Source organism: Ursus americanus, chromosome 25 (genome assembly GCF_024610735.1).
Source record: "Ursus americanus isolate L20-20 chromosome 25, mUrsAme1.1.p, whole genome shotgun sequence".
NCBI lineage: Eukaryota > Metazoa > Chordata > Mammalia > Carnivora > Ursidae > Ursus > Ursus americanus.
Genome location: NC_142151.1, coordinates 11024804 through 11168982, shown reverse-complemented (window position 1 = coordinate 11168982; position 144179 = coordinate 11024804). Strand labels below are relative to the sequence as shown.

Here is a 144179-nt window from a genome sequence, read left to right as displayed (position 1 = left end):
AATACAAGTAATCCAGGAAGGAGGAGGGAAATGGAATCCTAAGTAGGCTGTCAACATCAGTGATTTTTCTAAATAGTTTCCTAGATATTTTATTTATTTATTTTTCTCCAATGTTCTTTTATGTATCTCCTCTTTTTATTTTTTTCCTTACGTAGTTTAAAGCAAATTCCAGGTTTATTATATCATTTAGCCCATAAACACTTCAGAAAATATCCCTAATACATAATTTAAAAAAAAAAGCATGTATAACTGCAGTGAGGCATTTCTTCTCAGGTTAGGAGATTGTGGAGGGAAAATAGTGAGAATTCTATCAATGAATTCATATAGGCATCCTTATGGGGAGCTCACTGAAGAGTCTTTGAGACTCCAGTCATTTATGTGTCCTTTGATGGGCAATTCAATTGTGCTGAATAATACTACTACTGATATTAATAACTATCATTTATCGAGTTCTTATGTTTGAAGTAGAATACTTAGCATTTTCATGCAATATTTTATATGAATCCCAACAGCAACTTTATCAACATTATCCAGTGGACATTCCAACGTCCCAATTTATAGACAAAGACATAAACTCACAGTATTATGTAATTCCCCAAGATTATAGACTAAGGTACTAGCAAAGGAAAGATTTGAAACTAGCTCCATCTGGCTCCAAATTTCTGTTGCTATGTTATACTGCTGCTATGTTACTGCCACTGTATGAAATAGCACTCCTAATTAAGTTCTAAAACTACCCAGGTCACCATGGCTGGAGATGATCACACATGATTCACTACAAAATTTCTAATCTATTGCTGATTTAAACAGTCAAAAATAAAAAGGAAAATGTGAGACTTATGAAAGTCACAGTATAGAGATAGCCTTCTACAGTGAAGTAAACAAATATGGACCCCGGAATTGAGTAATCTGGTTTAAATGCACAGTCTTCTACAAGTTTAATGTGACTTATTCTTTTGAGTTTCAGTTTCCTTATCTGATGAGTGAATACAAATGCCTTTCTTCTAATGCTCAGAGAAAATATACTTTTCCCTTTCATTAATTACCTATTGAAACATCCTGAAATACTAGCAGAATCACCACTTTCCCCACCTGCAATAGACATAACAAGAATTTGCGTCAGCCAACTTTCCAGTATGAAGCAAAGCCTCTTCCTCCTACCAACGATTGAGTCATTCTTCTATTAGATAGCAGTAGCTATTTAAACACTCCAGCAGGAGCTCACAAATTTTTACTTTGCAGAAGTCCTTGACTGTTTCACTCTCTCATTCTTGGAATGAATTTGGAAATGACTTCTGATGACTTCAAGAGCAAGACTATGAAGGATCAACCTGATCAGAAGCCAAATGGAAAGAAAGCTAAAGGTACTAGGGGTGGATGAATGTGCCCAGCAACAGAATTCAAGGATTAGCTCAAAAATGTAAATTAACTGGAATAACATAGGATTAGAAAGCTGAAACACCAGAGGATGGAAAAATATTGTAGAATTAATAACATTTACTTAAAAGAAAAACAATTCAGATATAATGGTGATGATGATGATGATGATGATACTTTGAATGAACTAACTTGGTATGAATGACAATGTATAGATTCTGATAACTTTTATTAGACATTATCATAGGTTGTGTTCTATGCTATTCACTGTACATGCACTATTTCTCTGAATCAGCATTTATAGGTAGACATCCAAGTTAACAGTAGTCATTCATTCATTCATTCATTCATTATTCATGTTGTAAATATTGAATGCCTGAATTTTACTAAAATTATGACGCTAAATCTCTCAGAACCTGATTAGATCAGTCACCTACTGAAAGGAATCCAGTTGCTTTCTGATCAGAAAATCACTAATGGAAACAGAAGTTGGATTAATGGTCTCTACCTACCAAAGAAATGGGACAAAGGGTGACCTATAGAAAACAGGAGCTTGTGTCTTCCCTGCACAGGTGTAGATCTTGTGATTTTCTTCTAAAAATTCAGGAGTTTCTTCTCTCAAGAGTGGTTGACATACATTCATAGTATAGAATGAGTACTGACCAGAGGGAAATATTCTTTGACAGATTTACACAGATATCTATCCCCAAGCTAGAATCTTAAGTGATTATTTGCAAGAGACACAACTTCTACTTCTCTGCCAACTTGCCACACACACTCCAGGAGCTTAATGACTTTTGAATTAGTGAATGAACTGTATTTCTTCCTGTTAAAATTGCTATTTTGTCTGTCTCATCTCTAGAGTCTAACAGAAGTGCTTTTGACTCTGTGAATATATTTGACCATTGATTGATTTGGATCATTACACATTTGCACCGGAAACTTTGTGATGTAATGCTCCAACCACGTAGTGACTGACAGTTGAATTAAAGACCTATGTTTGGATTTTAACATCTGTGTGATCTTTTACAATTCACTGAGACTTTGGGTTTCCTTATATGCATATGGAGGATAACACTACCAGTACCCTATTTGTTTATTGTACAGGGTGAGGAGTCCACATAGATTATATATTTTCCCATTGGACCAAAATATCTGTGCTTTTTTAGTGGTGGACCTGTGAGCTACATGACTTATTTGTTTCTATAATAATAATGGTGAACTTTTATAACAACAAGGGCCATAGCTGGTGTAAGTATAGGACATGACATTAATATGAGTCAAATGAATGTTGAAGTTTAATCCCTATTTTTCTTTAGTCAATAACCTCAGTTCCAAGATAATTTTAGTGGAATAAAAATTGAAAGCACAAAATTATAATTCTCTGAGGCAATCTGTTGATTAACTAACTAAAGCTTATTTGCTTGGTATTTGACATTCTTTTATGGTATACTACTTATAAAACACGCTGGGTATGAGGTGCATGTGAGGTGCATACACATGGTCTGTATTAAAAGTATCAGGCTCTCTGTTCTGTGGGTGAAGTTGATCCAACCAAGCTGAACTGAGAGTTTCTTAGACAGTCATTATGGGGAGAGTAGATAAAGTATAAGCTTTAGAATCATGTACTTAACATCACATATCTGGTATCGAATCCTGGCTCTCAAATTGTGTCAGTTGCATGACCAAGAGTAAATTACTTAAATTCTCTGTCTGTATTTTTCATCTGTAAATATGAACAATGAATTATTTTCAGAGCCCTTGGGAGGATTAGAGGTAAGAAATGCAAAGTACAAGATACAGACAGTTTCCAAATAATTGTTTGATGACTTGGTTCCATCTTTTATGTCTTTCTGATTCTATCCTCTGTCAATCTAGGTCTTCGTCTTCTTTCTTCTCGGTGGTGGTGCCCTACTGCTGTGACCCTAGGGATCCTTTGCTTGGGATTACTGGTAATTCTTATAATGCTGACAATGCAATGTAAGTACTGGAACAGGGAAATGATGGAGGAAAAAGTGAGAACTTACAAACATGGCTTATTAATTGGTTTTATAACAACTATAAACAGTCTTGATTTAGATACATTTTAGGCAAACTTTTTGGAATGAGTGGGAACATGAATAAGTACATTGTGCTTGTCCCTAAAATTGACTGGGATATGGAATTAAGATTATAAATGGTAGGTTTTTGTTTTGCTTTGTTGTTATAACGTCATGGATAAAGTCCGTTTAAATCCTGGAATGATGGAAAAGAAAATAATTTGAAGCTACTAAGCCACAAGATCCCCTGAGAGACCCTAAAGGAAAAGAAAAGTCATATAGTTCACATTGAGGTTGTTTAGTTTTGTTTTTTGTCTTAGAGAGAGATTGCAAGTGAGTGGAGGAGCAGAGGGAGAGGGAGAGAGAAAATCTCAAGCAGGCTCCATACTGAGCACAGAGCCTGACATAGGGTTTGATCTGATGACCCTGAGATCATGACCTGAGCTGAAATCAAGAGTCAGATACTTAACCTACTGAGCCACCTAGGTGCCCCTACATTGAGTTTTAATAGAGATGATTAAATACCAATTTACAGTTAAGAATCAAAAACACCATCTTAATAAATGAAACATTTAAAACAACTGTAATTCAAATTTATAACATGGCCACTTAGAAGAGAGGATGTTGAGAGCAAAAGAAGTGATAAGAAGGATGAGAGTGGCCAAGAAGGAATGAAAATGGTATCGATCACCCATCTAATTGTCTGTGTATTGAGGTTGTAGATCTGAGTTATTTTGTCTATTTAGAATCTAGATGATTAAAGCCTTTGAAGTGCTATTTGTTTCTCAGTTGTTGGTTAAAGTCACCAATCATTCATTTTTTCAATCTGTTAGCACTTGGGGCCTTCCCTAATGACTAGTGGTGGTGATTGGATGAGTCTTCCTGTAAGAGGAAACACTTTACACCAGTCTCAGATCCAGCCTTAGGCCAAAGGGTCTGTTTTGTACTGAACCATCAAGCTTCTAGAACTGAGACATTTGACCCTTAACATTAGCTGCCTGCCAGATTTTACAAACTTTATTTCATCCCACCCTTCCTAAAATGTACTGTGACTAAAAAAAAAAAGAAAAAAAAAGAGAAAAGAACCCAAAAAACAAAAAATGCTTGAAATTGTTATGACATAGCAACTTAAAATAATTCTGTGGGAGGGTGTCTCAAAAAAGGGGTGTCACCGTTTTTAAATAAAATTAGGAAGTCTGGAAAGGTAAAGAGTTAGCAAAGGAATAAAGACACAGAGTAACTCATTAATGACAACAATTAATAATCAATGAGTTTGGCTGGCATCTATTTCAGATTGTCTGTATTTTAGTTATGCCATTGATATACCCTTTATCTTATGATTGCTTTTAAACTTGTTTGTAACCATCAGTAACAAGTAAAATCCTGTTGTTGTTGTTGTTTTTAATCAAAAGTGTCTGTGACAATTCCTAACATGTAAAAGAAAATACTACAGGAATATCAAATAACTTTTAAATTCATAATTTCTGAGTAACTTTCCAGCAGTTTGTTGTCAAAATATGTTATTTGATTCAATTCTTTAATTTCCTCAAAATTCAGTGGAGGGATTTTTATTCAGCTTTGGTAATCGAGTTCTTATTTCAGCTATGATTTAGTATCACAGGTGTCTGATCTCCTAAAGCGACAGCAAGCAAACCTTACTAACCAGGAAATTATACTGGAGGGACAGATCTCAGCACAGCAGCAGGCAGAACAAGCTTCCCAGGAGTCAGAAAGGGAACTCAAAGAAACAATAGAAACCCTTACCCAGAAGCTAGATGAAAATTCCAAAAAACAGATGGAACTTCATCAGCAGACCCTGAATCTCCAAGAAGCTCTAAGGAAAGCAGCAAACTTCTCAGGTATGGGGGATGAAGAGGTGAAAAGAAGTAGTGGACACTTCTCTGTTTAATCTTAACTCTGTTTTGAAAATGTCTCTAGGCTCAAAAGTGTTTGACACCAGAATTTCTCTATTTTTGTCATCCCCACCCTTCCCTCTGCTAAATTCTTGAGACACCTGATTTAATTAAGCACAGTTTTTGGTGGATTTAAATTTTCTTTCCTCATGAAACCTCTTCTTTATTTTTAAAATTTAGTTTTGAGATTTTTCTGGAAGAATTCTCCCACTCTTATCCGTTGCCACGGATTCTTACTTCTTTCTGTTCCAATGTATCTTAATCATTGATTTCTTTCCCTGTGGGGTCTCCTTTGTCCCTGGGAAGCTCTACATTAACTTTATTCTATAACTAACCCTATTTCTTAAAGTATACAACATCAATTTAAATTAAATGAATGGAGGTAGGCTGACTTGGACGTGTGGGGGAGATGCTCTAAGTAAGAAAAAAAATATAAAGGGCCCAGGAAGCCAGTTTATAGAAGGAGAATTGAGTTGCTCTCAGAATCTAGGAGACAGGTAGAAACAGTAGCATCTGTAAGAAGGGGATCATGATGTGAACTCTGATGTTATTACAGAGTTATCTGTGTCATTTAGTCTTTGTACGACATGTAATTAAAGCAGGCGTACGCTTTTCATCATATGGAGATTTCAGGGCTATGAGATGGAATTACTCTCAGAAATGCATTGCTTTCTTGGCAGTAGATGAATGAGTGCCCTATTCTCAGCATTAGTAACTAACTGCCACTAATAAATAGAGATTTCTCCAGTTTCTTGGTTGTACATCTCACTTGATCTCAACCATGCAATTTATTTAAATACAGATTATATAATAACAGTTCACAAATACCCACAGATTCTTATTTTATAGATGAAAAAATTAATAGCCAGAGAAGTTAAGTGATGATAATAAAGATAAGTAGTTTTTTTAAAATAAAGTTTTAGAGTTAATAAATCCCTTCAATATTTACAGGGTTATTTAAATTTCCAAAAGAAGCAGAGATTTTTAGACAAATTGATCTTTGGCAAGGATCAAATCTGTATTGTTTTTGTTAAGGAGGGAGCTACCGAGGAAATGAAAGAATACACTGTCTCTAAGAAGGTGTAAAGGAAGGAGACTAATCTATCAAAGATAGAAATGTTTATATAAGCAGACATAGCTACATACCAACCAATGATTTATTTCCCAGATGGGGCTGTAAAACAGTTTTGTTTTGTTTTTTTTAAAATCAGTTGTATGAGATTAAATCTACGTCAGGACCATCCAGTACCGTCTCCCAGAGATTCCAGGCATGGGCAACCAATCAAAAATATTAAGTAATATGTTTTTCACTGGTAGATATCCCACGTAACAGGTTCCATTCCTTGACAGTGTCAGATAAAGGCCAATTAGTAGAGATCGCAAATAAAGTACCGCTTTTCATCAAGAAACTTTGAGAAGCTTCTCAAAAACATTAATAATAAAATACCACATGAAAAAAAAAACCAGTTTCCTTAAGTTTGAGGCATGTTTTATCCTTCTTACTAACAAGTCTGTGGTCCACAGTGTAGATCTGAAGAGAGAGAGACACTCTGAGAAGTCATGGAACGTGGTTTGCAGGAGGTCGTCCGCTAGAAAGGTGCAGGCTCTTCGCAGTAACGGACTTAATATTTAGTACTGAAATTAGTGGCGGTTGTCAACCTTTGGTGTACAACATTGTCACTCCAGTAGCTTTTTAAAAATGGCAGTCTCCAGGTTTACCCCGATATTCTGTATCAAAATATCTCGAAGGGCACCAAGAAATATTTCCTCGACTGATTCAAACTCGGAAGTTGGAGAGGTAGTGCCTGTCGTGGTTAAACACACGGATGCGAGAGCAAGCCTGCCGAGGTTCACATTCCCATTTCCTCTATCCGCCAGCTGAAGAAAATGAAGGGCACTTATTTCATCGTGCTGTTATGAAGATTAAATGAGTTAATGTGTGTAAAGTACTGCCAACATAGTGATATTGTGTTCATTTAAAAAAAAACACAACAACCTTTAAAGAGGACCTCGGGCTGGCTGAGTCAACGGAGCACGAGATTCTTGTTCTCCGCGTCATGAGTTCAAGCTCCGCCCTGGGGGCTTGGGTGTAAAGTTTATTTAATTTTTTAAAATTATTATTAAAAGAAACACAGGTAGTTGTAATACCACATATGGCTATGTATTGGATAACATATGTCTAGAAACAGGAAGCCCAATATTTAAGCCTAAATTCATTATTTGAAAACCTGAAGTTTTAAAATACATAAATGTATCTTTTTAAAAAGATTTTATTTTATTTTTTTAGATTGATTGATTGATTGATTTTAGAGAGAGAAAGTGCATACACTAGTGAGGGGGAGAGGGAAAGAGGGAGAGAGAATCCCGGAGCAGACTCCCTGCTGAGCACAGAGCCCAAAGGGCTCCATCCCACCACCCTGAGATCATGACCTGAGCCAAAATCAAGAGTTGGTCACTTAACAGAGTCATCCAGGCACCCCAGATTTTGTTTCTAAGTAATTTCTACACCCAGTGTGGGCCTCAAACCCACCCCCAGATTAAGAGTTGCATGCTCCATTGAGTGAGCCGGTCAGGTACCCTAAGCATATCGTTTTAACAACAGTGTGGCTATTAACATACCATTCCCCCAGCTCTTACTTCCATTATTCCAAACATAATTATAAAAAATAGGTCAGATTCTAAAGTTACATCTCAGCTCAAGTTTTGCTTTTGAACAGCCTTGTTTTGGATTTCTAAAATCAGAACGCTTTAAGAGAAATAAAGACTATGGGTCTATTGAGTCTTTGAAGACTCTGGATATAATTCCAATTAAACAGAGATGATATGCATGTGACAGTCCTGAGGGGAGAATTGATTTAAGAATTGCAGAAATATTTTTTTTAAGATTTATTTATTTATTCGACAGAGAAAGAGAGAGCCAGCGAGAGAGGGAACACAAGCAGGGGGAGTGGGAGAGGAAGAAGCAGGCTCATAGTGGAAGAGCCTGATGTGGGGCTCGATCCCAGAATGCCGGGGTCTCGCCCTGAGCCGAAGTCAGACGCCCAACCGCTGTGCCACCCAGGCGCCCCCAGAATTGCAGAAATATTTTTGCTCAGGCATCATTCACTGATTAGATATGCTACACTTCCTAGGTCCTTGTCCCCAAGACTGGCTCTGGCATGAAGAAACCTGTTACCTATTTTCCTCTGGCCCATTTAATTGGGAAAGAAGCCAGGAGAACTGCTTGTCTTTGGATGCCCAGATGCTGAAAATTAATAGCACAGATGATCTGGTGAGTTTTTATGGTTGTACATTGGGCTGGAGTAGCGCCTTGTAGGGAAATCAATCAGGTTTACACCCTTGACAGAGGAGCACGTTTTTGAGAATCGGAATGCGTATTTTCTAGCCGCATCTGGCCGCTAATGATGTGCATGACCTTGGGTCGAGATGTTACATGGTATCTCTAGGCTTCAGTAAACATTTCTGTAAAAGCATGGAAAGGATGTCAAAGACCTCTCTTGGTTCTTTAGTTTTGTGAATTTAATCTAAAACGACCACACTGACTTTATCCTCACTTTAGATAAACATTACTCCCCACAGGAATTCATCCAGCAAGCAAGTGCCCATTCCAATTTCCCGTTCTGGATGGGGTTGTCTCTGAGGAAACCCAGCAGCTCATGGCTCTGGGAGGACGGCTCTCCTTTGATGCCCCACTTGTAAGTTTCCTATTCTTTGCGGGACGTGCTAGTGAAGTTGCTTCCACATTCCACATAATGTCCTCTTCTTGTCAGGGAGAAACTTGGGGAATTTCTGAACATCTGCTTCTCCACCTCTGTCAGACAGGGACTTGCCCATTTAGCCATTCAGACCTTCTCTGGAGTTTTCCTTCCCACATTTATTACTGATTTGAAGCTTTAAGACAAGTTTAAGTTTCTTTTTTCTTTTTTTTTTTTTTTTAAGATTTTATTTATTTATTCGACAGAGATAGAGACAGCCAGCGAGTGAAGGGAACACAAGCAGGGGGAGTGGGAGCGGAAGAAGCAGGCTCATAGTGGAGGAGCCTGATGTGGGGCTCGATCCCATAACGCCGGGATCACGCCCTGAGCTGAAGGCAGACGCTTAACCGCTGTGCCACCCAGGCGCCCCTAAGTTTCTGACACAAGGTGGCAATACATCTACCTTTTCCCCCCCTTCGCCATCTGCAGGTTTAGACTCCAGGGTCCAGTTTCCCACGTCTATCCTTCGGGCAGTTGTGCGTATATACAAAGGGGAGCTGTTTTTGCTGACAACTGCATTTTAACTGCATTCAGCATATGTCAGAAGAAGGCGAATCTATTGAGAGCACAGTGAATTTGAAAGCTCTGGAAGAAGAGGAGAAGGAGAATTCTCTTCTGGAATTTAAGCTGTTCCTCACCACCGATGCAAACCATGAGAGCCCGGAGAACTGCTTGTCATTAGCTGATCACAGAACTCCTTGGCAGAGACTGGGCTTCCCGCCTGCCTGACACCTTGATATCAGAAATTTTGATTCTGTCTGTCTCTCTGTTTTTCACCTAGCTTGTCCCAAGTCTCCCTGCCAGCCCTTCAATCCCCCTTGCCTTTTTATATTTTAAAGTTGTACTCCTCTTCAAGTTTTGGGAGCCCTCTGAACTTAGTCCTCTACCTCAGTACCATCTTCCCTTCCCCCTCCTAAACCACAGAGAAGAGGAACGTGGAGAACTTGCCCAACTGGTGTATGCATGGAAAAATGCAAGCGAACACAGCCCATGAAGAAACAGAAGAGGGGAAAGGCCATGCTGGAATCCAGAAACTTGGGTTCTCGACGTGGAAAGCTATCACTTGTTGGTCTTTTAAATTGTGATCTTTCTCCAGATTCCACCACGTACACACGCGCGCACACACATAACACACACACACACCCCACATCATCACATTTTGGGGCAACTGGGACGTTCCCAGGAAGTAATTACGAATTGAATGATCTTTTCAGTCAACTAATCACAATTCATTATTGGTTTTGAAATCTGTAATTATTTCTACATCCTTTATCAAAGGACAGCCTAATCTCTTTAATCCTTCATTTAGTATCTGCTAAAATCATGGGGCCTGAGGCAAAAATAGTAGATTTTTTTCCCTCTAAAGTACACACCCTTTCTAAATGAGTTCTTCTCAACTCTGTTGTCCTGTGCTAATGTGGAAACACACAGGATGAAAGTAGGAAGATATTCAATTAAAGAACCAACTGAGCCAGGTATGGAAATATAGCTGAATAGAAACTGATGGAATGAGAAGTATTCCTTCAATTTTCAGTGTTTCTTCTCCCTTGCTACCTCCCTTCACAGGTTATTCCACTTTTTAGAGAAAGTCTTTCCATTTAGTTGCTCATAATCTAGCACCAACTTTAGAAAAAAAGAAAAAGCTGTATCATTCCTTGGAAGACAAGAGATATTTTCTTTTGTTAGCACATTTATTGATGTTTAATTGGCATATAACAAACTGAATATATTTGAAGTGCACAATAATTTTCATGTATGTGAACATGTTCCCTTGAGATCATCGCCACAATTAAGATAGTGAGCATTTCCATCATCCCTCCAACTTTTGTCGTCCCCTCCCCCAGGCCTTCTCCTCAGACAACCATCAACCTGCTTTCAGTTTGCATTTGGTAGTATTTCATGTGAATGGAGTCAAACAGTATGCCTTTTTGTTTGTTTTGGGTCCAGCTTCTTTCACTGAGCATAATCATTTTGAGATTCAATCACCTTGTTGCCTGCATCAATTTTTTCATTCTTTTCAAATGTTGAGTATTATTCCCATGTGAATATACCCCAGTTTGTTGATAAATGACCTGTTGATGACCATTTGGGGTATTTTCAGTATTTGTCTATTGCAAATAAAGGTGCTATAAACATTTGTGTACAAGTCTTTGTGTGTACACAGTGTTTCTCTTCTCTTGGGTAAATGCTTAGGAGTTTAAGGTCAGGATCACTCAGTAGGTCTACGTGCAATTATTTGAGAAATTGCCACACTATTTACCAAAGTTGTACCGTTTGATATTCCTACCAGCAATGTATGGATGTTCCAATTCCACCTATCCTTGCGAACACTTGGTATGGTTCAGTGTTGTCATTGTAACCATTCTAATAGGTGTATGCTGGTATATTACTGTGGTTTAATTCGCAGTGGTTAAATCATCTTGAGGTCTTTTTGTTTACTTAGACCACTTATTTCCTATCTACATATTTTGTTTGATAATGTACAAATCTTCTGAGAAGTTTTGAGGTTTTTTTTTATTGTTACATTTTGAGAGCCCTTTGTATATGCTGTGTAAAAGTCCTTTATCAGATGTCATTTTGATCATTTTGTTTTGTTTTGCTTTTTTAGCTTATGGCTTGACTTAATTCTCTGTAAAAACAGTTTTAAATTTTGATGAAGTCCATTTTCATGTTTTTACTGGTGTTCCTAAGAACATGTTGCCAAACTCAAGGTCACAAAATTTTCTCCCGTATTTTCTTCTAGGCATTTTATAGTTTCAGGTTTTACATGGAAGTCTATAACTTGTTTTGGGTTAGTTTGTGAGTCATGTATTAAAGTGCTCTCTCTCTTGGGGCGCCTGGGTGGCGCAGTCCTTAAGCGTCTGCCCTCGGCTCAGGGCGTGATCCCAGTGTTCTGGGATCGAGCCCCACATCAGGCTTCTCCACTGGGAGCCTGCTTCTTCCTCTCCCACTCCCCCTGCTTGTGTTCCCTCTCTCGCTGGCTGTCTCTCTCTGTCAAATAAATAAATAAAATCTTAAAAAATAAATAAATAAAGTGCTCTCTCTCTCTCATTATTATTATTATTTTTGCATATGAATATTCAATTGATTTAGCAACATTTGTTGAAAAGGCTATTCTTTCTTCACTACATTGCCTTTGCACTTTTGTCAACAGTTACCCATATGTTCATGGGTCTATTCCTGTCTCTCTATTCTGTTCCATCTATCTACTTATATATTTTACAACACCACCATGAATATCGCAGTTTCTCAAAATCACGTAGTGGCAATCCCTCATCGTTGTTCTTTTACAAGTTGTTTTGATTAATCTATGTCTTTGTATTTCCATGTTAACTTTTGAATTGGCTTGTCAATTTCTAAAACCTAACAAACAAACAAACCCTGTTGAAATTTTGAATGTGATTGCATTGAATCTATTAGAAAAATGTGGGGAGGGGCGCCTGGGTGGCACAGCGGTTAAGCATCTGCCTTCGGCTCAGGGCGTGATCCCGGCGTTATGGGATCGAGCCCCACGTCAGGCTCCTCTGCTATGAGCCTGCTTCTTCCTCTCCCACTCCCCCTGCTTGTGTTCCCTCCTCGCTGGCTGTCTCTATCTCTGTCGTATAAATAAATAAAATCTTAAAAAAAAAAAAAATAGAAAAATGTGGGGAAAATTGAAATTTTAAAAGTACTGATTTGTTCATCTCATAAACAAGGTGTATCTCTTCATTTACTTGTGTCTTTAATTTCTTTAAGCAATGTTTTGTTATTTTCTCTGTATAGATGTTTCACATATTTTCTTAGATTATCATCATATATTTCGTATTTTTGATACTACTAGAGATGCTATTGTTCTCATTTGTAATTTTATTTTTTTAAAGATTTTATTTATTTGTTTGACAGAGAGAGAGGCAGTGAGAAAGGGAACACAAGCAGGGGGAGTGGGAGAGGGAGAAGCAGGCTTCCCGCTGAGCAGGGAGCCCGATGCAATGTGGAGCTGGATCCCAGAACGCTGGGATCATGACCTGAGCCAAAGGCAGCCGCTTAACGGCTAAGCCACCCAGGCTCCCCTCTCATTTGTAATTTTAATCTCCAGATGTTTCTTGATAGTACATAGAATCATAATAAACTTTTTTTATACTAATCTGCTATCCTGAAGCACTTATTTTTTCTAGTAACTTGTGTGTGAGTGTATTCCATTGGATTTTTACATAGATAATCATTTCATCTGCACATAAAGACACTTTTATTTCTTCCTTTCTGGATGATTTTTATTTCTTTTTTTAAAAAATATTTTATTTATTTATTTATTTATTTTTATTTTTAATTTTTTTTAAAGATTTTATTTATTTATTTGACAGAGAAAGACAGCCAGCGAGAGAGGGAACACAAGCAGGGGTAGTGGGAGAGGAAGAAGCAGGCTCATAGCGGAGGAGCCTGATGTGGGGCTCGATCCCATAACGTCAGGATCACGCCCTGAGCCGAAGGCAGACGCTTAACGACTGCGCCACCCAGGCATCCCAAGGATCATTTTTATTTCTTTTCCTTGATAGATTTCATAGACTAGACAGACCCTCTAGAAAACATTGAAAGAAAGTGGTGAGAGTGAAAGTCCTTATTTTGTTCTTGATCTTGGAAGAAATTAGTGTTAATACCATTAAGTATGGTGTTAATCGTATATTTTTCATAGATGTTCTTTATTCATTTGAAGAAGTTCCCTTTTATGCCTGGAATGCTGAGAGATTTTATCAGGAATGGGTATTGATTTGTCTACATCTATTTTTTCTACATCTATTGAGATGATCACATATTTTAATTTTTTTCTTTTTAATTTTTTAACATGATGAATTACATTGAATAATTATAAAAGGTTAAACCAACCTTGGGTTCTTGGGATTTATTATCATTTTAATATTTTGGTGGATTAGTTCTGCTAAATTTTGGTTTAGGATTTTTGCAAGTATGTTTATGAAGGCTATTGATATGCACTTTGCTTTTTGTGTAATGGCTTTGTCTGGTTTATGTTTTAGAGAAGTACTCCTCTATGTCAATTTTCTGGAAGGTTTTGTGTGGAATTGGTACTATTTGTTCATTAAGTGTTTGATATAGTTTTCCACTGAAGTCATCTGGACAGGGGTTTCTTTTTTTTTTGTAAGATTTTTAAACAACAGATTCAGTTTAATGGATGTAATAACATTCAAATAATTTTTTCTTGAATTGGTTTGTTGGGCATTAGTGTCTTTCAAAGAATTTGTCCACTTTACCTAAATATTTAACTTCTCGACCTAACATTTTTCTTTGTATTTTCTTATTATCATTTTAATATCTCTAGAATTTGTGTTAATGCAACTTCTCTCATTCCTGACTTGTTAATTTTTGTCTTCTTTTTTTACTTAGTTTGGTTTAGAAGAAAAAGTTTTCTTCTTGATGAATCTTTTTTCATTAAATTTACTTTTTTTAAAAAAAGTAGTCTATTTGTTTTCTATTTTATTAATTTCTGCTTCAATTTATATTTTTTCTTTCTTTTTTTAAAAAAAGTAAAGTCTATTTGTTTTCTATTTTATTAATTTCTGCTTCAATTTATATTTTTTCTTTCTTCTACTTAATTATGTTTTAATTTGCTCTTCTTTTTCTAGTTTCTTAAGATGAAAGCTCAGTTCATTGATTTCAGATCTTTTCTTTCTTTTTAAATATAGCCATGTTGTGCTATATGTTTCCCCTTAAGCACTAATTGTAGTGGTATGCAACAAATACCTTTTTTTTTTTTTCATATTCATTCAGTTCAAAATACTTCCTAATTTCCCTTTAATTTCTGTTGTCTCAACAGGAAGCCCTCGGGAGCTTCCTGTTCCTGGGTAAAATCTGAAACTGCCTCATCTTCCTTATTGGGAGGGCAAGGGAAGACCAAAGAGAGGCAGGCTACTCCAGGTTGGGAGGTGGCAGGTTTAATAAGCAAAGGGAACTTACATACGAGGCTTGTCTCAGGTGGCAGCAAGACTAGTTAATCCCCCACCTATTCTCCAAATATTAAAAATTTATACAGAGGGCTTAACTAGGCTCAGCCATGCCCCTCAGGCATGTGTTCTCATCACCACATCATGGTCTCAAGGCTATAACCTTGGAGCAGCTCCTGGGAGCAGGAAAGGCAAGCAGAAACCACATTTGAAACACAGGGGAGGGAATGAGGGAACTCTGACTGCTGGTCCAGCTCACAGGTCAATTGGAGGTCAAGTCTTTTGGATGACCTTCCCCAAAACTTCACCCTTCATGACTGGCTTTTATAATCTCATGTATCCCCCTCTTCCACAAGGTGCCCTGAGCAGTCAGCAAGGGGTTTCACCAGCATGGAGGTGGCTCCTTTGGTGGCTATCTGGCTGCACTGGAGGGATAAGCCACAGCAATAATATAGGTACATGTAAGAGAAAACAATGGTTCTAAAATCAGTGACACATTTTTTCTACCAAGAGACCGATGATCCCAGCCATTGATTTATTAAGTCCCCTGGGCTGGGGGTTGGAACATTTAGGGCATTTACTTTGTCATTCTGTGACTTAATAAAGATAATACATTAGCAGATGTATTAGGTATGATCATGTAACATTCTGTTTGGATAATGGCACTGGTGCCTCCTTGAGAGGTAGTGATAATGTCTAAGGCCATTCTATTTCTGAAGACTCTCATTAGAGTCATTTCAGCATTCAGTAAGGACAGGTTGTGTTGACTGTCATTTAAGGCTTGTTGGATGAACTTAGTTAGGGCTTCTATGTGTGCCATAACATCCTCTAAACCAACAGGAAGCAAACATAGCAGTCAAACAATGAACTAGTAGAAAACAGAATGTGCCTACTTGGCCTTGAGGAGAGGGAGGTTGGCAGTTTTAGGAACCTGACCTGGTTGTGCATACCTCTGAGGGAGGCAGCACTGTCAGGCATGAGGAAATGGACTGGGGACAAGATATGTCAGACCAGGACCCCTATCTTCTCCTCTCTTTCAATGATGCATGTTGCATTCCATGTATATATTTCAACAGGTCCATCTTGCATCTGGACAACAGAATTTCAGTGGAGATTGAATAGTTTCCCCTCACCCAGAGGGTGCAAAGTAACTCACCCATTTTGGGGGGAGGTCCTATTGCAAATTCGAGTAGATAATTTCCCCCCCCAGTCATAATGGGGCTTTGTGCTCTCGACACCACAGAACATTGATCCTCAGTGAGAATCAGGTCGATGGCTGTTTCCCAAGACTTCTTATGGTATTTGTGCCTCAGCCAGAGTCCCCAGTCTGGCATATGGGGCAACAGGCCCTACTGGTTGATCATTCAAATGTATTAAAGCCTGGGATAGTACTTTAGCCCACCCAGTCAAGGTGGTTTTACCTGTTAATAATTTAATCTGCTGTTCTAATATTTCATTTTTCGTTTCTACCAACCCTGATGCTTGCCATTTCTGGAGATGATGGAACATCCAATGTCAAATCTTTTTCCCAGTCTTGTACATCATGACCTTTGAAATGTGACCCCTCACTACAGTCTATCCATAATACTTAGTTCTCTCATCCCCTAATGGTGGCAGCCTGGTTTCCCAGTGAGGGGGAAAAGCTTGGATTAAGTCAGATTCATTGTCCACACAAACCAAGGCATGCTTAGAACCCTCACTCAGAGAAAGAGGGCCAATATAATTAATTTGTCAATCCCTTACTGGCTGGGAACTTCAGTGGGTGGTCCCAGATTCTTTCGGCAGTTGTCGTGGGCATTGTTTAGAATACACAGGAAATGCTGTTATTTCATTAACCAAGTCACTGTACTTCAAGGGCAGTCCAGCATCCTTGGCAATATACCATCCAGCCAGGCACTGTGGGGGTCAGTCCTTCTATGCACCCAATCTGATGAATCCATTGAAGGGTTAATAGACAGGGTTCGTAACTGAGCTGGAACATAGCTTTCTGACTGCCCGGGGCTGTCAGTGCCTTATAAGCTGGGACGTAGAGGACAGTGAAAAGTGCCTCAGCCTCTTGCAGATGGACCCAAAAGTCTTTTCACGTATCCTGTCCCCAAAAGGGCTTATATATGATCATCCATCCCTTGCCTTCCCATTGTCCAAGCCATGGGATTAATCCCTCTGAAAACAGCCCAACTGTCAGTGCAAAGGGTTAATGACCAGGACTCATGAGTGATCACCAGACAGATGGCTTTGAGCTCAGCCCACCAGCTGCTGCACCAGCAGCTGCGTGAGAGGCTCTACCTGGAGGAACACTGTGTATACCACTAAGAGCTGTTGCTCTGTAGGGGTCTAATGCGTTTCTGTCCCCTTACAGAGCCAGGACCAAAATCCTAGGGGCACTCCCCGTTCGGCTGTTTCTGCCACAGTGCTCAACTCCTCCCTTCTGGAGTCATACACACATGTAACCCAAATGGTAGCGCTGATTGAGAGATGCCCAGAGCTTTAATCTACTTAACTCTAACTTTTGCTTTTCATTGCTGCTCTGATCCCCTGCCCCATATGCACCCTTTCTTTAGCAGCCAGTAAAAGGAGTGGAGGCACTGGGCCAGGTGGAGAATGAAAGTTTTCCAGAACCCCATGATCCCTACAAAGGCTTAAAGATTCTTAATTATAGTTTTGGGGGCAAAATGGGTTTTATCAGACCAGACAACATCCAAAACATTATAACAGTGATTGGGCTTTGGATTTTCGGTAGGTCCATTACCTTCTCCCTTACGGATGCTCTAGCAAAGTCTGCAGAGTGTCCTGCAGCAGAGGCCAGTCTTCCCATGTTAACATTGGATCATCAGTGTAAGAAGCCCATTTTACTGACGTGGGAAAGGACAACAGGGACAGGTCCCAGCTACCATCCCATACATGGTAGGGCTGTGCAGGTAGCCTTGCGGGAGCACGGAAAGGTTCATCATTGTCCCTCCCACATGAAGGCAAATAGATTTTAGTTATCAGAAACCTGTGCTTGTCCAAGTCTTTTCCATGAATCTCCTTTAAGATGAAGCACTTTTACAAGATTTTTTAAAAACCAAAGCATCAGAGTAAAACAATAACTGCAAATGACAAAAAACTTAAAAATGGCCATGCTTAAAGACTTGATGAGAATTCATCATGATGAAATTGACAAGGGAATTTGGTTATTTCTATGACATACTTTTTAGAATTGTGATTGGTGGGCATCTGGGTGGCTCAGTTGGTTGCGTCTGCCTTTGGATCAGGTCATGATCTCAGGATCCTGGGATCCAGTGCCACATCAGGCTCTGCTCAGCAGGGAGTGTGCTTCTCCCTCTCACTCTCCCTCAGTGCTCTCTCCCCCCCTCCTCTCTTTCTCTCAAATAAATAAATAAAATCTTTAAAAAATTGCGATTGGTAATGATGAGGGAGCGGAAGGCAAGCTGAAGACAAAGCAGAAGCTGACACCCTGCAACCCCCTCCCCCCCATGGGATGTATGCAACATTCCTCAGGCACTCCTGGCTGCCCTAAAGGACAAAGAAACAGTCCTTACTACCTACAGCCCATTGACAAGTCCTTGAAATAGGCATGGTGACATTCCTCTAGGAACTCAGCTGCCTCGATGTTAATACTTGACTAAGGGCAAAAGGCAGTCCTAGCCTGACCCCCTCCCCTCCACCAAGATCCTGTAAGTCTACTTTAACGTATAAAAATTCCTTTGGAAACTTCCTTTATCTCTAACCCCCCAAGATACGTGTTGGCAATCATCCCCCAAGCATATGGCCCATCGATATATATCTGAAGGGTCTCATGACTAAGGTTTTATTAGACGGTAATAAAAGACCTTTTCCCAACAGCAGCTAGCCCCCTCAAGGTCCTGGAAACCTTGCTTCCAAAATTCCTTAGAGACTTACGCTATCCCTAACCCCTTCCCAACTTGAGGGTATATAATGGGCCATTCCTCACAACCCCGGTGCAGCAGACCTTTCTGCCCACGGGTCCTGTCCCCATGCTCTAATAAACCACCATTTTGCACCAAAGATGCCTCAAGAATTCTTTCTTGGTCGTCGGCTCCGGACTCCACCCCACTGAACCTCACTGATGTTCCCCAACTTCATCAGTAACATTATACCAGGACATATCAGATATTAGAAATTTTATACAAATACACCCTAAAGAAAGTTCAGCATCACTTCTGATTTGACAATGCTTCTCATGAAATTTAACATAGACAAAAAAATTGCATAGTTGTGAAAAACAGCAAAAACAACAAAACCTTAGATCTTTTAATAGACAAGAATTGGTTTCCTAAGTAATAAAAAACCTGGTAAAGACAAAACATGAATATTTTCTAGGCAGATTACATTAAAAGTAAAGGAAAACCTTTGTTTATAATTTCTTATTAAGAGTAGAGCCATAATCTACAAAACTTTGTCGTCCTAACAGAGAGAAAACCAAATTTTCATTTTGCTATGGTATACATTGAAATCAAAACTCTTCTCTAAGACAAACAACCAAAAACCCTACATAAATCAATTCCAATCTTAGCTTGACTACAGGTAAAATTATTTTCTCAGTATTCCTTTTCGACAAACCTCCCGCAACTTCTGAACCCATTCATCTGACATTCCAAAATTCCGGCCGTGAATCGGGTACCCACTCCCATGGCTTAAGCTTTTCACTGATATTTGTGATCTTTTGGCAGCTGTAGACTAGTTTTGGGGCAAGGGGACTTCTACGGCACTGTGTATTTTAAAAAGACTTTCTCCCCCTTTTTTTCCTTCAGTCCCTGCAAAGGTTATCTATAGGGTGTTTACATTTCGAAGACATGGTGAAATTTACAACTCAAAAGGACACAGAAAGAATATAAGTTTTCTCTTGGGAGTTTTGGGGTAATTGCTGTTTAAAATTTTCTTTGTATAAAAGATCCCAAGTCATGGGGTTTTTTGTCTGTTCCCTCATCAATCACCATAATAGCCTCCTCTTCATTTTCATCTTTCCCAGAAATTCCACTTCTTAATTGGGCTTTGTCACCAACGCCTGGGTCTTAATCAGTGGCAACTTGCATCCTCCTAGCTTTGCAAAACAGCACGCTAAGCACTCCAGCTGATTATCCTGCTCTCCCACCAGGGCAGTCAGTCCCAAAGCTACAGGACTACAGGACCCACACATCCTGCTCTAAGGTAAGCTCTTCTAACTTTCTTACTTTTTTTTAAAATAATTTTTATTTTGTTGTATTAGTCACCATACAGTACATCCCCAGTTTTTGATGCAGTGTTCCATGATTCATTATTTTCGTATAACACCCAGTGTATTAAGGAGGGCTCTTCTAGCTTTCTAACCCAACCTTCAGCCTCTAGTTGGGCATCGGTGCCCAGCTGATGCAGCAACCATACGCTTCCCTTCTCTGCCACATTGTGCTGTCCTCAGTTTCTCCAATAAGCACATTACAGCAGCCAGCACTTTCGGGGTGTCCCTGGAGTCATGCAGTGGCCCACAAGCATTTGACATATGGACCACCCCTCCCTACATAAAAGTCAATGGATCCCCTGAAGATCCCTCTTTCCAGTGTCCTGGCTGGCTCACCACTTGTTGGTTCGTAACCCTGTTGGGAGTTTCCTCCACGTAGTCTGAAACTAGCCCCGTATTCACCAAGGGCAGAGAGAGATGAAGGAAAGAGGCAGGCCTTTCCAGATTGGTAGGTGGCAGGTTTAATAAGCAAAGGAAACTTATATACAAAGCTTGTCTTGGGCAGTCATGAGACAGTGAATCCCCACACCCATCAATTTAAAAGTTTACGTAGAGACCTTAATTAGGTCCAATCACTTACACAATGCCAGTGTTCTCAGCACCACATCACTCTCTCAAGCCTATGTCCTAGAAGCAGCCCCTGGGAGTGGGAAAAGCAAGAGGAATCATATCCAAAAGCAGAGGAGGAGGTGAGGAACCTCCCGGGGGTTAGCTCACAGGCCAATTAGCAGTTACATTTTTTTTTTTTCAATAACCTTCCCCAACAACTTCTTTGATCAATTGGTTATTTAGAAATGTGTTATTCCGTTTCCAAATATTTGGGGATTTTCCAGATATCATTGTGCTATAGGTTTTCAATTTACTTCTGTTCTAGGCAGAGAACAAACTTTCTATGACTTTATCTTTTAAATTTAGTGAGACCTGTTGTTAAATTTTTCTTGTATCCATAAGGAGAATGTGTATTCTGCTGCTGTTAAGTGGAGTGTTCTAAAAATGTACATCAGATGAAAGTGGTTGATGACAGTTCAAGTCTACTATATCCTTGATGATTTTTTGGAGTCTATTATCCTATCAATTATTGAAAGAGAAATATCTAAACCTCTGACTATAGTTATAGTTTTATCTGTTTCTCTTGTAGTTCTATCAGTTTTTGCTTCATATATTTTAAAGGTCTGTTAATAGAGGCATAAATATTGTGGATTGTTATTCTCTCTTGAGGAATACAGGGGTATCATCATGAAATGAACTTCTTCATCTCTGTTAATAATGTTTGCTATGTATCTATCTGTCTAAAACTAATGTACCCATATAGCCACTCCTGGTTTTCTCTAAGTAATGTTAACATGGTATATTCTTTTCAGTCCTTTTACTTTTTTTTTTTTAAGATTTTATTTATTTACTTGAGAGTGAGCAAGAGTGAGAGAGAGAGCACAGAGGGAGAGGGAGAAGCAGACTCTCTGCTGAACAGAGCCTGATGCAGGACTTGGTGCCAGGACCCAGAGATCATGACCTGAGCCTAAGGCAGAGACGCTTAACCGACTAAGCAACTAAGGCGCCCTAGTCCTTTCACCTTTAACATATTTTTTTCTCTTTACACTTCAAATGTGTTTCTTTTAGGTGACATATAGTTGAGTCTTGCTATTTTATATAATTCGACAATTTCTGTCCTTTGGGTGTTTACACCATTTACATTTAATGTGATTTTTATATAATTAGATTTAGAATCTTTCTGATATTTATTTTCCATCTGTCTCAACTTACCTTTGTTCCTTTTTCCTTTTCCTGCCTCCTTTTTTCAAAAAAGATTTTATTCATTTATTTGAGAGAGAGAGAGTGTGCATTGACATGAGTAGGGGAAGGGGCAGAAGGGGGGGCAAGAAGCAGATTCCCTGTTGAACTCAGAGTGAGGAGCGCAATGTGGGGCTCGATCCCAGGATCCTGAGATCATGACCTGAATCGAGGTCAAATGCTTAACTGATGAGCCATCCAGGTGTCCCTTCCTGCCCACTTTTGTATTAATTAACTATCCCATTTTATCTCCCTGTTGACTTATCAGCTATTTCTCTTCATTATGGTTTTTTTTATACTTATTTCAGGATTTATAATATACATCATAACTTATTGAAGTGATATGCAACTTCAAGTATAGGAAGAGAACCTTACAGCAGGATACTTCCATTTCTCTTCTCCCAGCTGTCATACTAATGGTACCATACATTTCATTTTTATATATATTATAAACACCAAAACACATAGTTATTATTTTTGCTTAAAGAGTAAATCCTCTTTTTTTTTTTAAGATTTTATTTATTTATGAGAGAGAGAGCACATGCTCTGGGGAAGGGAGGGGAGAAGGAGAGAGAATCCCCAGCAGAGGCAGGGCTTGATCCCACAACTCTGAGATCATGATCTGAGCCAAAATCAAGAGTTGGCTGCTCAACTGACTGAGCCACCCAGGTGCCCCAAGAATAAATCATCTTTTAAAGACATTTAAATAATAATTTAAGAAACCTATGTATTTACCCATGTAGTTACGATTTCTGATGCTCTTCATTTTTTCCCCCTAGATCTGCATTATCATCATGTGATATTTTCACTTGTCTTGAAGGACTTCCTTTATCATTTCCTGTTGAGAAGGTCTGTTTGTGAAGAATTCTGCTTTTTGACCAAGTTTGGCAAAATTTAAGCTACTAAGCTATTATCTATTCAAATATTTATTCTGAACCCCTCTCCCCTGCCACACACACTCTTCAGGGATGCCAATCACATGCATATTAGGTAGCCAGAAGTTATTCCACAGTACCCTAAGCTTTTTTCTTTCCTTTTCCCTCCCCTCTCTCCCCTCCCTTCCTTATTTCCCTTTTAAAGTTATTTCTCTCATGTTTCACGATTGATAGTTTCTATTGTTATATCTTCAAGTTCATTGATCTCTTTTGCTGAGTGTCTGTCATTAATATCTTCCTGTGGTTTTCAACTTACTCTTCATAGTTTTCATTTCTAGACGTGTGATTTATTGCTGTTTGTTGTTGTTGTTGTTTTTAAAGATTTTATTTTTAAGTCATCTCCACACCCAATATGAGGCTCAAACTCACAACCCAGAGATCAAGAGCCGCATGCTCTATCCACTGAGCCCACCAGGCCCCCTACTGTTTTTAAAAATATCTTCCATGTCTTTATGCAGTTTATGCATATGTTCATATTAAGAACTTATGAAGTATTTTAATGTCTGCACCTTTTAATTCTAACTATTTTAATTTCTGTACCTTTTATTTATTTTTTATTTTTTTATTTATTATTATTTTTTTTAAGATTTTATTTATTTATTCGACAGGGAGAGAGACAGCCAGCGAGAGAGGGAACACAAGCAGGGGGAGTGGGAGAGGAAGAAGCAGGCTCATAGCAGAGGAGCCTGATGTGGGGCTCGATCCCATAACGCCGGAATCACGCCCTGAGCCGAAGGCAGACGCTTAACTGCTGTGCCACCCAGGCGCCCCCGTACCTTTTAATTCTAACCTCTGAGCTGTTTTTTTTTCTCCTCATGACCTCATCTCCCATAAGGGTCATGTTTTTCTGATTCTTGGCATGACTGTTAATCTTCAATTGAAAGCCAGGCATAGTTAATTTTACCTAAGTCAATGCTAGATATTTTTATGTTCCTTTAAATATTCCTACATTTTATTGTGAGATGCATTTGAATTATATAGAAACAGTGCAGTGTTCCTGGTTATTCCTTTTGTGATTGTTGGGCAGTACCAAGGAAGTTCTCACCCCAGGGTTAACCGTTCTCTGTAACCAAGGGAAGATTTTCTGAGGATTCTTCTCAGTGGTCTATGAATTGTGCTCTTTTCCATCCTTGCTGTTGAGAAAAGGGCAGTATTGCCTGCCCTGAGTGAACACTGCATGGTATTTCCCCTGTTCTTCTTGGAGGGTTCTTTTTCCCGGTTTTCTGGCAGTTTCCTCACACTCATGCTCTGATCTGTCCCCTGCTGATTGCTCATGGTGGACCCTCTGCAAATGCCTTCTCTCTCTGAGTAGCTGTTTCTCTTGCATTTTTCTCCAAATTCCTGCTGCCTTTGTCTTTCTCAATTCAGGTGTTTTCTAGTAACTTCCGCAGTTCCCCTTCCCTGTGTGTGGCCTGCAAACTGTAAACATGACAGGCTGGGGCAATCCTAGAGCTCACCTTGTTTGTTTTCCATCTCCCATGAATCATGGCCCCTTGTTGTCTGATAAGCAATGTTTTGAAAACTGCTGCTTTATGATTTGCTTGCTTTTGTTTGTTTCAAGTTAAAAGGTAAATCCATCTTGGCTTTAAGCAAAAGTCCAAGAGAAGGATTTCATAATTCAGTACTTAAACTTTTCTTTCTGTTGGAGCTACTGATGTCTCTGAACAAAGATAGGTTGGGCTGAAAGAATCCCGGAAAAAAAAAAATTCTTGTCCAAGACTAGAACATGAATTTCTTGCCTCTGTGTCTAGAATAGTTTCTATTTCAAAGCTGATGACAAAGCTGTCTTTGTAAGCCAAGCTGACAGTGTCTGTGAGTCACTGTCCAGTCGTCACACTTGCTATTTCTGTCTCTAGTTCTTACAGACATTGGTGGCTCGTCTTCCTAAACCTTAGATTCAGAGGCAATGGACCTCATTTGATCAATTTTGGGATCTCTCTCCCTGTCTTTCTTAGCTTAGGTGACTGTTTATTGATTGGTTTAAATCGCTTTAAACAATAAGGTTATTGTTAAGCCACTACTGCTTTTGGTCTGTACCCTATTTACGTATACCCTGAAAGCAAAGGCTGAGTTTTACATTTTTAAAGCATTATTTTAAAAAAATATGCAGCAGAGACTGTAAGTGGTCCACAAAGTCTAAAATATTTACTCTCATTCTTTGTACATAAAAGTTTGCTAACTCCTGATATAAATAACTTAATGTTTATGCCGTGTTTATTTCTCATTAAAGATGTGCACAGGGACCCTGAATTTGGACTACATGAGTTCAAATCCTAGTCTATTACTATCTCTGTTGTCTAAGGTAAGTTACTTGGTATCTTAATACCTTGATTTCCTTAAGTGAAGTCTTTAATGGATGTCTTACTACCTTGATTTCCTTAATTGAAAGATACAGGTCATGTTAGTAGCTCATAGATCCTCATATCACATCTAGTAGCTCATAGATAGAGAATTTAATGGGATCATATTTATATAATAGCTCACGTAGTGCCTAAGATTTGTCGAGAGTTCAAGAAATGTTAGCTATTTATGCTATTAGTTCGTTTTCTTCCTGTCTTTATAAAGTCGTACAAGTGTTTCTGTTTTTAGTAGTAGATTCTCAACTTCTTACAACAAATTTTGGCCAAATAACTTGAAGACTTTCTTAACCTAGGTTTAATTGTGTTTGTAAACATTGCTTAGAATTTGTTGTTGTTGGGGCGCCTGGGTGGCACAGCGGTTAAGCGTCTGCCTTCGGCTCAGGGCGTGATCCCGGCGTTATGGGATCGAGCCCCACATCAGGCTCCTCTGCTATGAGCCTGCTTCTTCCTCTCCCACTCCCCCTGCTTGTGTTCCCTCTCTCGCTGGCTGTCTCTATCTCTGTCAAATAAATAAATAAAATCTTTAAAAAAAAAAAAAAGAATTTGTTGTTGTTGTTGTTGTTGAAATAGTGTGCTGTGGAATGTACCCTGACTTGGCACTTGTTTCCTTAACCATAAAAAAAAAATACTGTTCAACATTTCTTCCTTTCCACTTTGTAAAGATTTTCTAAGTTAATCAAGGCTCTGCAAGGCACTTGGGTCAGTATGAGAATATATGGTATATAAGTGAATATTATTTCAAATATTGGGTTACCTTAGAGTGTTTCGCAGAGTTAGGCTGTGCTGGTTTGGAGACATGAACAGAATATGTATGCTTTCCTGATTCTATCATTCAAGTTTTTACATCTTAGTAAGTAAAATGAGCAAATTTTAAATATCCGATCTTCATCTCTTAATATCTCCAAACGTACCTTCTTTACACCTACATTTACTTTCAACTTCTGCCTCGCCATGATCCTTTTTGCCTCTCCTCACCCCTTCAGTGTACATGGTATTAATCTGTCAAGGATTCTGTGGACCAGAGAATTGATGGACTACTAGTTTCCTGGGAGCAAATTTTTAAAATGAAAGAGAAGTAAATGGTTCTGAGCATTTGCGCAGTTAGGAAACTCAGAATTCTAAGTAGGAGTACTAGTCCTTTGGCTTGTACCGGGACCATAAGGAAATCTAAGTGGCTTTGAACATTATTGAGTTGGCCCTTAGTTAGGACACATTTAAACCTAATGATCCATATTATACGTCAGTTAAAAGTTACGTGCCTCAGCTCTTCCCTGGTTTTTTTACTCCATTAAGAGCACAGCTGACAGATCATTTATAATTCTACCATTAGAGACGAGACAATCCAGTAGTAGTATAAATTATTTAAGTTCAGTAAAGTGGCCTGTAAGACTGACAGCAGAAATCTACCTCAATATATTCGTAAATGTCAAATGATCTGACTTCGCTAAGCTCTTTTCTGAGATATGCTTGTATAGGACCAAGCCTTTTGTTTGTTTGCAACAAATCTCAAACATTAACAAAAACATTTAAAGGAGCAATTTTTCCAAACATTATAACCATCAAATTAAGCACATGTGTTACATTTTGGAAAGAATGTAAGATACCTACTATATAACTTTAAAATAGCTGATTATATAGTTCAGTAACTTAAATACCAAAATAATAGTATCAGAATGTTTTGTTTTCTCCAAGTTATTCTAATTCACTTTCACAGAGAGATGTGGATTAAATGTTTTTGTCATTTACTTTTTTTTTTTTTTTGGTTATTCATTCATTTAACAGCTGTCTTGAGGGCCTTCTTTCTTTGATACCAGCAGGGCAGACAGTAATGAATATACATAGAGCCTATTCTCATGCTGCTTACAATCTAGTGTGGGGGGAAGAAAGACAACAATTGAATTAAAAATAGCTACATGTATACAATTTTATTCATTTATTTAAAAATTAGGGGTGCCTGGGTAGCTCAGTCGGTTAAGCATCCCACTATTGGTTTCAGCTCAGGTCATGAGCTCATGGGTCATGAGAGTTGGGCTCCTTGCTCAGCTGGGAGGCTGCTTGAAGATTCTCTACCTCTGCTCGCCCCCACCTTCCATGCTTTTGTGTGCTCTCTCTCTCTCTAAACAATAAATAAATAAAATCTTTAAAAAAATAAAAATTAAATAAACATACATGGCAATAATATAGATGCCTTTAAGCAGAGTGGAAGTCACATTTTTTATCATGAATCAGGTCCAGCCTGCAGAAATTCTTCAGTTTTACTCACAAATGAATAAAATAGATTTCATTTCCTCTAATTTGTCTTGAAATTCCTAATACAAAGCAGCAGATGGCACCATCACCTCGTTCACACCAGCCAAATTTTGCTAACTGTTTTTGGTTAATTTTTCCTGACTTCACTCAGATCACACACTCTATGGAATCTGTTTTCATTCTTTTAGTTATCCTGTACCTCTCATATTCTCCATCCAAGTTTCCCAATAGAGATTTGAGACCCATCATCCCCATTTTACTGGTGAAGAAACAAGCAGATAAAAAAAAAAAAATTAAACAACATATATAAAGTCAATCAGTGACAGAATCAGGAGCAGCCAGGCAACATGATGCATTTAATAGAACATGGACCTTGAATATAGAAGTTCTGCCAATAAGAAGTTCTGAGAGGTATTTTTCCCCCTGTGCAATTTAAGTCCCTCATCTTGGGTTGCTTTCTCTATCAAAAAAAAAAAAAAAAAAAAAAAAAAAAAAAAAAAGAATGGGATATACCAGGTGAATAACTTCCAACTATTTTGTGGGTTCAATTGCTTTTCTTCTAAGTGAAATTATATGTGAAATTCCTACATATAAAACAAGCAAAATCCAGGGTGCCTGGCTGGCTCAGGCAGTAGACCATGTGACTCTTGAGCTTAGGGTCCTGAGTTCAAGCCCCATGGCCCCTACTTCAACAACAACAACAAAAACCACAAGCAAAATCAGAAATGCTCTAGTTGTATCACTGCCAGGGCAGTCTAGAGATTTCCCTGTTTGTTCTGTCCTGTATCACATTTTGTTGTATCTTTCTTCCCATTAAAGATGATTCTGAGTTCAAAGGTACAGGAGAAAATGAAAATACAGTCGATGCAGTCATGTTCAACTAAAATGTGAATGCCCAATGTAGCCACAAAAGTAAACACGATGGAGAAAGAAGAGCCACTGTCGGTGGAAGAGAGAGGGACAATGCCACAGGTAACTTTACACGAATAAATGCACAAAAAACACTTCCCACTTGAAAATGATACCCACTGCCCTTTGTTTTCCTTTGCTCCCCAAAGGAAATTTAAGGACAACTTGGCTGTGATTAATCAATTGGATCACTTGATTAATTAGATTGTGATCTAATTGTGATCAATTCAAATTGCCAATAGTTCGGTTCTTTCGTAAGGTGTATAATTGCTTGTTTTCTTCCCCCTGCACCCCCAATTAAACACAGTTCTGGAGACACTGTACTAGACATTGGACATAGAATACCCATAGAGACAGAATTCTTGTCTTTTTGGAGTTTTTAAACTGGATCAGAGAGTAGAATTGGATAATTTTAGGCTTTAATATAGGAAGGCAAATGTATATATTTTGCACATATATTATTACTTTTAAAGGTTTTTTAACTCATTTATACATTGATCCAATGTGTATTTATTGCAAATGTGACATGAATCAGAAGCTAGTGTAGGTTCTTGGGATATTTCACTGAATAAGACAAACGAAATTCTTTTCTTTTTTTTTTAAAGCCCCTTTGAGGCAGTAGGATTTCTTTTTTTTTTTTTTTTTAAGATTTTATTTATTTATTCGACAGAGATAGAGACAGCCAGCGAGAGAGGGAACACAAGCAGGGGGAGTGGGAGAGGAAGAAGCAGGCTCCTAGCGGAGGAGCCTGATGTGGGGCTCGATCCCGTAACGCCGGGATCACGCCCTGAGCCGAAGGCAGACGCTCAACAACTGTGCCACCCAGGCACCCCAAGACAAACAAAATTCTTAACTCATGGAGCTTACAAACCTGTGAACAGGGGGAGTCTAATTATAAACAGATGAGTGATTTTCAAATAATACGAAGTGCTTTGAAGAAAAAAATAAAGAATGGTGTGATTCAGAATGATGGGAAAGCACGCTTGATGTGTTCTGCTTTAGACTGAGGAATCAGGGGAGACTGCCCAGAAAGAGTGATGTTTGCACTAAGAACTGATTGTCCGGAAAAATCCTGCATGCAAAGTTCTGAAGGCAAAGCGTGTAGCCAAAGTATAAGTGCGAAGTCTCTCAGACAGGAGCAAATCGGTGTGTTTGTGTGATAAAAAAGGCGGCCAGTGGGGCTGAGAGGTATAGTCAAGCAGGCGATGTGAGGGTAGTGAACTATCTGCAGAGAATTTAAAACATAACAAAATTTATTAAAAATCAGTCCGCTTTTCATCACCAACAATACTTAAAATGCCAATGATAAAATACTCGCTGAAAATGTATTTTGCTGCCCAAAGTTTTGAACAATTTTTGTAATTATTGTTTAGTTTTAAAACTCTGTTTATTCATCTCCACACTCAGTTCTCGTTATTCACAGTAGTTATCATCTATGACGTGACAGCGAACACTGAATAACTATTGCTTCTGGGGGAAATAACAGGGTTACGTTTCTGTAACATCTGGTCACAACAGTTTCTGTCAACAGATTAATACATACGCTTGTTTTAGATACGTTTCTTTTTAAAGACACCTTAGCAAATATACAATGTTGTTTCATTAACATTGAACTCGTAGCCAACAGCACTGTAACTCAGGACTGCATAAAGCTTACCTCACACACATATTTTCTCTGTAAGGCGCATCACAGCCTTCTTGAGCTTAGAACGCCACACTGCATTTCAGCATGATGTTTGAGAGCATTTTAAGCAGTGCAGTTACCTACAAAGAATGAAAAAAAAAAAGGCACTAAATAGACCGTGAAAAGGACACTCTTTCATAGTATGATAGTTGGAACTAGAAGGCGGTGTTGTTTTGTTCAAACTCATCTGGAATCAGGCATGTTGCATTGTAGGGGCCCAGGGCAGGCTGCCCCAAGATGGGCCACTTTGGCATAGCGAGTATTTTCAGTTAAAAGTAAATCTAAGGGACGCCTGGGTGGCTCAGTTAGTTGGTGGTCTGCCTTCAGCTCAGGTCATGATCCCGGGGTGCTGGGATCAGTCCCACATGGGGCTCCCTGCTGAGCTGAGCAGGGAGCCCACTTCTCCCGCTGCCTGCTGCTCCTCCTGCTTGCACTCTCTCTCTCATGAATAAATAAAAACTTTAAAGAAAAAGATAAAAAAAAAAAAAGTAAATCGAAACCCAGCAGATGCAGGAAACCTCTCTGCTTCCCCTACAGCTGCCTAAATTTACGTTGGAAAGGCAAGCCTGAAACTGGCAAAGGGCTGTGAACAGAGACTCCTCTTTACTGAAGGAACTTACCTGCATAATAGGACAACCTTGTTGGGGCTCCTGGGTAGCGCAGTCATTAAGCATCTGCCTTTGGCTTAGGGCGTGATCCCGGCGTTTCGGGATCGAGACCCACACTCTCGCTGGCTGGCTGTCAAATAAATAAATAAATAAAGTCTTAAAAAAAAAAAATTAGGACAACCTTGTTTTTCCAAACATCTCTTTTCACCTTCCTGCTAATGGCCTTCCTCCCTTTTGTGTCCTCAGATCCTCCCCATCTCCTTAGCTCGTATAAGCTTCCTCTTGTCTTCCTCTCGTCTTTGGAATCTCTGTCCGCTCCCTACGCCTATTATGTTTGATTTTTTCCTGTTACTTTGTCTCCTGTAGTTTGATTGTAAGTCCAACTAGAAGGACCACAGGGCAGAGGAAGGTCTTCCTCCCCGACAGCGAGGATCAAACTTTCCACTATTCTGTGCGTGCCTGTGAATGATCATGAAAGAGCCCTGATTACTGATTTGGGATTACAATGAAATTTTAGCAAGTAGGCAAATTTGTAATTCTGGAATCCATGAACAACGAGGATCAACTTATCTGTGTATATAGATCTATATTTATATCTACATAGGCTTCAAATTAGCAGTTTTATGTCTTTTCCTTTAGTATATATTGTGTTCTACATGAAAGTTAATTCACAGAACTAGTTGTGGTTGCGGAACAATTTGGGATGGTTTGGAATTGCTCAAGTTCACTCAGAGTACTACTTGGTTCACATTGCTTGCAATTACTCATTAAGGAATATTTCTGTGTTGAAAGTGTAGATTTGAAAAATCAACAGCTAGCATTGCCCAGTGATTATAAAGTCCAAAAGACCGAGTTTGAGCTACTTCTATTCATTCTATGTGACAATTTGCAATTATCGTTTGTCTTTATACAGTTTTTCAACCTGCAGAGAAATTTGAAAGTTTCTAAAACGTATCCTAAGAAAACAAAGACGTGAACAATATTGCAATTTCTGGAATCACTGTGAAATAGGATTTTTATAAATTTTTCCACACATATTCTATGTATAAGTCTTCTTCCTATTTATATATCTGTTGCTTCAGTGAAAGAAATTTTTTCAAAATGAATATGAACAAAAAAATGGTTGTAAGTCAATTTTGAGCAAAGATGAATTGATGTGTCTAGATACACAGTCTAAACGCGAACATGTAAAAATGATTAATTTTGACAATATCATTGACAAATTTGGAGAAGGTAAGGGACACAAACAGAAATTGTAATATTATTGATTACGGTGACATACCTATATATAAGTATAAATTCCTCTCCCTTTCCAAAAAAATAAGGGCATTAATGTAAATGAAAAGATTTTATCCATTTAATTAGGAGTATTTTGTACAATGTTTATTTTTATTTTAATATACATGTTTATTCACACATTTTAATTTTTATCGGCATTATTTTATATACGACCTTGAAAAATATTTTATTTATTTATTTGAGGGAGAGAGTGCATGCGCGAGCTGGGGGAGGGGCGAAGGGAGAGGGAGAGGCAGAGAATCCCAAGAAGACTCCTGCAAGTGCAGAACCCCACATGGCGCTTGATCCCATGATCTAGAGATCATGACCTGAGCCGAAACCAAGAGTTGGTCACCTAACTGAAAAAGCCACCAGACACCCCTATCTAATATACAACTTTCAACAAAAAAAATTCACTACCTACATGTGTTTTTTGACCATTATTATTCATTCATTCCATTTCATGAGCATTACTGAAAACTATTTCGTTGTGTAAAGGAAAGTAAAAATCAAAAATAAAACAAAACAAAAATAATAGTCAGGGTGTTAAATATGCTAGGTACATCGCTGCTTAAGAACTCAAGGATTAACTAATATAACAAAATAAAAATTATTAAAAAAAGAACTCAAGGATTAGTGAGGAAAACAGTTATAAGCATCTATCAATAAGAAAATGACACATAGGGGCGCCTGGGTGGCACAGTGGATAAGCGTCTGCCTTCGGCTCAGGGTGTCATCCCGGCGTTATGGGATCGAGCCCCACGTCAGGCTCCTCCGCTATGAGCCTGCTTCTTCCTCTCCTGCTCCCCCTGCTTGTGTTCCCTCTCTAGCTGGCTGTCTCTCTCTGTCAAATAAATAAATTTTAAAAATCTCAAAAAAAAAAAAAAAAGAAAATGACACATAAATTCATCTCTTCTTAGGGGAGATTGGGAAATGTCAAATACAAGTGCCGTAAGAGAGTGATGTATACCCTATATATACTTCTCCCCCATTAAAATGGAAGAAAAGAGGCACAAGGTGGAAGGGGTAGTAGAAGTTATATGTGAAATGTGAACAATGTGGCAAACTGAAACCATGAAGCTACTGGACCAAAAGGGTAGCAGGAGCATAAACAGATTCAGAAAAGAGAAAGTGGATTGGGAAAAGATGGTTGAAGGCACATTTTATTTTATTTTAGTTTTTTAAAGATTTTATTTATTTATTTGACAGAGAGAGACAGTCCGCGAGAGAGGGAACACAAGCAGGGGGAGTGGAAGAGGAAGCAGGCTCCTAGCAGAGGAGCCTGATGTGGGGCTCGATCCCAGAACGCCGGGATCACGCCCTGAGCCCAAGGCAGACGCTTAACGACTGCACCACCCAGGCGCCCCATGAAGGCACATTTTAACTATGAAGGATTTATTGATTATAAAGACAGCCTTTGGTTTATTTAAAAAATTGTAAACCTTAAGAAAGAATTCCATGTCAATTACCTCATTTGTTATAAGCATTAAATTAAAACTGGAAAGAGTGTTGTGAACAAAGCTAAGTAATTTTTGTGGTCTGTCCAAACTGGAGGTACTTAAACAGTTTAAGGTTTTTTTGTTTTTGTTTTTGTTTTGTTTTTCTCCTCCAGATGTAATGTGAAACCAATTAGGATGGGGATTGGGTCTCATTCTTCTTTGTATCCAGTCTTCTGAGAATACGGTAAGTGTTTAATAGATGTTTAATTGCTTAATGGATAGAAGGGGGGAGAGAAAGGGAGGGAGGGAGAGAAGAAGGGATGAAGGAGATCCAAGTTAGCCTTCAAATTAGAGATGAAATTTGAGGACTTTTTTGGAGATTTGTGAACATTAATGGGGAAGATACTTTGGAAGGTTGCTATCTCCTGAAGACGCAATATTTTTTTCCTACAGTTTTAAGTGAATGCTAATTTGTTTTTTAATAATCTTACTTTCTATTTAATTCATTTATTCATTTATTTGTATCTATTTATTTATTTTTATTCACTTATTTACGTAAGTTTTCCAAAAAATCACCCTGAACATGCCTCAGGCTCTCTTGTGTTTTCTTTTGCTGGTTTAACCCTTATTCTAGTAAACCTAATGAAACAGATATTTGTGTAGGAAAGATATTATTTTTTGAGCTTTAATTCCGGGAGCAAATGCTACTGTTGACAGCAGCTAAATATATATAGAAATGAAAACATGACTGGACTGATTCAGCTATTCTGAGTGTGCTGCCTTATTGATGTAACATTTAATCCGACTCTTGATACAATTAATTGTATTTTTAGTTTATAAAATGTGTTTTTCATTTTTAAGAACTCTTCTCAGATTCTTCAGTTTTCTTTTTTTTTTTTTTTAAAGATTTTATTTATTTATTTGACAGAGATAGAGACAGCCAGTGAGAGAGGGAACACAAGCAGGGGGAGTGGGAGAGGAAGAAGCAGGCTCACAGCAGAAGAGCCTGATGTGGGGCTCGATCCCAGATCGCCGGGATCACGCCCTGAGCCGAAGGCAGACGCTTAACTGCTGTGCCACCCAGGCGCCCCTTCAGTTTTCTTTTAAGACAAACTTGTATGAATGCAATTTTTCATCAAATTTAATTTCCCTGAGAATATGAATTAGATAATTGTTGTTTGCTGTGTTTGTTGTTGTTTGCTTTGAATCGATTGGTTTGTTTTTCGCCTGTTTCTTACATTAATGTTTAACCAGGGGTATTTTTCTCTGAATACATGGATTGTTCCCCCGATCCCCTCCTGCCCCTTGAAATACTGAGAGATTTTTTTTCCACTTTGTCAGTGATTTGTATAATTACTGTTCAATTGTTTTAATTCTAGACAAAAAGAAAAGACTAAAGTTTACATTTATTGAAAATCTCTTTGACAGCTTAGAGAGCCAATTGTTTTTCTAGGATTGTGATTAGAGGAAGAGATTCCTAGAAAATAAAAGTTATTACACAAAATTCTCCCATAGGGGGGCCTGGATTGACAGGAAAAAACCAGCGTTTTATTATTGCCTGGGAGGTGCTCGCCTCATTACTGTTCTGTTAGCAGGCTGAACTTTCTTCCTTGAACCAGATACACAATCTGTGAAAAAATCCCGTTTTCCAAAGACCGAGTTATAGAACTGGGATGCTGATGGACTTTGAGATTAAGATCCACGTGACTACTTTGCAACGTGTCTACAGAAAGTTAGCAGAACTTCCATGGCAGGCTAAGTGAGAGGGAGAAACTCTCTTATTTACTCTCTGTTGACTCTTCCATTTTGATATGTGTTAGTAAGAACCGCAGAGCTCTTGGCTACACTATCTCCATCCAAACTTCTGCACTAAGAGACTTGACATCATCTGGCACTTTAATGTCCCTGGGATGATATTGAACTCACCCACCCCCTCTGGAAATGCCTGCCTGAGAAAGCTTAGTGCTTCCAGGAAAATTTATTGTTGTTCCGGTCAAAACTTGGTGATAGCAGTTACCTTAGAAAGCTTGCAATTATAATTCCTTTCTCTGACCTTTGAAAAGTAAACCTACCACTTGAAAGTATTTCTTCAAGTACCTGAGAGCCATCTCTCCAAAGTGCAAACATTCAGGGAATTAAGAGAGATAACGCTCACTCTCCCAGTCCCTGAGGGAGGGTAAGAGTCTAACTTCAGCGGAGGCACAATCTTGCTTTAACATGTATGGCTGCCACCATCATAAAGACAGGAGAATTTTATTTCTCTCCTCGATAAGCACCAACAAACAAATCTTCACGTGGATTAACACCCCTTAATACCACTCAGTGTCTTTCCCTTAGCATACCTTTAAAAAGTCTTTAGTATTTTGTTTTGGGGACACTGAGTTCCTTCATGCTGGTCCCTCTTTTCCACTATAATAGTATTACTGAAAGAAATCTGTCCTCACTGCTTTAATGAGTGTCTGGCTTTCTTTCAGATGTCTCCTTCATTCTGCTTGCTTCATAGTCTTGTAAGTGGGTTGGGTACCTTTCTGGTTTCCAGTAATGATAAGTGTTTTCCATATCTCATTAATTTGGGCATTTTGCATAATATTTCAGTCCCAGAATTCTCCATAAGCTGTCACACTAGTTTCTTCTCATCTCGGGGATATGTTCCAAGATGCCCAGTGGATGCTTGCCCCAAGGATAGTGCTGAACCATACACACACACACCCACCCACACACACCCACACCCACACACACACACACACACACACACACTGTTTTTTTCTTCTTCCTATGCATGCATACCTATGAGATAGGCCTTGTGAAGTAGGGTTAGGCTACTATTGACTTTCTGATGATACATCAGGAGAATCATCTGCTTCCTGACCACAGTTACCTGGGGGTAACTGAAACCATGGAAAGCAAAACCACAAATATAGGGGGGACTACGTACTTATAGTATAAGTATATGAAAAGATCATGCATTTTGCAGCAAAAGTACACTTTGGTTTGATTCTTTGCTTCAATATTTTTATTAGCTTCTTAAAACTGGCTAAGGGACTAAAATTTCTATATCTCATTTTTTTGAAAATTGAATAAATAAACTGACTGGGTGGCTCAGTCAGTTAAGCTTCTGCCTTTGGCTCAGGTCATGATCTTGAGGTCCTGGGATTGAGCCCCGCATCAGGCTCAGTGGTGAATCTACTTCTCCCTCTCCCTCTGTGATCTCTCTCACTCTCTCTCAAAATAGAAATAAATAAAATCTTTAAAAAAATAAAATAAATATATACCATATGGACTTGTTGGAACATTGAGATTGAATGAGAAAACATGTGCAATAGCTGGTACCTAGCTCAGAGTAATTGTTCAATAAATAATTACTACTTTGAATTATCAATCCCTGACAAATCCTAAAGAGATTTGTTTCTCCTCTCTGTTGTTACAACACCTCCTTATGGCATCCTTCACATACCTGTCTGTAGGTTTCCTCTATTAGGTAATGAGCTTCTTCACAGGTATCTTTTATCCCTATATCCTCAGCTCCTGCCATTTGAAAAGATGAGCATTTGATACATGTTCAGTGAATGAGCAAGTACATGAATAAATGAATGCATGTATGAATTCACGTTTCATGAATTCTTTCTTATATTTTCTTATATTTGGTCTGAAACAAAGATCTCTCTATTGTGCTGCCTTATGCTTTTCTTAAAACTCATCTGTCTTTAGAAACAGGATCTAAAGGTACAAATGGGAACTTACCACAGCATGGTTTTCATTTCCTGCCTTTGGCTATATCTGGTTGGACTAGTTACTTAAGCTCGACTTGTTAAAACTCAGTAAATGACTACCCCACATGATTTGACTCATACATCCTCTTTTGTCCACAGGCAGTTGTCTTAAGAAAAGAGAGGGAAGAGCTCTCAAATGCTGTGTCAGTCAGGAACTCAGTAGAACAATGGAATCCCGTTCTGAGGTAGAAAATTTGGATGAAGATGGTTATACTCAATTAGACTTCCACTCTCAAGGCATCACTGGGAGACCTGTGATCGTAAAGAAAGGTATCTTTTCTTTCTGCTTCAATGTTCTTGTTCTCATCAACTAAAACACTTCTTTGGAGAAAATTTGAGAGATTTATGATTTGTAAGCTGAAAACCTTTTAAAAGATTTTCAGAAGTCACTGAAGATATTTTGAAATATCTTTCCTCATTGCAAGCATTTGGTGACTAATTATTAGTATTTAATTTAATTATTATAATGGCAGAAAATACAATTTCTTGGGCACCTGGGTGGCTCAGTCAGTTAAGTTTCTGCCTTTGGCTCAGGTCATGATCCTAGGGTCCTGGGATCGAGTCCTGCATTGGGCTCCCTGCTCAGCGGGGAGCCTGCTTCTCCCTCTGCCTCTGCCTCTTTCTCTCTCTGTCTCTCATGAATAAATAAAATCTTAAAAAAAAAAAGAAAATACAATTTCTCTGTTCTGTAGAAATAGACACTCCAGCAGTAAGAAACTGTAAATAAGTGTGATGAAATGCAAAGATGTAAGAATTTCAGTAGGAGTGACTTGCTTGTTTAGTAGAAAAGAGTAAATCATAGAATGGAAGTCATGGAAACTTAAATATATACGAACAACATCAGGATGTTGGAGATAAGAAAGAGAAGAATGAAAAGAGAGAAGATAGGTGAGGGAAAAAACAAATTTGTGATTTTTGTGGTAGAGGCCAAAGGGACTTCCAAAGTCATGGGGTTTGGAATCATGAATCTAATGTGTTTTTTGGGGTAAGACATTGATTTGGATTTTTTTTTAATCAAATGGGACTCTTTTGTATACTAGTGAAAGAAAAAGATATGTGCTAGATGAAAAGATTCCATTTGCGGAACAGGAGTCTTAAATATAATAGAAAAGGAGTAAAATCTAGAGAAAGGCATTGCAAGCTCTCTCCCTTAATAGAATGAGTCATGTAGTTTCCTCTATGCTTCTCCTATTTGGCAATTCTCTGTAATGCTTTTCCTCAAAGACAGAACTATATCCTTCGTGCAGTGGTATTAACATAAAATGAGTTTCTTGTTATCAAGAGAAAGATTATTCATAAGTTTTGACATGAGAATTTGGTCTCTTCTGCTTTATGGAAACTCATATTGCACAACTATTTTCCCTTTATCACTTATGCAATTCTTTTCTTGCTCAACCAGTTGAGGAGGTCTAGAAAAATTGGATGATGCAAGATGTAGGGAGGCAGGTGTATGTTTCTACGTATTTGTTGACAAACAGTGAGTTACGTATATCGTGCTAGTAGCCCCTAGAGTAGATGCTTTTATGTGTTAGCTCATTTAGTTCCCACAATGATCCTCTGAGGTATTATTACCCCAATTTTCCACAAAGAGAAATGAATAAACAGAGGGAGTAATTCACCCAAGGCTATGCAACAAATAAGTGAAAAGAGAAGGTTGTCCTCAGTAACCGGGGCTATTTCCCCTAAAGTGAGCTGTCTTCTATAAAAATGAGTGGGATTTCAGAAACTCTGGTAATGTCAGGACCATCAGTGTGAAACTGAAATTAGGAGTGTACAGATATCAGGGCACTGTGCTGAAATTATAGTTCCAGAACCTTAAAGAGGTATGCTAAATGTGAGGGAAAATTCAGATAATCCTAGATGACTAGATTATCTGCATATCAGTGATTAATGGTTCACTTTAGAATTTTCCAGATTTTGATGAACTGTATAACTGAAGTGCTCTGTGATTTATCATATTTCTTCATTTTAATTTCTGTTCCCTCTGGCTTCCTAGTAACTTGGGCTACATCTCCTCGTTGGCGTCCCATTGCTGTGACTTTGGGAATCCTATGCTTGTTAATACTGGTGATAGCTGTGGTCCTGGGTACCATGGGTGAGTATTGGTGGAGGAGATCAACAACAACAACAACAACAACAACAGGCATTTGATAAGCATTTATTATGTGCCAAGCACTCTTTAAAGAGCTTGACATGCATAATCTAATTGAATCGGTATATTAACCCCATTGAATCAGTGCTATTAATACTCATTTTACTTGTAAGAGAAGTGAGAGGTGGGGAGGTGTATTTGATTTTCTAGGGCCATAAACTAGTTAGTGGTAAGGCCATGATTAGAAATTTAGGCAACCTTACTGAAAAAATGCATACTCTCTCTCTCTCTTTTTTTTTAGAGAGGGAGAGAGAGCCCGTGAAAGTGGGGGAGGGGCAGAGGGAGAGATTCTCAAGCAGGCTCTACACTTAGCACACAGCCGGACATGGGGCTCCATCTCATGACCCGTAGATCATGACCTGAGCTGAAATCAGGAGTCAGAGGCTTAACTGACTAAGTCACTCAGGCGCTTCTAAAAAATGCATACTCTTAACTATATTGCTCTATCTTCCTTGAATAGCTGATTTTAAAGCTGTGAAATTCCCAAGATACATTAAAGGAAGGAAACCAGTGGAGGTGAAGAAGAAAGTATAATATGGTGTTTATCTTCCTAATGAAATAAATTCTCTAAAAAGACTATGAACTATTGTTATGAATCTCATGATTTAAGGAAATTGATCTTTAATCTAAACTCTTCTGAATAATATCAGGGATTAACTGAGGTACTTACTAAGTAGACATTCTGTGTTGGGTGAATGAATTCCTTTAGATTTTGTATCTCACACGTTCTATTGTCAATAAGGTATTATTTGCCTTCAGAGTCTTCTCAAGGAGCTCTCATTTTTAAATAACAGAAGAAAGATAGAATATTTATTACTATTTCAAATCTATCATGGCTCCAATTGATGGTATTACATGTGCCTCTTGCTTTCTCTTCCATACTCTTTGTTCTCTATCTGCTTTGTTTTTCTCCTTTTTACTACACCTTCATGGAAGTAATAATTTCTTTCCATCTATTTATCTATCATCTATTCTATCATATATCATCTATCTATCTCTCATCTATTTCTACCTCTCAATTAGCAATGTGTTATCTATTTATCATTAATGAAAAATATATCCCTTTGTATTCCAACAAAAATATGGATTTTGGAATTATAATTTTAAATATAGTAGAATGACTTTTTTTTCTGTCACTATAATTGTTGTTGGTATATGAAGCCATTTGGAGATCCAATTCAGGGAGCAACCCATTGAAGAATGACAACTTTCCATCAAGAAATAAAGAGAACCACAGTCAACCCACACAATCATCTTTAGAAGACCATGTGGCTCCTACCAAGGCTCCCACAACCACAGGCAAGGGCAGGATTAAAAGATGAATGGAACCCTTTACGCAGGAAAGTTAATTACTGGGGCTAAGGCCTGGAGTAGGGTGGGTAAAGACAGTACTTTTACATACAAGGATTATGCATTCAAGGAATGAACACATCAGTATTATCTCAGTAAAATATGCCCCTGTCATATATACAATAAAGTGATATAAACATCCCATGCATTTGGGCAACCATTTCTAAGTTAGATTTTTTTTCTTCAAATCACTAATGAATTGGTCACTTTCTCTATTTTTTTAAAGATTTTATTTATTTACTTGACAGAGAGAGAGAGCGAGAGAGGGAACACAAGCAAGGGGAGTGGGAGAGGGAGAAGCATGCTTTCCGCAGATCAGAGAGCCTGATGCGGGGCTCGATTCCAGGACCCTGGGATCATGACCTGAGCCAAAGGCAGAAGCTTAATGGCTGAGCCACCCAGGTGCCCCCGAATAGATCACTTTCTACGGGATTGATCACTACTCTCCTACCTCTGTAGGAGATTGTATAATTTGATGCAGAGCAAAGAAATGTGTTCTCCCACCTTTGAGAATTGACATTTTAAAGTACCATAGATAGAATAGGAAACTGGGTGTCAGAAAGGAAGAAAGGGAGAGAAAAGGAAAGAAGGGAAAATGTGCTAAGAATTAAGAATTGCATGTGAACTAAATATATACAAAAGACATAGACCTAATAGATACATTCCTGAAAACTCTGGTTTTATTTGTTTTTCTTTAATCATACAATATCATTACTTTTATTACAATTTTATATACACTTGACCTTTATTTTTCATTGTATCATAATTGACTATGATAATATTTTGACTTCAATTTTCCATCTCTGGACCCATATCGTCTCACTATTTGTATCAAGTAGCTAAAGACACAAAGCAGCAATACTCTATAATGTGAATAATTGCTCTTATATGTTTCTCATTAGGAAAGTTGCATTCTTAAATGGATCTCAAATTTTAAAATAAGTTAACATGAAATTACTGTATATCTTGAAGATTGATTTTGAGTTCATTTATTTTAAGAATTATCATGAAGAAAGGGAGTTCTGGACTAAAGGTGAAAGCATAGAAGACAGATTAAGAAGTAAAAGAGGGTTGACTATCTGAAACATTGTTTATAGCTAATTCATTCTTAAATTTTAAATGAATGAAGGGATTTCAAAGTGGTCTCTTCTATAAAAATCATTCCCTATTATTTGAACAGAAAATGGAATATATTACTTGCAGTTCATTGATTATTAAGTATTATTGGGATGAATTGTGTTTGCACTGAAAGAGCAAATCGGTATGTTATGAACCTCATTGTATTTACCTTTCATTTCCAGGAGCTTTTTCCAGCTCTTGTCCTCCTAATTGGATCATACATAAGAACAACTGTTATCTATTTAGCACATCATTAGCTTCCTGGAATAGAAGTAAAAGACAATGCTCTCAACTGCACTCTAACCTCCTGAAGATAGACAGTGCAGAAGAACTGGTAAGTGTAGACTCCAGTTATAATTACCTGTGGTCTATATTGAGCAGAAACATAGAGGTAGATTCCAGGTAATGACAATTTTCTCTAAGAGAGGGCACCTGGGTGGCTCAGTCGGTTAAGTGTCTGCCTTAGGCTCATGATCCCACGGTCCTGGGATGGGCCCCCCCATCGGGCTCCCTACTCAGAGAGGAGTTATCCCCTTCCCACTGCCCATCCCCCTGTTCGTGCTCTCTCTCTCTCTCTCTAACACACTCTCCCTCTGTCTCTCTCAAATAGATAAATAAAATCTTATAAAAAATTTTCCCTAAGAGAAAGTCATATTTAGTAGTCTCCATAATTATAATAACAGCTTGTATTGAGTAAAATATGCTTTTAATTAGTTCAAAAAATAAATATTTTCAGTTTATTTTTTTAAAGATTTTATTTATTTTATTTTATATATAGAGAGAGTGTGTACATGAGGCGGGGAGGGGGACAGAGGGAGAGATCGAATCTCAGGAAGACTCTGCACTGAGTGCAGAGCCTGATGCAGGTCTCAATCTCATGACCTTGAGATCTGGACCTGAGCCAAAACCAAGAGTCAGATGCTTAACCATCTGCACCACCCGGTGTGTTTTACTTTAAAGCAAATCTATTCAAATACACTCTTGACTATAACAATCAGGCCACTACTCATTTTTGTGGGTTTGGATTTCAATTCTTAAATTTGATAGAGTAAAATAGAAAATTCTCCACCTTGTCATCATTATCATCAAGGAAAATAGCAGTAATAATATACATTTATAAATCATCTACTCCTTGCAAGATACTGGGAAAGGCAAAGAGGTTTAAAAAGTAACCTTGCTATTTCAATGCTTATATAGTTTGTAAGAAGAAAGAAACGGCTGCTAAAAGTTAAATATCTGGTATTGGCAATCAATGACATACGAATTTAAAGAGAGATCCCTGGATATATAAAGTTTTACAGAAAAAGTGGGAGTTATAATGCATCATGAATGAAGGGTAGAACTCAGTTGGTCTATAAGAAGGGATTAATAGTCAGGAAACACTTTACACTATAAATCTAAACAATCTGTAACTCCTACATTTACTTTCACTTCCTTTCAACTTTTGTGTTTCTGTCCTGCCTTACCCTACAGTTGTAGTTTGCATGAAAATGAACGGGAAGTAGATTGTGGCAAAGAAAGGGAATGACAATGGAAGTCTGTCTGGCTTTCTGATGTTCCTGTCATTTGTCAAATGTCGTCATTAAACCTCAAATTACTTATTCATTAAACATGAAGTGGAACTAAGTTATTTTTATATTTTTATCTAACTCTGCAAAGCATTTCTTGACAAAAGTGTTATAAATTCATATATTCAATTTGAGAAGATAGTGGCCTGTTGTCCATGAAAATTGCCCTGGGGCTCTGTCATTCTTGGATCTTGTCAGGCCAGTTGCATGGAGGCATTATAATTTTGACATTATGGATCTATTCTTTATTGGAAAATTAAACCATAAAGACTGAAGAAATGAAATATCCTTTTTGAGACGCTCAATGGCATCTTCAGTAATTGGCACTCGTCTCTAGGTTGATGCCAGTATACGCATGCGTTCTTCACCAAGGTGATTCAATATGTTGTCCCTTTCTCAATGTCTGTAAGACTCTCTCCAACTTTTTATCTCTATCATCTCTGCCTCACTCTCTGTGACTCTTTGACATGCATTTGTATTTATGCTTTTCTACAGGACTTTATAGTAAGGCAAATGTCTTCTCGACCTGATAATTCATTCTGGATAGGACTTTCTCGCCAGCAGACTGAAGGACCATGGCTCTGGGAGGATGGCTCAGTGTTCTCCTCTAACTTGTAAGTATCTGGAAAGACAAAAAACTTCACACCCTTTCTCAGAAAGATAAGAGCGTGCCAAGCCGTTAAGAATCTGATTTGTGGGCCATTTATAAAAATGAGAGAAAGAGAAATGGTGAAGGAAAGAGAAAAAGAGTGAATCAGGAAAAAAAGAAAAGAGGCTCGAGAAGAACTTTACGGTCAAAAGGAGCTGAGTGGTCATCTAGTGCTGTCAACACAAATGTTCCTCAGCTTTCTTACCAGGAGAACACCTGGCACCTGTTGGAAGCAGTCCAGTTAGGAGTCATCCCTGTTACTGTAAAACTGTGGTGAAGAGCATGGGCTTTGGAGTCAGTTCTCAGCTTGAGACAATGATTGGCCCACTCCCTGTGTGAAATTGGATAAGTTGTTCAACCTACCTGAGCACCTCTTTCCTCATCTGTAAATGAAAATAAAAATAATATCTATCTGTTGGGATTTTAAGAGAAAGGAGATAAAAGTCAAATCACTTAGCATAGTCTCCTGCACTTAGTAAATGTGTGACACGTGCTATTGTTAATTTTGAAAGCAACCACATTTCACACTTTATAAAGTACTTTTAAACATATTTCTCATTTGCATAATTATAAATTTTCCCTTATTGTGTGTGGATCAGCGGCTAGGGTTCTTTAGGGAAGAAGATCTGTATAGATCTCCTATTGGTTCTGAAGAACCCTGACTGATCACACACAATGAGGAATAATTGATACATGGAGACTTATTGTGAGGAATTGGCTCACATGATTATGGAGGCCTGCGGTCCCCACCTGGGGTTCTAAATTCCCTTCAGGTACGAAGGGCTGGGAAACAGGGGAGCTAATGGTATAAAAGCCAGGGTTCAGGTAGAAAAAGATGAACTACACTGAGACGTCTCAGCTCACAAAGTGAGGCAGGAAAAGGCAAAGTCCTCCTTCTGAGGTCTTTTTGTTCTATTTAAGCCTTCAGTGGATTGGATGACGCCCACCCCCATTGGGGTGGGCAATCTACTTTCCTGTGTCTACTGATACAAATGCTAATTTTACCCAGAAACACCCTCAAGATATAATTAAAAATAATGTTGAATCTGGGTGTGGCTGGTCAAGTCAACACATAAAATGAACCATCACAAAGTGTTGAAGTCTTCCTCATTGTAATTGTCATTTATTTTCTTTTTCATATCTGAAAAATATGAAATTATATTCTCCTAAGTTTCTATTATTACTGTGTGTACATATGTGCAAGTGTCTGTTTTTTTGTTTGTTTGTTTCCCATTATTCTCAGTAGGTGTGTTTTCCGATTCAATTTCTCTCTTCAAAGAAAGAACTTTTAGGCATTGTGGATTCTCTCTCTCTTTCCTCTGTGTCCTTTTTTTTTTAAAATTTTTTATTTATTTCAGTTCTCATCTTTATTACTTTTTTCCATTTAATTTCTTTGCGTTGACTTTGCTATTCTCTCTCTGATTTCTTGTATGAACGTTTGACTCCTGAAATTCCCCTTTCTTTTCATCAAATATGTTCATTTAAGACTATAATTTTAGGGGCCGCCTGGGTGGCTCAGTCGTTAAGCGTCTGCCTTCAGCTCAGGGCGTGATCCCGGCGTTCTGGGATCGAGTCCCACATCGGGCTCCTCTGCTTGGAGCCTGCTTCTTCCTCTCCCACTCCCCCTGCTTGTGTCCCCTCTCTCGCCGGCTGTCTCTCTCTCTGTCAAATAAATAAATAAAATCTTAAAAAAGAAAAAGACTATAATTTTAAACTATTTTTATTGTCATTCAGTTCAAAATATATTCTAATTTCCATTTTGAGTTGTTCTTTGACCTATGAGTTACTTAGAAATGCATTTCATTTCTTAATTTATAAATATCTCTGTATTTATAATTATCCCTTTGCTTTAGGTTTCAGCTTAATTTCATTGTGGTCAGAGAACATATTCCATGTGATTGCAGTTCTTTGACTTTTATGTTTCTTCTTCCCCTACTGAGAAAAGTATACTAAAATCTCCCACTGTGATTCTACTTACAATTCTGTAACTATTTGGATGTGCTGATGCCGTATTACTAGGCACATATACATTTAGAATTTTTATACTGTACAGGTGCACAGCCCATTCAAATTACTTTTTCTTTTTTGTCTTTCCTCTTTTTGAACTGTTTAATAATTCTATGATTCCATTTTTTCTTATTTTAATTTAGAATTTACTCTTACTAATTTTTTGTAGTTGCTCTAAAGATTACAACACGTATTCTTCACTCATCAAAGTCTAGTATTAATTGTTTTATAATGTTCTTCCTGGGCAATATAAAAATATATTAGAATATTTCTTTTTTTTTTTTAAGATTTTTTAAATTTATTTATTCGACAGAGATAGAGATAGCCAGTGAGAGAGGGAACACAAGCAGGGGGAGTGGGAGAGGAAGAAGCAGGCTCATAGCAGAGGAGCCCGATGTGGGACTCGATCCCGTAACGCCGGGATCACGCCCTGAGCCGAAGGCAGACGCTCAACCGCTGTGCCACCCAGGCGCCCCTGGAATATTTCTTTACTCTGTGTACTCCCTCTCCAATATGCATGCTATTATTTTTGTGCACTTTAATGCTCTCACATCTTTCCCACATTTTAAATCTCTACAATTGGCACCTGTCTTACAACTGCTGGCCTTTTATAATCACTGTAGGTCTGAACTGAAGTTGAGCCCTGTCACGAAGGATTAGTGTTTGCTTCTGCCAGTCAAAGAAAGGCACCACAAACCTGAGATTACTAAAACACTCCGCTTGTTTTTTTGTTTTGTTTTGTTTTTTTAAATACCCTGATATTATAGATTCAGATGGAAGAACTGTGTAACTCCCAGCCCGTGGTTCAACTTCTCAGGGGATGTAATTTTTTCCTGTCATCTTCCACTTGGTGGCAAGATTGAGACATGCACTTCTCACCGTTACTCTTTCTGGGTGTAGTTTTAGTTTTCATTTATTCCTACACCAGAAGAGTCCTTTGTTCCCCAGCTTCTGCAGGGTTTTCTACTAAATTCCCATCTTAGATGAATTTATTTCACAGTATTAGTTAAATAAATAGTCTCTCAACAATTGTTGGCATCTCAGATTCAGTAAAAAATCTAGCCCTAGAAAACAGAAGATGTGTAGATTGATATATAGTTCATTTAGACTTTTCCAAGTGTTTATGGTTTGCGTTGCTTCTCATTTATTTCTGCCTCTCCTACCTTCCACTTCAACCGTTTTCCTTAAACCTGAACAATACTCTCTACTATTTGCTTTAAAGTGGAAATTTTAGAGTTTAATTCTCTCTGTCTAAAACTGTTTTTATTTCAACTTTTCTAAAAGAATATTTTCTTTGAGTATAAAATTAGAAATGTGTAGTTTGTTTCTCTCAGCCACTCAAAGATATTGTTACAATGTTTTCATATTTTTTATTACTGTTTTTGAAAGGTCAGCTGTTTGAAGGTAATATATGTTTTAAACCTGGTGCCTTTTTTCAGCTTCGGAAAATTCTCAGCTAACTTGCTTCAAATGTTGTTTCCACCCTATCTTTCTTCCCTTCTTCTGGGATTCCAGTTATATACATTATAGACCCATTCACAGCACTCTATATGTTTTGTTTGTTTAATCCTATATCCTTTTTTCTTTATATGTTTACTTCTCATCTATCTTCCATTTCACTGTTGTTGTTTTTTTTTCTCATCTGTGGCTAATGTGGTGTTAACAGCCTCCATTAAGTTTTTAATTTTGTTTAGTGAATTTTTCAGTTCTATAATTTCAGTTTGGTTCTTTGTCAAATCTACTCTGTCACTATTTATAATTGTTAGCTTTCTTCCAACATTTTCAAATTTATCTTTTAATTTCTAGATTATGCTGAATATAGTTGTTATAACATTTGTGTTTGATAATTCCAATGTCTTATACTCATGTATGTCTGTTTCTATTATGTTTTTCTCCTATTACTCATTCATGTTGATTTTCTTATATGTCTGATTATTTTGTTATTATTTTTTAACATTTTACTTCCAGTATAATTAACATACAGCATTTTATTCGTTTCAGGTGTGCAATATTGTGATTCATTAATTCTATCTTACTCAATGTTCCTCATGATAAATATACTCTTTAATCCCCATCACCTATTTCACCCATTTCCCCACCCACCTTCTCTTTGGTAACCATTTGTTTGTGCTCTATACTTAAGAGTCTGTTTTTTGGTTTGTCTCTTTTTTCCTTTGTTCATTTGTTTTTTTTCCCCTTAAATTTCACATGAGTGAAATCATATCGTATTTGTCTTTCTCTGATTCACTCATTTCGCTTGACATTATACTCTCTAGCTCCATGTTATTGCAAATGGTAAGATTTCATTCTTTTTTTTAAAGCTGAATAATATTCCATTGTATATATATATACCCCCTCTTCGTTATCCATTCATCTATCGTTGGTCACTTAGGCTGCTTCCATAATTTGGCTACTGTAAATAAAACTGCAATAAACATAGGGGTGCATATATCTCTTTAAGTTAGTGCTTTCATATTCTTTAGTTAAATACCCAGTAGTGTGATTACTAGATCCTAGGGTAGTTCTATTTCTTATTTTTTGAGGAACTCCATACCGTTTTCCATGTGGCTGCACCAGTTACATTCCCACCAATAGTGTAAGAAGGTTCCTTTTTTCCCCCACATCTTCAACACTTGTTTCTTGAATTTTTGATTTTAGCCACTCTGATAGGTGTGAGGTGATATCTCACTGTGGTTTTGATTTGCATTTCCCTGATGATGAGTGTTATTGAACATCTTTTCATGTGTCTGTTGGCCATCTGGATGTCTTCGTTGGAGAAATGTCCGTTCATGTCTCCATGCCCAATTTTTAATCGGATAATTTGTTTTTTATGCCTGATTATTTTTGATAGTGTGCTTAACATTATTATGTTAAATGTTTGTAGAATTAATTTGAAATTTACAGAGTGGATTTTTATTTGCTTCTGATAGGCATTATTTGGGTGTGAATAATATAAACTTCTGAGCAAGATCACATTTTGATTTAAAACACCACTTAACTATTTCACTTCCACCAGCCCAAGCATAGTGAATTTGTTAACAATTTTGACAAAATATATGTCCTACTTTTTTATAATACTTGTTTATCTTGAGTTTTCTTTCGCTAGTTAAACAAATATATGACTAGTGGACTCTTTCTAAAATCACAAAAGTGGGCCCAAATTGACATTTTGATGTTAGTAGGCCTTGGTTTCCTGGGTGGCAGTAATTTAACGTGGCTCTGTCCATACCCAAAAAAACTCTTGAACATCAAGGAAAACTTTTAGAGAACATCTGTCAGAATTCTCCCTGAGGCCTGAATCAAAGTTGTTTTATGCTTTTAGCCTAGTCACACAAGATGAAGAGTACCAGTCCATAGCCTTTACAGTGAAGAGCAGTGTTGCCTTTTAAGCTTGACTAATTAACACTGCTCCTTCAGGATGCTGAAGAGCAAATAGAACAGAGCCCTACTCCCACTTACCCATTATAATTATCATAATTGTCTATCACTGTATTGTAATAAATTCTGTCTTCAGAATGCATCAAAATATATAATGCTATTTTCCCTGCCTTTAAATGGCCTTGATATCTATGATTCTTCATTTATTTTTTTAAAAGATTTTATTTATTTATTTATTTATTTATTTATTTATTTATTTGAGAGAGAGAGAAAGAGAGGGAGAGCACTGAGGGAGAGTGAGAGGGAGAAGCAAACTCCCTGCTGAGGAGGGGAACTGATGCAGGACTCAATGCCAGGACCCTGGGATCATGACCTGAGCCGAAGGCAGATGCTTAACTGACTGAGACACCCAGGTGCCCCTATGATTCTTTAGTTAGTTCTAGATACTTTTCAATAATAACTCATCTGCTTGGTCTACTCACTAAATATACACAAAGATAATTTCACTAGCCTGTTGTTTTATTGATAAATATACTTCTAGGTAAGAGGTTGAAAGATAAGTAAAGAACTGTCTATAGAATACTATATGATTTTTCTTATTTGTTAGGAACTTTATTTAATTTTATGTGACTAGTAGTATTTTTCTTTAAAAATTTTGGAGTCATTTTTATGCCTTAATTATGAAGGCCCTTTTGTTACCATTTGAGAACTAACGCAATCTAAATTCAAATTTCCTTTTCCAATAACCTAACCACTTAGAAACTCTTCTCACCAAACCCTTACCAATATCCTTGCCAATTTATTTTAGCATTATGTAGACAGTGGACAGTATTTCTTACATTTGTTTTAATTGCCTCATTATATTTTAACAGGTTTCAAATCAGAAGCACAGAAGCCCAAGAAAACTCATCTCACAATTGTGTGTGGATTCACCTGTCAATAATTTATGACCAACTTTGTAGTGTGCCCTCATACAGTATTTGTGAGAAGAAGTTGTCAATAAAATGATGGAGATGTTGGTGTGGAAGAGCAGAGGAAAGTACGTAAAGTAAGAAGGGCAGAAAACAAAACAGAAAAGAGAGATCTTTGAGGTCAAAATAACTGTTGAAAATATCAAGAGAGCTCAGCCAACTTTAATCTTATTTGAAAATGGAGAAGCTATGATTCTGCACTTACCAACTGAATGGGCAGGCCAGTATTAGGTTCTAGTTAATAGAGCCCTAAAAATGGACTCAGGTCAGCTGAACTTAAATTTTCATTCTACCACTGACTTAATATTAACATGGAATTAGCCATAAAACCTTGGTGTTTCAAGAAGATCTTTATTTTTGGGTCTACTAGAATTGCTTTTTGTCCTTAAAAAATGCTCCCGGAGTACACATGATGTGTTTCCATGATGTGTTCCTCCATATCTAATAGTGTATCAGACACAGGTGGAAGGCAAAATGAGGAAATGAAAAAAATATCTTCACTACGATCAGAGCTATTTTAGTATTTTGTTCACAAATATGGTTATGATAAAAAAAAAATAATGAAAAAGCAGCAACTCCATCTCTTTCTTTCCCCCCCTCAGTTAAATAGCCCAGAGAATATGTCTGCCACATCTGTGACAAATAAGATCTTGTATAATGTGGAATAGTATCGTAACTGCTCTTATAAGAAAGTGTTCTCCTTTTTAAATACTATTAATCAAAAAAGATCTGGTAATGAATATAGAAAAAAAAAAAAAACCAACAACAAAGCAAAACAATCCAGGGGGCCTGGGTGGCGAAGTTGGTTGAGTATCCAATTCTTTTTTTTTTTTTTAAAGATTTTATGTATTTGAGACAGAGAGAGAGACGGCTAGCGAGAGAGGGAACACGAGCAGGGGGAGTGGGAGAGGAAGAGGCAGGCTCCCAGTGGAGGAGCCCAATGTGGGACTCAATCCTGGAACGTCAGGATCATGCCCTGAGCCGAAGGCAGACGCTTAATGACTGCGCTACCCAGGCGCCCTGAGTATCCAATTCTTAATTTTGGTTGGGGTGATGATCTCAGGATCCTGAGATTGAGCCCCATGTCAGGCTCCATGCTCAGCGTGGAGTCTGCTGGGGTTCTTCCTCTCCCCCACCCACTGCCCCTCCCCCTGTGCATGCATGTTCTCTAAATAAATAAATAAATAAAATCTTAAACAAAAACCAAAAAACAATCCTGTCACTGAGGTATTAACATTCTGGAAGGCAAAACATGTCTTACTATTTTTTATGCTTACTGTTTTGCAGTTTTTAGCAATTTTTCAATAATTACCGTTAAAAGGTATTATTGGAACATTTCCTCATAGGATGATTTGTCTCTTATTTTCTCTTACATTTTCCCCCAGTGCTGTTTTTATTTCCAAAGGGGACTTCCATATTATTGGAGAGGGTGTTATAGCCTTCCCATGGTTATTAACATGTGAAGAGAAATTGCGTCAAGTTCATTGGATTTTTCGCTTTAAAATGATTAATTTTATGTTATGTGAATTTCATTGTAATAAAAAAATTATAATCAAAGAACTTTGGCCTCCAAATGCCATGTGTAGTAAACATTATCACAATATGCCCTCTCCCTATCAGAAAATGATCATGAATTTGGCACTTCGGCAGAGGTAGTATATAGTAGTAGTTCTATGGTAAAGAATAAATTTGGGATCTTCAGTGTTTAAAAATTGAAAAGAAGAAGATATAGAAATTTTTGGTGAAGTTTCCTAATGCCTTTTAGTATACAAACTTGTATTGTCACGGAATGAAAAGAAATTTGGAAAGGGCAAAGATAATTTGAGAGTTAAATTAAGGCACAAGATGAGATTTTGAAGAGATACAATGTCTTAACTTTGGTTTTGGTTTGATCAGTTCCTCCTGGGTCCTGAGGATGGAGTGGATGATTTGAGGAGTCATAATCATCAAAAATAATTCCGGATGTGGAATGTCCAGCTGTACTTAGAGCAAACAACAATATTTATTATGTAAATGGGTAGTTTATGATAAAGATAAAGTGTGACGATAACAAAATGATGGTATAAAGTAAGATGCTCTAGGTTGTCCAAGCATACCATACCTAACTTGTTAATACACGTTTATACCAGTTTACACGGACATGTACGTGGTAATGAACAGGAAACACATTTTTTCCAAGAGACGGAAAAGGGTAAATAACTACTAGCTGAACTTCTGTCTAAAGAGTAAATTCAAGAAGAGTAATGATCATGCTAGAGGAAACACTTACCTGCTAGAGGACCACCATCTTCTCTGGACTGAATTATTGCAGTAATTTTCAAAGTAATCTCCCAGTGTCTGCATTTGTCCATCTAAGCTCCTTTTTCAAACATAGTGATTCTTTTAATTTTAAAACAAATCATGTCAGACCTCTACTCACAATCCCCTTGACTTCCTATGTACCTCAGAGTAAAAATAAATATAGATAAGTTGAAATGAAAAAGAAAAGACCTTTTCAATTGTCTGAGCCACTTTCCTCCTTTGACCTAATCTGCTTTTCTCTTCACTCATTCCATTTAGGACACTGGTTTCTCTCTTGTTTCATAATAACTGGCATGCTTCCACCTCAGGGCCTTTGAGCTTTCTGTTCTCTTTACCTGAATGTTTCTTACCCTAGATACTGCAGGACCTACTCTCGTACTTCTTTAAAGTCTCTGCACAAGTATCACTTTCTTTTTTTTTTTTTTTAAGATTTTATATATTTATTCGACAGAGATAGAGACAGCCAGCGAGAGAGGGAACACAAGCAGGGGGAGTGGGAGAGGAAGAAGCAGGCTCATAGCGGAGGAGCCTGATGTGGGCCTCGATCCCATAATGCTGGGATCACGCCCTGAGCCGAAGGCAGACGCTTAACCGCTGTGCCACCCAGGCGCCCCACAAATATCACTTTCTTAATGAGGCTGACTCTGACTGCCATACTTAAAATTATCAACCCTCCTTTTTGCATATTCTCTTTTTTTTTTAAGATTTACATTTATTTATTTATTTATTTATTTATTTATTTATTTATTTATTTATTTATTTATTTTAGAGACAGAGAGGATGGGAGCAGAGGGGGAAAGAGAGAATCTCAAGCAGACTTCCTGCTAAGCATGGAGCCTGATGCAGGGCTCAATCTCACAACCATGAGATCGTGACCCGAGCCGAAATCAAGAGTCAGTCACCCAACCAACTGAGCCACCCAGACACCTGTCCTCTTTGTATATTCTTATCTCCCTTACCTTCCACATATTTTCATAGATCTTATTATAGTCTAACATACTCTATTATTTACTTACTATCTTTCCTTATGTTATCTGCCTTCTTCCATAAAACACGGGCTCCAAAGGACAGAGAGTTTTGTTTTACACTGATGAGTCCTAGCACTAAATCTGAGAATAGCACCTGAAATAAAGTAGGTGTTCAAAAAATATTTTTGTCATTGTTGAGAAAATAAGTGAGGACAAGTAGGAAAAATATTAATACAGGTTGTTTGGTGAAAAGTATCAAGGATCTACTTGAATCAATGAAGTTTGGAGAATAGTTTTAATTGCTTTTCATGAGAATCGTAATTATTAGCACCTTCTAAATGTATTCTTTCAGGCCCCAGCTATTCCAATTTCTAATATTTGATCTTCCTGCTCCTTTCTCCTATGTGTTTCACTTACTTCTTCCTTCAAGTTTTTTTACTGCCTTATCTCCTGTAACATTTTCTAATACATCAATCCAATCTAAATAACCAAATAATTTTTACATACTACTTTTTACAAGGCATGATGCAAAAGAGAGGTTTCTTCATGTTTGTTTTATTTAGAATAACCTGATGAACAATACATAGTTTGAGACACATAATAAATCTACAATATGTGCTTCCCAATCTACCCCTCATAGGGCCTGCCTGTCCCCACCCAAGCATCCTCTCCATTTCTTTATATTTGGTATGCTTGGTTTAGCTAATAACCAAAACATAGAAAAGTATTGGTAAAATAATAGTTATATTTTATTGATTCAAGAAGGATTTTTGGACAGGGAGCGCCTGGGTGGTGCAGTTTTTAAGCGTCTGCCTTCAGCTCAGGGCGTGATCCCCGCATTCCAGGATCGAGTCCCACATCGGGCTCCTCCGCTATGAGCCTGCTTCTTCCTCTCCCACTCCCCCTGCTTGTGTTCCCTCTCTCGCTGGCTGTCTCTCTGTCAAAATAAATAAATCAATTTAAAAAAAAAAAGAATTTTTGGACATTATCTAAAATAGTCTTTTCATTTTCTTCTCAGCTTAGGAAATTTAAGTAATAATTATTACCTGGCTTCCTGGAGTCACATGTAAAGTCACATGTAGTTAGCAATAATTCTAAAAGTCCTGACTTGCAGTTAAATGTGTAATTGTTCATGATCATGGTCTACCAAATGTGCTATAAATTGTTATTGAGTTCATATGCCGTAAGAAGAAAGATCATTGAATTGACAAGAGGACACTTCTAAAAATAATTTAGTGTATAGTCAACATACACTGTTACATCAGTTTCAGATGTACAATACAATGATTGTACACTTCCATGTATTACTCAGTGCTCATCAGATAAGTGAACTCTTAATCCCATTCACTTATCACCCATCCCCCCACCTACCTCCCGTCTGATAACTGTTTGTTCTCTGTAGTTAAGAGTCTATTTCTGGTTTGTCTCTTTTTTCCTTTGTTCATCGTTTTCTACCTTAAATTCCACATATGAATGAAATCATATAGTATTTGTCTTTCTCTGACTGGTTTATTTCACTTAGCATTACACTCTCTAGCTCTATCCCTGTCATTGCAACTAGTGAGATTTCGTTCTTTTTTAATGGCTGAATAATATTCCTATATTTTATACACACACACACACACACACACACACACACACACACACACATCACATCACATCTTCTTCATCTATTCATCTATCGGTGGGCACTTGGGCTGTTACCGTATCTTGGCTATTGTAAATAAAGCTGCAATGAACATAGGGGAGCATGTATCCCTTTGAATTACTGTTTTGTATTCTTTAGGTAAATACTTAGTAGTGAATTCACTGGATCATATGTTCTATTTTTTAATTTTTTGAGGAACCTCCATATTATCTTACACAGTGGTTGCACTGATTGCATTCCCACCAACAGTGTAAGAAGGTTCCTTTTTCTCCACATCCTTGCCAACACTTGTTTGAGTTTTTTATTTTAGCCATTCTGACAGGCGTGAGGTGATATCCCACTGTGGTTTTGATTTGCATTTTCCTGATGATGAGTGATGTTGAACATCTTTTCATGTGTCTGTTGCCCGTCTGGATGTCTTCTTTGGAGAAATGTCTATTCAATGTCTTCTGCCCAATTTTTAATTGGAATTTTTGTGGGTTTTTTGTTGAGTTGTATAATTTCTTTCTATATTTTGGATACTAACCTTTTGTTGGATATGCCATTTGCAAATATCTTCTCCCATTCTGTATGTTGTTTTTCAGTTTTATTGGTTGTTTCCTTTTCAGTGCAGAAGTTTTTTATTTGATATAGTCCCAGTAATTTATTTTTGTTTCCTCCTTTTTAAGAGACATATTTAGAAAGACGTTGTTATGGCCAATGTCAGAGAAATTACTGCCTGTGATTTCTTCTAGGATTTTTACGGTTTCAGATTTCACATTTAGGTCCTTAATCCGTTTTTAGTTTATTTTTGTGTATGGTGTAAGAAAGTGGTCTAGTTTTATTCTTTTGCATGTTGCTGTCCAGTTTTCCCAACACCGTTTGTTGAAGAGACTTTTTCCCATTGTGTATTCTTGCCTCTGTCAAAGATTCATTGACCATATAAGTATCAGTTCATTTCTGGGCTTTCTTTTCTAATCTATTGATCTATGTGTCTATTTTTGTGTCAGTACCATACTGTTTTGATCACAGCTTTATAGTATAACTCGAAGTCTGGGATTTTGATACCCACAGTTTTGTTGTTCTTTTTCAAGTTTGCTTTGAGTATTTGGTGTCTTTTGTGGCTCCATATAAATTTTAGAATTTTTTGTTCTAGTTCTGTGAAAAATGCTGTTGGCATTTTGATAGGGATTGTATTAAATCTGTAGATTGCTTTGGGCAGTATACATATTTTAACAATGTTTGTTCTTCCAATGTATGAGCACGGAATATCTTTCCATTTATTTTTGTTGTCTTCAATTGTTTTCATCAGTGTTTTATAGTTTTCAGAGCACAGGGCTTTCACCTCTTTGGTTAGTTTATTCCTAGGTGTTTTATTATTTTTGGTGCAATTGAAAATGAGAATTTAAATTTATCTTTCTGCTACTTCATTTAATGTGTAGAAATGCAGCAGATATCTGTATGTTGATTTTGTATCCGGCAACTACTGAATTCATTTATCAGTCCTAGTAGTTTGTTGGTGGAGTCTTTAGGGTTTTCTATATGTAGTATCATGTCATCTCTAAATAGTGAAAGTGTTACTTCTTCCTCACCAGTTTGAATGCCTTGTATTTTTTTCTGTTTGATTGCTGTGGCTAGGACTTCCAGTACTATGATGAGTAAAAGTAATAAAAGCCAACATCCTTGTCTGGTCCTGACCCTGGGAGAAAAGTTCTGTTTTTCACCATTGAGTACGATGTTTGCTATGGGTTTTTCATATAAGGCCTTTTTTATGTTGGGGTGTGTTCCCTTTAAACCCACTTTGTTGAGGTTTATTTATTTATTTTTTTTAAGATTTATTTATTCATTTTGAGAGAGAGAGAGAGAGGAGAGCAGGAATCTTTCAAGCAGACTCCCCACTGAGCATGGAGCTGGACGCAGGGCTCAATCCCATGAGCCATGAGATGATGACCTGAGCTGAAACCAAGAGTCAGACCCTTAACCGACTGAGCCACTCAGGTGCCTTTGTTGAGGGTTTTTATCATGAATGGATGCTGTACTTTGTCAAATGTTTTTTCTACATCTATCAAAATAATCAGATGCTTTTTATCCTTTCTCTTATTGATGTGATGTATCATGCTAATTAATTTCCAAATATTGAACCACCCTTGCATCCCAGGAAAAAAAAATCCCGCTTTATCATGGTGAATAATTTTTTTAATGCATTGTTGGATTTAGTTTGCTAATATTGTGTTGTAGATTTTTGAATCTACGTTCATCAGAGATATTGACCTGTAGTTCTCTTTTTTAGTGGTGTCCTTATCAGGTTTTGGTATCAGGGTAATGTTGGCCTCATAGAATGAATATGGGAGTTTTCCTTCCTCTTCTATTTCTAGGAAAAGTTTGAGAAGAATAGGTATTAACTATTTAAATGTTCAGTAGAATTCACCTGCGAAGCCAAGTGGTCCTGAACTTTTGTTTGTTGGGTGCTTTTTTTTTTATTACCGATTCAATTTTATTGCTAGTGAGTGGTCTGTTCCAATTTTCTATTTCTTCCTGCTTCATTTTTGGAAGGTTATATGTTTCTAGAAATTTATCCATTTCTTCTAAGTTGTCAAATTTGTTGGTATATAATTTATCAAAGTGTTCTTTTACTTTTACAATCCTTTGTATTTCTGTGGTGTCAGTTGTTATTTCTCCTCTTTCATTTCTGATTTTGGTTATTTGAAACCTCTCTCTCCCTCCTTATTTATTTATTTATTTATTTATTTATTTATTTATTTATTTTTTGGAGTCTGGTTAGAGGTTTATCAATTTTGTTTCAGATGAAATATTTTGAATATATCTGGTAAATCCTTCCGGTCCAGCGTGTCATTCAAAGCCAATGTTTTCTTGTGGATTTTCTGTTTAGATTATCTGTCCATTGATGTAAGTGGGGCCTTAAAGTCCCCTACTATTATTATATTTCTATAAATTAGTTCCTTTATGTTTGTTATTAACTGTTTTATGTATTTGGGTGCTCCCATGGTGGATGCATAAATATTTACAACTGTTTTATCTTCTTGTTGGATTGTCCCCTTAATGGTTATATAATGTTCTTCTTTGTCTCTTGTTACAGTCTCTGTTTTATTATTTTTTTTTGTTTTTGTTTTGTTTTGTTTTTAAGATTTTATTTATTTATTCGACAGGATAGAGACAGCCAGCGAGAGAGGGAACACAAGCAGGGGGAGTGGGAGAGGAAGAAGCAGGCTCCCAGCGGAAGAGCCTGATTGGGGCTCGATCCCATAACACCGGGATCACGCCCTGAGCCGAAGGCAGACGCTTAACCGCTGTGCCACCCAGGCGCCCCAACAGTCTCTGTTTTAAAGCATTTTATCTGATAAAAGTATTTCTAGCTTTCTTTACACATCCATTTCCGTGATCAATGTTTCTCCATCCCTGCACTTTCAATCTGCAGGTAGTCTTTACATCTGAAATCTATCTCTTACAGGCAGCATATGAATAGGTCGGTCTTGTGTTTTTATCCATTCCATCACCGTATGTCTTTTGATTGGAGCATTTAGTCCATTTACATTCAAAGTAATTATTGATCAATATGCATTTATTGCCATTTTGTTACTTGTTTTGTGGTTGTTTTTGTAGTGCTTCTCTAATTTTTAATTCTCTTGCTCTCTTCTCACAGTTTGTTCATTTTCTTTAGTGATATACTCAGATTTCTTTGTCTTTGTTTTTTGCATAGCTATTACTGGTTTTTGATTTGTGGTTACCACTAGGTTTGTAAATAACATCTTCGGCATGTAGCAGTCTGTATTAAGTTGGTGGTTATTTAAGTTTGAACCCATTCTTTACTCATCTCCTTTCCACATTTTAGGTATATAGTGTCATAATTTATGTCCTTTTATTTTGTGAGTCATTCAACTGCATTTTACAGATATACTTATTTTTACTGCCTCTGTGCTTCCTACTTTTCTTGCTCTTACTTGTGGTCTTTCCTTCAAAGAGTCCCCTTCAAAATTTCCTGTATGGCTGGTTTAGTGGTCATGAACTCCTTTAGCTTTTGCTTGTCTGGGAAACTCTACCTCTCCTTCTATTTCTTTTCTTTTCTTTCTTTCTTTCTTTTTTTTCTTTATTGATTTTATTTATTTATTTGTCAGAGAGATAGAGAGAAAGCACAAGCAGGGGCAGTGACAGGCAGAGGAAGAAGCAGGTTCCTTGCTGAGCAAGGAGCTCTACGCAGGACTCAGTCCCAGATCCCTGGGATCATGACCTGAGCCGAAGGCAGATGCTTAACCAACTGAGCCACCCAAGTAACCCTCTCCTTCTATTCTGAATAATAGCCTTTTTGGATGGAAGATTCTTGGCTAATTTTTTCCCCCTTTCAGCACTTTGAATATATCATCCCGCTCCCTTCTGGCCTGCAAATTTCTTTTTCTTTTTTCTTTTTTTTAATTTATTTATTTGACAGACAGAGAGAGGCAGCAAGAGAGGGAAAACAAGCAGGGGGAGCGGGAGAGAGAGAAGCAGGCTTCCTGCTGAGCAGGGAGCTGATGTGGGGCTTGATTCCAGACCCCTGGGATCATGACCCGAGCCAAAGGCAGACACTTAATGACTGAGCCACCCAGGCGACCCTGGCCTGCAAATTTTCTTCTTTTTTTTTTTTTTTTTAAAGATTTTATTTATTTATTTATTCGGCAGAGATAGAGACAGCCAGCGAGAGAGGGAACACAAGCAGGGGGAGTGGGAGAGGAAGAAGCAGGCTCATAGCAGAGGAGCCTGATGTGGGGCTCGATCCCACAACGCCGGGATCACGCCCTGAGCTGAAGGCAGATGCTTAACCGCTGTGCCACCCAGGCGCCCCCATGGCCTGCAAATTTTCTGATGAAGATTCCAGTGATAGTCTTATGGGGTTTCCCTTTTATGTGTCTTCTTTTCTCTTTCTGCACTTAAAATTCTCTCTTCCACTACTTTTTACCATTTTAATTACTATGTGTCTTGGACCTCCTTGGGTTGATTTTGTTGGAGGTTCTCTCTGCCTCTTGGATTTGGGTAGCTGTTTCCTTCCACAGGTTTAGGAAGTTTTCAGCTATTATGTCTTCAAATAAGTTTTCTGTCTCCTTTTCTCTCTTCTTGTTCTGGGCTCCCTATAATGTGAATTATAGTGTAATATTATTACACTTGATGGAGTTACTGAGTTCCTTAAGTCTATTAAGTCCTTAAGTCAACTACACCTCCCGCTCTTGAAAGTATGGCCTGGTGTTTTGGGGGTGTCTCCTGTGTGTGTTGTGTGGGCCTTGCTTTTGAGTCTTGACTGCTTTTCCTTCAGTCCAGTCATCGGGCTCTCTTTCCCTGTTGTGGGCAGTGTTTGGTCCCTGCGGTGTTGGTGGACCAGTCTGGGGCTGCTTTGGGCTTGAGCTGAGTCAGACCAGACATTTGTCAGAAATGCAGTAGCAGCAAATTGTGGGGTACTTCTCTGTCTTGTCCCCTGAGAAGTTTTCTTGGTGAGTGGGGCCTACAATCAAACCCACTGCCTGCCCCAGCCCATGGCAGGGCAGGTGTCACTTTGGAGTGATGCTGGCCCCTGCTGGGGCTGCTTACACACTGCCAGCCTTGTGGCTCTAGTTTGAATTGGTTCTGCGCAAGAGTGTATTGGAGCAGATATACCACTGCCTCTGGCACTGGCCAGAGCCGGGTCCACAGTTTTAACACGATGCATCCTGGTCTGCTTGCAAAGTGAGACCAGCCACCACCATTGCCTTGACTAGGGCAGATCCGTAAAGAATGCATGGGCAGGGCACACGGTTTTAGCAATTTGTCTTCTGTGGGACCCACTGCTACCACTGTCACTACCAAAGCTGGCCCAGGGCCCTGCAAAGTGTGTGGGGGCAGGAGACTGGGTGTTGGCCAGGTTTGTGCTGGTCTTCTGGGGGAGGGCACCTGCAGTGCTGACACTGAGGCAAGCATAACTAGAAAGGGGCAATCTTCTGATGCAGTGTGTGGGGGGTGGGACTGGGGAGTTAGGGGTGTGTACGTTAGCAAATTAGGCACCACACTGGTTCCTGCAGGTGGTGGTTGTTTACGCTGAGGGTCAGGGGAGGGAAATGGCACCTGACAGCTCCTTTGTTCCTGGAGAAGTCCAACAGAAGAACACTTTTGAAGCTAACACTGTCACTAAGCAGCTATGTGACTTAAAAAAAAAAAACAAAAAACTTCATCTAACTGGGCTTCAATCTCCTTTTTGTAAAATGAAAAAGTAGAATTAATAGATATTCTCAAAAAGACTCTGTGCTGACTTCCATGTATATGATGCTTTATACTGTGCCCTTGGAGAAAGGAAGAGGCTCGTCCTATGATCTCTTCTCTTTTCAGAAGTTTAACCTCACCCAAGTGACCAATGAGTGTCTGGCATATAAGAGCCTAGGTGATATGTATCCCTTTGCCTTATTATTGCTTCGCAGAGTCTGAAGGAATCTCTGTATGATTATAGGGTCTTGCCTTTTTTACATTGTACTTGCACAGGAATCACAAACGAATGAACAAAAGAGATTTGAGAAGGACAGCCCTTCAGTAATTGTTCAGACAGAGACCGCCCAAATAGAAAACACATGCTATTTCCCCTCTGCCTCACCGATTTGGCCTTCAGAGCACAAGTTCCCAGGAGAGGGGCTGGGCCTCTCCAAGCAGGAACTGGAGTCAGAGGCTTCCCCCGTTACTCGCTGGGAGAGAAGAACATTAGGAATGACTTTCAGCGCCGCGGTTCCTACGCTGTCTCACAGTAGCTACGCAGCTTGGGGGCAATCAAACTGCAGCTCAACCGCACCCCTGCAGGAGTCCGGATGCAGGCCAAGTACAGCAGCACAAGGGACATGCTGGACTTCGATGGGGACACCCTCAGGAGTGTGCAGTCTCGAACCTCCTCTACAACCCAGCGGCCAGAGGCTGGGCACACAGGTACTCTGTCTCTGGCAGTCTAAGTTGGTCAGTCTCTTGAGCAATATCTGAGATGAATTCTCTCTCTGAGGAATGTGCAAAGTGAGGGAAAGAGAAAGTGTTTTCATGACTTACACTTATGTGTAACTGCATTTTCCACAACACGTGTGCCATGTATAGGAACATCTGAAAAATTAAGCTCAGTATATACACAGATGTTTGTTTTTCTAAGATTTTGTTGTTGGCACAGTGGTTTGCAGTCGAGGGTGTGTTGTTTTACCAAGTCGGTATAGTATACGAAAGTGAGACTGTACATAGAATTAAAGCAGTGTTCCTGCTTCTTCCTGGCTTCCTGTGAAGGCCAGATCCAATGCTCTTTTATTTATCAGCTGTGATCTGATCTGGAAACTTGGATTTATAAAGGCTATCTTTTTGCTAGTTTTGAACTCATGTTTTAGAGGGAGGTTTCCAAGCAGATACACCAACCCTGGTATTTTGCGGTCATGATCATGCATCTTGAAGTTGTGATGCTTTAAGAGAGTCGTGTTGGGTTTTATCATCTGTGAAATGGGGGGCGGGATTAAAGTACATGCTTTCGTAGGTCCTTTAACTCTAAAATTCTGTGATTTGATGATCTAAATAGTGGTCTCAGATGCAATTATATCCCATCCCATTCCCTTTTATTATTTTTCAGTCCACAGAAGAGAGAATTCACATACATAGAGAAGGATCTTATTTCCTGGGCAACTCAGCATATATATATAAAACAACTTATTGGGGCATCTGGGTGGCACAGCGGTTAAGCGTCTGCCTTCAGCTCAGGGTGTGATCCCAGCATTATGGGATCGAGCCCCACATCAGGCTCCTCCGCTATGAGCCTGCTTCTTCCTCTCCCACTCCCCCTGCTTGTGTTCCCTCTCTCGCTGGCTGTCTCTATCTCTGTCGAATAAATAAATAAAATCTTAAAAAAAAACATAACTTATTAACCTTACACTCTATCTTATGAGAGGCGCTTTATATATACAAGGGCTTAAAATAATTCTAGGCACGTAATACTCACTATATACATGTTTATTATCAGTAACATTTTATAAATGAAGACACTGAGGCCCCAGAATATTTAAGTAACTTGTCCAATATCACAGTTTTTTTTTTTTTTTAAGATTTTATTTATTTGTCAGAGAGAGAGAGAGAGCACAAGTAGGGGGAGCAGCAGGCAGAAGCAGAAGCAGGCTCCCCACTGAGCAGGGAGCCTGATGAGGGACTCGATCCCAGGGCCCTGGGATCATGAACTGAGCTGACGGCAGTTGCTTAACAGACTGAGCCACCCAGCCGTCCCCAGTATCACAGTTTGTAAGCAGCACACCTGGGGTTAGAACCTAGTCCTGTTTGTGTTCTACTGCGAGGTCTTTCCACTAGAACTCAAGGCACATTTCTGCCCTACATTGGCTGAGGTGCCCAGGAAATAAGATACTTCTCTATGGATGTGAATTCTCTCTTGTAGGGACTGAAAAAAAAATTTTATTACTGTGTCAGAAGGTGAATTATTGGAAATGAAAGTATGAGTTGGAAGCTAAACGTAACAAATTAAATATTTTTATAATTCAATTCAAACACCTCTCTTATAAGGTGGTTGGCGTATAAGTTTGTAAAGTCCTTGGCGTATTGCAGACATACCAGAAATGTGCATTTTCTTTCAATATTCCACTCTTTGAGAATTCCTAAGTGTTCTGTTTTTGTGTCAGTCAGCATCAGAGAGATTCTCATTCGACTATATCTTATTATGCCCTTTCTCTTTTGACCACACACAGGTTTTCTTCACCTCTGTAAATCTGGGTACATACCTTTTCACGGTTCTCTTCCACTTCTTCTTTATCATATAGCTTTTAGGTTTTGTTCCTTTTCCCCTGTTAAACCTTTCCATTCCCTTTCTATTCACTGAGTGATCACCACCTGAGACTCACTGATGTGACTTTATTTTATTTTGTTTTTTCTTTTTACCAAACTATTAAGCTGTAAAAAGATACTGGGGACTTCCAGTCTCCTTCGTGTGAAGCAAATGTCAACTTTGGGACGTCAGTTTCTGTAGTCACCGGATATGTGTAATAAGATACGTTATGTTTTCCTCCAACAAATCCTTTGAAGAATCAGCTCTCAGGGCTGTGGTTTTAAGTGGCTTGTGTATAACTTCATTTTTCACCTTTGACTAGAGCCAGGAACTCTCACAAGGTTTGGTGGTCAACGTAATCAGGGACAGAGTGTACAAATAAGTTTTACTGAGCTCAAGGGCAGAGAGGTAGGCGGGGCAGGATAAAATACTTACCAAAACATCTGGCAATCTTTCCGTAAGAAGTGGAAACTGGAACAGCAGGAGTAGAGGTTACAAAGAAGTGTCTTGAAGGCAAACCTCTGAAAATAGTTATTTTACCCTACAGGTATGATACCTTCTTTTCATCTTGTGATAACGCAAATATGTAGAGGGATGTCAGTACAGAAGTTTAGTCATTTCTTAGAAAAATGATTTGATATAATTTTGCTATTAAGAATAACAGAGCAAGACTCACTGCACGAATATTTTGGCAATGCAGAAGATTTAAATTCTACGTAATATTGTGGCACCATTATGACTGGAAAGTTAATTTTTTTCTTTAGAATTAATAGAAATAAATTACGTACGCTCATTTATTTTCTAGATTTTCATTTTTCAATATAAAAGTTACACTCATCTTTAAAAATGTTAAACAATTCAGAAGATAAAAAGGAAAAGTGAAAGACAACGTCCTCATACCTTCTTTCCAAAGAAATATTCATGTTCATGTTATGCTCAGGTTCATGTTATGCCAGGTGCATTGTAAACCAAGGGTCTAATGCCAAATATAATATGATTCCTGTTTATAAGGAAACTTTAAAGTCTCATACAACTCTTAGCTATGCAGTAAGTATGATAAGGTGCCACGATGGAAAGTATATACATGATACAATGGAGAGCTTGGTCACTTCTATCTGGTAGGGGTGGAGGAGATCAGGAAAGGTTTGAGGGAGGCCATGGAGTTGAGTTGACTTGAAGATGTTCCACATTATATGAAAGCAAAAATGGGAGGGTTTAAGGGGCTGGCCTGGCAGAGTCAGATAGATACATGAGAGAAAAGCCATGGAGGTCTTAAGTAACTTTGTGTTTTTGGAGAACAATAAGCAATGTGTTCTGGCTGATGTGTGGAGTTGGAGAGGGAGGAAGCTGACGAGAAGTATGGAAAGTTTTAAAGGGCCTATTATATCATACTCAGGTATTTTGATTCTAAGTCTGTAAAATGAGCTCACAGAAGAATTTATTTTTTTTTTTTAAGATTTTATTTATTTATTCAACAGAGATAGAGACAGCCAGCGAGAGAGGGAACACAAGCAGGGGGAGTGGGAGAGGAAGAAGCAGGCTCATAACAGAAGAGCCTGATGTGGGGCTCGATCCCATAGTGCCGGGATCACGCCCTGAGCCGAAGGCAGACGCTTAACCGCTGTGCCACCCAGGCGCCCCTCACAGAAGAATTTAAACAGGGAGTAACATAATGAATTTTGTGTTTTTGGAAGACCATCTTGGCTTCAATGAGGAGGATGAGTTGAAGAAGTAGGAAACTGGATGAGCTAATAGCTAGTTATTTTGCCCTAATCTAAGCATGAGCTTAGAGGAATCTGAACTGAAGTAGTATGGGAATGAGGAGGAGGAATCAGATGCTGAGGAGGTAGATTAAAGAACTGGTGGCTGGTTACAAGTGGGAAAACACGGAAAGAAAGAACATAGGTTGACAAGGTTCCATCGGGTGTTATGTAGATGGTGCTGCCGATAACTGATATAGGGGCTACAGGAGGGATAGGAATGAGCATGAGTCCAGTTTGAGTTTGAGATGCCTGGGAGAGAAGGAAGGTGCAGTTGGAGTTGCCCAAAGACACTTGTATGTGCTGCATGTGGGGAGCAAGTAAGGATTCTGAGCTACATTTGTATGTGAGGATTGTTGACATTTTGGTAGGAATTAAATTTTCTGAGAATGAGCAAGATCACTGAAGATGAGAACATAAAATGAAAAGACAAAAAGCCCAAAGGAATAGAGTCCCAAGGAGAGAATCTTAGGCAATATACCAACTGAAGGGAGGGATGACTGAGAGATTTCAATAAAAGCTACTAAGAATGAATGGTAGACAGTGGTAGAAGTGGACCAGGAGAGAGAGTCATTAAGGAACCCAAAAAACAATAACTTCATGTGAGACGGAAAAGTCAGTGGTAATAAATAGTGAATTTTTAAAATAATAACCAATAAATACTGCAGAAAGTTCAAGTAACAGGAAGGTTAAAACAATTTATTGCTTTAGCAATAAGGAGAAAAATAGATTACTGGTAATTTTTAATAGCAGGGATTTGAGAGGCCCATAGTTATATAGGAAAATAAATACTTTGTCACTTTCTTTTTTTTTTTTAATTTCTCTCTTTTTGAGAAGCCAGCTATAAAAAGAAAAGATAAAGTGTTACATCTGAGGTATTATGAGTTTCCATGAATACATTTTAAAATTATTTTTTTAAGATGTGAGATTCTAACTTAATTATAGCTTGAAAAGAAGTGCAACAAAAACACATCCCAATAATAATATACCAGGGAGAGAAAGAATAAAATCACTCATAAGCTAAAATTCCTACCAAAATCTAAATATAAACCTATCAAAAGAATATGAAAATCTATTTGGATTTAAGAAAAAAAAGAAAAGCCCTTTGATGATAAATTCAAGTTCTACTTTCCCCCTATTTACATTAATTACAATATTCTCAAATTTTTCTAGCTTTTTAGTTTCATTTCCTCAGCTAAAGCATAAACCCTTCATTGAAGTGTCATAGCATAAATTGATTCAACAAATCTTTAGTGCATACCTACTTAATATCAAGTGGCATGGTAGGCATAGGAGACCCTTTTTTTTGTTGAAGTATAGTTGACACAAAATGTTACATTAGTTTCAGTTATGCAACATAGTGACTTGACAAGTCTATACATTATACTGTGCTCACAAGTGTAGCTACCATCTACCACCCTACAACACTCTTACAATACCATCCATTATATTTCCTACGCTGTTCCTTCTTTTTTTTATATTTATAAATTTCTTTTTTTTTTATTTAAGATTTTATTTATTTATTCGACAGAGATATAGCCAGCGAGAGAGAGAACACAAGCAGGGGGAGTGGGAGAGGAAGAAGCAGGCTCCTAGCGGAGGAGCCTGATGTGGGGCTCGATCCCATAACGCCGGGATCACGCCCTGAGTCCCATAACGCCGGGATCACGCCCTGAGCCGAAGGCAGACACTTAACCGCTCTACCACCCAGGCGCCCCCTACACTGTTCCTTCTATCCCTTGACTTACTCATTCCATAACTAGAAGCCTGTGCCTCCCACTCCCCTTCACTCATTTTGTCCATCCTCCCACCTGCCTCCTTTCTTGTAACCATCCATTTGTTTTCTGTATTTATGGGGAGACCCTATTTTTAGGTGCTTAAAGAGGTGGAAGGAATAATTTGAATCAATTATAAGAAAATGTTATGTAGTGCTATTGGGTATATGTAGGAGACCACAGAAGCAACTAAGGTGTGGTACAATATGAGATAATGCAGATAAGGCATTTATCTTAATAACTCAAGGAGTGTTAGCAATCATTATTAATAGTGATGCTATTTTTAAATTATATTTCATAAATGAAACTCCTTAACTGGGATGTAAATGAAACTCCTTAATTGGGACTCAGCTAAATTTATATACATACATACATATATATATATTTGACTTTTAAATATAAAAAATTATATATATATATATATATTTAACTTTTTAAAAAATATTTTATTTATTTATTTGACAGAGAGCCAGCCAGCGAGAGAGGGAACACAAGCAGGGGGAGTGGGAGAGGAAGAAGCAGGCTCCCAGTGGAGGAGCCTGATGTGGGGCTTGGTCCCAGAACGCCGGGATCACGCCCTGAGCCGAAGGCAGACGCTTAATGACTGAGCCACCCAGGCACCCCTATATTTGACTTTCTAAGTGCTGTGAATTGAAAACTTGATGATAGTCTGGAAATAGCTTATACATTTTTGGATGTATATTCCTTTGTAATTATAGGAAGAATAACACCCATTTACTTTTAGAGAGAATGAAAATATCAAATATTTAAAATACACTCATAAGATAAAGAAAACCTGCATTTTCACAAACACTGAAAAATACTCTCAACTCATGGAACCTTGAATATTCTCCTAGGAGAAGATTTATTATGTGCCTTATGTGAGGATTAAGGAAACAAAGAGAAGTTGCTAAAAAGACAACATTTAAAATTTTAAAATATACCCAAAGTCAGATATCCAATCAGCAATATCTCATGATTAAAAAATACTAAAAGTAATTTCTGAAATATTATGCACTTTGTCACAGTTTAGTCCCCATTTGTCTGTGAGTCCTAGTCAAGAGGAAGTATACAAAGTGTGGGGTTAAACATGACAATTTAATCCTGGCTCTGCCCCTAGTTTGTGACGTGGCTTTGTGCAAATTATTTAAAGTCTCTGTGTCCTTTTCGGGGCACCTGAGTGGCTCAGGTCATGATCCTGGGGTCTTGGGATTAAGTCCTGCAGGGAGCTCCCTGCTCAGCTGGAGTCTTCTTCTCTCTCTCTCCCTCTGCTCCCTCCCCCTGCTCGGGCTCTCTCTCTCTCTCAAATAAATAAATAAAATCTTAAAAAAAAAATGAAGTCTCTGTGTCTTTTCCAGCTTCTATTATGCTTTCTATTTCAGAGTCATATTAATAGACTACATCTGGTAAAATATGTTTCATTTCTCCTAGGCTCTGGAAATAGAGGTGTACAAATTTCCCGTCTCTGATGCCTGATGAAGAGTAACTGGTCAACTACGACAACTCTTCATCTGCAAAGTTTCTTATACCTACAAAGGAATTTGTGTTCAAAACTTGACCTTAGCGCTGGAGCCTTTTATAATATAGTTATAGTAAAAGGATACAGGAATGTTTTTTTTTTCTATATGTATCTTATTATTCCTAAGGATGTTTATGTCATTCCTTGCCCTGTCCACACCTTTTTCTGAACATGCCTCAGGAGACAGAAAAGGAGTTCTCTTCCAAAAAATAAAACCACAATAAAGCCAAGCCAAACTGAAACACCTCCCAGGCAGCTTATTTTTCTTATTTTAGGGTGGGGGTGGTCCCTAGAGAGAGACCTCATTATGATCAAGGCACTTGGAGTAAAACTTAGGGATACTAAACCTATAGTTAGAAAAACAGCATCAAAAAAAAAAGTTTCACTTTTTCTTTTTTCTTGTTTCAAGTATAGAATTTACTGATGCATCACTTCCATACACCACCCACTGCTCATCACAAGTGCCCTCCTTAATTCCCATCACCCACTTACCCCCCCCAATCTTCTCCCCTCCAACAAGCCTCAGTTTTTTTCTATAGTTTTTTTTTTTTTTTAAGTGAAACTTTCATGTCTATGGTCTTTCCATCATGGAAGCCAGGGTTCCTAGGAAATGACCATATCTACTATGGAAACTCTAGGGTTGTGTTTTTCTGGGTCCTGAGATAAAACAGAAAGATTGTGAATATTGAGAGAGGGAGTCAGGGAGGGAGAATGGGAAGGAGGGAGGAGGGAAGAGAAGGAGACAGAGAGAAGAGAGTCAGAGTAGAAAAATTTCCAAATGACCAAGGAAAGATGATTCCATAGAAGGGAATTTTTAAAACTGTGTTCCTTAGCAGAAAATATCTTGTACTTCTTTCATCTTCTGTCCTAGAGACAACTTTAGGAAGGATGATGTATTTATTGTTTACATGGATATAATTATTATTAAGTAATATTCTAATTCCTTAAGTCCGTGTCTTCATTCTACAGTAAGAATTTAAGATTATTTTTTTTGATCCTTTGCGCAGAAGATCAGCACCTCTCTTGCCCCAGTATTACATGAGGAAAAGCAGATTTCTTAAGGGATAATTTGGTTGATTTCCATGGTTGTTCTTTTCCTCTACCGTCTTATTATTTATAATTTTGACCAGGGAAATATCAATTATAAAAAGGAACAACATTTTAAAAATAGTTTTGCCTGGTACCCACGTGGCTCAGTTGATTAAGCATCCGACTCCTGGTTTCGGCTCAGGTCATGATCTCAAGGTCATGAGATCGAGCCCAGCATCTGGCTCTGCTCAGCACAGAGTCTGCTCAAGATTCTCTCTCTCCCTCTCCCTTTGTCCCTCCTGCTTGTGCTTGCTCTCTCTCTCTCTCAAATAAATAAATAAAATATTTAAAAAAATAGTTTATGCCTTTCGGATGTATACTAGTATAAATAGTTTTGAGCAGGGGTAGATAGTCATACAGATATTTACATATGGTTGACATATTCATTCAACGTTAATTGAGCTTCTTCCATCCGATGTTCTAGGTGCTAGAATTGATGTTTTTCTAGTGACCGAACAGACTATAATAACCTTCTTTAAAAGGAGCTTACTTTCTACTGGGGTAAGACAGCTATAAACCAAAAGAAATGAGCAAGACATATAATATATTTGATCATAATAAGACATATGGAGAAAAATAAAGCCACGTATGGGTCCACATATGCATTTGTACTTCTGGAATCTAGAACCATCCACCTATTTAAGTTTCTTGGGCTACATAGAACTTTCAAGAGACTCAGGGTTTGGAGCGAGTGTTTAGCTTAAGCTGTATTCTGCCCTCTGATCTTGTTATTTTATGTTCTGCTGATTTGAGATACTCTTAAGGTCAATGACTTGAGAAGCCAACAATTTCCAGGAAAATTTAGACCAAACCTCATAGGCCAGCTCACTGAAGGAAACAGCGGAGAGAGCAAATCTCTCCAATATCTGTTCATGATTCAGAATGTCATACAAGTCAGTGACTAGAGACCATTATGGCTAGAAGATGAATTTAGCCGAGTCCACCTTCTGCTCTCAGAAATACTGCTGAAAGTTCAATAGATTAAAAAAAAAAACAAAAACCAATCAACAAAGTTTAACTTTAGATAATCCTCTGTAAAAATGACATAGTTTAAGTCATATTAAGTTTTCACAATTTCATTCTTCATTCATTTACTCATTCAAATATGTATTCAGCCCTTATGTGCAGGGCACTACTTTCAATACTGGAAATACACTGGTGAACAAGGTAGACAAGATCGCTGTTTTCATGGAATGTACTTGCAATAGATGAAAACAAACAAATGAAAGCCATGAAAATGGGGTTATGTATTAGAAATGAACTCATGGAACTCTCCCAAGGATGCATATTTAAACGGAAAGCTGAGTAACAGGGAGTAGCCTACCAACAACTGCTCTGAGGATTAATTAATTAACGCAGGGCAGAGGCAGAACTAACAGTTACTAGGATTGAGACAAGCTTGTTTGTTTCAAGGATAAACAGAGGCCAGCCACTGTGCGTGGAACATTTGAGTGTGTGTGTGTGGGGGAAGTAGTTCAGAAAAGCGTGAAAGAACTAGGTTGGGTCTAGAGGAAAAAGACTCTTGTAGAATTTTAAGTGCAAAAAAGCTATTGGAAGTTTTTAAGTTGGGAAATAACATAACCAAATTTCAAATTTGTTAAAAAGAGAAACTTCAATCTTCACAAAGAGTGATTTGGATTTTATTCTAACTGTAATGCAATCCATTGAAAGTTTTTAACAGAGATGATTATTAAGAGAAAATAAAATTCACATTTTATTTTTTTTTTAATTTTTTAAAAAAGATTTTATTTATTTATTTGACAGAGAGAGAGACAGCCAGCGAGAGAGGGAACACAAGCAGGGGGAGTGGGAGAGGAAGAAGCAGGCTCCCAGCAGAGGAGCCCGATGTGGGGCTTGATCCCAGAACGCGGGGATTACGCCCCGAGCCAAAGGCAGACACTTAACGACTGAGCCACCCAGGCGCCCCAAGATTCACATTTTAAAATATATTGTTGTCAATGTCTGCTCCATGATTTTTCCTTATTTTCCTACTAGATTATAAATTACAAAGGAGAGCAATCACATTTTCCATTTCTATACTGTCTTTCCCACTTATCATTCCTCACTTGGAAATAATGCGTAACACAAATTTCTATACCTAGACTACATTATAGAGAGGACTTTGCTAAAGAGGAAATGAATTTATATTATCTTTAATCATTTTGTGTTAGAACATGACTTCAATTCCCAATGAAGTGAAACACAGGTCTTGGAGACTTCAGTTTTTTTGAGGGTGTTGCTCTCCCTTTGTTTCATTTTGATCACAATGCTACATGCTACATGCACCTGAGGGGTTGGGGGGGGGAGGGAGGGTCTTCCTAGTCTAATGTCACAGGTCTTTTAGGTTGACAGCTAACTTCACTAGGTGATGGGTTCACTGTTGACTCCATAGAGCCTCTGCAATTAGCACAAGGCAAACTCGTGGGGGTGTGGCATTTATTTAACTGTTCAAATTGAGATAGCTTAGATCCATCCTCCAGAAATCGATGATCATGTCTCTTTATAATCCATTTTTGCAGAGATTGAAAACAAATGAATGGGCAAAATCCTTATAAAAGAGGGACTTTCAACAAAGAAATCCCAACAAGGAAACAGTGAAACGATCATTCCTCATTACTGATACGCAATTTTCTTTTCAGAAGAAGCACATACGGAACGCGGTGGGGAGGTGTTTTGCAAAAGTTAACAACAAATTAATTTCATCTCTTCCCTGATGATGTGAAAAATTGTTCCCCGTTCGGGCATTTCCATGTCTTTCATAACCTGAATTTTGACAGAAAGGAGGTTATGCAAACAATCTTATAAATATAAGGGCAATGCATAACTTGATTAGGTGCTAAATAGAACTGAGGGTCAGGGCTATGGAAATGGGCGGGGCTTGCGAGGGAATCCCGCTGTGGAAGGGAGGCTTGGCATTGAGCCTTTTGACAGCGTCTGTGAGGACAGAGGGAGTGCTCTCTAGCCCCTGCTTACTGTTTGTTGTTCTTTCCCAGAACCAGCTCTTCTGACTTGCTGGTGGAATGGATCCATGAGAAAGAAAAAGGGAAATCTTGCCTTTTTCTCTTTGTTCCCTGCAGGGCGCCGGCCTCCCTCTTCAGTTTGGCGTCCAGTGGCCCTGACCCTGCTGACTTTGTGTTTGGTGCTGCTGATTGGCCTGTTAGCCCTGGGGCTTGTGTGTAAGTCCGCGCTTTGACTTGGGGGAGGACACTGGTTCTAAGGTTTATCTAGGATGAGAAATACTTGCTATGGATTTTTTTTTTTTTTACTTTAATTCTGGAGCCTGTGGATAATTCAGTGTTCCTTACTCTAAAGTACTCATTGAAATGACGAGCAGTGAAAGAAGCATTAAAATACAGCAATCACTTGCCAGCTAGACTTTTACATTCTGTTTGAGATAAGCAGGTTTTGTTTGTTTACATGTCAATATTTAAAATCAGCAATTAAAAAAAATTTTTTTTTTGAGGAGGGCAGCCAGAGGGTTTGTGGAGGGGGAGGGGCAGAGGGAGCCGGAGAGAGAGAATCTTAAGCAGGATCCACGCTGAGTATAGAGCAGCACTAGGGTCTCCATCTGAAGACCCTGAGATCATGACCTGAGCTGAAATCAAGAGTCCAATGCTCAACCAACTGAGCCCCTAAAATTAGCAATTTTTAATGAATGCATGATTTAGCCCTCTTTCATTTTACAAAAGAGTACAGGCTATGGCTTTTGCTCTTAGTATGCATGGCTCAGCAGCTAATACAGAGTGAAGAGATTTCATTTATATCTACTCCGTCAATATAAGGAGAATGGACTAGGTCCTTAATTTCTACAGTATGTTTCAAAGAGTACAGGAAATTATAGAATCATTTTGCAGAATCTTGTGAAAACCAAACAAGAAAAAATGCCTGTGGAAAAGTCTTTAAATTTCAAACCAGTAGACATATTCAAAAACTAAAAAAAAAGGAAGTGGGTGAATTTGCTTCATGAGATTGAGACCCTGCAGTAATGTTTCCTGAGCAGTTGAAGAAGGTGGCTCAAGGTAAAAGGTTGCATTGAAGAGCAGGTCAAACATTTGGTTTTTCTAGGAAATGTTAGAACTTTCCTTTGTTATTGTAACTTTTTAAAATTAAAAAGATAGATTTCTTAGTGTTTCCACCATGGCCCCCCCAATTTTTACTTCATTTTGATATAATTTGTTTCACAACCACCATTCTTTTTAGGGATATAAAGCAACTTTCATGATTCATGAAAGATTTCTCTACTTAGACTTAGAAATCTGGAGCTTAAACCTAATTGTTGACATTTTCTAGCCAAGTGATACTAAGGAATTTGCTTGTTTTCACTGAGCCCAATTAGAAGTTATAAAACTATGGAAATGATAATATAACTATTTTAATGAATGAATGAGATAACAATATATGGTACATCGTCAATACTCAATATAATAATCAATAGATAAATGGATTTGTGGTTTTAGGTTAAGCAGTGGTTTAGGAGTATACACAAAATCGTTATTGAGCAGTAAATATGGTTAAGGAATTTAGTCCTGAAATTAGAAGCTGTGACTACGATTCTACATTTTCAGATAAAAAGACAGACTTAGTGACATTAATTTGCCCGAGACAATGCAATTTATTATGTGCTTCAGTTCAAATTTGAACACAGGCAATTTGAAATCTCAGAGGATGAGATCTTAAACAATACAATGTTTTGTCTTCCCCATATGTAAAAAGTAGAAATAGAAATGAAGAAATCAGCTGGCCAGTCTGACTTGGTAACCTGGGTTAGTTTTTCAGTTCTACCAGCTTTCCAATACTCAGCAAGACAGCATTTCTCACAAGGAAGAAAGATTGGGGAATCTCTCCCGACAGCTGCAATCTCTCCAAACCAAGCACAGGAAGCTTGCGGAAACCCTGCAGCGCGTGGCTGAAAACCTGTGTCGTGAACTCTATAACAAAAGTGGAGGTGAGTCCCTCTGCCCTCAGGCTAGCTGTCAGTATAGAGCTGGCTTTCCCATCCGGGTGCCTGGGAGTCACAAGTTAGTGAGTTAGTTGTCAGGCAAACTTCACGAAGAATTTGGGCACCCAGGTCATCCCCAGTTATTGAGGTCATTTAGTTCGGATACGTCTGTGTTGTAATATATAAAGGGATTCTTCAAATTCAGACATTTTTTTTTAAAGATTTTATGTATTTATTCGACAGGATAGAGACAGCCAGCGAGAGAGGGAACACAAGCAGGGGGAGTGGGAGAGGAAGAAGCAGGCTCACAGCAGAGGAGCCTGATGTGGGGCTCGATCCCATAACGCCGGGATCACGCCCTGAGCCGAAGGCAGATGCTTAACTGCTGTGCCACCCAGGCACCCCCAAATTCAGACATTTTAAATAATAAAAGCAATTAACTTCGAATAACCAAAATAATACTGCAAATAAATAAAAAACAGGGTTATTTCTCAATTTACCTCGGCACATAAAAACCTAACAGTAGTATATATTTTTCCAAGGCGTTCATAAATTTTTTTCTCCTTAAGAAGTTAATGAGCTCATAAAAGTTCTCACATTTTAAGAATCATATGGGATCAGGTTAAAAATGCTGATGAACGAAATCAAATTACAGGTTTTTAAATCCACTGTGCCTTGTCTGGGTACCATAAATCAGCATTTCAATAATGATGGCAATGCCAGTGGGAGATGAACCATGCTTTGATAACCATGGCTGGACAAGACTGGAAGCATCACTGCATTTCTGTGCCTTTTCCTCCTGTCGTTTTTGCGTTTCTTAGTGCCTAACTCTATTCATGTTAGCCCTCCCTCTGTTCTGCTCATCTTGCATGCATAGGAAGCAACATACATTCTAAGTTGCCACATTTTTTCTTTCAGGGACTTAAAATTAGGATGAATCTTCCTCTTCCACTTCCCACACTAACCAGAAGGCCAGATTGTGTGGTTACCCAGTAAAATAACACCCACAGGCACATTTCCACTTTTCTAAGTGATTCTTCCCCACATGATGAATGATCTCACTGGTCACAATTTTCTTTCTTTCTTTCTTTTTTTTTTTTACTTTATTGAGGAATAATTGATACATGGAATTGTATATGTTTAAAGTGTACAATGTGATGATTTGATATACACATACATTATACAATGATTATCAAGGTCAAGATAATTAATACATCTACCACTTCATATAGTTTTGTTTTTTCTTCTTGTGTTTCTGACAACCCACTGTATATTTTCTTTGTTGGGTGCCATGTCATCAAAAGGTAATCCAAGTTTCTGACACATGGAGACTTACCATTCTAAATCATACCTTGCTTAGTATTTATGTCTTTTTTTCTAAAATTTTATTTACTTGTGTTTAGAATAAGAAGAGAGTCCATCTCTTATTGGTATACAGTGCATTAAAAATCCTTTTATAATTATATAAGAGGATTTTGAGGAAGAAAATTGTGGAAGCTTCAGTTGTTTCTTAAATACAAGGCATAATGAGTTTTTGAACATATGAAAAGTTCTTTATGACATTAAATATCCTCTGTGTGCTGAATTATACAGGGCAAGAAGCAAGGAAGTTCTAATCATTCATTGCTAGATTCCAAACTCCATGAAAGCAGGCAGTGTCTGTTTTGATTTTTACTGTATACTCAGTATCAATTACAATTTCTGACATATAGAGAGTGTTTGGTAAACTTTCATAGTTATCATTCCTGTGCAATTAAATATCGAAAAGAAAGTACTTTAAATACTAAGAGTACTTAAGTCATCAAGTACTTTATAATTTCAGGAAAGGAAAGATGGGAGACCTGTATAGAAAATAGCATTAAGTTTGGTTTCTCTCCAAGAGCACAGATGCAGCCCTTGTCCAGAAGAATGGAAGTGGCATGGGGACAAATGCTACCGATTCTGTAAAGAGAGCAAGAGTTGGCAGGGCTGTGAGTATTTCTGCATTGCTGAGAATGCGACCATGCTGAAGATAAACACACAAGAAGTGCTGGTAAGATCCTGGTCAGTGTTTGAATTATTCTCAAAAAGAGGTCCTTAAAAGAGCTAGATAAGAAGAGTCTAAGGAGTCAATGTCCCCAGACTTTCGCACTTACCACAATCAAGGTCTTACTCCTATTATTTTGAGTGATTCCCTGAGTATGGAAAAGCTGTTCTGCTCTCCACCAAAAAAAAAAAAAAAAAAAAAAGAGGAAGCTCTTCAAAATCCCCATCAGTCAGGAATCAAATAAAAAATTCCTTAATTTCATACCTCTTTTGATTTGGGCAGGAAGGGCATATATTCAGGCAATGTCAGAAAGATGAAAATAGTATTGTTCTTCCATTATAAAAGGACAAAGCTTTTAATTGAAAAATATTTAATCAAATCATTAGTATAACCTCCAGATAAATATCTTGTCCTCCAGAAGTTTATGACCTAACATAGGCAGTCGACACAAATATAAAACTATAAATTGACATATTTTAAGTGTATGCAATTAAGATAAACTTTTAGAATTGTGTAATTGTTCCCACACTTTTAAAAAATATTTATTATTACTTTTGGATTTAATCCCTTAAGCAGTGTGACCATTATTTATTGATCCTTGTTTTAGCAGAAGTCTTGGTACAGAGTAGTTTATCAACAAAGGATTATTTAATTGAAATAAATGCCCAGCTCGCTATGCAAACTCTTAACATCCTTCTAGTTACATCATAATTCCTACCCACTTTTCTGAAATCTGTGATGAATGCTACTCTGCAATGTCTCTCATCTACTAAAATAATATTTTTTAACCTTTCTCAATGGCTCAATTTAGGCAGAAAGCGAGGTAATTTATTTGACTGAGACAATGTGTTCTACCATAAGCCCACCTAATTTTTCTTATTCTCTTTGTTTCCTCCACCTCTAGCACATATTGACTCAGGTATATTATAATTGAATTGTATTATATATAATGGTAGGAAATATTGTTAAAGTTATATAGTGATTTTATCTCATGCACTTCAAAGATTTGTATATGTGTAAGTCATTTTCATATGACTTATTCTTAGAACTTTTAATTTGAGGTGTCTACCATAAATTGGAAGTATTTTCAACTACACTTCCTTTGATATGCCTATTAGGTGACTATTGCTTAGTGATAATTACATGTCTATTTCCAATAATCTTTCATTGAACCAATGTATGGCATTAATTATAAGAAGGGTTGAGGTTGTAAAACAAAGTATGTATCCTTAAGGAACTCATAGTACAGTGGAAAGGAAGGACATAAAAATTGATAATTATAATAAATTTAAATAATTTATGTTAAAGAGTAAGACAAGATAGAAGGAAGTAGGTAACTTTAAAAAATTTCAATACAGAGGGGCTCCTGGTTCACTCAGTCGGTTGTCTCATTTTTTATTTAAGCTCAGGTCATGATCTCAGGGTTGTGAGTTCAAGCCCCAAGTCAGGCTCCCTGCTCAGCATGGAGTCTGCTTGACCCTGTCCCTCTGCTCTTCCACCCACTTCAAATAAATAGAGAAATAAATAAATAAATAAATAAATAAATAAATAAATAAATAAAATCTTTAAAAATTCAATATAGATATTAGAGAAGGAATTATATATGTGTATATAAATACTATACAAAAATATAAACACACATGCACACATATATATGAAAAATTTCTCTTTCTCCTCTTCTTTGCCTGAGATGTAAATCATCCTTCCAAATTTTCTCTTACCTCTTTTTGCATTAAAGTATACTCATTATTCTCTTCTCCTTCCTGGTCAGTCCCTTTGTATGTATTTATAAAGATTACTTTCTTTGTAAATCGCCCCCCCTATTTTTTATATAAATCTTAGTGTTTACTCTGTGACTTGAAAATAATGGGTCATTTATAAATCTTGGTTGATGTGATTCTTGGTTTTGGAATATCAGTATATATTCAAACTTATTAAGACAAGATAAGTTCTTTAACTTGGACAAACTGACCGCAGCACGGACACTTTTTCTCTCAAATGTACTATCACCTGTGTGGGGCAGGACTCACGTGCTGTTTTCGTGTTAAAAGTGCGGCTGGCCCTACGCATCTCTGTGTACACAGAGTATAACATCTCTAAAGCTAAAGATCTTCTTGTGTGCCTTTCACAGGAGTTTGCCATGCCTCAGAGCTACTCTGAGTTTTTCTACTCTTATTGGACAGGGCTATCTCGCAACGGCAGTGGCAAAGCCTGGCTGTGGACCGACGGAGCCCCTTACTCCTCTGAACTGTAAGCCTTCAGAACATTCTGTGGGAAAGGCATTTAGTAGGGAGCTTGTGCTTGGGTGACTGAGTTCAGCAACTTGCTTCGATAAGCATCAAACCTTCACTTTGTCTTGAATACTATGTTTGTAGGAGGCTGCACACAGATGTGTAAAAGTAAAGCATAGTGCTTCCTTTAGTAGGGACGGTTCTCTGGATGCTCTCGGAGTTTTTATTTCAGTGTCTGAAGTCCCTTGGAGCATTATTAAGTATTTGGAATTTGCTGAGTGGGGGAGACAGAGACAGAGAGAGAGAGAGAAAAGAAGGAAGAGGAGGAAGAGGAGGAGGAAAGGAAGAGATCTTTTATGGGTGAATAAACTGAAACCCAGATCGTGATGGTAGCTTGTCTAAGACCACACAACTTCACAACTTATCAATACGCAGAGATAACGTAAGAACTCAGATTTCTTGGCTTTCTGTGCAGTGTAATAGGGTGCATATCTTTAGAAGTACAGTTTCTGAGGGGCATCTGAGTGGCGCAGTTGGTTAAGCATCTGACTCTTGGTTTTGGCTCAGGTTATGATCTCAGGGTCCTGTGCTCAGTGCGGAGTCTCCTTGTCGCTCTCCCTCTGCTCCTCCCCCCACTTATGCTCCCTCTCTGTCTCTCAAATAAATGAATAAAGAAAATCTTTAAAAAGTACAGTCTCTGAGAATAGATTTACTGATGTTATCAGGAACAATATTATTAAAAATTGGTTTTACTTATGTGAGCATTTAGATAAGATTGCACATGCTATCTTTTGAAATAGGATCTATACTAAAATATATTACGATTTGAAGCCATGTTTGGACAGACACCTTTCTTCTCTGTGTATCATATGGGATTTATTCTCCCAGGAGGTAAGACCTACTCCATGTAACCATTTTTATAGTTAATTAAAATGAATCACAGAGAAGGTAGATGATTTTTCAGATGAGGGCAAAATATGGTAAACTTGGATTATAACATGCCTCTTAGTTTGAGTTACAAACAGTTTTTGTTGTTTTAGATGAACTAATGCTTCTAGGAACAAGTATGGATATTGAGGGACTGAAAAGAAAGAGCTTGGTAACCCCATCTCTCCAGTAAATTCATTCTGCATATCTATCTATAATTTTATTGAGCTAGGAGTATTCCCTATGTACTTTTTGGTTATTTAACATTTCATTTTAAAGTAAACTATGATTCAATAAACTTTTTTTTTTCTTTAAGGTTTGAGATTGTAATAGATTTTACCAGCCTACGAAGCAGGGACTGTGTGACCATCCTCAATGGAAAGGCTTTCTCGAAGGACTGTAAAGAGTTGAGGCGGTGTGCATGTGAAAGAAGGGCGGCCACAGTGAAGCCTGAGAGCCTCCATTAGCTTCTCTGAGCCATTACACGCAGGTGATGGACTCTCCCACCATCAAGCTCCCTTCAGGGAGATTGAAGAGCAGAACAGAAGTCAGTCTCTTCATGTGCAGCTGTAAGAGTTTGGTTTCAGTTCCTTTTTTCTCCCATGTGATCTATATTTATACAACAATTCAGCAAAAACTTTGAGCCAGGTAAAGTCAATGCAAAAGATATTTGAGACATTGGAATATGGAAAAAAAATTAGGAAAGGCAATTTTTCTGACTGGTGCAAGAAGGATTTTCATGTTTCCTGTTCAAGATCCGCAGCACTTCTGAGCTTAGGTTCATGCATATATTTACCAGTTGCAAAGAAATCACATGTACCAACAAACAGTCCCAGAATCTCATAAAGTTGTAATCCATCTTCTTGACTTAGAGATCACTTTCTAGTGTTCTTCCTTCTCAGCATCTAGTATCATCTCCTTGTTTCCATGTCTTCCTTCATATTTGGAGAAGTGAGAAACTTAATGAAGTAGACGAAATAAATGTGCATGACATTCTTTGCCCTAAAGGTCAAGTAGTCTATGAGAAGTAGCAATCATTTCCTATACTGTGCTCCTAAATACATAAGTAATTCTTTCTGTTTGCTTCACCCCATACTTTTCCCTTCCTAGTCTCTCAATAAAGCCCCTGTCTGCCATGTCTATGGCCTGCTTCCCACTGGGATACTTCTCTTTATTAGAATCTTAACTTCTTAAGAACCTATCTCCCCATATCCATTGAAGACTCCCAACAATTGGGGCACCTGGGTGGCTCAGTCAGCTAGGCATCTGACTCTTGATTTCAGCTCAGGTCATGATCTGAGGGTCCTGTGCTGAGTGGAACCTGCTTAAGATTCTTTCTCTCCCTTTCCTTCTTCCCCTCCCAACTCACGATCTCTCTCTCCTTCTCTCTAAAAACAACAACAACAATAATAACAACTCCAATGATTGTGTCCTTTCCCTAGGAATTTCTTTCATTAAATAAATATTCTCAGCTCAGTTCCATATCCAAATTACTGGCCCTGATGCTCCCTTCAGAAGGATTGACGACCAGAGCCAAAGTCATTCTCTTTACATGGGTCTATAATAGTTTAGTTTCAGCTCCTATTTTCTTCCATTTGATTCATGTTTATGCCTTTCTGGTACTGAAAATTTAATAATAATAAACATAAATAATGTGAAATATGTGTGATTGGAGAACAGATTTGTGACTTGGGGAAAATTTTAGTGTGGAGATGCTCTTCAAAATATGTTAGCAATCTGTGTTTTGACTGTTGGTGCCTTACAGAGAGTTTGTAGGGACTTTAAGAGTATTATTTGATTATTTGAGGAAGATAAGTCTTTGAGAAGCATGCTGTCTTCAAGAAGATGATTTTAACACTTTCCTGAGGTGAAATCCTTTGAGGCAAGCTTTTCATCCACACATGGCTAAAGATGAGTGAATAAAATCTTAATAGGGCGAATTATCCAATCAGGTCATGGAAAGTGGAAGAGAGATTGTGACGTCTGCACACGTCACTGGCTTCTTGTGTAGGTGTCCCCTTTCTCAGGATGCCAAGATGCACAATCGTAACAGGGGCCACTGCAAAGAACATCATCACAACCAGTGACTTTGTTGATTTATAGAGAAATTAATTTTAGGGGTTTAATGCTCATGAAGATAATCTATTACAAATCTTTATTTTTCAGCAGTGAAAACTAGAGTGCTTCAGTTTTATTTTCAGTAAACATCTATTGCATGATGAAATGACATCAAATTAGCCAACATATGATAAGGAGAACATTTGTGTATTCATTTTCATGAGACTGTGTTACTTAGCAATCACTGCTTATGGATTTCTTCCTTATGAGTTTTCCTTTCACTTTCCTGTTGATTGTGAAATTTCTTCAGTGTTGAACAAATTTTTGGTTGATTTATTGTGTCATGTAAAAAGAACAGTATTTGTGGTCATAAAATGAGAGTTTCAGATCTCTTATTCTGATCGATTATTGGGCGAATCACTACTTCACTAAGCTTATTTCAGTAAGTAAAAAGTGCAAATGTTTATAATTTTCTCATGGTGCTGTTGTTAGCTGAAATGAAGTAAATGTGAAATTAGTTTTATAATCCAAATTGCAATATAAAATGTAAACAGTATTAAAAATATGTAAAAAAAAAATTAGTAATTTTTTTTAAATAGGGGAACACACACAACCATAAACAACCCTTTTTGGAGACCTGTATTCTTTAGTAAATTGTAGAGAGACACTTACATTGGGAAGCTGTGGATAATACCAAATATTTTCTGTGCTGAGTGCAGATATTTAATGGATGCAAGTTAATAGGATAAGCATGTAATAAGAAATGTGGATGAGGACTTCAGCTAAGCAGTTACATGTAATTTAAGTCTTATTACTACAGGAAGAAAATGTGGTTAACCTGAGGAGAGAGAAATGACTTTGTGGACTAAGTTGTAAATAGGGACATGATACACATTGTGTTGACCCCTGGCATCCACATAACTGGAGTCTAGTGCAGGGTTGCATGACAAGTATCGCTTAAAATGCCATTGCTTTAAAGAGTCTAGCTGCCTGGGGAGTGGGTGTTGAATAGTATTTGAAGTATTCCCTTCAAATCTGTAACCTGGAAAGTGTCACTTTAGATAGTGAAGAGGGAAAAAATAGCATCTATCTGACATTTTTACTATTCATGACCATATTTCTCTCCATTGTTGTCCTCAATCCCATCATCTGTATAACAAAACTCACAACACTAATCACAATATGAGCAAATATTTCAAAGAACAGAAGAATAGTATGGCACAAAGGTTTCTCCACAAACTTTTTTAAAATTTAAGAGTAGGAAATAATCATGACATAATTTTCTGAGAACATTTTTCCATGGAGAATCAGAAAGAGTAGTATTCCGTGAATTAATTTTTGACTTGAGAAGAATTTTTCTCTTCCAGGATCTTGTGTGTTTAGGTAATTCTGGAGAAATTTCAGGAAAAGTCAAATGAGGAACATAGCCTTTCCTGGTAGATCTGAGTTCCCTAGAGTACACAATGAGCTATTTCTTTTCCTGAGGATATTGAACCAGCTCTTAAAACTTATCAACAGGAAACAGGTCATGAGTCCTGCAATAGCAGGAAGAGTGAGAAGTATAAGGGGAGATTTTACTTTGGGGACAGAAGCAATTATCAAATAAGTAGAAGAGTCTAGTAGATTGCCTCAGTTTCGGCCTTAATATTTGGAGGGTCAAATACTTTGTAAAGAGATTCTTGTCATTCTTGAAGAATACAAAAAAACCTCATAATGATTTAAATTGTATATAACTTTTTTACAAGGTTCATTGGATGAATAGATTTTTAGGATCTAATAATATTATTATTCTATCTGTATCACTATTCTAATGTTTTTCTTTTTTACACACTTAATGCATTTTACCCATAGTGTAAACAAAGCTTCTTTACGTTTGTAGGACAGAGTTTTCTGTTTCCTTTCCCCCCATTCCCCTTTTTAAATCTAACTTGGATCTCAATGAGATCGATCAAAGATATCCAATTTACTACTGGTGAGACCAAGATCTAAAACTTGTTATCCCAGTGCCAAGGCCCAATCTCTTACCGGTGCCTGGAAACAGATCTTGATATTTTGGACCAAAAGCAACCTGTAGGAAAAAATCTTCCACCCATAATATCTATCTGAAAAGCAGTATTGCCACTGAGGAAATTTGTAGAAGCTTATGCCAGCTGCACTGTCGATAAGATTCTGACTTGCAAAGACCACATCACACATTGATGGGATGACATCAGCCGAAGGATGTTTGCCTTTTGTTTCATGGTACTTTTTTTTTAAAAGAGTTATTAAATGCTTCCTATCCTTTCTCTAAACATAGTCCCCTGACAATACTCTGAAAAATCTTGAAGACAAACAGTCTTTACTACTAAAAATTGTTATTGTTTCCCCTTCATTCCAAGTTATTATATTCAGCTGCCAGCTGCCAGCTGTCAGCTGTGAAAACCAAACACAGGACTCAACTTATACTGTGTTTTCCGTGCTATTTTCTTTCTCTCGGTTCAGCAGAAAATTAGAAAAATCCATTTTACTGAAAAGCCCACCATTTAAACTCCAGGTCAAGGGTAAATTAAAACGAAACAGAACAAAAAACATGAAAACATGCCCTTCCCGTCCTAAAAGACCTTATCCTTCAGAGGTCACCTTTTATAATCGGCTTCTAGGTTCATTTAAATGATTTCCACTGCCTCAGTGAATTGGGCTTTATTTTACTTTATTTTAGAGGGGCCTTTATTATAAGGAAAGATGAGAATCTAATGTGGCTCAACTACTCTTTGTGAAAAATGAAAGATTAAATAAAATTATATTGAATTTAGTGGGTATTTGATGAGAATTTATTGTGTAGTAAGTTATTCTAAGGATGATAAGTGGTAGAAAAGTAATATAATAATAATTGGTGAATTTTTCCTTCCTATAGATTGTAAGATACTTTCATATCTCCTGTCTCTTGGGAACAAACTAATCTATGTCCAAGGAGCCTCCAGACCTAGGATACAGATTGTCTATAGATTTATTTGAGGAGATTCATTAACTTTACAACAGATATTCTGTCTAGACAGTTGCTGACATTTTACATAGAAACCTTATCTTCTCAATATTCCTGTAACATGAGCAGGAAAAAAGGTCATTTTTATGTGGTCTACATCTCTAGATGCCTAAAGGTGACTGATGATTTACTCCAGATAACAGTAGCAAGCATTGGTATAGTGTCAAGCTCTAAGAAAGGCACTATTTTTTTAAAAAAGATTTTGTTATTTATTTGGCAGAGAGAGCGAGAGAGCACAAGCAGGGGGAACAGCAGGGGAGAGGGAGAAGCAGGATCCCGTGGAGCAGGGAGCCCGACTCGGGGCTTGATCTCAAAGCCCTGGGATCATGACCTGAGCTGAGGGCAGATGCTTAACCATCTGAACCACCCCTGTGCCCCGGAAAGGCACTATTTTTAGCAATTAACATATATTCATACTTTAATCTTCAAATGGTATTTTGAAATAAATTCTATTATTATTTTACAATGAAGAAATTGAGGCACAGATGCAGTTGAAAGTGCTGGAGACTTACTGCTCTAAAAAAGCCATCCAGACGGCCAACAGACACATGGAAAGATAGATGCTCACCATCACTCCTCATCAGGGAAATGCAAACCAAACCACAATGAGATGTCACCTCACACCTGTCGGAATGGCTAAAATCAAAGACTCAAGAAACAACAAGCATTAGTGAGGATGTGGAGAAAAAGGAACCCTTGCGTGCCGTTGGTGAGAATGCAAACTGGAGCAGCCACTGTGGACAACAGTATGGAGGTTCCTCAGAAAGTTAAAAATGGAACTACCCTATGAACCCAGGAATCACAGTACTGGATATTTACCCCTAAAATACTAAAACACTAATTCAAAGGGTTACATGCACCCCTATTTACTGCGGCATTATTTACTCTAGCCAAGATATTGAAGCAGCCCAAGTGTCCGTCAGTGATGAATGGATGTAGAAGTGATACACACACACACTCTGGAACATTATTCAGCCATAAAAAAGAATGAAATCTTGCCATTTGTAATGACATGGATGGAGCTAAAGAGTATAAAGCTAAGTGAAATAAGTCAGAGAAAGAAAAATACCATATGATCTCACTCATATGTGGAATTTCAGGAACAAAACAAATGAGCAAAGGAAAAAACAAAAAGAGAGACAAGCCAAGAAACAGACTTAACCATAGAGAACAAACTGATGGTTACCAGAAGGGAGGTGAATTGGGGGGGGGCGGGTAAAATAGGTGATGGGAATTAAGGAGTGCACTTTTGTGATGAGCACTGGGTGATGCATGGAATTGTTGAATCACGATATTGTACACCTGAAACTAATATTACATTGTATGTTAACTACCTGGAATTAAAATAAAAAAAAAAGAAAAAAAAAGGGCTGGAGTGTTAACCTTGAGAGTCCCCACCTGAGCCCTTTGATTTGTGAGTGGTGGGGAGAAGCGGTGAGAGGGAGGAAGGAAGTTCACAACTGTCCTTTACTGGAGATGCACTGGTATTGGCAGCCTGACTCTTCCTTCTGCTTATATGAAGTGAACGTGTCCACTAGAATTTCCTAAAAGGCTATTGTCTTACTGGCGGCAGATAGCTCCCTGTCTTCCTTCTAATTTGAAAATCCATATCTCTGTCTGACCGTCCTACTGGTTCGATAGCAGAAAATGCATAGAAAAATCCGGCAAGTAGAGATTTTAAAAGGCCACATTTATTTATTTATTTTTAAAAAATCAGTCAGCTAGAAATGCATCATCTCCCCCCAGTGGCTTATAGATTTTTGCACAGAGTTTATAGTCACTCTAGACTAGGAGAAAAAAAAAAAAGCACAAAGAAAGGATTCTTATTGTTTGTTCTCAACCTTTCAGCTTTCGTCCACTGTATCCATAAATCATTTCTATTCTTGGCAATTTAAACAATGTCAAATGAAGGTCTGGAAAGTATTGAAGAAGATTGCCAAGTGCAAATGTAGAGATAGGTTTTGAGTCCCTGGTAGGTAGTTTCATAGGCCACACATAGGTTTACTTCTGCTCTTGCTCTTTGGAAATTTGTGGCAGGGTTTCCAATGTCCTGTTCAACATACTATCATAATAGATCTCTTCCGGTACAATTGCTATCAGATAGAGGATTTTAATGCATACTTCTCACAGATAAAATATTTCCAAATGTTGCAGTTAGCAGAAGAAAGGAACTTGTCGTTGAGATATCCACAGAGCTGGTCGGTTGATTGGAATGTCTGTATTGGCAATCTGGAGAAGGAAGTCAGTGAATCTGACATTAGGTGTGGGGCTTACAGAGATGTTCTTGTGGGTCACTGATGAGAGGTGGGTAGCTTTTTGTTTTGTTTTGTTTTAATATGGTGCCCTCCTGTGGCACCCTCCTTCTTCCGTAATAGAGGTGTTTTCTCTCAATAAAAATATGTTAACATAACATCACAAAACCTCATATTAAAGGAAATAGGTACACAAAAATAGGCCCTAACTTAGGATCTCTTTCCTGACTCTTCATTCTCAAAATACTAAAGCACTTAATCCTGTTCACCAATCTCCCTAGTTCTATCTAAAGAGTATAACAGGGAAAAATAAATAAAGTAAAAAGCTTAATAGGGAATTCTCTTAATAGTACTATAATTTCTTTCCCTTAGCACTCACTAGCAATTAAATGATACACAGGGAACATCCGTACTAATTATATTGTTCATTCAGATTCTCAAATTGATGCGAATGTGCTAGAGTGTAATGGCAACGGGGCTGAAAAGTAGGAAGACTTGGAAGCCACGAAGCTGCTCTTAAATTACCTCAGCTTTGAGTCCAGTCAAAAGCCTGTGAAATTATCAAGCTGGCTATGTCTTCTGGAGAAAATCTGAGGTCTAAAATAAAATGAACTTTGGAATTCCCTCATGTTTCTACTTTTTCTTGTAACAGTTCTCTCAGACACTTACAGGTCAGGGGAAGGAGAGGAGCCATCTTCCCAAAGCCAAGGTCTGCTGAGTCCATCCTGAGACAGCCCCACCCAGTAATCATAGCCTCTTCGGACCTTCCTCAGGATGCCAGTGATAAATTCCTAGAAGAAACAAGACCCGAACAGTGAACTGAGGGGAAAACAACAACAAACTATCATGAAATATAAAGTGTGGCATTTTGCCTAGACAGACGTTAATGGGAACTTGAGAGTTAGAGAACAAGACAGAGGGTTTTAAAGAAGGGATACATTTTATAGATTTTTTTTTATTGCCATGTGATAGATGGGGTGTTAAGGACTATGGGGAAAATAGGCATCTGGTATTAAAATAATCTTAACAGATTCAGAGTTTGCCAGATACTATATGTCAAAACAAGGTGTCATACTGAACTTTCAGTATCAGGAAAAGTAAAAACATCCTTGACATCATAGACCACATAGAGCATTCTTTCCCAGTATACTTCAATATGAGAAATAGTTTAGGAGATTCCAGAGGCAAATTAACTGTAGGCATATTTGTTAGAAAAAAACATTATTGACTTAGATAACCAAATTTGCACAGAAAAAAAAGGTGTAAACCTATAATTGTTAAGTCCAAGTTGCCTCAGTTTACTGCATATCCTTAACATATCCTTAAATTGTTCTTTAATTGTTCTTGGAAAAATGAACTTTAACTAATTATTGACTATAGCAAACAAACATTTTTAATAAGATCAGAAATGTGTAACTGTGTATTCTACTTCACACACATTTATGGGTAAAATGATTTCAGAGAAACACTGCTTGTTAAGATGTTAGTAAAGGAGACTTAACGTCAATTACACATTTCATTTAGCAAATGCTTATTTTTATAGACCTCGCCATTTCGTGACATCACTTCCCTTTTTATACGTTGGCTTTTTCTTTTAATTATAAAATTTTTATTGGTTGTTACACTTCCCTACAGCTTTGAAAATAACAGATTTGAAACATATTCAAAATTATAATATATGTATATCTTGGAGTGGATTAACAAGTGACAAAACGGTATTTCCCTTACCTCCTCTGCTTTTTGATTAACAAAGGACATACCACTAACATATTCCTCTTGATTTCTGGATAGCTTCCTGTTTGGTTTTTTGTCCCATTAATAGGAAAAAAAACCTTGGTAATTCCTACTTTGTCTCTTTTGAATCCTTATTAAATATAATAAATATACTTGTGTTATAGAATATTAAGAAATCCTAATTAGAATCAGTCCTTTCCGTTCACGTGTATCAGAGTATTTTCAGAGTGATACGAAACCATGAGAAGGTGTTTACCATTTCTTCTCTGCTGTCTATTTGTAGAAGATTAGAACCCTCCTTCAAACAGTCCTCTTTACTGGTGTTCCAAAATTTCCAGTTTTCAAAGACACGATAACAACTTCCTCCGTTCTGAATCCAGTTGTCTGGACAAGGGTTGCAGTTATGGACTTTGAATAGAAACATTTTACTTTGTTAAAGTTATTATAAAAATATTAGTGGCACATCTCCTCAAAAGAAATCTTTGTCTCACCCCCGGTGAAGCAGAACATTGTAACCAAATGGTTCAGATGAGCTGGTCCTTACCACAGAAAGATTTATAAATTTCCAACTGCAATAGGTCTAGAAGAATTAGTTTAAGATAAAATTAATTTCAGAATATCTTTTTCCAAATTGTTCCTCTCCTAATAACAATTGAGCTGATTATTCTATTTTTATAAATCTTTACCATCTTTAAGCTTACATCATGTATAGTCTTTATTGTTTGCTTATTGTTTCATGTCTATTAATCTCACTGGCCCGATTTAGTTGGAATACATACTGGACCATTACGCAAGCTGATAGTAAGTTTCAAGATGATGTGCAAATTCTGAGAGTTAAACATGAGATGTTTCCTAGAGCATGGACAGAATAAACAGGGCACTTTGAAGACTGAGTTGAAAATATGTGGGTGAGGAAAATTGAAGAAAAACATAAGTAAGTAAAATAAGTCAAGCAGAGAAAGACAATTATCATATGGTTTCACTCATTTATGGAACATAAGAAATAGGAAGATTGGTAGAAGAAGGAAGGGAAGAATGAAGGGGGGGTAAACAGAAGGGGGAATGAACCATGACAGATTATGGACTCAGGGAAACAAACTGAGGGCTTCAGAGGGGAGGGGGTGGGGGATTGGGATAGGCCTGTGATGGGTATTAAGGAGGGCACATATTGCATGGTGCACTGGGTGTTATACGCAAATAATGAATCATGGAACATTGCATCAAAAACTGGGGATGTACTGTATGGTGACTAATGCAACAAAATAAAAATTATAAAAAAAAAAAAGGAAAAACATAAGTTACCAATTAGCTTATTTCAGGACTTAGAAGTAAGCCATATTATTTAATCAGTTTTATGAAACCCATCTTAAGAAAGAATATATTCACAAAAGAATTGTGCTCAAGACTGTAAAAGATGGACCAAAAAGCAAGAACTTGACCACATGTTTCTTGCACAGAGGGAAAGACACTGAAATTTCCAGAACTCTGGTTTCTAGAGAGAGGCCTTCTATTTAGGGTCACAAATAGTTCATTATCAGTGTCCAGGGCCTGGATGTTGAGTTATTTAAAGCTTTTCAATATCTTTTGTTTGGAATCTCTGCTAATCAGTGTCTTAACTATTGTTACGGCAAGACTGGTATTGACAAAGGCAGCTGAAAGGTTGGAGGACATATCAGATTTGTAAGTCTCCAAAATGGATATCGCTATTGTCTCAAGGTTAATGGCTCAGAGGTAGGGCTAATTCATGTTTGCAAAAGCTTGTTATATTTATAAACACTGTTGGGCACCCAGTGATTCTGTAAACATTATTTGACTAAATTTCAACCAGAAGGTAGGGTTTTGACCTCTCTCATTGGTGATTATTTAAATGATATCCACTACAGGGATAATTAATGTCAATTAAAAAAATTAATGTCAATTAAGTAGCCATAGAATACTTGACAAACTATACCACACATAGAAATAAGGCTGTTTTAAGTTCAAGATTCTACTAAGAGATGTAAAAAATAAAACGGAAGTAACTTCATTGAATTTTTAAAAAGAGTTGAACCCTGCATTGTTATAATTTTATGATAAATACTCTGATTTTTAAAATGATTTTTCTGCTCAAAGAGATATCTAAATTTAAATCTAAAGCAGTGTTTATTTAAACTAAGTATATTGAAGAATTTAGAGCTATAATTAAAGATACACCTATTAATTTGAGTGATTGGATAAAACATAAAATGCTGCTTTAAAAAAAAATCCGATCTCAGAGTCCATAGTCTCTCATGATTCATTCCCCCTTCTGATTACCCCCCCTTTCTTTATCCCTTTCTTCTCCTACCGATCTTCCTAGTTCTTATGTTCCATAGATGAGAGAAATCATATGATAATTGTCTTTCTCTGCTTGACTTATTTCACTTAGCATTATCTCCTCCAGTGCCATCCATGTTGCATCAAATGTTGAGAACTCGTTCTTTCTGATAGCTGAGAAATATTCCATTGTATATATGGACCACAACTTCTTAATCCAGTCATCTGTTGAAGGGCATCTCGGTTCCTTCCATGATTTAGCTATTGTGGACAATGCTGCTATGAATATTGGCCCTTCTCTTCACTACATCTGTATCTTTGGGTAAATACCCAGTAGTGCAATGGCTGGATCATAGGGTAGCTCAATTTTTAACTTTTTAAGGGACCTCCACATTGTTTTCCAGAGTGGCTGTACCAACTTGCATTCCCACCAACAATGTAGGAGGGATCCCCTTTCTCCACATCCTCTCCAACAATTGGTGTTTCCTACCTTGTTAATTTTTGCCATTCTAACTGGCATAAGGTGGTATCTTAGTGTGGTTTTGATTTGAATTTCCCTGATGGCTAATGATTTTGAACATTTTTCATGTGTCTGAGGGCTTCAGAGCGGAAAGGGGTGGGGGAATGGGATAGACTGGTGATGGGTAGTAAGAAGGGCACATATTGCATGGTGCACTGGGTGTTATACGCTACTAATGAATCATCAAACTTTACGTCAGAAACCAGGGATGTACTGTATGGTGACTAACATAATATAATAAAAAAATTTTAAAAAATAAAATAAAATAAAATAAATAGTTTCTGAAAAAAAAAATCCGATCTGCTAATCCTACCCATTTCCCTTTGAAATTTGACTGTGTGTTTTTTAAATCTGCATTTCTTGAGACCTCAGTATTTTCCACATACTATTGAAATATATAAATATATAAAAAACATTGAACTGGAGTGTGGATCAAAATTAAGTCCCTCCTAATTTTAAAATTCTGTCTGCAATTTTGCAGACAGTAAAATGCATGTCACTGTTTCTTTTGAGGAATTGGTGCCTGTATTTGTATGTGCACAGTGGAAACTGATTTTACATCAATTACCTGAACTGAAAGAGTTTTGCATCAAGGTTTGGCAATATTTCATCTGAAGGTTATGGTTTTTCTTCCATCGTGTGAAATTCGACAGTGCTCTGTCCTGATGGATGAGTTTTTCTTGCTGCTTCATTGCAATAGTGGTCACCTGGAACACTTAAACAATAAATAACAATCATTCTTAATTAAAAATATTGACAAATTAGAACAAAGTAATTCTCCATACAGACTAAGGACAACTACAAATTACTGATTATTTTTGTGACTTTAATTTGCATTAAGGTTTTGCTTAAAATTTACACTGTTCAAGAATCAAAAACTTTGAGGAGCCTGGGTGGCTCAGTGGGTTAAGTGTCTGCCTTCTGCTCAGGTTGTGATCCTGGGACTTGGGATGCAGCCTTGTGGCTGGTTCCCTGCTCAGCAGGGAGCTTGCTTCTCCTTTTTCCTCTGCCCCTCCTCCCTGCTTATGCTCTCTCTCTCTCTAATAAATAAATAAAATCTTTAAAAAAATTTTTTTAAAAGAATCAAAACCTTCAAAGGATACAGAGCAAAAAACCCCTTTGCCACCCAGATGCACCCAACTCCACTCCCCCAGAGGAATTAGTTTACAAATTTCTTTTTTATTCTTCCACACTTATTTTGAATTTGACAAGTAAATGAATATAAAATACCCCCTTTTTATACAAACAGTAATGATCTATTTATATGGTTTTTCATATTTCATATTTTACCACTTAAAATATATTTTGGACATAATTCCCTATCAGTATTTAAAGAGCTTTCTCATTCTTTCATTATAACTGTATCAAAATTCCATCGTATGAATATATCATGATTTATGTTAGTCTTTCCCTACTGACTTTTAGACTATTTGTAATATTTTGGTATTCCAGAAATATATACCATAATAAAGAACCCTAGTCATACATAAGTTCACACATATGCAAGTGTATTTTTGAGAAAAATTGCTAGGTCAAAGTTTATGTGCATGTAAATTGTACTAGATATTTCCAAATTACCCTCACACAAGCTGTTGCAAATAGTATTTCATTACCATTTGAATTTACATTTCCCTTTTTATGCTTGGTGTTGAAAGTTTTTCTCGTACATATAAATGTCAGTTGCATTTCCTTTTCTATGGAGAGTGTAATTATATAATTATATATTAAATTTTTTTTCATTGAGTTTCTAGTCTTTTCCTTATTGTTTTACATGAGGTCTTTATTGCGTTGTGAGAATTCATTCAAACAGGCCTGGGATCAGCCTGAACTGTGTTTCTAAAGTTCCTGCCTGGCCCTGACCTTTGGACAAGGTATGAGACATACTCATTAATAGTGTAGCTTTGTAACCATCAGTCTGAGGATTTTTTGGTCAGATGACACTAGCTCGTCAGCATTGTTTACTGATGCCATATGACTGATGATTTGCCCCTGGTTACAATGAGACCCTGAGCAGACTTTGCTGTCGAAGCCGGTTACCTGGAAGGAATTGCCTATGTGGGGACACCTGGGTGGCTCAGTCGGTTACGTATCTGCCCTCGGCTCAGATCATGATCCCAAAGTCCTGGGATCAGGTCCACATCAGGCTCCTTGCTCAGCAGAGAGCCTGCTTCTCCCTCTGCCTGCCTGCCATTCCCCCCTGCTTGTGCTCTTTCTCTCTCTGACCAATAAGTAAAATCTTTAAAAAAAAAAAAAAGAAAGAAAGAAAGAAATATGCCTATGTGATCAGCATAATATAAAAATTACCAGGCAAGACTCCATTTTGTGCTCCCTGCTACCCAAGTGTTTTGTGGACACACACATCAGTGGTTCCTGACTCAAGGGAGAAATTGTGTCCTGAGAAGATAGTTACAGAGGGAGGACAACGTACTTGTCTGTACCTGGCCTCTCCAGACCATATCCTGACTTGAATGAGGTTCTTTTTTTTTTTTAAAGATTTTATTTATTTACTCAACAGAGACAGCCAGCGAGAGAGGGAACACAAGCAGGGGGAGTGGGAGAGGAAGAAGCAGGCTCATAGCGGAGGAGCCCGATGTGGGGCTTGATCCCAGAACGCCAGGATCACGCCCTGAGCCGAAGGCAGACGCTTAACAACTGCGCTACCCAGGCGCCCCTGAATGCTGTTCTTAAACTGCATTCTTCTCTCGTAATAAACTATAGATTTGTAACCATTGTCATTTCAGGTCCTGTGACTCTCCTTTAGCAACCAATCCTGTTTAGCTGATTGTGTTACTGCACTTACATTTGGGTAAACTCAGCTTGTGCACGATATGAGCCACGAGTTTCCCAGTGTATCTCTTGACTTTGCTTGTGGTAGTTCACCCTACATACATCAGATGCTTTTTGAGTCATTTTGAGTAGAAGTCTTACACCTGAGATTATATTTTTTACAAGTATATTTCACTTTCATATTTTCATGTAGCTGGAATTTATTTGGTTGAAATTTATGAGGTATGATTTCCAAATTTTTTCCCCCAGATGGCGACATTGTGGTCTCATATCATTTGTTGACTAACCCCCTCCTTACCCTCTTTTAATCTTTAGCTTACTGTAATTTCCAATAAACCACTTTGATATATTTCTATTGTTTTAATGATATTCAATCCACCTGCTTATCTACTCATAGGTCAGTACCACACAGCCTTCATTATTGTAGATTTATAATTTATTTCAGTATTTGGCAGGGCCAGTCCTCCCATTTTCATATTATTTTTATATTTTTTATAGTTCTTTCCTAGCTTTTAAGTCAGTTCTTTTTTAAAGATTTTTAGAAAAATTAATTTCTTTGACAGAGAGAGAGAGTACAAGCAGAGGGAGAGGAAGAAGAAGGCTTCCCGCTGAGTAGGGAGCCCGATGTAGGGCTCTATCCCAGGACCCTGGGATCAGGACCTGAGCGGAAGGCAGATGCTTAACTGGCTGAGCCACCCAGGGGCCCCAAGTCAGTTCTTTTTAAAAACCATTTTATAGAGTATCCATTCCTATTTTACTGAATAGTTTTTGAGCATGGATATTAATTTTCTTTACGCTGCTTGTTTTTATAGAATCCCTTGAACCTATGGGTTCATGTTTTTAATCAGTTTTGGAAAATCTTCATCCAGTAAGTCTTAAAATAATATTACTTTTGTCTAACTCTCTCTGTCTTGTACTTTGGGTCTACTATTACACACATACTAATCTTTCTCAATATGCTCTAGGACTCACCTTCTTTTCTATGTTTTGCTCAAGAGCTATGGACAATGGGTGGCTATGCCTTATCCATCTGTGGATGGTTCAGGTAATCCCGCTGGCTAGTGGACTATGTTCCTTCTTCCTAACGAAAGGTTGGGTGTAACCAGAGTGGGGAGTAAGAAAGAGAGTAATGTTCTATATTTTATTCGATTTATAACTTGGCATGTTTGGAGACTTCCTTTTAGGAATTTGAAGTATTATTCCCAAATTTTGAATTTTGATGAACTTTTTCTAGATTAACTATATTCTCGAGGCTATTGCTGTTTTGTTTATTACTATCTGAAAAGGTCGTACTACATAAAACTGTAACAAAACTGGAGAAAGGGAAACGAGACTTCTCTTTAGTTTCTCCCTATCTGGGAAGCAATGTACTGTACCTTTACTGGTGTTGGGCTTGTAATCAATTTGCAACAAGTGAGGAATAAAGATTAAACAATATATTTACTTAAGGGAATGTAAGACAAATGTTTTTAAAGCCCTCCCAAATAAAAGTGTTTATTATATGGTGTTATATGATATATCTAATTGATGAATTAAGAAAATGAAAAAGAATAGTAAAAACAAATGGAAAAATCTGATTTTTTAGAAAATATTTTGCCCTACAGAGTTTTTTAAATAGTAAGTAATTAGCTTAAGTCATATGGTTGGAAAAAACAGAACATACAAAATAGTAGGAAGAAAGCAAGACATTACTTCTTACATTTAAACCTACCATTCAAATAACAGTTGTTAACATTTAGTTTATATCTATTGAAACTTTTTTCCATATTTGTACGTAAAAAATACATCTATTTTACATAAAATTTTTATAAAACTATATTTTTCCATAACTGAATTTTTTATCTGTTATTTCATGGGAAAATATTGCATAACCACATCTCCATGTTAGTAACAATAGTTCTAGAAGACTTCTTTAAATTACTGCAGAGTATTCTTTAATATCAATGTAGCATGACTAATTTTTACCCGTTATTTTATTGGCAGACATCTATGGATGCACTTTTGATGGTATATAAGAATAATTTGTAACTGACCATTGATTAATATCATGATACTTTAAACAGGATATAGATTTCATCCATTTCTCTTTGTCAGAAACATGTCCTTGTTTTTACTATGTATGTTAAATTACATACATCATATTTGCTTATATTTATAATTTAAATATTAGTATTGACCTTTCTCTTGCATTGAACATTTTCATGGAGAAAACATTCAACAGCCCTAAGACTGTTTCGAGAATGTGTAAGATCACCTCTGCAAATGACCGTATTGGTAGCAAAAAAACGAAAGTCACTATACTTGAACAAAAGCCAATGGTAAAAACATTTCACATTTGTGTGGTAATATTTAAAACTTTTAAAAGTATTTATAACTATTAACACAAAACAAAGCCAAAACTTTTACTTATGAGCATTTTCCAGAAATCACTGAAAGTTTTAAATACTTTATTTTCTGGTTAGCTTTCCTTTATCCTCATCAAAACCTTTTCTTCACCCGATTTTTGTTTTGGGAGTTAAAAAAAAATTGTTTAATACACACTACAACCATGGAATTGCAACATTAAAAAAAAATAACAAAAAAATAAATAAATAAACACTGACATTGTCACCATCTATCCTCCTCTCCTGACCCCATTTTTAGTTACTTCTTATATATCCTTCCAGTGTCACTTGGCATATGATGAAAATATCTGTTGTCAATCAAATGGTGGGGTAGTGTATACATTACTTTAAAAGTTGCTTTTTTCACTTGAGGATGTGTCATGAAGACATTTACATCAGTCCGTAGAGAGCAGCTGCTCTTACTGCTGTTCTCCCCCTGCCTCCCCTCCCCCTCGTCTCCATTTCTACTTCTTCTTCTTCCTCCTTCTGTTTCTCCTTCTCCTTCTCTTTCTCTTCCTTGTTTCATGGCATTCCATGGTGGGGGTGTACTATTGTTAATGTAAATGATCCCTTAATGATGGGCATTTGAGTTTTCCCAATCTTTTTTTTTTCTTTTATCCCATTGCTATCCATGCAAGTTTATCTATAGAAAAAGTTTCCAAAAGTGGGATTTGTGGGTCAAAGTTAGTACAATTTTACATGACCCAGAGTTTGTTAGGAACATGATTATCATAATTTATCTAAACAGATTTCATGAACTACAGAGAGAGAAAGATGAAAGTGAATGTATATCGGACAGCAAGTTTTTTGAGGGTGTGGAAAAAATGTAGAGTATGTTTTTACGAACATCCTTAGTATGTACTGTGTGCTTTTGGCTTTGTAATAGTTGGTGACTGGAGACCACAAGTTCATTTTTATATATAGACAAACTCTATATCCCAATCACTTAATAATATTGCTTTAAGTATTGCATCTTCAGTTATCTTGTTTTTAATTGAAAGTGTTCTTTATACTTCATTTGTTTAATCTTCTTACCCCAGACAGTACCTATTTACAAAGCAACATTGAGATTTATCATATAGGTGTGATATTTAAACCACATCTTTTGATACTTGCAATGCCAATTAAATATGAATTCTTGTACTGTCATTAGAATGGAGCCCAGCAATATTTCTTTCAAAGTGCCCAAGTTTTAGAGAAAAAAACTGAATTATTGGATGTTAATTACTTATCTGTTAGTTGTCTTTCAACTCTGCAATCTATTTCCAGTGTGTCTGTTTGATAAATAGATATTTAAACATGAGTTTCTTTTAAAAAAATGGACTTGCATTTGGTTTAAATAATGCATTTTCATATGAAGCACAGAGGGTGAGATAAGGAAAACTTTCTGGAAGTGCTAACATTTGCTGTGAGTGTTGATATTTCTTTTCAGGTGATAGACAATGTAAAAATTATTTATTGAGTTTCTAGTAATTCTTAACACAATTTTCTAAGAACAATCAGGAAAATAAGCTCATAGCTAACATGAACAAGATTAAGTTTCTTGTACTTTGTGGAAACAAATCTGAACACTTCCTCATTGTAGAACTCATAATTCTCCCTCAACAGCTAAAGTCTCCTACATAAAGAAATGATTTGCCAGAGCATATAAAAAGGAAGAATTATCTGGACAATAACCTTTATCTCTGTCTTTCTAAGCACATTTCTTAGTATTAGCATGAATGATAATGCAGGTTATTAGTTTTTGTTTGTTTGATTTTTGGAATCACAGCCCTGTAATTATATTTTATAAAAATTTCACTTGCCGGATATGAAAACATGTCTTAAATTTAGACTAAAGGAAATAAAGAAATGTGACTAAAGGGATGCCTGGGTAGCTCAGTCAGTTAAGCGTCTGCCTTTGGCTCAGGTCATGATCTCAGGGTCCTGGGATGGAGCCCGGAGTGGGGTTCCCTGCTAAGTGGGGAGTCTGCTTCTCCTTCTCCCTTTCTCTCTATCTCTCCCCCTACTCATTCTCCCCACCCCTGTCAAATAAAAAAAAAAAAAGGAAGCCATTATTTTGTATCAGTTATATGCATTTACATGTTTCTGATTGATTTATCTATTTATAAATGATGACATTTTATTTATAATGATATACACATACAGAATTGTATATAAAGCTACATGCAGTGTATATGTATGTTTGTAATGTATAATTGTGTATAAAGTATATGAAATATATGTATATAGATTATTTTGAAGATATCCTTTTGTACTTACACTTGATCCCCAAGAAAATGGAGGTTGTTACTGAGCCCACGCAGAGAATACATGAAATCACCATCACCAGACACCATGATCCTGAACAAGGCATAGGGGCAATGACACTGAGTTAGAAAAAGTAGATGAAAGAGATGGGCCAGGGCGAGAATAGACTAAGTGAGAGATAAAATAAGCATTCTTACTAGAGAATCCTTGAGGTCATGGGAACTGTGATAACAGGAAAAAAGAACTCCAACTTTTTGAAATGCAAGTTGTAACTTGGAACACCTTTTTTTTTTTTTTTTAAAGATTTTATTTATTTGAGAGAAAGAGAGAGAGTGCACAAGCAGGGGGAGGGAAAAGTGCAGAAGGAGAAGCAGACTCCCTGCTGAGTGGGCTCTATCATGGGATCATGACCTGAGAATCATGACCTGAGGCGAAGGCAGATGCTTAACTGACTGAGCCACCCAGGCACCCCAGAACACTCTGGATTTTGAAAGATATCAAATTCAATAGGTTAAGTAACATACTCCTCTTATCCTTATATGATGCCCCAACCTTACCAACTAGTTACATGTATTCTTTTCCAACAATCTTTTAGACACTATAGCAAACCAGATAGCAGGCTTTCATTTTTTTTTTAAGATTTTATTTATTTATTCGACAGAGATAGAGACAGCCAATGAGAGAGGGAACACAAGCAGGGGGAGTGGGAGAGGAAGAAGCAGGCTCATAGTGGAGGAGCCTGACGTGGGGCTCGATCCCATAACGCCGGGATCACGCCCTAAGCCGAAGGCAGACGCTTAACCGCTGTGCCACCCAGGCGCCCCAGGCTTTCATTTTTTGAAAGCAGAAATGCTGTGATGCATTTCCTCATCTCTTTTCAGTACCACTTAAATGATTGGTTTAGAGATATTTCTTTTGAACATACAATTTTGGATGAGGAACACTTTTTTTCCAGGTAATTTTGCATCTATTCAGGAAAGAAAAATGAAGAATGTGTGATTTGTTATATTCTTAATGCTAATCAGAGAATAAAATAAAAGTTATCTTTGGATTATGTGGTAGGCTGAATAAACCCCTGCCCCAAATGCCCATGTCCTACTCCCTGGAACCTGTGAATATTACCTTATATGGCAAAGGAGACTTTAAAATGTAATTAAGTTAAGGATCTTGGGATGGAGACATTATCCTGTTTTATCTGGGCCTTTATAAGTGAGAGGTCAGTGGTCGGGGTGCTATACGATGATGGAAGCAGAAAGAAATTTGAAGGCACAGCGCTGCTGGCTTTGAAGATGGAAGAAGGGGCCATGAGCCAAGTGAAGCAAGAAGTGCAGCTCTAGAAACTGGAAAACACAAACGAATAGATTCTCCCCTAGCTAGAGCCTCTTGAAGGAGAGCAGCCCTGACAACAGCTTGCCCAGTGAAACCTATTTTGGACTTCTGATCTTTAGAACTGCAAGACGATAAATTTGCATTGTATTATTAACCCCTTTGGTCTGTGGTAATTTATTATCAAAATAACAGGAAGCTAATACAAATGTTAAGATCACCAGAACCGGTCACCATAGCACACAGCTCCAGCCTGGCGAGTTTTGTCAGTTTTTCAGCCTATGTTTTCTCTTTATTTCCTAGTCTTCGTCAGGTAATTTTTAGGGCATTTTATGCAGGAACTAAAATAATAAAAAATATGTGATTTCTTTCATTTATCTTCCAAATCCCGGAATTCTTTGTCTTTCCAGCAAGAGAGAGGGAAAAGGTACTATATATTTGTCAAATCCATCACTCTTTTCCTTTTGCACCTGTACTTACTCTTCCACATCACTTCATCTTTTAATGTTAGTGTATCATGCACGTTATCAGATGCATATGTGGGTTATCTCATTAGAAAAATCACCTTGGGCTCATCACAGAACAGGAAACAAAGCATAAACTGCAAAGTCTTGGACTAAATAATCAGAACTGGTTACCTGAAAACTTGGTGGAAGACAGATGTTTCTGGTAAGGGCTTGGTGTTGGATTATCCCACTGAAGAGAGGCGTATGTTTCTTCCTCCTGCATGTCTGAGATGCTGTGAGAGGTAAGGCAGTCCACACGAGTAGCTAAGACAAATCACTCCTCTTGTGGTGGGAACAGGTTCGTGAAAGAACTGAAATCAGCTACTTCTCCCAACAGTGGGAAACTACGTTTGGGTTTAAGGGATACAATAGATGCATCTTCATCTAGAAAGTAGAAGTTTATGAAGTTTAGGCCAATGTACAACTTGTTAAAGAAGGAAATGAGAAAAGAAACTGAACTTGAAATGGCCTCAAGTAGACTAGGTTATTGCTCTGGGTTCTGGAGTGCGGCAGATGCTGAAAGTGACAACACTGGGTTATTATCAAGATGAAAAGAATAGATGTGCCAACAATGCACTTATATTTTGGTACAGGACATGAAGCATGTGGACGACCTAGATAGCAAAGACCTGAGGTTAGCTCACATCGGACGAGACAGGGTGAAGAAGCTGTAGATCACTGTGTACCCTTAAACAAAAAAGCTTCTAGGAAGGGATTTCATCCCTAAAATAAATTTACCCACTGTATTTGTTATGGTAATGTACTTTCTGGGACAAGTAAGTCTCAAAAAAAAAATCAGTTGTTTAACACAATAAAGATCATTTCTTGTTCACATAACAATTAGCTCCAGTAATCCTGGTTAGTGGAGAGATTTCGTCCAAATGGGATGCAAGCTCCTTCTATCTTGTGAGACACTGGAGTCCCTTAGGAAGGAAAAGAGAAGATGGCAAATCCACACCTGCTTCTTGAAAGCCATCACCTAGAAGCAGCATGTATCACGTCCACATCCACTAATGTAATGCCCGTGTTTGGAGCTAAAAGGCTGGGCCTGGTACATGTAGTTTTTGCCTGGCTAGCGAACTTTTGAGAACAGCTTTACTCTAAATGAGAAGCATGAATTATTTAGTGCATAGATGGCCATTTCTGCCACATCCTGTGACTATAGCATTGGTAAGACGAAATTTGATATTTCAATCATCATTCATATATTGGCCATTTGTTCTTATGGCCAAAGGTCGTGTCTTGGTAATTTATAGTTTGCAAATCTCAACAATCTGCAAAATCGCAATGTTCTCTTTTGTTTCAGTATTTCCCTGGATCAATCATTGATCTCTATAACAAAGGAAAACAAACGACATACTCAAGGAGGAATCTCAGGGCATTGAATAAAGACACGTGAAGTTTAGGGAAAGATTAATGGGAACAAAAAGAGGTGGTGAATTATGCACTGAGACGATGTTTTCACCCCCTAGGCCCCAGGAGTTAAGGGGAAGGTGTCTGATAGGGGCCATGGCCTAAGATACACGAAAGAGCGTGAAGCCTTCGCCAAACGTGGCATGGTAGGGAGGGGGCCAAGGGAAATAGTAGTACCCTGACCACTCTCTCCTTTGACCCTTTGATTACTGCAAGTACTTCTCAATAGCTAAATTAACTGGAAGCCAGGGGAAAGCTGCCCCAAATAGTCCTGTTCGTTTGAGTTCTTCCTCCCAAGGCACGGGGTGGGGCTGTGAGGATCTCAAGAGGTAAATGGAGAATATCCAGCAAATTCTCCAAATATTTCAAATGATTTTCATACGATCTGAGATTCTGACCTGAAAAATAATGTGACTTAACTCTCTGTAGCCTTCGTAATGTGATGATTTCTATCTTGAGGAGAAAAAAGAGGAAGAAACCATAAGCATACCAAGTATGCATTAAGACTAATGTCGGAGCAATCAGTAAGTTGTCATTAATTTCCAGGTGCTCTCGAATTTTATCAGTGCTAAATATCAAGCTCAGAAAGGTCTAGTTTTCTCTAATACGGTATATTCTCTCATAAATTTCTTTGGGGGAAACACTGGGCTCTCCCAATAAAGGACTGTTACTTGTTTTGCTTATGTTTTATTTTTTTTTATTTTTATTTTTTTTAAAGATTTTATTTATTTATTTGACAGAGCTAGAGACAGCCAGCGAGAGAAGGAACACAAGCAGGGGGAGTGGGAGAGAAAGAAGCAGACTCATAGCGGAGGAGCCCGATGTGGGGCTGGATCCCATAACGCCGGGATCACGCCCTGAGCCGAAGGCAGATGCCCAACCGCTGTGCCACCCAGGCGCCCCTTTGCTTATGTTTTAAATCATACTACCTGTTACTTATTATTCATTGCATTCCCAGTACTGTTTCAAAGGGTTTTTACACGAATTACTTTGATTCTCCAAATAGCTCTGTGAAATAAGCACTATTATGAATACATTGCAACTTAATTGCACATTGAAGCACTGAGAAGTCAAATTATTTACCGAAGTTCACTCGGGTGATAAGTGGAAGAGTTAGTATTTGAAACTAGGTGGTCTGATCATGGAGCCTGTGTTATTAAAATCTGTGATATTCTGATTTCACGTGTAAGATGATTTTGATACGAGTACCAGAAAAAAGAATCTTTGTAAGCACAGTTTGATTGGTTTATATTTTTAATTGCATTTTTGCCATGAATCAAGAAACTATTCCTTGAAATTTTCTTGTTCCATAGTAATATATAAATATATGTTTTTCCATTTGTGTCTAATAAAACACTCAAGTCCAGAGACATGGTTGGTTGTTTTTTGGATGATTTTCTGAATTATTAGTTCCTATTCCATTTCTCTAAATCTACAAGTAAAAAATAGTATAATAATGATACTGTCCCCTCAAAGCCAAGATCTCAAGACATTTAAAGTAGAAACAGAATCTGAGGTATTTGTATTCTATTTCCTCAGTGACTCCCAAATCTGCTTGCTTCTCGATCGTCTAAAACAACACACAGATTCAAGTGTCTTTGAGTGTTAGTGCTCAAAGGTATAAAATAATACATATTTATTGAGTATTTATTGCATGCTTGATACTCTCTTCAATGCTTTATATATCATATTAAATGACCCCCCCTATTACCTGTGAGTAAAGTAATACTATTAAGCCCATTTCATAAATGAGGAAACAGAGTAACTTAGCAAAAGCCACACAGGGAGTAAGTTCTAATGTAATTTTTCTCAAAATGTGTTAAAAACTAGTCATATCAGGATCAAGTAGGAGAGCTTAGTGAAAGTACAGACTTCAGTGTTTCCTCCGCCTTCCAACTGAGAACCTGAAGTACTTGTGTTTGAACATCTGCAGGTCTTAACAAACATCTCAGCTGAGATGTTTGAGAATCATATTTAAATTTTATTACTACCAATGTAAGAAGAAAAAGTAGCTTCAGGGACGCTGCGGGAAAGAAATGCAATTTGCCTATTATCCTGTGAAAGGGTGCCTCTCCACAATTCTATAAATACTTCATGAGTTACTCAGCAAAAACCAAGCATAGAACTGTCAGGAAAAGATAAAACATTTGTACTTGCTGTTTTGTCTACTTGCCTATAGGCCTTATTAGGAAGTATGTTCTTATTTTCAAACGCCATCAAGTTCCCTGCACAGAAATTTTATTTTCCTTGCGTAGAAGGAAGCTTTAATTTCCTTGCTGTTGAATCTGACCAAAAGTGGACTTGGAATCCAGATTATAATTGTGTCGTGTTTTACAGATTGTGGTGCCTCTCACACGATGAGAAGCAATTATTTTTCTCTTTCCAGTGAGCCAGGAACTGTGCTTGGTCCCAGGCATACAACAACAAATGGGAAGGTCATGGTGTTGGCCTTTATGGAATTTCCGGTATAGGTAGTACTCTGATGCTTTATTAGGTTGTACAACTGTGAAGTAATGGGTGTTATTCTATTTGAAATATGAGAAAATGAATAGTAAAGAGGCTATATGACTAGTTGGTCCACGGTGGTACTTAAATTAAGTAATCACACCATCTAGATTGTTCTACTGATTCCAAGGTTAGTATGCTTTCCACTACCTTAAGCTGTCTTTCAGACTTAGATATTTTGTACAGCTTAAGTCAATAAAATCCCAACCTTTCTTATTTTAATTTAAAGTGTATATGTTTATGTATGAAGATGTGGTGAATCATACCATGTTGAGATAATTAGGAATGGAAGACAAGAAGAAAGAAAATTCATGGAAACATAACAATTGAGAACAAAGGATCAACTCACAGACAGGATTCTAGATGTATAAAGAAGGGACGAAGTCACCCCTTAGTATAAGGGGATATATAAAGAAAGGATGAGGCGGTATTGGTAGAAAAGATAATGCAAAGATGCCTCCAAGGGGAATAAAGGGAAAAATAAGCAATTCTGTGGCTAGTGAGTCCTTCATCCACATCTTTCATTGTATAATCAAGCACTTGTCTGTGACATCCTGCCCATCTCTTGGCATTAAAGTAGTGTGTCCACATTTACCATGCCTGCCTTCCTCTCACAGGTCAAATGATGCTTGTTCTTACAGAAAGTAGGGTAAATTTTCCCATCATAAAAATAAGCACAATTCATATTTTCTCTTTCATTTCCAGAAAGCTCAAACCTGTGAATGGAAAAGGTAGAATGAGTTCCTTCGAAAATTATATAGTAGTCAACAATTAAACTCTGCATGAAAGTATTCTGTCTCACAAAATGAAAACAAAAAGTATGGGGATAAAAGTAAAAAACAACACTCAGATCATTGAGAACTTTTCAATTTGCTTGGAAGTATAGAGTACGTACATCTGGGTAAGTCAACAGCAATTTAGTACAGCATTGACTAAGCCCCAAATGAACAGTAGGCACGATAGTGACAGAAAAAGAGATGGATGGGATCTGAAATGATAGGAAAGGCTTTATCTTTTCATCTTTTCATAGAAGGTCACACTTTAGTTATGTCTTGAAAGAAGGGTAGGATTTAGATAAACACAGAGGAGAGGGGAGAGTCCTGTAGGGCAAGTAGCTGCACAGAGTGGGAATGAGCTCAAGGAAAAGTAAGTCGATTAAATATTTTTGAAATGAGGATTTATGTTGTACAGTAGTAGAAATAAGGCAGCACACAGTATTGTAATTGCCTGTTAACTTGTCTGTATTCCTTTCCGGGCTGCTTGTAACAAGAGAACAAAGAATGTATAGATCTAATTTATTTGCCAAATATCTATGGGATACCTAACTATGTGCCAAAGTTGTTTTGTGTTCTGATATTGATAGAGTAAACAGGGACAGGGTCCCTTCTACTGGAGAATTTACACTATAGTTAGAAGATATTGGTAAGAAGGCAGCAAATAGAAAATTTCAGAGAGTGGCAAGAGTTAGGAAAAAATGAAATCGTGTGATAATGGACTTGAGTAGATGTGGGTGGAAGGAGGGTAATTTAGTTTGGGTAATTAAGATTGACCTCATTGAGGAAATGATGTTTTATCAGACATGTTAGTCACAAAAGGGAGCCCATCATGGATATCTGGAGGTAGAGCATTCTAGAAGAAAACAGTAAGTACAAAAGCCCTAAGACAGCAAAACAAGTTTTATTTGTTGAAAGCACAGAGTTTTCACCAGTTTCCCTGCGATATTGTGAATGAGGCAGCAAATGATAGGAGATAAAGCTCAAGATCTATGAAGAAGTTTACTTGTACTTGCAGTATCCTTTGCTTCTACCCATAATAAATACTTAGTATTTGTTGAATAAATGAATTGAAAATATAAGTAATGATCAGATTGTACAAGTTGTGGTTATCAGTTTTAACTTTAACTGGAGAGACCTTACAGTTTTGATATGCAAGATGAGCAAAGGTCTTGAGATTGGAGATTGGAAACACACACACACACACACACACACACACACACACACACACACACACATTCCAATGGTAAATTTGAGGGTAGAAATGAATAGGGAAAAATATCAGGAGTAAGGTGGATTGTGACTTAGATAAAGAGCACAGGAATGGGAAAGTAAGTAAAGCAGAATTGTCCTATTAGCAGTGTTCACTTATTAGGAGTAGGGTGTCAGTGAGTGTGCTGGTGCTTCCATAGCAGCACACAGTAGGTCCTAGAGTCACCTGTCAACTTTTAAGTCACGTGCCTCCTAGAAGATGGAGGATCTCAAGAATAAAATTTGCTCTTTGTGCCTTGTATTCTGAATGTCCATTGACTTACACATTTTTGGAGGGCACGGAGCCATCTTCCCACATCCAGATCTCATTAGGGTTCTTGCGTGACAATCCAACCCAACGAATTAATCCAGTCCTGGACTTCATGTATTCCTATTGCAAACACAGATAAATATAATGGCCGAGTTAGATTGTATGTCTATGTTAGTGTTAATTAATTATATTTGATATTTAGAATTGTGCCAACTTCATTTGTTTTAGAATAAAAAATTGCTTGTAGAATATAGGAAAAAAATTTTCACAGAAGGCAGATATTCTAACCTTTCTACATGTTTATCTTCTGGCGATTGAAGACGAGAGTTTCAAATAGAGTACCAAATATGGCTCTTAAATAAGATAATGGTACACAACTAGAGAAGGAAAATAAAAAAAGAAATATATTGTTGGTGAATTTTCATTATTCCCTACATTTGACTTCTACTTGCTTTGGTTTTATTGCTAGCTTAGTTTCGTATTAGCCTACAATATTTACATTGGAAGCATTAATTTGTTTTAGTTGATTGAGTAAAAGGAATTATGCGATGTCTTTCTCAAAGGGATCACAAACAGCATTTGCTCTTTGTAATTTACCTTTATCTACCGAGGAATTATCACTATTTACTGTATGATACACTATACTTATTTGTTTTGTTTATTGCCTCTTGCTCCAACTGAAACACAGTGGCTCCCTGAGGTTAGGGACTTCTGTATGTTTTATTACCTGCATGGGTTCAGATTCTGCAATAGTTCCAGTGCATATTTGCAAAATTAACGGATAAATCAGCCAGTCAATCAATCAATCCATGGGTAACCAAGTTAAAAAGAGTCAAATATTCAAATACTCTCATACCTCCCAGAAAAACAGGTAGGTGAGAATGCATTCTTAGCAAATAAAAAATGACTCAAGCTTCTTAACAGAAGTGAGACACAGAATGGCATTCCATAAGAAATGCTGTGTGATAGTCACTTTTGACTGCTTATTTATTTATCGTTATTTTTTAAAGATTTAATTTATTTATTTGAGAGAGAGAGAGATAGTAAGAGAGAGCACATGCAGGGGAGAGGGGCAGAGGGAGAAGCAGACTCCCCACTGAGCAGGGAGCCTGACATGGGGCTCTATTTCAGGACCCTGGGGTCATGACCTGGGCTAAACGCAGACACTTAACTGACTGAGCCACCCAGGTGCCCCTTAGTTATTTATTTTTTTAAAGATGTATCTATTTTAGATTAAGAGAGAGAGTGTGAGTGGGGGGTGGGGCAGAGGGAAAGAATCTCAAGCAGACTCCCCACTGAGCACGGAGCCCAACATGGGGCTCGATCCCAGGACCCTGAGACCACAACCTGAGCCAAAACCAAGAGTCAGGTGCCTAACTGACTGAGCCCCCCAAGCATCCTGACTGCTTATTTTGTAAAACTTGAGCTGTCCCTCACCTTTCTGTCAACTCCTGTTCTATTCTTTAAAATACATCCACGTTATATACTTCACCATACGAAGTATACTCTGCCTGAAATTCAACTATTTTTTGTTTCTCAAAAATGACATTGCTTCCTCTTTCATTTATAAATCTCCAACGTGGCATCAGTTTAGAGTAGCAAGATTCAAGACATGTTTGTACGTCTCCAATTCATCTCTTGTTATTGAAGTTGAGATTTTGGGAGCGCTGTCTTATTTTGCCCAATTGGAAAGAAAGTTAATTTACTTACCTGAATATCATCTCTGTGAGTTTGAATCCACAAAAAGAGTTAGTGGATGGTACAGCAGTTAGAATAACAAGGCACGCAAATGATCATGAGTTTCACTGGAATGATCTGCTCATGTCTGGTCCATTACTATGGACTTCAGCTCAGGAAAATATAAGTCAATTTTGCTGATCAATTATAGCAGTTCTGTAGAATATGACTAGCTTAACTATTTGAGTTTGGTTTAATCTCTGCATACAGCCCAAATCCAGATCTTCTACTTGCTTTTGTTTTTAATATACAGAATGTGAATAATTATCATATTGGAAGTTGTAGGTTACACACCATAGAGAATTTCTGCCTTTCGAAAAATGCTTTAATAAATCTATAATTTGGCAAAAGGGAGATGCCCAAGACTTGGTTTCTGGTTCGCTCCCAGAATTCACAAAAAAAGAGAAATCTACATTAAATAACAAAGGGAGAGTGTATGAGTGGATGTGAACATATTTTGCTTCAAAATAGGGCTTTTGTTAGAAGCTGTCAGAGGAAAATGTGAAAGAGGAGACATGTTTAGAAGAAAAATTTCAACTGAAATCCTGCGTGTTTCACAAATGAGATTGTTCCCAAAACTACAGAAGAGCCTATGAGAGGGTGAAGTCTGCATCATGGTTTGTTCAAGTTCAATCGTTCAACAATTTAGCAGAAACGAAGGACTCATGTAATATGGGGATGACACTTCTATTTATATTTTACAATGATATTAAGTTTCTTTATACTTTCAGATTCTTTTATGGATTAGTAAATGCAATCAAGGAAGCTGAGAGAAGTGAAATGACTTGTCACAGAGGTAACACCAGAACTCTCAGTCTCATCAGTTCCTTTTACCCCTTTCTACTCTTAAATGTGGTCGTTTCTACTGGGCTTGATAAGGTTCTCAGATTAGCACAGACTGGAAGACATGAGAAAATACGTATATATCTTTTTTTAAGTCAAATGTTTCACTTAAGATTCTTCTTTTGACCCCAAAATATTTGACGTAAGAATCTCCTTACCAGAACGCTCTGGCTGGCGATCTTCAGCAAAGTAGAGTTCATGCTAATACAGAACTGCTTGCTCTCTTCCCACGTCAAGTTGCGCCTGAAGAATCCATAGCAACTATCGCCATAATATCTCCAGTTTCTGTCACATGGGCTGCATTTATGGCCTTAAGGTGAAACCAAGCATAGGAATCCGTACTTTTTACTTTCACTTTTTCCCCAGATTCGGTGTTTTCTGTAGAACTCCAGATTCCCTACAGATAACATCACAGAAATACTCCAGGGGGAGGGGAGATGAAGAGGTTACAAAACCATACTTACTGACAATGTTCTTTTGTTCCAACTGTTTTATTAAATATTGGCAGAACTTCTTTGCCAATTGGTGCAGAGTTCCTGAGGCATTTTTATTCTCTACTTGTTGGTAGTTTTGCTCTGTGACGGCTAGATGTAAAAATTAGATAATAATTTGTAATCAGGATCATAAGGGTGACGCAGAGACCTCTCGATGAGTTTTATTTCAGTAGAACTGTCAGTCTGTGAAGTGTTTGCGAGCTACACATGTGTAAATGGGTACTGCAAAGGGGTCTGGGCAAGGGGGGGTAAAAAGAACAAATTAAGAACTATGCAAAACTGACTCCTGATGGTTATGCAAAAGAAGAAGTGAACTATATGAAGGAGACAATCACAAGTAAGAAAATGCCATGATCAAATTGCGTCCCCAGAGTGAATGTTTTGGTATTTCTTTGAATACAGACTTCTAAGCAGATTTCAGAGGTGAAAGACCTCTGTAACTTTGTTTTTTCATGTAATATCAAAATAGCCATTTATTTAAAAAAATATATATATTGATTCCTTGTTGTGTTCAAAATATTAGGATATTCAGGTGATGGAGAACGAAAGATTCTAAAATATCTTGTGACCAAATAAACAAGCACACAAACAGGCAACAGCTACACGGAGGGTAATGTCACATTGGAGGGCTTTTCGGTTTATAAAAAGAAAAAATATATAAATTAGGTGGGATATGAATTTCTTCTGAGTGAAAGTAAACACATTTATTAAACAAAGTGGGAAGGAGGGCATTTTAGGAAGAGGGAATACAATGGAGAGAAATTTCCGGCAGGGAAAGAGAATTTATTTGTGAAACTGAGAAAAGTCCATGTTGGCTGAAACTGAAGATATGCAGGCTACGCAGAAAAAAATTGAAAAGATAGTGTGGCTTTAGACTAAGAGGGATCTTAAAGACCGGTTTAAAATTCTTGAAAATAATTTAGTTAAAGTGATTTGAAACAGAAGAGAAAAGTCAGAGTTCTCCTGTATTGAGAATGTCTTGGCAGCCATATGTAAAATGATGGACGTAGCAATAAAGAAACACACAGTGACAGTCAAGCCTAGGACATACACCAGGACCTTTAGGTATTGCTCTCTCAGGACAAATCTTTTGCAGTGAGTCAATACTTACACATGACCCCCAGAGCCACCAGCCCAACAACTAAGCCCGTGCACAAGATCAGCAGAATCAAAGCCGTCACACGCCACAGAGGCGAGGAAGCAGGGTCAACTGCAGACATAGAATACAGATGTTAGGGGGCAGGCAGTATGGCATAGCTGTGGGGCAGCATCACCCCTCCCCCTGCCCTCTCAAGGCTTTCTGAGCGATACAACAGCTTCATTGTCAGATCTCGCTGGTGTTCCTTTGGTTATCATCAATAGCAAGTACAACCCATTCCCGTTCCACACATCCGTCCTTTTCCAATGGACTTTTCTCTGAGTCAAAATATAACTGCTAAGGTTCTATGTGTCTTGTTTCGTGCCCACCCCCATAAATAATTGCTTTGATAAGCAACAACTGAAGAATCATACCCATTTGCTGACAGCTTAGAAAATGAGGTGGTAAAACATTCTTTCTTCTTATTCTCTTGGTTTCTATTCTGTCCAGCATTGAACTGTAGAAGGCTTAATGTAATGTTCCCTGCTTTTATCTTTTGTTGCTTATATTCTAAATAAGTCTGTCTGAGCCTAAGTAGATATTGCTCAAATTCTGTAGAGCAGGAAGGTCATCAGGAAAATAAAACAAAACTACACGTGCTATCACTAGTAGAGAAAGGAAAGTAGGGTTGACCTGTTTCAATAATTAACTTCCAAATCCCTGGCTCTGGGTATCCTTACCTGAGGTGAGAGCTGGCTTTCGATTTTTAACATTTAAGGTGATATATCCATCTTCGTCCAGCATGGCTTCCCTTGGACTGCAAGTGAGCTCAGGGTTCAATGACTTCGCAAAATTGTAGCGTCCACTCTTATAGATTTCAATGTCTGCCCGTCCGTGACCCCCCTCTCTCTGGTAAGGAGGAGCCATATGAATGGGGGCACATGTTTTTTGTTTTGTTTGTTTTTGATTTTGGATGTTTTTTTTCTTCCAGGAAGCCCTTTCATAGCTGTTCAGAGATACATGGACCTTGGACATAAAAATATAAAAATAATAACTTGCAGTAAAGGAGTAGATATGGCATTTGTTTCCTGTTTTCTTATCTTCAACACTGAATGAAGGAAAAGTCTCATTATTATATCCTTTCAAAGAACAAAAGTTCATGCTTCATCTTTTTTTTTTTTTTAAAGATTTTATTTATTTATTCGAAAGAAAGAGGCAGAGAGAGAGGGAACACAAGCAGGGGGAGAGAGAGAAGCAGGCTTCCCGCTGAGCAGGGAGCCCTATGTGGGGCTCGATCCCAGAACACTGGGATCATGACCTGAGCCGAAGGCAGACGCTTAACGACTGAGCCACCCAGGCACCCAAAAGTTCATGCGTCATCTTAACCGTAGTGGAGTCTAAATCGTTTTGTTTAAATGAAATGCTTTCTGATGAAAATTCGTGGATAAAACACTAGCAGATAGATAGTCTGTTCCATTGTGAGAAGCGAGTCTAATATAATTTGATCTAATATGGGCTAGACTAGATCCTTCAGCGTCTTGTGTTAGAAGGCGCCATTCCTACTTATGACCTAGAATTCGTCCAAATTCTGGCATCTTTCACAAATCACACTTTTCAAAACTTTGAGGACTCTGCAGGAGGCAGGCTTCATATTGCTTAGGGTTAGGCATTAAAGAAAAAACAATCAAATAAAGGGAAATAATACAGAGTTAGTGATTACTGTCTCTCAATAACGTTTTCATTTCAAAGTGAACTACCAGGAAGGGAAAAATCTTAATTAAGTGAAATTGTGTAATTTCAAGTATAGTGGTGCTTGAATGAAGACTGTTTCTGGAAGGAACAGGGTCCTAGCACCCTTCACATCAGAGTGTAATTTGTATTCCACTGTTAAATTATAAAACGTGTTTTCGAATTGTTATTGTGGCTCACGTTGAAAGGAGTTAGAAGAATAGCTAGAGAAGGCTAGCCGCTGTACTGATGTAGGATATTAGGGAAGGTGCTATCTGTTCCGTCGTTAGGGTAGCTTTTATATAGTTTTATAGCAGATATATGTTTTTTTTATTTAGTGTTAAACCTTCACTGCCAGAAAAGCTTCCCTTCTTCTAAGTAACTTCTAGGCATTCATCTTATAAATAATCTTATTTTTATTTTTTTCTTTAGTTAGTAGTGTGTTAGACTTTACTTCTCAATATAGTAATTACATAAGATCTCATGGCAGGTATTTTGTTTATTAATTTTCCCTTTGGTACATCTTGTACATATTTGTTCTTCCTTTCCGTTATCTCCTTCACTCTGAATTCTTTGTCAATTCACTTAAAATAACCTTTCATCTTAAAATTTCTTGCCCTACACACCTCAAATAATTTTTAAAATGAAGTAAAGAATAAACAAACAAACCTTGCCTGGAGGAAGGCCTTGCCTGATTTAAAGAACCCAAACTTAGCGTGATTTAAATATTTTCACCAAAAACCAATCATTGCTCAAAAACCCCACTTTTAATAAATGTCAAATCTAATAAAAGTACTAAAAATCGAATAATCAAATTTCTTAAACCCCACACCCATTTTTGTCACTGGGCTTTGTATCTCAGGTAAAATAGTCTGAGGTTCCCAGTCATAAGCAGGGTAAATTCAGATCGTTTTTCTACCATTAATCTACCTCTGCTTCCGTCTGCGTAATTTTTGATTCAATCAAAGTGGACTGTTCGCTCTTCCTAGCAGAGCATGCTGACCCCCATCTCCCAGCACAGCCTGCGAATTACCGCAACCCTCCCTTTCTGGCCACCTTCATTCATACACCAAGTCCTGAGGCTTTTCTTCCACCTTTAGTCCTCTGTTCCATGTTCTTTCCGTCACTGTCTTACATCAGCTTTTTTCCCCTTAAAATATACAGAAATCCTGAAAAAACAATTGTGACTTAGTGACAGATAAGAATGTGGAGGGTTTAGTTCAAGTGACACTTTTTTAATCAACCTTTTTCTCTTAGTAACCAAATATGTAACTTCTGAAAATTTATTAATTATATTATAAAATATATATTATAATATAAGATATAAGACATTATGTAATTATGTTATATATATTCATATAAATATAATATATAAATATATAATATATAAACATATTATAATTACATATAATATAAATGTTTATATAATATAATTATATATACTATAAATGTTTATATATTATGTATTATAAATATATATTTATATATAATATAATATAAATATTATAAATATATTGTAATTATATTAAATCAAATATGTAAGTGCAAGTTCCATGGACATTCGGAAGCCTTCATAATTATTGTAAACATTTTCGTGTTCAGTCAGCAGAAACTTTCAGGAGGTATGAAACATAGTTAGCTTGCTTTGTTGTGGTTTCCACATTTTCTAGGTTTGGGACAATTGGTTGAGTTATAAAAATATCACATTTCTTCTTTTTTTTTTTTTAAAGATTTTATTTATTTATTTGACAGAGAGAGAGACAGCCAGCAAGAGAGGGAACACAAGCAGGGGGAGTGGGAGAGGAAGAAGCAGGCTCATAGCGGAGGAGCCTGATGTGGGGCTCGATCCCATAACGCCGGGATCACGCCCTGAGCCGAAGGTAGACACTTAACCGCTTAACCACTGTGCCACCCAGGCGCCCCCCGCATTTATTCTTCTTGCAAATCGCCAAGAAAATACTGGACTTACTTGATTCGTGAAAGCTTAAAACTGAATGTTAGACACCAGATGTAGGTAAAGCTGAAACCTAAGCCTCAGATGATGTTCCTTTCCTACCTAGAGCTCAGCTTCTGGACTTTTGTTTTTTTCCAGTGATTGCAATGCATCACTAGGTTTTGATCTTTGATAGAGCTAGCTTCAGGCTGTGCAGATCTATGTTCCATAAAAATATATTTGCTTTTATTTGTAACACCCCCCCCCCCCGCCGGCATGGCTTGGAGGTGTTAGGAAATATGCTGGGTGAGTACAGGGTCTCTCAGGGTCAAAGGAGCCCCTGATAACGTTAGTCTTCATTCTGTTTTCTTCCTCTACATACGCTATAAATACAAGCTGAGTTACTCAGCAAAAATTAAGCAGAGAACTGCAGGAAAAAGAGATAGAGATTACAAACTTTCCTTTTTCCTTTTCCAAAATCCAGAGGCTTTGCTAGATATCACTTTTTTTTTTTTTTTAAAGAAAGTTCTACCCACAACGTGGGGCTCAAACTCACAATCTCAAGATCAAGAGTTACATGCTCTACCAGCTGACCCAGCCAGGTGCCCCTTTGTCAGGTATCTCTTAATCACCCTACAAGGTCTGTCATCGGTATGCTTGTATATTTTATTGTCCCTCTTTTCTTGGCTTAGTAAAGTATAACAGAAAAAGTACTTTATTGCAAATATTCTGACGAGTTTGAATTTGGAATAAAAATCTTTGTTTAATATTTTAGAGATTAAGAGACACTTTTACATAAGCTGTCTCTTTAATTTTAAAGCAAATACATATTAATTTAACTATTTCAGACGCTGAAATTAGCAGTGAGTATTCATGCAAAAAGTCATGGTACTAGGCTTTATGGAGCAGTCTTAGATTTTAGCTCTCCAATCTTTATTTGTTCTTGTTTAGAACAACTTCCCAAATCCCACCATATGCCAGCCCACATTCCTGTCCCTATTTATTTATTTATGAGAAATAGAGAGCCCTTGCATAGGAGCAGGGAGAGGGGCAGAGGGGGAGGGAGAAGGAGAGAGAATCCCAGAAGACTCTGCACTGAGCACAGAGCCCTACCTGGGGCTTGATCTCAGGACCCTGAGATCATGACCTGAGTCAAAATCAAGAGTCCGAGGCTTAACCAACTGAGCCACCCATGCGTCCCTCCTGTCCCTCTTTCTTGTTTCACTCTTTTCCCATTACACTTACCGATCACACACTACACACGGGTATTTTTGTCATGTAGCCCCAAAGAATATATTCCATGGTCTAAAATAGTGACCGACATACAATTACCATCCAGTAGATATTTCATGAATGAATGAATATATATATACAAAGGGCATCATCTTCCTTGTATTACACATGTAGAAAGGGAAGGTTAAGGAATGTGGAGATGTTTCTATGATCATACTACTTGTAAAAAGCAGTACCATCTACCTAGTTTCCAAGTTCTTTCCACTACATTATAAAGTCTCAAATTTGAGGATTGTCCGGACCCCATTATCTATGTTTATAGCTGAATGATGAGTAAAAGACACTAGACTCACAATGACAAGGTATGGATTCAATAAGAAACCAGTGGAATTCATAACATTGTGGATAAGACTGTTCAATATATACTGAGGGCTAGTGGATGTGTAAAAGAGAAAGACCAAAGGAAAATGATGTTGACTACTATGAAAGCTGCAATAATGTCTCTAAACTGAAAAATATATATATAAAGGAAGAGAAAATTTTGTAGCTGGTGATATTTTTTTTTACAAACGTTTTTGTTTGTTTGTTTCAGAGCTAGGATTCAGTGATTCATCAGTTGCATATAACACTCGGTGCTCATTACGTCAAGTGCCCTCCTTAATGCCCATCCCCCAGTTACCCCATCCCTCCACCCACTTCCCGACCAAAACCCTCCTTTTGTTTCCTACAGTTAAGAGTCTCAGACTTTTTAAGACATATTACCTTTATGCTAACACTTAGGGGCATTTATCGGTGTTACTCTGTTCCCTCTCAGTCCCCTGCGTTAATATTGTTGGTTCACCTCTGACTTACTAGCCTTCTACACACATACCAAATACCGTCTATCTTTGAAAAAAGCTAGAATTTCCTGTCATGAAAAAAGCATAATTAATATTTTCTCTTTCATTTCCAGAAAGTTTAAACATGTGGACTGAAAAGTGGCATGTTTTATTAAATGGTAATGAGCTAAACACTGAATGACTATCAGACAACAGCTGTGGCAGAGCATTTTGTTACAGAGTAGAGAAAATTAAGGGGAAAATGTGTCAGGCAGCATCTGCCACACTGAGAACTTTATCATGCACATGCTTACAAAATATCTGTAAAGGTAAATATAATCAAACAGAATGTATAAGCCTTGAGTTAAGATTTGAAGGAAAGGCAAAGATTACAGAACAGAGAGGCAAGGAATACTTTTTTATCAGGCAGGGCATACATTTAAACAAAGCTATGGACGCAGGAATGAGTGTGGGGTGATCAAGGAAAACAAAGTGAGCAAGCACGTTTGAACTGAGGATTCATGTCACAATATACTGGGATATAAAATATCCTGTTAAAATCACTATGAGACGTACATTGTAGGGACCATTAATTAATCCATTATTTGAGCAAACATTTTTTTTTAAAGATTTTATTTATTTATGTGACAGAGAGACAGCCAGCGAGAGAGGGAACACAAGCAGGGGGAGTGGGAGAGAAAGAAGCAGGCCCACAGCGGAGGAGCCCGATGTGGGACTCGATCCCATAATGCCAGGATCACGCCCTGAGCCGAAGGCAGACGCTTTAACGACTGTGCTACCCAGGCGCCCCTGAGCAAACATTTTTTGATCGCTGTATGTGTCTCAAGCACTATTCTATTTTCTGGGATAACATGGTGAACCAAACATATCAAGTTGTGCTCTTGTTGAGCTTATGTTTTAGTGGAGGGCGGTGAACATAGAGAGCAAAGAAGCAAAGAAAGAAAAAAGCAAAATAATTTCAGATCATGATAAGGACTATGAAAAAAATTGAATAATAGAGCTTTACTGGCGAAGCTCTGGGCAGGCCCTGGTTGTGTTCATTTCTCTGGACAAGTAAATGTTGATCTGAGCTTTAAGGTAATCAATCTAACTGCATAGCCCTTTATTTTAATCAGGGTATTTGATTATCCTGATTGGATGAATATACATTTCAAAATAAATTCTGAAAAAAACCCCAAAAAACAAGAAATACCCAAAATAAATTCTATCCTGTATTTATCCTCTAGCTCCACCTTGTGTTCATTTTTTTTCCTGCTTTTATCTTTAGGTCTTCGATCCCTCTGGATCTAATCTTCATCTCGTCCGTTCCTTTCTGTAAATAGTTTTGAATTAATTTCCATTCTGCCCAGTCGCTAGGTACTATCCAATAGAGACCCCTCTTTAAAAGTGTTCTCTGAAATAGGCATATACTATGTGGGAATGGAACAATCATGGAAGAGCGGAGAGAGAGGATAACTTCTTATTGTGTAAACCCAGTATTTCTTTTAATGTATCCCAGACCAATGAAACCTCCATATTTAATACCTGCATTCCCTTATTTTCCACAATGAACCGTATTTTCTGGTGGATTTAATTCATGCGAGACCAGTATGAAAAGTCAAAGCTGATTTGAGTTTTGGGTTTAGGAACTGTGTAAGTTTTCATTTACTGGAATGAAGAAGCATAGAGTGAAACCACAGGGAAAGAGTTGTTTGTTTATTTATTTATTTATTTTGATGTGTTACATTAAAAAATCCTATAGCACATGTAAATAAATATGCCAAGTCTCCGGTCAGATATCTGGACCTGGTGATCAAATCCTGGGCATGAAGATAGACGTTTGGAGATCACCTGTGCAGGGCCATCCCTCCAAGCCATAGATCTGGAAGAGCTCATCCAGGGATGGGCACGAACAGGGCGAGGTCCAGGAACTCAACTCAGGGCCACAACAGCATTTTGAAGTCAGATAGAGAGGAACCAGCAAATCTGAAGGAGGATTAGGTAGTGAAGTAGAAAGAAAAACAAGATAACGGTGTCCTGTAGAATAGAGTATTTTGGAGAAGAATTTTAAGTTAAAGGAAATAATCAATTATATTACATGCTGCTTATAGGCTGAGTAAAATGAATCTGGAGAAAGAGCCATTGGATGCGTTAATGTGGAGATTAACAGTGACTTAGGAGAAATGTGCTAGAATTTGGTAGACGACTACAACATGGTGTGATATTTCATAGTGTAATCTGGTAAAATGAGCTATGGAGATGCTGGGAATTTTTAAGGGAGACAGTATAAGCAGCGATTTCTAAATTGATAAAATTATAAGCTAGTAATAGATAAAAACACTTTCAGAATCATAACAACAGGGGCGCCTGGGTAGCGCAGTCGTTAAGTGTCTGCCTTCGGCTCAGGGCGTGATCCCAGTGTTCCGGAATCGAGTCCCACATCGGGCTCCTCCGCTGGGAGCCTGCTTCTTCCTCTCCTCTCCCACTCCCCCTGCTTGTGTTCCCTCTCTCTCTGGCTGTCTCTCTGTCACATAAATAAAAATAAAATCTTTAAAAAAAAAAAGAATCATAACAACAGAAAGTGTGTAGAAAGTATGACCAGTCCTTTTTCTTATAGCAATTGTTAGCAACCAGGTGAGATTCCTCATCACGGTTTTGCCCAAGTATGCTTTTGTACAAGATTGTAAGAGGTTAAAGGCTTTCTTAGGGAACTTGAAGGTGTGAAAGAATCAGGGCAATGAAAATGAAAACTCAGTCCTTGCAAAATTTGGTGAAAGTGAGCGACGAGACAGAAAAACGTCCTGAGTTCTCATTTTCGTAATCACTTATTCAATTTAACTTTTCCTCATATTGATGGTCTCTGCCTTTACCTAAGTTATGTAGAATAGTAAACATGAACATAGATTTATTAATTACTTCCACATCTTTGGCAGGGAGTTTAACTGATTATGACTCAGAGCCTCCAAACATTTTTCTTTTTTTTTGATTGAACATGCCTCAGTTTGAAAAAAAAAAAAGGAACGAGAAATACATGTACATTTATGTGTTTAGCAATCGTACATAAATATTATTGAAGAACTATTATTTTTACATTGTCTTTCTGCAACCTATTGGATATTCATTCACACCTCTGAGACAGGTGCAATTTATTCTGGGGAACTTTGACTAAAATAATCTTTACCCAGAGGTGGAGTTTGGGTGGTTTCAGATCAGTCATTTTGCTGTCTGAAAACAAAAACCTACACCAAATCTTCCCCCAGGGTAGTTATGCAATCTCCTTCTTACCCTAAAGGAAACTTTAGAAAAGATTCCTTAGTTCTCTTGCTCACATATGGTCCCCAAATATTTTTTTGAGTTCTGTGTTAGTTTTCTATTGCTCCTTTAGCAAATCCCACAAATATAGCAGCTTAAACCACACACATTTATGGTCCCAGAGTTCTGTGGGTGAGAAGTAAATCACAGGGATAAACCAAGGCTGTGGGTGGGGGGGGGGGTGTTCCTTTCTGAGTGCTCTGTGGGAGCGCCCATCCCTGCCTTTGCGGCTTCCAGCACACATTCTTTGGTTCCAGGCCCTCTTCTTTCACCTTCAGCCAGCAATGTTCTGTCTCTCTGACCAAATCTAGGAAAGTTTCTCCACATTTAAGGACTCATGATTAAATTGGGTCCGCCAGATAATGCAGGATAATTTCTTCATCTCAAGGTCCACCACCTTCTTCCCATCTGCAATCCCTTTTGCCATGTAAACTACCAGATGGAGAGGTCCTGGGGATTAGACCATGCACACCATTGGGGGACTGTTACTCTGCCTTTCACGGGTTCTCAACAGCAATGAATTTTCTTATAGAAATTAGTAAATTTTACAAGAAGTGATGCTGGGATTAGAAGTAAATGAGTCCTTGGAGAGTCTGACACCAACTGACTAAATGACCAACCACATGTGTGATGTGCTGTTTTTCCCTTGTGTTCTTCCAAATAATAGCCAGAATGCTTTCTATGTAAATTGTCTGCTTTTTACTGCTCATGTGACACTGATGTTGTTGAAACAAAGTATCACAGTTAAATCCTTCTGCAGCAAGTTTGCTTCAGTTTCATTGGAAACACCTTTTCAGGGCATTTTTTTGGTCCAAGAAAGGGAAAATAGAGATTGATTATTTTATAATATTTTATAAAATAAAAATATTTTATATTTTGAAAATTTTTGTAAGATTTATTCATTTTAGAGAGAGAGAGCACGCGTGAGAGCATGGGGAGGAGCAGAGGGAGAAGGACAAGAAGACTCCCCGCTAGGCAGGGAGCTCGCCAAGGGGCTCAATCCCAGGACATTGAGATCATGACCTGAGCTGAAACCGAGTGTCCGATGCTTAATGGACTGAGCCACCCAGGTGCCCCTATAAGACTTTTTTTAAAAAAGATTTTTATTTATTTATTTGTTTGAGAAAGAGAGTGCACAAGCAGGATGAGGGTCAGAGGGAGAAGCAGACTCCCTGCTGAGCAGGGACCAACCCCCCCCCCCCACCACCACCAAGCAGGACTCCAGGATCCTGACCTGAGCAAAGGCCGATGCTTAACACTGAGCCACCCAGGCGCCCCCGCCCCATAAGATTATTTTAAAAATGAAATGTATATAACCTCTAGCTCAAAGAGGCTTCAAGGCTTAAGGATGCTCTAGGGATTCCCCACATCCAGGGGTCCATGTGAATATCCAGCACTGTTTGTTCTTGCGGTTGCCCCAAACTCCATCTTCCGATTTTTAGAACCTGAAAGATTGCATGTTTTCTATAGGAATTTTAGCTGCATAACAATGACTGTTGGCTGCCCTCAGGTTAAACACCAACTCAACAAACAAATTAAAAAAAAAAAAAAAAAAGCAAATGCACCATACCACGTGCTAGTTGTTATTTGCAGGGCAATTATTCTTTTAGGGATTTAACCCTGCCAGAGGGAGCTCCCATTCATGCCCAGTTTTAACAGGTATCAATTTCTTCTCTATGCCCCATTACCAACACAGTCTCTCTCCCTCCCTCCCTGCCTCTCTCTGTCTCTGTCTGTCTCACACACACACGCTTGTATTTCTTAAAACAGCGGCCAGGTGTGGGTGGTCTTTACACAGTTTCTTTCTGTTGTATGCGTATCTCTCTGATATGAGTGAGTATAAACCAGATCCAATGTCTTCATACAGGATTAGCTGGCCTTTGACACACGTAAAAATGACAACCGGACCCTTTATTGAATAATTCAGAACAGCCTCTACCCTGAAGATCATGGGGACTCCCCATGAAACCACCGTTCCCTCTCTGCTTCCAAGGACCCCTTTTGCTTCACAAGAAACAATGTCGGAAGAGCAGACACATTGAGATCTATGATATTCTGATTTCTAAAGAGAATATTTGACTTCTCTCACTTTCTCTGCAAAAAAAAAACCCTGATTGTCATACTATCTTTACAGAGGGGCAGTGGGGTGTGTCTTGGGTCAGTTGAGTGTGTTTATAAAAATTCCCAGCCTTGAGAAGAACATCCTGTTCCTGGGCCTGAAGATATTGAAACATTAATTACATAATTTATAGTAGTGTTTTCTTCTACAATGTCTGAAGAAGCGACTTACGCGACACTCATGTTTCAGGATTCTGTTGGAGAGAGAAATAACCGCGAAAGAAATGACCTAAGGAAAAGAGGTAGGAGTTCAGACAGCACGACGTGACCTTGGGGAATGCGCAGGTGATAAATGCTTTGGTTCGATGCTAAAGAGAGGTGTGGTGTGGAATCTTTAAAATGGAGAAGAGCTGTGGAATACACTCGTAGAATGAGTGTCCCCAATTTTGGCCAGAAAACATGTGGCTTCCAAGACCTCTTTAAATTGTGTGGTATCACGAGGCATCTCGAAGCTCTGTGTTATAGTGAAACATTGGACGTGACGGAAATTGAGTTTGGGGGCTACTAGAATTCTTTTTACAAATGAAATCCTTGGTATTTATACTTTGTGAGAGATGCCAGGCAAATATTCTTTTAGTGACCAGATTGGAGGTCACTAAAATAGAGAAAGCAGAGGAAATTTTTCTTTTCAAAGGTATAAATAACTGAAGAGAGAAATAGGAGGACAGGAGAGTCAGAAATAGACAAGAGATAGTTTCTGTTTTGTAAGTAGGTTAACATTTTTTTTTAGGGAGTGGAAATTTCTAGTATAATTAGTAGTGTTGAATCAATAATAACAATATCCATCTAGTATTTTATGTGCATTATATCATATTTCTATCAAAATATAATTGTGAAGTAAATGGAATAACATTAGCAAAACTGAGTCTGAAAAAAAAATTAAATGATTTAACCAAGTTCCTACAACTGGTAAAAGCCCAAACTCAGGGCTAGTCTTTAGCTCATTCCCTTATCCCCTGTTGGAAGAAATATTAATCTCTGTGGTCAGGAATCCAGTTTAGTATATCAGACTATATCCCTTATTTTCAAGAATCTGTTGACAGTTCAGGCTGTTTCCCCAAATCATCTAAAATATGGGAAGTACTTTCTTCTTCTCTTAGATTTATTTTTACTTTAAGTGTGTGCGTACGTATGCACATGTGTGGTGGTTTGGGGTGATATACCAAGAGAATTGGAATAGGCTTGTTTTGAGACTAGTAACAGCTGTTATGCATTTTTATTTGTTTGTTTCAATTATAGCCGTAATCCTTGAGAGAAAAGGAGTTGTGGGTGTGATGTATGTGCTAGCACACCTGGAAATTTGCAATCCATCTGTCTGAAATACGGGGCTAGATGCCGTGAGATTCTGAGTTAAGAAATATTGTAGGTTAGACTGCACATTCATTTTGTCTTTCATTCCATACTCATTTGTTATCTATGAGATGATAAATAGACTGGATAATAGATAAAAATAAAATCCACAATAACACTTGCCTTGTGGCTGTTTGTAATCTCAGAAACTTGAGGTCTCTCCTACTGTCAGGATCATCCAGAAAATCAGTTTCCACATCTCATACATGTATTTAGTAAACTTAAAGAAGAAGGGTGTGTGATGATGTAAAACAAAAACCTGAAAATTAGGAGACACTCTTAAGGGAAAGGAGAATGGTGGGGAAGAGAAGTGGAGGAGAACTGATGGTGAGCCCCTACCACCCATCATTTTAGGTATTTTCCAGATGGAACATTGAAGAGGTAAGGGAGAAATAAACAACTCATTCGTAGCCACAATTCCTCTGTTGGCTTTCTTCAGGGTATCCAGCATCTTCCCCCACCTGGCGTCAGGCTGCCCTGAGTCTGTTAACTCTTTGTCTGATGCTGTTGATTGGGCTGGTGACCTTGGGGATTATGTGTAAGTATATTTTCATCAAACCCAAGAAAAGTAATTAGGAAACACATGTGTAAACTATGTAAATTCCGGTTTGATTATATTAAGTGATCATAGATCCTTCATTCTCCAAGTCTCTAAGATAAGCAGGGGACGGAATTATGATGAGGATCTTGCCCTAAATCCATTGTTTTCTCTTGATAAGCTAGACTGGATTATGAAGATAACTTTTATATTTCTCTTCATTGGTTGGAAGAAGGAGGTTCTTTTCTGCATAGAAACATATCCACTTATTATCCCAATGGTAAGAAATAGGGAGCCAAGGGAAGGAAGAACATGCTGTTTCATTCACCCTGAAGACTTAGTACGAGACTGGCTTAACCTACTCACTCAAGACTGTTCTAGTCTAGAAATAGTTTGCCTGCTATAAAGGAAAAGGAGATACAAATACGGAGGAATAGTTGCTTGAGATACCTTACTCTCTAAACAGAAAGTTGAACCTCCACGTAACAATGGAAGCTCCACTCCCAAACACAATAGCCAAAAAAAGACTATTCCCTTGGTTCTGACCCATCATTGAGCCATCAGGATAGGGAGTCCTGAGCTTATAATAAGTGGCAGAATATCCTGAGAATCTGTACTCTGTAGGATATTGTTAAGGATATGATGGGCAGAGTAGTGAGTTGGTGTAGTATTCCCTTTCAGGAGACTACCAGTCATCAAAGTTTATTTTCTGAATGATACTAGCATCTTCCATGCTACTTTCATTTATTTTTACATATGTAAGATTTCTTCGATAATTAGAATTTAGACCTACCGATTTGGACATATAAATAGGGCCTAATGATGTAGCTTGCTGTTTTATTTTATTTTAAAGATTTTATTTATTTATTTATTTGTCAGAGAAAGAGCACAAGTGGGGGGAGGGAGAGAGGGAGAAGCAGACTTCCCGCTGAGCAGGGAGCCTGATGCGGGGACTCGATCCCAGGACCCTGGGATCATGACCTGAGCTGAAGGCAGACGCTTAACTGACTGAGCCACCCAGGCATCCTGTAGCTTGTTCTTTTAGAAAGAAATATGATGTTCTAGCAACAGTAACAGATGTTCAATAGCCAATCATTATGAAGATTAGCAGTTGATCTTCTACAATGATGTATATTTTAAAAATGAAGATGAGAGATGCCTTAAAGGATTATGTTCCTATTAAAACAACAATTCCATGAACCAACTTCAAATAGAAAAAAGTATTTCCAGTAAATGAATGGCAAAACGCCCAGCACTGCCTTAGATTAAATGTCAAAGATATATAATTATTAATTCATTATTTTAATACAAGAATAATCATATTTAAAATCTCCATAAAATTATGAGGATGATCTCCAAGCAATTTGTAATAAAAAGGCATCTGGTGTGTTTCTTCCATGATACCTCAATTATTGGGAGCTACCGATAAATATTAAACAACTTGAGAAATATTTCTGTGTTAAGAATTATCTATGGCTAGGATGAGAATGGGAGGTTATATGAACTTGTCTCCTGTTATGTCTTGGAGTTTTGCAGACATCTAATGAAATTAACTCAGATTCAGAGAAATTAAGTCAACTTCAAAAAATCATCCACCACCAGCAGGATAATTTATCTGAGCAGCTGAGCATCTACAGAAACTTTCCCACCGAGGAGGAGTTTCTCAAATCACAGATCGCCAGTCTATTGAAGAGGCAGGGACAAATGGCCATCAAACTCTGCCAGGAGCTAATCATTCACACTTCAGGTAATTGGGGCCTACTGGCCAGTCAGGTCCAATCCTTTGCCCCAATTTGCATTGATCACGTGCACCACCTCATTGCGTGAGAAAGTTGTGTTCTCCAATGACTTCTAATGATATCACACTAAATTTATAGAAGGCAAGGAAAGATATCAATCTTTTTAATATTTTTGAAAACACAGAGGTGAATTTGGGAAGCTTCTTGAAACGATACCAACCCGGATACTTCAGCTTCTCCTTTTGTGAACTATTTTTGGGTGATCCTGATGTTTTAAGAAGCTAACAGTATAGCTTGTAATTCTGAGGCCAGGAGACTGGGCCCTGAAGTGAGAATTTCAATCACTGTTGCTCCAGCCCATAATTGGGAGTGACTTCGTTTTCACAGGCTCTTAAAGCGGTAGGGTTCCAGAACGCTGGGTCTCAGACCCGCTCGTCAAGTTCAATTATTTAGTTTCTAAAACCTTCCCCAGTCACTCCAGCATTATTTAATTTGTACTAATGGGTGTAATTTCTTTTTCAGACCACAGATGTAATCCTTGTCCTAAGATGTGGCAATGGTACCAAAACAGCTGCTATTATTTTGCAACCGATGAGGAGAAGACCTGGACTAACAGTAGGAAAAACTGCATGGACAGGAACTCCACCTTGGTGAAGATAGATAGCTTGGAGGAAAAGGTCTGGTTGACTCTCCTTCCCTGTTTAGAGAAATTATTCTTGTCATAGAAAGTAAAACAAGTGGAATGTGTGACTTACATAGTAGGAATTCACTGCATTTTGAATGGGAATTAACATCTTACTTCTGCACTCCAGAACGTGGTTCACACATGACGTTGTTCCCGTTCTCCCTCTCAGGATTTTCTGAAGTCACAGCCATTACCCACATTCTCTTTCTTCTGGTTGGGCTTATCATGGGACCCATCTGGAAGGAGCTGGCTCTGGGAGGATGGTTCTGGTCCCTCTCCATCCTTGTAAGTCTCTAACTGTTGGGCGTGGTGGAGGGGGGCGGGCAGTAAGCTAAGAATACTAAAAAATGGAATACTAAGAAAAGCATCGCTAATCATAAGAATTATAAATCTAGATACAAAAAAAGAGTACAACATACAAAGAAAAGAGAGCTTCAGTAAGAAATAATGAAAGCAAGAGTACTTAATTTCGTGTATGTGACAAACTCATGGCAAGAAACTGAAGCTTATCTATTAGTTTAAATTTATTTTTTTTAATTTAACAAACAAATAATACTTACACTTAATTTTGTTTGAAGCGGTATATAAATATTAGCTCTGTGATAAAAGCGCTGTTATATTTCTATTTTATGGATGAAACAATTGTCATAGAGAAATTAAATAACCTGCCCAAAGTCACTGCCTCCTGAAGGGTAAGATCAGGACTGAGGGCTTCTGTGACCATGAGCGCGATCTCTCAACTCCCCTGGCTCTCCCACACTGACAGTCCCGAGGGTGGTGTTTATCAGAAGAACATACATTAACACATTTATTTAAATTCAATAATTGTCAGCCATTTTCTAGCAGCAAGTAAGTGTGAATTGATAGATTAGCTTAACAATTAGAGTTTTGTGATGGGGATTTACCAATTAGATTATATGGCAAATGTTTTCCATGACTTAAAATGAGCTAAATCTGCCACTTCAAGATTTTGAAGAATATTTAAAGTATATACAGGATATATGATACTTTGAAAATTACAGTTTTTGCAACTATTTAAAGTTATGAAAAACAGGTGTTATCTTAAAAATATGGAAAGAAACACAGTCTTGTACAATTTTCTTAGCAACTACAAACCCAATATTTTGAGGAACATGGCTCATCACAATTATATTAAAATGACACAGTTGTATTTGTATTTTTAATATAATATATTGGCTCCTTTCTGGGTGTGGTAGGCTTTTCTCCACCTCCCTTCCCATCAAGTTATTCATCTATTCAGCTCCCTCCTGTCTTAGTCCTTAATGCACGTTGTCAAATTTTCCTGAAGCTGAGTTATCATCACTCATTTCCATCAAGGATACTGGGCTTCAGCTATGACTCCCCCAATTCCGTGAATAACAAACAAGGACACGTCTATACTTTTCTCCCTAGATATACTTTATCTTCACCCATTTCCCACAATGCTGTCATGGTTTTTTCTACTCACACCAATTTCCCGCTTTCTAATGTCCACTACTGGTCATATTAAATCAGTGAGTCTGGTTTCACCAAAATAATCATGGCGACAAGCACGTGCAAAGTAATAAACATCCAAACAAAAATGACAGTCACTTCTTCTCAATGGAGCCATACTGGGCATGAGATGATTACAAACTAATCTGAGGTATTGCCGCTACGCTGAGGGTTTACAGAACAGGACCAGGACACCCTGTAAGTGCTGCTGTTTCCACTTTGGACTTTAAGAAGATGGGTCCCCTCTCCCAAAGGAGTTGTCATCATCCTGGGCACCTTCACTCACTCCTAGCGAAAATACAGAGGAGGTGGCTCCCCATGGCAAGGTTCGGAGTCTGTGGACACTGATGCCCTGAGGCTGTGGCTGTCACACTCGGGGTGGTGGAACTGAGTTTGGAATCACCCTCCCTACTGAGTAAGGCTGCTCTCGGCAAGTGCATACGCCAAGGGGAAGATTTAGTAAGCCCAGCTCTGAAGCAAGAAAAGAATACTGCAGTGCATTGCAGACCATTTGAGTAAAAAGGCACACGGGGATTTAGATCTGACGAGCATAATTTTGTAATGACATTTTTAAAAAAAGATTTATTTATTTGAGAGAGAGAAAGCGCATGGCAAGCATGGAAAGGGGCAGAGGGACAGAAGAGAGAGAACCTCAAGCAGACTTCCAGCTGAGCCCGAGCCAGAGGCAGGGCTTGATCCCACCACCCTGAGATCATGACCTGAGCTGAAATCAGGAGTTGGTGGCTTAACAGACTAAAGCCACCCAGGCACCCCTGTAATGATATTATTGAAGAGTTATCACCAATTCCTTAGCAGAGGAACTAGAGACCGATATCAGAACCACATCTATATAATCGTTCATTTTCTCTCTAGCCCCTATCTTATTCTCTGTTCACCTTCCACATATGTGTGTATACATATATAAAACACAAAATGATATTTGTACGTAATGAAATGTAATAACTTTTTAGCCAGAATATGATTTTATTTGTCTGTTTGTCTTCATAAAGTTCCAAATAAAGAAATTCTAGTGCTTCTAATATAATCTGCACTGGGGAGTTTCTATTGTGATAATGGAGAGCATACAAATTCTCAGCCAGAATTTAAGTATCCTTCTTAAATAATTCTACCCAGGATTATGACTAACTTGAAATGAAACACTCAGATTTGCCAGCTTTAAGAACTTTGATATGTCATGGAAACAGAAGTCTCTCAAAGTTCAGATAGATAGCCTTTGTTAACTGAGAACACTGAATTGAGATTAAATTTCAAATATGAAATTTGTAATTAATTTTAAGTGGATTAATTTTCAGATTCAGCGCTAAAGAGTATGCCCAGATCAATGGATCCAAAGGATGTGCCTATTTTCAAAAAGGAAATATTTATATTTCCCGCTGCAGTGCTGAAATTTCTTGGATTTGTGAGAAGACAGCTGCGTTGGTGAAGATTGAAGATTTGGATTAATATGCTTCTTCCAAATTCACCAAGATTTAGGGGACTTGTGGTTAAATTCATGTGAAGAAAGAGAAAGCTACCCTACTAGAGCCAAAAACAGATGAAAAAATGACTGTGTATTTAAACTATCAGGCAAATAAACTTCACAGAATGTTCTCCACTTCATCGTCTGATGCCTTTTGATCTGATGTTCTGGTTATTACTCGGGACCCTGGGGAATATCTCTTCCATGGCCCTATTATTCTTTGTTTTTTTAATGATTTTTTATTATATTATGTTAGTCACCATACAATACATCCCCAGTTTCCAATGTAAAGTTCGATGATTCATTAGTTGCGTATAACACCCAGTGCACCATGCAATACGTGCCCTCCCTACTACCCACCACCGGCCTATCCCATTCCCCCACCGCCCTCCCCTCTGAGGCCCTCAGTTTGTTTCTCATAGTCCATAGTCTCTCATGTTTCATTCCCCCTTCTGATTACCCCCCCTTTCTTTATCTCTTTCTTCCCCTACCGATCATCCTAGTTCTTATGTTCCATAGATGAGAGAAATCATATGATAGTTGTCTTTCTCTGCTTGACTTATTTCACTTAGCATTATCTCCTCCAGTCCCGTCCATGTTGCAGCAAATGTTGAGAATTCGTTCTTTCTGACAGCTGAGTAATATTCCATTGTATATATGGACCACAACTTCTTAATCCAGTCATCTGTTGAAGGGCATCTTGGCTCCTTCCATGATTTAGCTATTGTGGACATTGCTGCTATGAACATTGGGGTGCATATGGCCCTTCTCTCCACTACGTCTGTATCTCTGGGGTAAACACCCAGTAGTGCAATGGCCGCCATGGCCCTATTATTCTATCTGAGCATCAGTGCACTGAATTCCCTCTCTCAGATAAAAGATTCTTTTCCTGCTTTGTTATTACATATGCACAAGTGCACAGGGGGGATATGTAAATATTTAACACCCAGAAATGACACAAGACACAGCACTGGAAAGATAATCAGGAGACCCTGCTGTGATAGCGGTCTGGGGGATTCTGGACTGGGCGTCCTGGGGGCTAGAGCAGCAGCACTGTGCCAAGTGATTTGGAAATACCTTAGTATCTTAGCAATGGTTTGTTGTACCCGTGTACCAGCTTTGTAATACAGGTGAAATAGCACATCAATTGGGGCGCCTGGGTGGCACAGCGGTTAAGCATCTGCCTTCGACTCAGGGCATGATCCCGGCGTTATGGGATCGAGCCCCACATCAGGTTCCTCCGCTAGGAGCCTGCTTCTTCCTCTCCCACTCCCCCTGCTTGTGTTCCCTCTCTCGCTGGCCGTCTCTATCTCTGTCGAATAAATAAATAAAATCTTTAAAAAAAAAAGAAATAGCACATCATTTAATATTTACATCTCATTTATTTAGACTAAGCAATCTTGAGATTATTGTTTGGGTAATCTGGACATTATTAATAGAAATTTATAATCTTTCCATAAATGTTATTTCCTTTAGAAAAATCCTAAAAAATTTCTTGACTATAGTAGAACCATTATATTTTATTTTTAAGAACTTTCCTTTAGCATAGTAAGTCAGTGTCCCTGAGCTTTGGATGCCAAACCTTGTACATCTAGAGCTTGAGAGTTTTTCTGGGACAAAATCACTGGTTTAAGAAGATTGGTGAAGGTGGGGCACCTGGGTGGCGCAGTCGTTAAGCATCTGCCTTCGGCTCAGGGCGTGATCCCAGCGTTCTGGGATCGAGCCCCACATCAGGCTTCTCTGCTGGGAGCCTGCTTCTTCCTCTCCCACTCCCCCTGCTTGTGTTCCCTCTCTCGCTGGCTGTCTCTCTCTCTGTCAAATAAATAAATAAAATCTTAAAAAAAAAAAGAATATTGATGAAGGAGATTGTTTTTATTTGCTCTTCATATAATTGTATAGCTATGTATAGGTTAAAGAAAACAGTAAACCCACCTGTAATACTGATTTGTCTAAATCAGAGATGTAGAATTTACTGGGCCAACTGATATGATCCAAGTTCTCAGCTAGGTGCATTTCAGAATATTTTGACAGTTCTTTAAAAGAACATCACCATACAGACATCCAGCAGCCTGTTACTCTCTAAAGAAGTAAAATTGTGAGCTAATGACATTTTATATATGCACTAACTAAAAGTCTAGAACAAAGGAATGTGAAAATTTGGTGAAAATTATAAGCAAAATATATTTAAACACAAATTTTAAAACATAGACAATAATTTCATCATAGTTCAAGTAAACAGCCTTTACTAATTATCATACAGGACCGAAATACAAGTTACATATACACAGATTAAAAAAGCAACTATATTCCTTCATTTCTTTAGTAGCTTACTGTCATTGTCATTTTCAACAAAGATAAAATTATTCATTAAAGGTCAATAATTCTGCACCTGACTCCCACACATTTGGGTTTTCTTTATTCCCATGGGAAAGATCATTTCTTCTTTTGTTCTTCTATTTCTAACCATAGAAAGATCTGCTATTAATAGTTAAAATATCTCCATTGGTTATTTTGTTCCTATAAAGAGGTTACATTTTTTCCCCTGGTATCTTGTATCTTTTCATTCTTCTCTCATGCACACTCTGACTTTCACACTCAGTAAAAGAGAACATTTCTGTTTCTGACCTGAGTGGCTCTGGAATTTGATCAGATCTGATTGCTCATAGACGTCTCCCTGCCTTCCTGCCATCGTGATGTCATCCCTGGCAGCCTTTACAGAGGCTGAGTAAACCCAAAGGTCTTGAGGACTCACTAACCTCTTTGCTGGAATAATTTATCCCCCATTGCTTTCTGGTACCTTGGCTTATAAGACATGGCATTTGACAGGAAGTTCTTTCTCTCCCTCTTACACAAAATTTCTAGGAGATATCACACACACACTTACATACACACGTGCACACACACACACACGTGCACAGAACAAATGTACTGTCAAAATTCCTGGGGAAAGGCCGTGTTTTGTATTTATTTTGGATAACCATCCTTCCCTCATTGAAGAGTTATGTGGTTTCCAAACTTGTCTTCACGTAAGATTTATACAGGTAGTCCCCCTTAAAAGGACAGATTCCTGGGCCACATCTCAGATCTGTAGACTCAGTGACTGGACGGCAGGACCGCAGACACTCCAAGTTTCACAAAGTCCGTTGGCGATACTTAACTCAGCCTGGGTATTTGACAATATTTGGATAAATGACCTCAATATTAGCTTCCTTGAGCAAGTATGTTCAGAGGCAAAGGTGGTGGAACCATCCTCAAATTGAAGGCTCTTTCTTTTTGCCCTTAAAAAAATTATTTATTTTTATTTTATTTTATTTTTTTCCAGCTTCATTGAGTTATAATTGACATACAACGTTGTATAAGTTTAAGTCATAAAACACAATGATTTGATGCATGTATTTATTGTGAAACGATGCCCACAATAAGTTTAGTTAACACATCCGTCATCTCAGTCGATGGCTCTTTCTGCAACGTTAGCAAAATTAGTTTGGTTTGTGTAGACCAAATTAACTCAGAGAAGGTCAAATTGGGACAAAAGTAATTATAAACCTCAGCTATTTCATTTTTGTAACCTTGTCCAACAACTCCTTAATGAGGAGGTTGGTTGGGGTGGTCAGGGTAGAGAGGTAATTTGCAATTCGATCCATCTGACTTTGTGGAAATAGTTTTCAAATCAGCTGTACACTGAAATTATACTGAGGAGCCTTGAGGAAACGCTGATGCCTGAGATTATCCCACCTCTTAAGAATCTGATTTAATTGATCGAGGGTGTGGTTAGGTTATTGAAAAAATTTTAAGCTAGCATTATGATTCTAATTTTCAGCTAAGGTTGAAAACCACTGGACTGAGACCATTCTAATGACCGTTATGTTGGTGCAGGGCTACTGTGTTGGTAAAATAGCCAATCCTCCATCATATATTAAAAGAGCAAGTGAGCTAGTCCCATTGGTGATGATTTCATGGCTTTGGGACAGTGGGCATTGTGACTGTGATCTGAAGCTAGGGTTGATGGTATAATCGAGGCTGGATCCTGAGCAGTTCATGTGTAATCATGCCTGTATACGTTTGTTTATATGTGGAGAAAGATGTGAAGGACATGTTATTAATGCTCTTTTCCTCAGGGCAGGTATAATGATAGTAAAACAGGACAGGAAGAAGACACAATTAACTTTTAAAATTGAAAATTCAATGTGAAGCAGAGAATTGAAGAGATGGTCAAATTTAGCAAGGCGATCCCAAAGCAAATGCAACGCTTCATTCCTCGGGTATGTTAGTCTTGCTGAACAAGTAACGAAGTAATAACATGTTTTTTTCTCTCTCCTTCAAGATGTATAAAATATAAATGTAATAAAGTGCATCTCCCCTCAGTACTCTTAAAATCTTAGCATGATTTTCAATAATCTACAAAGACTAGGATTAAACGTAGAACCCACTGAGGTCGAAACACACTGGTTCACACATTAAGCCATTTTCCATGGCCCAGCAGTTCATTTCTAATTTTATTCTGTATAAACAACCTATGATCTTCTTTCAGCTTTCATAGTCATGGGGCCTAGTGATCTTGAAGCAATTGGACTAATTAAATGGCCACCTCTAAATTACTGCTTGTTTTGTGGCTACCCAAAGACTCAGGAGAAAATTTGACATGAAAGGATATTTGTGACTATTTTGAGGACCAGAAGAACTTGGTATTTCTCTAGGGGATTTTCCTCTAATCACTGTCTATAATAAATATATATATAGAGAGAGAAATTATTTTCTCAACATTCAGGTTCAACGTTTGAGGTGAGAGTGGTGTGTGACCTTTCAGTTGCTTAGCTGTCCATAAGACACTGTCATAGGTGTAATACTAGAGGTATCTGGTGAGTGCTATATGTGGAAATACTGAAGAAGGATTGATAATGCAGCTTTGGGTGTATTCACCCAGAAGATGCTCTGTGTTTTCTTCATGTTCTAATTACTTCTTCAGGTTGGGATGCATTTTCCATTTGTATACTCACATGTAACTTCATTTATGGGTATAAGTCAAATCTGTACAAGTAATAAAATATAGTCTGTAGCTAATCATCATGCTTCCTAGATCTGTTTGGACTGCGAACATTTTCTTAAAATTCCTAAAAGAGGAGGAGTTAAGATGGCGGAGGAGTAGGAGACACCGTTTTCAGCCGGTCCCCCGAGTCGAGCTGGATAGGTACCAGACCAGCCTAAACAACCACGGAACCAGCCTGAGACGCAGGAAGACGCATCTGGATCTCTACAAATGAACATCTCCAGCGCTGAGTATTGAGGTACGAAGCGGGGAGCCATGAAACTGTGCACAGATATCGGAAGATAAACGGAAGGGGGAGGGAGCCGCCGCGTTCGGGCGCCGGGAAGCGGTAGCCACTTGCACGGGAGAGCGGGCGGGGCTCGCGGACGGCACCCGCAAAACAGCAGACTGAGACCGTGAGCCCGGTGCGTGCCACCAGGCATCTCGCGGAACCCCGGAATCCCGGTGCGCTCACTGGATCCAGACTGAGACCGGGAGATCCGGGAGCGCGCGGGACGGCTGGCGGCTGGCGGCGTTAGAAACACAAAGGACAGAGACGCGCCAGCCCTGGAAGTGAGGGCTGGGACGCCGGGTGTGGGGCGCACATCCCGGGACGCTGCAGGGTTGAGCAGCACCAACAGTAACAGAGTTAAAGTGGTCAGAACATTAGTAGAGAAAGGGCCGCAATCCCTCTGTTCTGTGACAGAGGCTGAAATTTGGCCGCTGCTGCTCTGACTCTCAGAAGAGGCACAGCAAACCACCAGGGAAAGCCGCCAGAGAACAAAAGCCTGGAAATACCGGCTCAGGGAGTGCCCATCCCCATCCCCCCTCGCAGGGGACACGGAGACTCTACCCAAACAGGGTTGCCTGAGTATCGGCGCGGCAGGCCCCTCCCCCAGAAGGCAGGCTGAAAAATCAAGAAGCCCACAACCCGAGGCGCCGGGGTGGCGCAGTCATTGAGCGCCTGCCTTCGGCTTAGGGTGTGATCCCGGCGTTCCGGAAAGGAGTCCCTCATCGGGCTCCTCCGCTGGGAGCCTGCTTCTTCCTCTCCCACTCCCCTGCTTCTGTTCCCTCTCTCGCTGGTTGGCTGCCACATAAATAAATAAAATCTTTAAAGAAGAAGCCCACATCCCTAAGATCCCTATAAAACAAGGGGCACGGCCTGGGACCCAGTCAATAATTTGGGCTTTGGAAACCCCGCAACCTCTCTTCATCAGAATGACAAGAAGGAGAAGCCCCCCCCAGCAAAGAAAAGACAGTGAGACTGTGGCCTCTGCCACAGAACTAATGGATATGGATGTAACCAAATTATCAGAAATGGAATTCAGAGTAACGATGGTCAAAATGATGAGTAGAATTGAAAAAAGTATAAACGAAAAGGTTACTGAGAATATAGAATCCCTAAGGACAGAAATGAGAGCGAATCTGACAGAAATTAAAAATTCTATGAGCCAAATGCAGTCAAAACTAGAGACTCTGACGGCCAGGGTCGCAGAAGCAGAGGAACGGGTTAGTGAATTGGAGGATGGGTTAATAGAGGAAAAAATGAAAATAGAAGATGGTCTTAAAAAAATCCACGCCCACGAATGTAGGTTACGGGAGATTACTGACTCAACGAAATGATCCAATGTTAGAATCATCGGCATCCCCGAGGGGGTGGAGAAAAACAGAGGTCTAGAAGAGATATTTGAACAAATTGTAGCTGAAAACTTTCCTAATCTAGCAAGGGAAACAAACATTCGTGTCCAAGAGGCAGAGAGGACCCCTCCCAAGCTCAACCACGACAAACCTACGCCACATCACGTCATAGTGCATTTCGCAAATATTAGATGCAAGGATACAGTATTGAAAGTGGCCAGGGCAAAGAAATTTCTCACGTACCAAGGCAAAAGCATCAGAATTACGTCAGACCTGTCTACACAGACCTGGAATGAGAGAAAGGGTTGGGGGAGCATATTTAAAGCTCTTTCAGAGAAAAACATGCAGCCAAGGATCCTTTATCCAGCAAGACTGTCATTCAGAATTGATGGAGAAATAAAGACATTTCAGAATCGCCAGTCACTAACCAATTTTGTAACTACGAAACCAGCCCTACAGGAGATATTACGGGGGGTTCTATAAAAGTAAAAAGGCCCCAAGAGTGATACAGAACAGAAAGACACAGCCAATACAAAAAAAGACTTTACTGGCAACATGGCAACATTAAAATCATATCTATCAGTAATCAGTCTTAATGTAAATGGTTTGAACCATCCCATAAAGCGCCACAGGGTTGCAGATTGGATAAAAAGAAATGACCCATCCATTTGCTGTCTACAAGAGACTCATTTCAAACCCAAAGATGCATTCAGACTGAGAATAAGGGGATGGAGTACCATCTTTCACGCAAATGGTCCTCAAAAGAAAGCTGGGGTAGCAATTCTCATATCAGATAAATTGGATTTTAAACTACAGACTATAGTTAGAGATGCAGAAGGGCACTATATTATTCTTAAGGGAAGTATTCAACAAGTGGATATGACAATTATAAATATATATGCCCCCAACAGGGGAGCAGCAAGATACACAAGCCAACTCTTATCCAGAATAAAGAGACATATAAATGAAAATACATTAATAGTAGGGGACCTCAACACTCCACTATCAGAAACAGACAGAACACCCTGGCAAAAACTAAGCAAAGAATCAAAGGCTTTGAATGCCATACTCGACGAGTTGGACCTCATAGATATATATAGAACACTACACCCCAGAACCAAAGAATACTCATTCTATTCTAATGCCCATGGAACATTCTCAAGAATAGACCATGTTCTGGGACACAAAACAGGTCTCAACTGATACCAAAAGATTGAAATTATCCCCTGCATATTCTCAGACCACAATGCTCTGAAATTGGAACTCAACCACAAGGAAAAATTTGGAAGAAACTCAAACACTTGGAGACTAAGAACCATCCTGCTCAGGAATGACTCGATAAACCAGGAAATCAAAAATCAAATTAAACAATTTATGGAGACCAATGAGAATGAAAATACAACAGTCCAAAACCTATGGGATACTGCAAAGGCAGTCCTAAGGAGGAAATACATAGCCATCCAAGCCTCACTCAAAAGAATAGAAAAATCTAAAATGCAGTTTTTATATTCTCACCTCAAGAAGCTGGAACAGGAACAGAGGGACAGGCCTAATCCACGCACGAGGAAGCAGTTGACCAAAATTAGAGCTGAAATCAATCAAGCAGAAACCAGAAGTACAGTAGAGCAGATCAACAGGACTAGAAGCTGGTTCTTTGAGAGAATCAATAAAATTGACAGACCACTGGCAAGACTTATCCAAAAGAAAAGAGAAAGGACCCAGATTATTAAAATTATGAATGAAAAAGGAGAGGTCACGACGAGCACCATTGAAATTGGAAGGATTATTAGAAATTTTTATCAACAGCTATATGCCAATAAACTAAGCAATCTGGAAGAGATGGAATCCTTCCTGGAAACCTATAAACTACCAAGATTGAAACCGGAAGAAATTGATTCCTTAAACAGGCCAATTAATTATGAAGAGATTGAGTCAGTGATAAACAACCTTCCAAATAACAAAACTCCAGGCCCGGACGGTTTTCCTGGGGAATTCTACCAAACATTCAAAGAAGAAATAATACCTATTCTCCTAAAGCTATTTCAAAAAATAGAAACAGAAGGAAAGCTACCAAACTCATTCTATGAGGCCAATATTACCTTGATCCCCAAACCAGGCAAAGACCCCCTCAAAAAGGAGAATTACAGACCGATTTCCCTAATGAATATGGACGCCAAAATCCTCAACAAGATACTTGCTAATAGAATCCAACAGTACATTAAAAGGATTATCCATCACGATCAAGTGGGATTCATACCTGGGATGCAAGCGTGGTTCAATATTCGCAAATCAATCAGCGTGATACATCATATCAACAAGAAAAGACTCAGGAACCATATGATCCTCTCAATCGATGCCGAAAAAGCATTTGACAAAATACAGCATCCTTTCCTGATTAAAACCCTTCAGAGTGTAGGAATAGAAGGTACATTTCTCAATCTCATAAAAGCCATCTATGAAAAGCCTACTGCAAATATTATTCTCAATGGAGAAAAGCTGGAAGCCTTTCCCTTAAGATCAGGAACTCGACAAGGATGCCCACTCTCGCCACTATTATTCAACATAGTACTAGAAGTCCTTGCAACAGCAATCAGACGACAAAAAGGGATCAAAGGTATTCAAATTGGCAAAGAAGAAGTCAAAATGTCTCTCTTTGCAGATGACATGATACTCTATATGGAAAACCCAAAAGAAGCCACTCCCAAATTATTAGAAGTTATAGAGCAATTCAGTAACGTGGCAGGATACAAAATCAATGCTCAGAAATCAGTTGCATTTCTATACACGAATAACGAGACCGAAGAAAGAGAAATTAGGGAATCCATCCCATTTACAATAGCACCAAAAACCATACGTTACCTTGGAATTAACTTAACCAGAGACGTAAAGGACCTATATTCTAGAAACTATAAATCACTCTTGAAAGACATTGAGGAAGACATAAAAAGATGGAAAGATATTCCATGCTCATGGATCGGAAGAATTAACATAGTTAAAATGTCCATGCTACCCAGAGCAATCTACACTTTCAATGCTATCCCGATCAAAATACCAAGGACATTTTTCAAAGAACTGGAACAAACAGTCCTTAAATTTGTATGGAAACAGAAAAGGCCCCGAATCTCCAAGGAACTGTTGAAAAGGAAAAACAAAGCTGGGGGCATCACAATGCCGGATTTCGAGCTGTACTACAAAGCTGTGATCACAAAGACAGCATGGTACTGGCACAAAAACAGACACATAGACCAATGGAACAGAATAGAGAGCCCAGAAATGGACCCTCGGCTCTTTGGGCAACTAATATTTGATAAAGCAGGAAAAAACATCTGGTGGGAAAAAGGCAGTCTCTTCAATAAATGGTGCTGGGAAAATTGGACAGCTACATGCAAAAGAATGAAACTTGACCACTATCTCACACCATACACAAAAATAAACTCCAAATGGATGAAAGACCTCAATGTGAGACAGGAATCTATCAAAATTCTAGAGGAGAACATAGGCAACAACCTCTACGACATCGGCCAAAGCAATCTTTTTCATGACACATCCCCAAAGGCAAGAGAAACAAAAGATAAAATGAATTTATGGGACTTCATCAAGATTAAAAGTTTCTGCACAGCCAAGGAAACAGTCAGAAAAACTAAGAGGCAGCCCACGGAATGGGAGAATATATTTGCAAATGACACTACAGATAAAGGACTGGTATCCAAGATCTACAAAGAACTTCTCAAACTCAATACACGAGAAACAAATAAACAAATCAAAAAATGGGCAGAAGATATGAACAGACACTTTTCCAATGAAGACATACAAATGGGTAACAGACACATGAAAAAATGTTCAAAATCATTAGCCATCAAGGAAATTCAAATCAAAACCACACTGAGATACCACCTTACGCCAGTTAGAATGGCAAAAATAGACAAGGCAAGAAACAACATTTGTTGGAGAGGATGTGGAGAAAGGGGATCCCTCCTACATTGTTGGTGGGAATGCAAGTTGGTACAGCCACTCTGGAAAACAGTGTGGAGGTCCCTTAAAAAGTTAAAAATTGAGCTACCCTATGATCCAGCCATTGCACTACTGGGTATTTACCCCAAAGATACAGACGTAGTGAAGAGAAGGGCCATATGCACCCCAATGTTCATAGCAGCAATGTCCGCAATAGCTAAATCGTGGAAGGAGCCGAGATGCCCTTCTACAGATGACTGGATTAAGAAGTTGTGGTCCATATATACAATGGAATATTACTCAGCTATCAGAAAGAACGAGTTCTCAACATTTGCTACAACATGGACAGCACTGGAGGAGATAATGCTAAGTGAAATAAGTCAAGCAGAGAAAGACAACTATCATATGATTTCTCTCATCTATGGAACATAAGAACTAGGATGATCAGTAGGGGAAGAAAGGGATAAAGAAAGGGGGGTAATCAGAAGGGGGAATGAAACATGAGAGACTATGGACTATGAGAAACAAACTGAGGACTTCAGAGGGGAGGGGGGTGGGGGAATGGGATAGACCGGTGATGGGTAGTAAGGTAGTAAGGAGAGCACGTATTGCATGGTGCACTGGGTGTTATACACAACTAATGAATCATCGAGCCTTACATCGGAAACCGGGGATGTACTGTATGGTGACTAACATAATATAATAAAAAATCATTAAAAAAAAAATTCCTAAAAGAATTGTGTAGATGATTGTGAAACCAATTGTGATATAATAATAATAATGATAATAAACTTAAAAATTCAAATACTCTGAGGAAAAGTCCATCTGTAAAATCAGGGGACACAGTCTGAGAGAGGACAGGAAGATTAAGGCTAATGTTCCAGTTTTGGCACAGAGATGGATGGTAGAACAGTCCACAGCACAGGTGGACCTAATCTCCCAGTTTCTCTGCCCAGCCCCTGCAATGGGAAATTGTCCCTTAATAGATCAGCGAGCTGACAAGGTAAATCTCTATTTTAAGGGTCAAAGTAAGTAGTTTCTGGAAGACCAAACATCTATTTTTAAAAAGCCACACCGGGAGAGAATGTCTTCTATTTCTAGCTTGGGAAGACAGATGTCTTGGTCGTTTCCCATCCAGAGCCTCTATGATTACGCATTGCAGGTGCTGGTGCTTGGTTTGTAGGTGGAGAAATGCAAGTCATGAAAGACCCAAGGAGGCTTCTAGGCTGCACCAGCAGGAGGCGGTAGACTACCAGTAAGACCAGCAGGTGTGCGCCAAATAAGGACTTGGAAAGTTTTGTTCAACATTCTGGATGTTTGCTCTACATTGAATGAATTACCTCATAATCAGAGAGAGCATAAACCAAGATTATAGAAAAATCAGCCGCCTCTTGACTATTAGACTAACAACCAAGTGAAAAACTCGTAGACACTAGGCACTGCTTTTAATCTCAACCCTCGAACTTTCACGGTACTGAGTAAAGGCAATTTATATTGGTATGATACAAAGAACTTCTAAATTCTTGCTGGGTTCATTTGGTAATGATGACAAGTCATGAGTTTCTGATCTATTTCCTAGATTCTCAAGTCTTTTATAATTGTTTTTTTTGGAGGAGTAATATTCTAAGTTTGATTTTTCCCTAAGCAATTGGCTTCATCATTCAATCGGGTAATTTAGAGTGGAATAATCAAAAAACCTACCCTCCCTAAATCAGATAACTCTCCATAAATACAAAAAAATGTAGGTACTTTAAAGGAGGCCAATAACTCCTTTGAAAACATAAACACATGTCTTTGACTCAATTCTTGCATGATATTTTTCAATTTTAATTCAGAAAAATAGAATTTAAAAATATTTTAATTCATGAACTCAATGTACAAACCTGGTTGATCATTTGCAAATGTCACAAAGTTTCATTTTGTTCCTTTCTAAGTAATAACTGTGAGTAAGGAAAGGGTTAATGTATAGGCAGGAGGAGAGAGGAGGCCCTTGACTCCCCTGACTAGACTCACACAGAGGGCTACTTGACCAGGTTCACACAAATTCCAAATGTGGAGAAATGCTGAGGTGGACAAAACCAGAGATAAGGTTGGCACTAGATGTTAGGGAGGTTTTTTTGTTTTGTTTTTGTGTTTTATGTTTTGTTTTGTTTTGTTTTGTTTTGTTTTGACAGCTAGGTTGTAATCATAGACAATGACCAGACCTCAGAGAAGTGAGCCATTAAGGATGTTGTCAGTAGTCCTTGATCAAACCAAGACGGCACAAGAATTTCAAGGCCACAATCTTCCCAGTCAGTTCTCAATAAAAGACTGCCCGCGACACACAGTGGCAACCCATTCGGGACCCCTCTCTAGAGAGCTTTTCTCTTTCCTTTCTGCTCTCACCTTCGCTTAACAAACTTTCACTTCACCTCACCCTTTTACGTCCCAGAGATTCTTCAACTCCGTGAGACAGGAACCAGGTAACCCTGCAACGACTGTAGCAATAACTAAAAAGTATGTTAAAATAAAAGATTTTTCTTAGAAATAAAAGAATTTTTTTAAAATTCTTTTTATTGAAGAAAAATTGTAGACAATTTTTGACATCAGTACCTCAGAATTTTGGCTGTTTAAATATGGATTTTACCTCAGCCTTAAAAAAAATACCTAAATTTTACATATAAATGTGCTTTGCTGCATTATTTTTTCATCTTCTAGTTTAGTTTGTGTTTGACTAGAGAAACAACCTAACAGACAAGTATTGATTATATCCTTTCAGCATCTGGGTTTGATCTATTTTTACTTGGAAATTATGTCCTCTTGTCTTTGAGGGACTCTATTTATCTATTTTCCAGGCACCCTGAATCCCTTCCCTCATAGCAACACAGACGACCACAGATCCAGATCTGAACTTTATGTTTTGGTAAAAAGTGGTTGGTTTGATGGGTAGACATGTGACCCAAGCAAGACAAATTATATATATTTATGTATATATATATACACACACACAATTGGCTCAAATTACCATTCACACACTCACACACATATGAATAGTTGCAAATAGTACTTACGTACTTAGCTTTTCCCCAGAATTATTTATATAAATTATTTTTGTCACCTAGAGACAAATATTTTGTGAGGCTGGAAGTTCCCAAGAAGTTTGTGTCCCTTTAAAGTATTTCAGTTTTAAAAAGGGCCTTATTTCTCTCTCTCTATCTCTCTCTCTCTGTG

General features: G+C 38.1%; 6 protein-coding genes across 12 annotated transcripts; 4 read left to right on the top strand and 2 right to left on the bottom strand.

Annotated features, from left to right (window-relative positions):
- Positions 1 to 1205: 1205 nt before the first annotated feature.
- LOC123781624 (oxidized low-density lipoprotein receptor 1) lies at positions 1206 to 9798 on the top strand. Of its 2 annotated transcripts, none has more exons than XM_045781246.2 (6): positions 1206 to 1364; positions 3256 to 3357; positions 5030 to 5275; positions 8461 to 8600; positions 8909 to 9024; positions 9619 to 9798. In XM_045781246.2, the coding sequence occupies exons 1-6, from the start codon at positions 1277 to 1279 to the stop codon at positions 9656 to 9658; spliced, it is 732 nt and encodes a 243-aa protein (XP_045637202.1). In that variant the 5' UTR covers positions 1206 to 1276; the 3' UTR covers positions 9659 to 9798. The 2 variants fall into 2 exon arrangements, with proteins under 2 accessions (XP_045637202.1, XP_045637201.1); XM_045781245.2 differs by having other exon boundaries at positions 9514 to 9798.
- A 23879-nt stretch (positions 9799 to 33677) lies between these two features.
- Positions 33678 to 52031, top strand: CLEC7A (C-type lectin domain containing 7A). Of its 4 annotated transcripts, none has more exons than XM_087855611.1 (6): positions 33678 to 33751; positions 37377 to 37547; positions 39274 to 39372; positions 42081 to 42232; positions 43962 to 44080; positions 50373 to 52031. In XM_087855611.1, the coding sequence occupies exons 2-6, from the start codon at positions 37445 to 37447 to the stop codon at positions 50506 to 50508; spliced, it is 609 nt and encodes a 202-aa protein (XP_087711737.1). In that variant the 5' UTR covers positions 33678 to 33751; positions 37377 to 37444; the 3' UTR covers positions 50509 to 52031. The 4 variants fall into 4 exon arrangements, with proteins under 4 accessions (XP_087711737.1, XP_045637160.1, XP_087711738.1 ...); XM_045781204.2 differs by lacking the exon at positions 43962 to 44080 and adding an exon at positions 40591 to 40728; XM_087855612.1 differs by lacking the exon at positions 39274 to 39372.
- Positions 52032 to 61973: 9942 nt separating this feature from the next.
- On the top strand, positions 61974 to 85276 carry CLEC1A (C-type lectin domain family 1 member A). The gene is made up of 6 exons (XM_045781281.2): positions 61974 to 62294; positions 73382 to 73480; positions 75073 to 75249; positions 77124 to 77275; positions 79401 to 79519; positions 80744 to 85276. The coding sequence occupies exons 1-6, from the start codon at positions 62180 to 62182 to the stop codon at positions 80892 to 80894; spliced, it is 813 nt and encodes a 270-aa protein (XP_045637237.1). The 5' UTR covers positions 61974 to 62179; the 3' UTR covers positions 80895 to 85276.
- Positions 85277 to 87176: 1900 nt separating this feature from the next.
- CLEC9A (C-type lectin domain containing 9A) lies at positions 87177 to 101824 on the bottom strand. The gene is made up of 6 exons (XM_045781258.2): positions 101694 to 101824; positions 99742 to 99822; positions 92877 to 93023; positions 89750 to 89901; positions 88429 to 88550; positions 87177 to 87736 (listed from the first exon to the last, which is right to left on the bottom strand). The coding sequence occupies exons 1-6, from the start codon at positions 101782 to 101784 to the stop codon at positions 87604 to 87606; spliced, it is 726 nt and encodes a 241-aa protein (XP_045637214.2). The 5' UTR covers positions 101785 to 101824; the 3' UTR covers positions 87177 to 87603.
- Positions 101825 to 101859: 35 nt separating this feature from the next.
- Positions 101860 to 112915, bottom strand: CLEC1B (C-type lectin domain family 1 member B). 2 transcript variants are annotated; one of them, XM_087855610.1, is made up of 6 exons: positions 112667 to 112915; positions 111960 to 112058; positions 110819 to 110938; positions 110513 to 110664; positions 107788 to 107894; positions 101860 to 101945 (listed from the first exon to the last, which is right to left on the bottom strand). In XM_087855610.1, exons 1-6 carry the CDS (start codon positions 112851 to 112853, stop codon positions 101942 to 101944), a joined length of 669 nt encoding a protein of 222 aa, XP_087711736.1. In that variant the 5' UTR covers positions 112854 to 112915; the 3' UTR covers positions 101860 to 101941. The 2 variants fall into 2 exon arrangements, with proteins under 2 accessions (XP_087711736.1, XP_045637273.1); XM_045781317.2 differs by lacking the exon at positions 101860 to 101945 and adding an exon at positions 104608 to 106195 and having other exon boundaries at positions 112667 to 112906.
- Positions 112916 to 123219: 10304 nt separating this feature from the next.
- On the top strand, positions 123220 to 130489 carry CLEC12B (C-type lectin domain family 12 member B). 2 transcript variants are annotated; one of them, XM_045781374.2, is made up of 6 exons: positions 123220 to 123310; positions 124858 to 124956; positions 126485 to 126703; positions 127218 to 127372; positions 127550 to 127665; positions 130275 to 130489. In XM_045781374.2, the coding sequence occupies exons 1-6, from the start codon at positions 123220 to 123222 to the stop codon at positions 130336 to 130338; spliced, it is 744 nt and encodes a 247-aa protein (XP_045637330.1). In that variant the 3' UTR covers positions 130339 to 130489. The 2 variants fall into 2 exon arrangements, with proteins under 2 accessions (XP_045637330.1, XP_045637329.1); XM_045781373.2 differs by having other exon boundaries at positions 130188 to 130489.
- The last annotated feature ends 13690 nt before the right edge of the window (positions 130490 to 144179 follow it).

Excerpts from the sequence above, each read along its gene's own strand:
- LOC123781624 (XM_045781245.2), top strand. The coding sequence starts at position 1,277 with ATGAATTTGGAAATGACTTCTGATGACTTCAAGAGCAAGACTATGAAG. Across the intron at positions 3,358-5,029 it reads TATAATGCTGACAATGCAAT|TATCACAGGTGTCTGATCTC; the intron begins GTAAGTACTGGA and ends GCTATGATTTAG. Across the intron at positions 5,276-8,460 it reads GAAAGCAGCAAACTTCTCAG|GTCCTTGTCCCCAAGACTGG; the intron begins GTATGGGGGATG and ends TACACTTCCTAG.
- CLEC1A (XM_045781281.2), top strand. The coding sequence starts at position 62,180 with ATGCAGGCCAAGTACAGCAGCACAAGGGACATGCTGGACTTCGATGGG. Across the intron at positions 77,276-79,400 it reads TAAACACACAAGAAGTGCTG|GAGTTTGCCATGCCTCAGAG; the intron begins GTAAGATCCTGG and ends TGCCTTTCACAG. Across the intron at positions 79,520-80,743 it reads GCCCCTTACTCCTCTGAACT|GTTTGAGATTGTAATAGATT; the intron begins GTAAGCCTTCAG and ends TTTTTCTTTAAG.
- CLEC1B (XM_045781317.2), bottom strand. The coding sequence starts at position 112,853 with ATGGCTCCTCCTTACCAGAGAGAGGGGGGTCACGGACGGGCAGACATT. Across the intron at positions 112,059-112,666 it reads AAAGCCAGCTCTCACCTCAG|TTGACCCTGCTTCCTCGCCT; the intron begins GTAAGGATACCC and ends CTATGTCTGCAG. Across the intron at positions 110,939-111,959 it reads GGTGGCTCTGGGGGTCATGT|CCGTCACAGAGCAAAACTAC; the intron begins GTAAGTATTGAC and ends TTTTACATCTAG.
- CLEC12B (XM_045781373.2), top strand. The coding sequence starts at position 123,220 with ATGTCTGAAGAAGCGACTTACGCGACACTCATGTTTCAGGATTCTGTT. Across the intron at positions 123,311-124,857 it reads AAATGACCTAAGGAAAAGAG|GGTATCCAGCATCTTCCCCC; the intron begins GTAGGAGTTCAG and ends GGCTTTCTTCAG. Across the intron at positions 127,373-127,549 it reads TAGATAGCTTGGAGGAAAAG|GATTTTCTGAAGTCACAGCC; the intron begins GTCTGGTTGACT and ends TCTCCCTCTCAG.
- CLEC7A (XM_087855611.1), top strand. The coding sequence starts at position 37,445 with ATGGAATCCCGTTCTGAGGTAGAAAATTTGGATGAAGATGGTTATACT. Across the intron at positions 37,548-39,273 it reads ACCTGTGATCGTAAAGAAAG|TAACTTGGGCTACATCTCCT; the intron begins GTATCTTTTCTT and ends CTGGCTTCCTAG. Across the intron at positions 42,233-43,961 it reads TAGACAGTGCAGAAGAACTG|GACTTTATAGTAAGGCAAAT; the intron begins GTAAGTGTAGAC and ends GCTTTTCTACAG.
- CLEC9A (XM_045781258.2), bottom strand. The coding sequence starts at position 101,784 with ATGCAGGAGGAAGAAACATACGCCTCTCTTCAGTGGGATAATCCAACA. Across the intron at positions 99,823-101,693 it reads GTCTTCCACCAAGTTTTCAG|GATCATGGTGTCTGGTGATG; the intron begins GTAACCAGTTCT and ends TGCCTTGTTCAG. Across the intron at positions 89,902-92,876 it reads GCAAAACTCTTTCAGTTCAG|TCCATAACTGCAACCCTTGT; the intron begins GTAATTGATGTA and ends TTCTATTCAAAG.